Raw genomic sequence first — 133,426 nt, forward strand, 5'->3', positions numbered from 1 at the left:
CATCTTCCTTCATGGTTCTTCTTTCTAGGTTCCCCGAGGTACTAGCCCCTTGTTCATGAATTGTTGGTTCCCAAGTCTTCTGATTTCTTTTCTACAACATTGGGTGACTGATAGAGACATATCTGCTCTCTTTCCTTGTGTTTCTTGGCATCCATCCGAAACTGTCTTAATCCAAACTTGGCCTTGTTGCCCGTCCCGAGGATCCCAGGTTCTTGGGAATTCCCAAGTATCCTAGCCTAGTTATTTTCCCGGGCTCCCCAGCAATTTTCTTGACCTTTGAGGGCTAGGTTGGGCCTTTTTTTCTCTCCTTAATTTCATGGGGCCTGAAACTTGCCCATCCATAGACCCGGGTTTCTCTTTATGGACCCTTAACTGGTTTGGGCCTCTCCTTTTTTCCTTTATAGGAAATCCAAATGCTTCATGATTTCAACCCCTTGTGTTATTTTTTGGGATTCGGTACAACATTGTGATTTTTTGGACCTCAACATTTAGCTCCCCGAGCATGTGGGTTGCTTGCAGCCCATGCATGAGTAGACCAAAATCTTAATTTCTATAGGAGTTCCTTCCCCGCTATTATGATTGACTTTCGGGTCCCTTTTCCTCTTCCCTCAGGATCCTACTTTTCCCCGCCATCCTTAGGTATCTTGTTTTTTTATTTACGTGTTACACTTCTTTTGCAACTCCCCCCTTTTGCATGGAACGTGGCAGTTGAATTTTTGAGTAAAACTTCCTTATTCCCCGTAACTCCCATTAATAACTGCCATTAACTTTTCCTCATAAAATTAAATTTTGGCAACTGGCGCATCTTTACATACATCATCTTCTCCAACTACTCTTTGTGCCATTATTGCTGCCATCTCAAACTTTCTTTTCACTTTCTAGAGATTTTATTTCCAAACTTATCTTCTTCCTTCTAGTTTTCTGTTTCTCTATTTCCTTTTCTTTGTCCTTCACTCCTTTAACCCATGTTTCCTATTGCATTTGCCGTTCTATGGCTTCTTCTTCCTCACGAAAAAGGAGGGAGCGTACTTCCAGCTCTTCTGAGAGTGAAAGTTCTTTTGGGTCTGCACAGGGGGAGATGCAAGTGGTTGCGGAGCGCCCAACCTTCCTTTTACGGGATTTTTGGTACACCCCCAACCTGTTTTTTCCTCAGGTGTCTCACGGTGAAGCCCTTCCTTCCCCTCATACTTGGGTGTTCTCTAGCCAATCTAGGTTTGCTAGTTTTGCTCGGTCCTAGATCCAAGGGAGATTTTAGATCTGCAGATTAGGCAAGGATCTCTTCAGGCGGTTCCCATTTTTTTCGACTTCGTTCCTAGTAAGATTACCGGCTGGCCCATTTGGGTGGATAGGGAGCTTTCTAATGGCGAATTCATTAGTTGTTTGGAGCGTGCCGGGATCTTGAAATCAGTATCGATTTCCAAGAACCTTGAAGGTTTTAAGGATGCTACGGGCCTTAGACACTTAGTGCGCTGCTAGTGTCCTTCTCTCCACACATTCTTCTTCTCCATTAGTGAGCTCACTATCACTTTGGAGGAAGTGGTTAATAATCTTCTCCTCCCAGTATTTGGTGATGAGAATCCCTTTGATATCAACCTTTCTAGCGAGGATCTCGAGGTCGAAGACAAACTTTTCAGTCACTTCGACGGGCGTACTGCTTCTTCTGGTAGGAAACCAGCCAAAATGGGTAAGTGGGTCATGAACCTTTCTCGAGAGAAGGACAAGGCAGTTAGGTGAGCCGAGTTTCTGGCACTTTAGCTCAGTAAGTTCTTGTTCAGTGAGTTTTCTGGATACGGGGTTAAGTCTGTTTTCTTTCCTCTAACAATAAGATTGGCCCGGGGTGCTTAGTATCCTTTAGCCCCCATGTTCTTAGGCCATGTTTACTCCCAATTAGCTATGCTATTACTTCGTCCCTTCACTGTGCCATTCTCCAGGTGTTCATGTGGGACCGTTCTCCTGTTACTTTGGCGAAGTGCAGGAGTTTGAAGTTTGTGAAGGATAAGTTCCAAGGATCCCCACATGTGATTAAGGGTCTCTGTGGCAGTTCTACTAATAGCCACCCCCTATTTTTCGTTGGTCCAACTAAAAGGGATGCAGTCTCAATTTGGTGGAGATGTTTGATCAGGCAGGGCACCTAAGTTGGCATTCTCCTCGAAAGTTCAGTCCCAAGTTCGGCTGCGATTCTGTGTTGGCTTCTTTCCTTATCTACTTGGGAAATACTTTTGATTTGCGTAGGGGAGATGAAGGCAGCTTGGCCTATGTGGCTTGTATCAATCCCTCGTGGCTTTTAGTACCCTCATCGAGTGGTCCCAAGTACACTCACTACTCAGCACACCGAGTCCTTAGGCAGTTTGGTTTTGACCAAGACATCCCGCCAGTGTTCAAAGAGGTAGTGCCTTCTTTTCCTTCCCTAGATCCATTTCTAAGGTCCCATACTTTTTCTTATTGGTTACGGAGGAGCCCTCAATTTGAGGTGCCAAACTCCCAAAGGGGAATCTTTGCTTTCAGTGGCTTTACTAGCTACTAGAGAAGAGTTCAGAAGTCCTTCTCAGATTTTGTTGGTTTTGGTAAGATTGGGAGGGTTCCTGATCCTAGTCTTTTCTCTGCTCCTACCTTCAACAAACATGTGGCCCTTCCTACTGCTAGCATTATGTCTACTGTCATGAGTAGCAAAGCAAGATTTGTGAAGTGGCATGCCTCTAGGGGTGGTTAGGTATGTTATGCAAATGATTTTCCTAACGCTTGGTCAGGGTGTGGCCTTATTGTTAGCACTTCTTCTAGTGTGCCAATCAAGAGAGGCGTTGTAGAGGAAATTGGTGCTGCTACTCCTGTGGGAAAAGGTAAGGAGAAGAAGATTAAACGGGAAGCTGTCAAAAGACCTGAGCTTGTAGGAAGCATGGAGGGTACTGAGACTGGCCCTGAGACAAAGAAAAGGAAGACTGCTAGGTCTTGTAAGCAGTTAGTCCTTTCTAAGGAGCACGAGGGAGTGGGCCCATCTGCAGTTGGAAAGGAAGTTGGCCATCCCTTAATCCCAAAGATCAGAGTGAAGACTAAGGTAGAGTTTCCTGTCTTTCAGGTTCCTGTGAGTTCCTCAGCCCATGGTTCTTCGGGGTCCTTTGACACCACACCCCGGTCTCCTTTAGGACCATTTTGGCATACCCATAGTAGACAAAAGACCATTGAAGAACCTGTAGAGAGAGAGAAGGGCAAGGCTTCTTTCAAATTTTTTTTTTGACATCTGCCCGTCCTGGTTCATTGTTCTTGTTGTGTCTCTCCTCTTTTTATTTAACTAATGGATGTTCACTTCTCTTTTGCAGTCCAAGCGCAAGTCAGAACCCAAAGGGGGTAAAAGTCAATTCTCTAGTGATGATGTGGTATGGCCTTCTCCCACTTGTGCCTTTTACTATTTGCTTTCTTTCCTTTTCCGGTGCTATGTACATATGCATTTTTGTGATGTTCTGCCACATACTCCTCTTTTCCTTTGTAGGTCGAGGTGCCTCCTCCTGCGCCTAGTGGGGCCTTAGTGAAAGAAGTGATGACAGCCTAATCTGCTGCTGCCTTAGGTGTGGAAATGGAGCCCCCTAATGGTGGCGTGGCTGAGGAAGTCGGGCAGGTAGTAAAGGGTGCCCAACCCATTCTGCATTTTGCTTCCTTGGTTGTTCAGGACCCTTAAGCTCTCTAGCCTCTTATTCCCCAAGATCCCAAGCCCGTGCAAACTCCTAGTCCTACCAAAACTGTGACACTTGAGCCCACAACTGAGCCTACGTTGGGCAAAGAGTCTTTGGGGGGGTCCGTCTTCATCTACACAAGTGGGTAAGCCTCATCCATTCTTTGTTAACACCCACTCGTATCTCCCTTATCCTTTCTTTCTGAGATTTCTTGTTTCTTTTCCCTTTTTAGGTCAAACCAGTGCCCAATCTGTCCCTAAGGCCACCCCTTCCTTGGAATTAGAGGGTTCTAAATGTATGTATTGTTCACCATCGTCATACTTCCCCTCTTCCTTTAGTTCAAATCTTTCCTCTCTTTCTTCCATACTTCTTCCCTGCCTTTTCCTCTTGTGGCGAAGCCCCCGATATTCTTCCCTTCCTTTAGTAATTTTGCTAAATTTTCTTCACCTTTTCTCCAACGCACTTTGTGCTCTTTCGCAGAGTCCTCCAGTAAGTCAGAGGACTAAGAGAAGGAGTCTCCCATAATAGCTAATGTGGATGCCCTATATTAGGAGGACGCTCTACCACAGGGAGCTAATATTGGTTCTTTAGCCTTCTCTTACCTTTCCATCTTTATTTCTTCCTCTTTCCCTCCTCCCCTTTTGACTTTATCTGCTTTCGTAGGTGCTGACACAGGTGCTAAGGATCCTGAACCTGTAGTTATTGAAGTATTTGTGGAACTTGCTCCCAATGTCTAGGTTGTTAAAGCTCAGGTAGGGACCCCCCAGACTGTCAGAAGGGTTGAAGGTTCTCCAATTCTTGAGAGTGGAGACACGGTAATGGAGGAAGCTCCAGGGGTGACTGTTTCAGATCCTGGCTCAGGGCTCATTACTTTCTTGTCACGCTTTGATTCCTTAGAGTTCAACAGCCTCCCTGTGAGCCATTTTCACCGCTTTGGGCCTCCTTTTTGCAACTTTCTGCGGTTCTCTGTGCCTGTTGAGGGTCTGCCACTGTTGGAGGGACTATTCAAAACCCATGGGGACTTCACCAGGGGGTTCAAGGGAGGTGTATTTATGGGCAACATCCTGATGGAGCTCTTATGTGCTGTCTAATCTCCTTAAGGGGTTTCTCTCTTGACTCCTTATCCAAGGAGAGGCTTTTGAAGTGGAGGAGAATGGTGCGGGATCTTATAGAAGCCAAGTTCAATCTATCCTTTTTGCTGGAGTACTTGTGTTCCTTAGCCCACATGTTATTCTAGAGATAGGCCTCTAAGGACCTTAATGCTGAAATCATTGCTGCTGGGGAGGCCTTAGCTTGCGCTCACAAGGCATTGCAGGACTTGAAAGTTAAAAAACAACTGGTTTTTCTTCCTCAATTGTTCCTGCACTTTCCTCAGAAAGCTTTTTGCTAGCTGGCCTTATACCTTAGCTCCTTGCCTTTTTTTTTTCTTTAGTAGTTCAAATGTATAAGTTTTTTTTTTTTTGTTCACAATTGAGGCTGTCTAAGTTTATCTTTATTTCTCTGTTTTGAATGCTACTTTTGACTATAATAGTATGTAGATCTACTCACAATGTGTATTCTACTCTTCTTCTTTTTTATTGCTTTTTTTCTTTGAGCTAAGTCTTGGGCCATGGTCCCTACAAATTTGCAGTAGGTCTCAAACCAGGTACCCTAGTGATTGTGTTCTTGCGCAGGTACTAAACTGGGTAAATTGGACGTTCCTCTTTTTCTCAAGTCTCAGGTCATGAACCAGGTAGAGCCCTTTTGGACAAGTACTGGGCTGGGTATCCCATGCGCTTATTTCTACCCATGGTCCCAGGTCATGTACTTGAACTAATTGTGATATGAGCCCTGGGTCATACGCTAAGGTTTTTCCTCTCCTTTTTTTTTTTTTTTTTTTTTTTGCGTTGACCCAGGTACCCTTCCCAAATTTGCCCACATTCGGGTTATGTAATACTGCGCAATTGTACATTTTAGCCAGAGCTTGATTTTAAAAAAAGAAAAAGAAAAAAGAAAAGAAGATTTCATTGAAACACAATATAGTTGCCATACTAAGAAACATAGGAGGATTTGACAAAGATAGTAAGGATCATACAATGTCCTACCATGGGCTCCTAAACGACATAAAAATAGAAACTAAATAAAGCTAGAAAAAGCAAAGAATGATGAAACACTTAATAGATTGGAGAGTTGGCAAAAAAGGGTCTTGGTGTACTGAAATCTCCTCCTTTCACGGATAGTACTGTTTTAGCCACTTCCCATTTATAAGGTCTGTTAGGATGGTCTCATTTTTCTTCGTGAGGTAGTAATATCTGCTATCGTGGGCTTTCTTGATGATATAGGGTCCCTCCCATTTTAGAGCAAACTTGGAGGGTCCTAAAACATTCTTCCTTATATGCACTGTTGCTCTTAACATCAGCTGCTATTCCATGAAGGCTCTTAGGTGTACCGTCTGTTCATATGCCTTAGCCATCTTCTGCTGGTACCTTTGACTCATTCTTTTGGCCAACTCTCGTTCTTCCTCTAGCCTTCCAGATCTGCCAACCTCCTTTCATTATTTGTGTCATTTGTGCCTTCTTGAATTTCTTCGAGTATTACTCTTGGCGTAGGGATGACTGGCTTCACAGGGCTGATGGTTTTTGTCCCATAAACTAGGGAAAATGGTGAAAATCCTATGGTTGTCTTCAAGGAGCTCCTACATGCCCAGAGTACATTTGTTAGGTGGTCACTCCATTTTTCCCTATACTCATGCTTCATTTTTTTAAGGATCTTCAGTATCACCCTGTTAGTAGCCTCTGCCTGACCATTTCCTTGAGGATAATATGGTATGGACCTCCCATGCTTGATGTAATATGCCTCGGTCAGGTTCTTCATGTTTTTGTTTATGAACAGGGTTCCATTGTCAATGATTAGCCTCCTAGGGATCCAGAACCGTGTAATGATTTGTTAACGAACGAAGTTTGCCACAACTGTTCCATAGGCCTTTTTCAAATGGATGACCTCTACCCATTTTGAAAAATACTCGGTGGCTACCAATTGTTGGAAAATCACGTGTTTGTATCGCATACAAAACATATGCAGCGAAAATTTAACAGATCTACTTCATACACAATCGATAATATGCACTATGTAAGTTTTAGAATTTAAGAACAAGAGAGCATACATTGGTGCGATGAAATTCAAAACTGAAGATCAGAAGCACTTGGGAATACTTTTAATCTTCACTCTAATTCCACTTAATGCCCAAGATGTGTGGTCTCTTAATCAGTTTTCATCAAAGAGAGAATAGGAAAGTGTCCAACATTCACATACAAACCATTTCGTTCCTTGTATGAAAACTCTAATGAAAATGTCTCATGAAAACCTTAATGAAATTCTGTATGTTTCTCTTCTTATATATAACTGATTATCTAATTAGGCTAGCCTTTTGGGCCATTCCAATTGGGTTCTTGTGTGTGGCTTAGAGTGGGACTTAAAGGGACCAATAAGACACTAGCTCCAATAGGCCTTGAGTTTTTCTGTTAACTCTTGACAAGTCCAAAGTTACCATTAATTATATTTAATATCACTATATAAATATAGTTGCACTCTAGGCCTTATCTATAAATTATATCTCAAGACTTTACTGTACATGCAACCCCTTCATAAAATATTCGTAGTAATACAAAATTATGAATATAGACTGCCACTTTGAAGATTATTACATCTTAATCCTTAAGTACCCGGTTTAATCATTTAAGTTATTCATCATATATTTATGAAATTCAATTCCATAAATATATACTTTAGTAACTCTTTACTAAAGTGGTTGGGCCCAACTCTTTGAATAACAAAACTCATTAAACTTATCTCAAGAGAATATTTTGTATCTCCGTTAAGAGATTATGAATTTCATCTTGAAAATATATGTTTCATCAACACTAAATGTGGCTACCCAACATACTGAGATTTTGATCGTAACTAATAGATCTCACTCTTGATATATCAAAGCAACCTACATCTCATGATCAGGTCCATTATTCTCTCAGGATTAAGAGTTCATGTAAATAGAAGTCGTGAGTTTATTATTCATTTGACAGTCGTTAGGAGAATAATAAATCTCACAGCGGTCCAATTCTATATGTCTTAACTCTTAAAACATATCAACATACCAACTAGAAGTCTCCACTTCCATAATCAAGACAAATCATCTTAGTTGATATGTTATAGTCTTCGCAGATGAAACGCCCAATTTCATCACCGACTACGAACTACATTTTGAGTTTACAAGGAACTTGTGATTTACATCTTCTATGATTAAATCACATAAATCACATACAATGCACCTCATGGACTAAGATAATGTCTCATTAGTTCATTTATAAATAGTCTCATATAAGTAAACAATTTAATTATTTATGACATGCCAATAAATTAGATTTTAGGGCATAAACCCCAATAGATCCATATATAGCCATTAGAAAGAGGGTTTATGGTCCCTATAAGGTCAAGTCTCCAAGTATGGAATGGCCATGATGTTGTCATATCTTGCAGCACATTTGGATGAGTGTGGATTGTGTCTCCAAGTACTTGGCATGCACGACACGTTTTAACCAACTCCTCGGAGTCCCTTTTCATTGTAGGCCAATAGTACCCTAACTGCACCAGCGGCTTATAAAGTCTTCTTTTTCCTGGGTGACTTCTACAGTCACCGAAGTGGACTTCCTTAACTACTTCTCTAGCTTCTCTAGACCCCAGGCATCTTAGAGAATCCCCGTTGTACTCCTTTTTGAACAAGATTCCGTTCTATAAGAAGTATCTGATGGCAAGTTTCCTGAGCTGGTGTTCCAATGTCCTGTCAGTTGGTAGGATCCCTTGAGCCAAGTATTCCATGAATGGGATCCTCCAATCTTCTGTCACAAACACAGCATAACTTTCCTCTTTGCCCACTGAAAGCCGACACCTTTGACATTCCTGTATAGTTGCAGCCTTTTTGTTCATATTTAGCCAGTAGTACCTCATGCGCTGCATCCTTTTATATAGACTAATTTTCTTTGCAATTCCACAGATCTGGTCGTGCAGTTTTTCTAACCTCAGCTTCCCTTCTTTACCATTGATACATCTGGACCGGATCCTTTCGGGTAGCCTCTTGTATAGTTCTCCTTCTATCACAGTGTAATCTTTTAGCTCTTTGATACTTCCTTCATGTCTCCACTTTCTATTTTCCCTTTTATCTCATTTCTTCAATCTTTCTGTTCTAGTTCTTCAGGGAACATATTTTCACTATGATGGAATGTTCTCACTTACTTACCCTTATCAAAGTCCCTTTTCCTTTAAATGGCATCTAGAATCCCAGGGTGGCCAGTACATCAGCGAACTTGTTTTCACTCCTTTTGGGCATACTCCACATTGAAGGTCTGGAATTTCTACTCCACCTTTTGCGTGCAAGTTTTGTAAGCTACCAAACTTTGCTCTCTTAGTGCAAAGTCACCTTTTACTTAGGAGACCACGAGGTTGAAGTCTCCTAAAACCCTTATATGTTTTACTCCTATGCTGAGTGTTATAGCCAACCCAGTCAGGTATGCCTTTTACTCAGCAACATTATTTGAACAGGAAAACCCAAGCTTGAAAGATAATGGCATGGTATTCCTATCTTCGCAACTTAGCACAATTTCCAAGCCATTTGAAGTTGTTGCTGTTGACTCATCAAACCTCATTGTCCACTTCTTTCCTGGGAGTTCTGCCACTACCACCGTTCCAGGGATCTCCTCGCTTAGTGAACACTCTTCTTCCCCTGGGAATTGGGTTAGCAGATCTGCTATAGCTTGGCTTTTGACAGTTTTGGGGGTCCTGAGGCCGATGTCATATTGAGAGAGAAAAACTAGCTACCGTGCTATTCTTCCTATTAGGAGAGGCTGATGAAGGAGCGCTTTTATGGGATGTGACTTGGTTACTAAGAGGATCTAATGGGCTGAAAAGTACTGTTTTAGCCTTTGAGACACGTAGATAACCACTAAACACGCTTTTTCTATCTTGGGGTACCTAGTCTCTGTATCTTTAAGTATCTTGCTCACATAATAAATGGGTTGCTCATTTCCATCATCATCTTCCTGTGCTAGCAGTGCCCCTATAACCTGGGAATTGCTAAATATAGCAACAGGTGCCACCCACGTACTAGTGCTTGTAAGATAGGAAGATGATTCATGATCTGCTGGATCCTCTGAAAGGCTTTCTGCTATTTAATTCCCCAAGTAAATTTAGTCCCCTTTTTCAATAGTTTGGATAAACCACTTGTGATCGAAGCTAATCCTGGCACAAACCTCCTAATGTAGGAGACCCTTCCTAGGAAACTTTTGAGCTCTTTAACCGTTGTAGGCCTTTTCATTGTTACGATGGTTGTAGCCTTAGCTAGATCTACACTTATACCTTTATGGTGTACTAAGAACCCAAGAAACTTTCCAGCAGATACTCCAAAGGCACACTACATAGGATTCATGCGTAGTTTATACTTCCTGCACCTTTCAAAAACTTGTTTAAGTATTTGGAAGTATCCTGCCCTGGTTTTTTATTTTACCACAATGTCATCCACATAATCCTCCATTTCCCTATGCATCATATTATGGAAGATAGTTGTCACGGTTTGTTGGTATGTGGCCTCTGCATTTTTAAAGCCAAAAGGCATTACAGTGTAATAAAATTTCTTATTGGAGTCCTGAATGCTGTCTTCTCCACATCTCTGGCAACCATGCGAATTTGGTTATACCAACTATATCCATCCATAAATGAAAATATGGAGTTTTCTGCAGCTGAATCTACAAGGAGATCAATATTAGGCAGGGGAAACCTATCTTTTGGACATGCTTTGTTTAGATTGTGAAAATCCACACAACACCGGATTTGACCATTTTTTTTCTTCACAGGTACTATGTTGGAAAGTCATTTGGGATGCTGGATTGGCTTGATGAACCTAGCTACTAGCAGCTTCTTGACTTCTTGAGTTATTTGAGCCTCTATATCAGTGTGAAAGATCCTGGTTGGTTGGACTACTGGCTTGACTCCTGGGTCCACATTGAGAGAATGGACTACCAATCCTGGATCCAGACCAGGCATCTCATGGTATGTCCATGCGAACATATCCATATATCTCTTGAGTAATGTTACTAACTGTTCCTTTTCCTGTGCAGTTAACTGACTACTAATGAAAACAGGCTTCTGGAATCCCAAACCAGCCCCTAAGTTTACCTCTTCCAGTTCTTCCTCGGGTTGGATTTGTGCTTCCTTTACTGGTTCCTTTAGGATTTCTTCTTAAACCATCATAAAATCTGGCGGTCTGGGACCCTCCTACATGATGCATTTAGGCCCCACATACCTTCATAAACGATATATTAGCCTCCCTTCGGGCTCCCGTACCACTATGCATTCCTAGGATCCTGACGAGTTATTCTCCTTCCTTTGCCTTTTTCTGTCTAGGAGGTTCCTTAGGTCATGGGTACCCCTTCCTTCTTCTTCTTCTTCCAAGACAGGTGCTCCTGGGGTCCCCGGCGCGGGGTTCTCATTATCTAGTTCCAGCTCATCATAAAACATTGTTTCTACAAAGTTCACTTCTCCTTGGCTAAAAGGGTTCGAGTTGGCAAGGATTCTTATAGGCCTTCCGTTCAATCTCCCTTTAACACATTGATGGTACATGGATGGAATAAGGCGGTGCTTATGGAACTAGGGACATCCTAACAGAACATGGTAAGACACTTCTGAGTTAATCACATGGAACCTGGTTATGGTTGGGTTGGACTTTTTTTTTTCTCTCCTTTATTTCATGGGGCCCGAAACTTGCCCATCCATAGACCTGGGTTTCTCCTTATCAAGGATGTTATCAAGCATAGGGGGTGTCATTGGAGGACAAAATATAGGTTTGGATATGGTGTCCATAGTTCCATGAGATTGAAGTATAAAGGACACGTGTCATAAAACAAAGTTCTTAAAGGGACTCAGGTCTTGTGTATTAAGGACGGGTGTAAACCCACACGAGATCGTAGGAACTATGCTTGATGACACAAAAAAGCACACAGAAAGACGCATGCATGAACATATAGACAATAGTGCAAAAATGCAAAGAAACAGAGAAAGCCAAATGGGATGGCACAAAGCAAGGGAGGCAAGCATATCATCACACAGAGCGGAAAAGGGTATGCATAGAGCAAACCAACATCACAGAGATGTGTACCCATAAATGGTTGCATCCAAACAAACCATAAAAGGGATGGATGAACCAAATAGGCAAGTGGTCCCAAAGGCCAACAAGCACAAGCCCACGGAGGGCACAAAGCATGGCAAGAGCCTAGATCTAGTCAGAAAAACATGGACTTAATGTATGAAAGCAAGCAAGCATACACATGCATAAAGGAAATGATCCCAAACATTTATTATAGGCCTAGGTGAATGGATGTAGGCCTAGACCACAAGATTTAGATCTACATCCTACTTAAGGGCCAAAGCACAAGAAAAAGGCAAAACAAGAGACATGAAGGCAAAGCCAAACACTTGACATAGCATCCAACATGTAGATCTACAAACCTAAACATGGCAAGGAGCACAAAAACACATAAATCTAAGCACAAGCATGGCAAAAGTCACAGAAACATGTAGATCTAAACACGAACATGGCAAAAAGCACATAGACATGTAGATCTAAGCACAAACAAGGCAAAAAACACATTGACATGTAGATCTAAGCACAAATAAGGTATTTAGACATATCCTAGTCCAAGAAGGCCAGACCAACATCATCAAAGTAATAAAAAAATGTTAGAAAGAAAGGAAACATGCTAAAAAAAACTATAAAACATGCTAGGAAGCAAGATAAAGCAAGAAATATACTATGGAAAGCAAAAAAGCATGTTATGAAGCAAGATAAAACAATAAAAAAAATTGGTGTAGATGGTAGCTAAAAAGCTACATCTACGCCCCTAAAACCTCAAATCCAACGTCCTAAGATCAAGGAGAGGAAAAAGAGTGCAAGAACACTACCTCTTGATGTGTAGAAAAGTGAAAGATCAAAGATTTTTAGGTGTTTTAGGGAGAGAAATGTAGAGAAAAGAGAGAGAAAACTGCCTAGAAAAGATGCCCCAATACCCCAAAATTCATCCCCATCAAGATCTATCAAATATAAGGACATTTTGAGCCTTTTATAAGTGAAAAAGTGCCCAACGGCCATCTAGGGGCTGTTGGGCTAATGTTAGTTATTTTGTCTTTTTCCAGCATTTCAGCTCCAACTTTGGTCGCTCATTTGAATGCCTTCTTTAACTCTGATCAAGCTTCTTAGTGTCTCTAGAAAAGTATGGATTTCTAGTTTCCAGAACACTTAAGAAATTGAAATTCCAACGGTTGGATCAAAAGTTATAACTTTAGGAAGTGAGCTGATGCGCCCAACATGGTTTTCAAGATATCTCATCTGTTTTAACTCCGATTTTGACTTATGAATAGTCATTGGAAAGGAAATTCAATAATCTTCAACATTGGTCTCAACCCGTTGTGGTGGTCGGATCAAAATTAGGATTTTCAGTGCCCCTAAGAGTCAACCTAGGGTTAAACTTGGTCAAAATTAACAAAAATCTCCAAGTAGCTCGGGTTGATGTAAAAACATGAAAAATGTAGTTTTGGGATGATTTTGACAAACTTTGACCTTTGGTCAACCCTGGGTTAACTAGGTGTATTTTGAGTGCTCTGATGTGAACAAGTTGTACCGCGTTTATCTAGATGCTTTCGTGGCCCTATGGAGAAAATTTAATATTTTTGGAATTTTCGAGGCTCGGCATGCAAATTAAGGCTGAACAAAATACGATATCTACAAAATTCAACATAAAACCAACACCCAGAACCTTTTTTTTTTAATGATCTCCAAAACCCAAATGACTACAAATGTCAAGAACATTAGCAAATCTCAAAACCACAAATCATCAACTCATATAAAAAATCAATAAATGTAAGCATCGGTGGCCATGGTGAAATCTAATACATTATGATGGAAAAACCCATATGTTGAAATCTAAAGATGAAAAACCCATGCAATCAAATTTGGGTACCGATTTCGTTGGTTAAGCTAATGTTCTCTTCAGTTTTTGAGATGAACTCTGATTACAAGCCACCATCTGGGATGTTCACTTGAGAGAAGGAGTTTTGCTGCCTCCTTTCCTTTGTTCTATGATAAGAGAGAGAGAGAGCTAAAATAAATCAAGAAGAAAGAGAAAAAGGTAATATCATATACGGTGGTTGGAATTTTTTTATGAGATAAATTCAATTGCTAATGAATAGTAACCCATCTGGCTTGGAGAGGTATTGTTCATGAGCAAAAAACTTATTTAGATTTAGAGAGATTGTTGGAGCATTGCTTTTTTTTTTTTACTCTCTATTATAGAGAGCATTTTGGTTTTGGCTACACTGTAACTAGTTTGAAAACGAAATTAAAAACAAGTTTTTGCCTTAGTAACTACTAGAAAGAGGTTATTGAATACTTAAAAATGGGCAAGTGTGCTGGTGATAGAGATTAGAGAAGAGAAATATGGTTTTCAAAGCATGGAGGCACTCTTTCGAGATGTCCTTTTGGAATGGAGGCATAGGGTATATAGGAGGAGTAAACTAGGGTTTTTTGGAGCCTTTTGGAAGGTTTTAAATATTCCTAAAGGCATGAGAGGCATCCCTAACTAAAGATTTAAGTAGGGGTGTGCAGAATACTCGCTTGCCCCATCGACCCACTTGACTCGCGCGGGTTATTAACTTAGGTGGTTTAGGTTGGATGGATTAGACCCCAAAATAGTGGATTGGGTCATGTAATGGATTGAAAAATTGCCAACCCACTACAACTCGACTCACCCGCCTAATTATACATGAATAATATATATATATATATATATATATATATATATATATATATATATATATATATATATTAGTTCATCGTGTATTCCATTTTTTTTTATATAAGATAGAATTTCTATTCTAACATAATTTAATTGTATATGTGTGTGAAGCTCCCTCCTGGAGACTTGAATTCCAGCCCTTACCTCCCACACTCCACAAGCATTTATACTTGTAGAGTGACCACCGCACCGAGGGGGAGTGGTGGTTGTATTCCATATTTAAATCTAATTGATTCTTACACCTAATTAGTAATTAGCTTTAAAAAAAATCTAAACAATTAATATTAAAACCCTAAACTCACCTACCCCATTTACTTCAACCATATTCTCTGTATTTATGCCTCTAATTCTCACTTCTCACCTTTAACCTTTAGCCTTCACTCTTTAGCCGCTCCCTCTCTCTTGCTTGTTGATTTGTCTTTTTATTTTTAAACCTTTCTGAAGCCTCTTTTTTTTTTATCACTTTAATTTCCACCTTTCATCAGTTGTGTAACATCCTAGGTAGCCATAAATGTAATTTCCTTTATGTTTTGTATTGTTTTAGGAAACATACACTTCATTTGCGATGCTAAACCCATGTTAAATATGCGTGAACACTTGACACTTTTTAGACACTTCTGGATGCATGTCTCAGTTGTGTCATTTTTTAAAAATTAAGAAAAAAAATAGAACACAACCAGGATTCGAGAACAAGAGGAATCGAATACCCTTTCACAAAACAAAGAGAATATTCATGCTCTGAATAATGATATTGCATTTGAAAACTAATAAATTTCTTTATCTTTGATTTGTATTCTAATTTCTAAACATCCTTTAATAATAATGAATTCGCTTTATTATCCGTTGTTACTCTAATTTGGAAAAAAAATGAATAATAATATATAAAAATAAAGCATTCATTATTTCTCTTGAATTGATATATATTTAATATTATATAAAAAATAAATGTTTAACCATATATAATATATAAATTTTTAATAATTAATTAATATATGTATTCTCGCAATACTCATGTTCTACTCTTTAAAAAATTGTTGTGTCGTTGTACCGTTTCAATACCTGTGTCCATATCCGTGTAGGTGCTTCCTAGGTATTGTTTAATGTTAGTATTTATATTTTTATTGAACATGTTTGTCATTTTTATTTGGGTCTCATATATTCTTGTGCATCTACAAAATGTTCTGCCTTTACTGAATCAAGAGAATTAATCATCATTTTTTTATTATAGAATAAATTGATCTGAACTCAAATCCCATTCTTAGTCTTATATTTGATCCATTTTATTTATTACAAAATTGTTATGGTATTATTATTATAACATATTTATTTATTATACATTCATTTTCTTTTGTTGTTCTTTGTATATTCAAGTTACTATGTTATATTTTTTTGGTGGGAGGGCAGAACAAAACTGCACCGCAAGTTACTATGTTATATAGTCAAGAGAATTAATCATCATTTTTTTATTATAGAATAAATTGATCTGTACTCAAATCCCATTCTTAGTCTTATATTTGATCCATTTTATTTATTACAAAATTGTTATGGTATTATTATTATAACATATTTATTTATTATACATTCATTTTCTTTTGTTGTTCTTTGTATATTCAAGTTACTATGTTATATATTACTAGTTTTGAACCCACGCAAGGCGTGGGAGACATTTTGGTAACAAAGAAAGGTCAAGAGTTATGTAACTTTCCAATCCAAAAGAAAAAAAGAGAGAGCCTTGTAGTTCAATACAATTGATTGGTTCTCTTCACTTGGAAAACTTGGATTTGAACCCCTTCCCACTTGGTTTAGGTGAAAATAAATGAATAAAGAGATAGAAAGCTTGAAAAATTGAAGAGGCTTAAATAAGCAACATTACTATTCTTTTCTATCACGATTGGCTTTAATATTAGACATTATTATTTGTAGATATAAAAAAGGCATAAATGCACTTTATGTCCCTACATTTTGACCATATTTCTATTTTGGTCCCTACATTTTGATTTCACCACTTTTAGTCCCTAAACCAATTAACACGTGTTATTTTAGTTCCTACCATCACTCAACTAATAGAAAATGCTGACGTGGCTAACAGAGGGATTAAAATATTATTAAAAATCTACCGTGGCACTCATTACCCATGCCACGTCAGATTATAATTTTAAAAAAATTAATTTCTCAATTTTAACAAAAGAAAAATGTATACATCAGTTTAGATATGTGTTCATCTTCAACAAGAATACTAAAGAACACAAACCCAGATTTTAGACATAAGAACACATGCTCGGATTTTCTCACATTTTCTTGCCCTTTCTTGTCAACCAAACATAAGAACACAAACACAAACACAAACCAATCTCCAGCAAGAACACAAACACAAAACCAACAGCAGATCTTAGATTTTCTCAAACCAAAAACCCAGATTTTCTCAAACCAAAAAGCCCAGATATACAAAATCACAGCTCAAGCCCAGATTTTCTCATCTTTCCGAGAAACCAACACAAAATCAATTTAAACCAAACACAAACCGATCTCCAGCAAGAACACAAACATAAACCCAATAGCAGATCTAGAGCAAACCCACAAATATCAAACCTAGAAAACAAAGTAACCCATAAATTTCATAACTAAATATTCAAAACAAACAAAGACCATTAGAGCAAGATCTCTTCAAACCTAACCGATCCTTGCAACTTCCCAATTAGGGATGGCAATTTTTCCCCGCCCCGCTTGACCCGCCCCTCCCCGCTTCGCCCCGTGCGGGTTTTCCCCGCCCCGCAAATATGATGGGGCGGGGATGGGGCGAGATTTTAGACCCGCATCACGGGGTGGGGTGGGGATGGGTTTACACTTTTTAAACCCACCCCGCCCCATCCCCGCCCCACCTCCCGTTAATAAGGATTAAGTTATAATTTTTTCATACTCTAAAATCCTACTATTTAAACAAAAATATCATTAACTTATTTTATTCTACCTAACGTGATTCTACCTCTCTTTTTTCTCAAGCAAAGTTGGAAATAAGGTACCGATTTTAACTCTTTTTTTTGTCTTTTCATTCATGATTCAAATGTCTTTCTCAACTTACTGTTCATCATTAACATAATATGAGATTTTTGTGTCATACTATGAGATTTTTGTTGTGACATTGTCTTGTTAAACATTTAGATAATATTATTTAGTTTTTGCTAAAAATTAGTTTGATTTGATAGGATAAATTTATTTATAATTTCAAGTATATTTTTAATATTGAAACATGTCATTTTATTTGAAAAAATGGTAATAGTTATAGGGAAAATTAACAAGAAATAAAGTTTTATGGTATAGGGCGGGGCTTCGCGGGTCTTCGCGGGGCCTTAAGGGGCGGGGATGGGGCAAGAAATTTTTCCCGTCATGCGGGGCGGGGCGGGGATGGGGCAAGAAAAATCTATACGGGGCGGGGGCGAAGATCCCATCCTTCGGCCCCGCCCCGCCCCATTGCCATCCCTATTCCCAATACAAACAAACCCATATGAAACTGAGAACCCAAACCCATATAAAACTAAAACCATAACTGAAGATCTGAAATTTTGAACCTGAGAATCCGAGTCTTCAAGTGGAGGTGTCGAAGTCTTTGATTTCGGCGTGGTTGGCCGCCTTCACTGGTCCACAAAGCTCCATTGTTGAAGTGAGCCCGAGTTTGAGATTTGATCTAGACGAAGTCCCATGCTTAAGCACTCAATCAGTTAAGGAAAAGAGACGATCAAAGACCCATAAATCCATTAACCCGAACCAACCACCAAAAAACAAACCCAGAAAACTAAAATTCCATAAATGAAAATTGGCTTCTGTGGGAGAGAGAGAGAGAGAGAGAGAGAGAGAGAGAGAGAGAGAGAGAACATATGAATGTTCTTTGGGAAGAACTTATTCTTCCAAAAAATCTAATTAAAAACCTGCATGTGGCATCCAACCCATTTATTAATGCTTGGAAATTGGGAATTGGGAGATATATAAACACATGGCAGCCATGTGTTTAAATTTATTTATTTATTTTGGGTGTGTTAATATTGATTAATATTGTGGTTGTAAATCGGTTTGGTATTTTGTTCATATTTGGGTATTTTGAGTTTGTTGACATTTGGGTATGTGATGGGTTAATTGATGATATTGAATTGGGTTTGTGTTCTTGTTCAAGTTAAATTAGATCTTAATTCATGTTACTTTTAATTTTTAATTATGTTTTTTATTTTGTTAAATTGAGAAATTATTATTTTAACTCATGTTTTTTATTTTGTTAAATTGAGAAATTATTATTTTAACTCATATTTTTTCTTTTGTTAAAATTGAGAATTAATTTTTTTAAAAAATTATAATCTGACGTGGCATGGGTAATGAGTGCCACGGTGGATTTTTAATAATATTTTAATCCCTCCGTTAGCCACGTCAGCATTTTTTGTTAGTTGAGTGACGGTAGGGACTAAAATAACACGCGTTAATTGGTTTAGGGACTAAAAGTGGTGAAATGAAAATGTAGGGATCAAAATAAAAATATGGTCAAAATGTAGGGACTAAAAGTGCATTTACGCCTATAGAAAAATGAAAATGAATATTAAACATTGTTTCAAAAAAAACTATTTTATTAATTACTAAATATCATTTTTTTATAAGTAATAAACTCCAAAAAGTTTGGAATCCTCTTATTTTGCTGAAACTGAAAACATTTTATTGAAAGTACGGTAGATAAAGGTAAAAGTTAGCTGAAATAGTACAATGAGATTCATGAATAATACCAAAAAGTGCAGTGGAGCTCATAAATAGTATAAAAAATAAGCTGAATAGTAAAATAAACTAGTTTTTTAATTTAGAGTCAAACACACGTTTAGAGTAAAAAAGGCTATAAAATTCCACCAAGAAAAACTAACAAAAACAAACATAATAGATGTATCAATTTTGATAAAACTATAAACTTTTTCAAGTTTCAACTCATATTTTTTGCTCCCATATCCATCTCCTCTCTACTTTAATCAGTGACAAGAAAGCAAGTAAAAACATTCCTCAAACTTCTGCTAGATGCCAAAACCTGCTAGGAGTGTTCACTGGGGTAGTTAACTAATATATTTGAGAACAAAAAGACTATAAGATCCTTACAATTTTTTAACCCATCCATATCTCTAGGGGTAATGCCGTAATATAGTAGTTTCAAAGGAAGTACCAAATAAAAAGACCAAAACACCATTAACTTTCTTTTAACTTATAAATGCTTTTAGGGTAAAAAGGTGACTTCATAGGTTATTGCACACACACTTTTGTCAGTGGTATTGACCAAGCAACAAAATTAGAAGACTCTATAAAACCACCATCTATATGTAAAACAAACTACCAAAACTCTCCTTTTTTACATAGAGTATAGACATATTCTTACAGTTCATTTGATTTTTCGTCCTTGGCTAATTTTTTTGAATAGGTGATGGAGAGTGGAATATCTAGTGCCCCCAATGACAAACCTGAGGCTCCAACCATAGGTAATACCAATGCACTTTTTCCCAAGTGTCATAAAAAAATCTAAAGTTTAGGATCACTTTTCTATGATGGGTGATTGTGATCCTTCTCACCCTAGAGCAACATCTAATTATTGTGTTAAAGATTATGGGTGTTGTGGGAAAAGGGATGAGACTAGTAATTTGTGGAATCATCTTTACAATCAAATGGCCCAAGTATCCTTATAAGGTTGTAAACAAAAGGCAAAAGACACTTTGTTTTCTTAAAAAAGAGGAAGAAGGACAATCTACTCTTAAAGCAGTGGGGTTTGGTGAAAAATTGTGGAGAATGCCTTAGAAAAGATAATTTATAGACAAGTTACCTTTTAGGCATGTGGAGAAGGAAGGTTTTAAGTCTTTTGTTGAGGTTTTGGAACCTAGGTTCACCATCTCTTCTCGCACTACTGTTGCTTATGATTGTATGAATCTTTATTATGAAGAGAAGAAAAAAATTGAAAAGAGCCTTGCAAAAGCAACGAGTATGCCTAACCATTGACACTTTGACATCAATTCAAAATATTAACTCTATGTGTCTTACTACTCATTGGATTGATAATGATTGGAACTTGCATAAAAGAATCTTAAAATTTTGTCTTGTTCCTAATCACAAGGGTTTGACAATTGGTTAGCATATTGAGAAGTGCCTGCTAGAGTGGGGGATAGATAGGATAGATAATGCAATTTCAAATACTGTTGCCATCAAATATCTGAAAAGTTGGAAGACTATCATCTTAGATCATGAGTTTTTTTCATTTGAGGTGTTGTACACATATTATTAATCTTATTGCGTGTGAGGTGTAGAGCATGAAAGGATTTCTAATAAAAGTCTAGTAGGCCTAAATCTTCCAACCAGGTGGAACTTAACATATATGATGTTGGAGGCAGCTATGAAGTTCCAAAATGCTTTTGTTTTGAGTGGCTATAAAAGGAAGACTCACAATTTGAACCATATTTTTAAGATGGTGATAACGATGAGAATGAAGTTGAGAATGATAATGGGAGAGGAAAAGGGAGGGGGAAAAAGAATATTGGGCTTTCTAATGTGCTTGATTGAGGAGATGATAGAATATTTGTGCATTTTTTCCTAAAGCTTCTTTACATGGTGACTTTGCAATTGTCAGGCTCTTTGTATGTCACATCTAATGCATTTTTCTATGAACTTGTGTTAGTGCAATCTAAATTGTTGGCTTTGAGTTGAAGTGAGGATAGTATGTTGAAGTATATGGCTCCTAGCATGAGAAAGAAATATGAAAAATATTAGGACAATATTAATAATATCAATCAATTTTTTGTTGTATGTTGTTGTGCTAGACCCTCATCATATATTGAGATATATTGTGTTTTCTTTTAAACAAGTTTATGGGAATTCCCAGCCAGAAGAACTAACAAGTAACAACAATGGTGAAGGCAAGATTTTGTATTTTTTTTCTTCTTCTTTTTGAGTGGTTTTTACTTCTTTCTTTGTTTAGTTCAAATCTTGGGCGTTATTCATGCCATTGTGTATGTGCCTTGAAATATTGGGTCTTTTACCTTGATTGTTGCAAAAATGATAATTTCAATTAGCAACCTAGTTATTCATTGAAAGAAATTGGAAATACCTGGTCAATGACCCTAGTTTGGGACATATTTCATGCTTAGATGGGTTCCAAGAATTACTTTGATGTTGTGGCCACTAAGGAATATGGAAGAAGATTGTAGTTTGCCCTTCTTGGTTCCTTTATGTTATTGGGTGCTATAATTGTTGTTGAATGATGTGATATGCAATTGGCTATTAAAGTCTAGAAGATTGGTTTCACCAGACAATGTAGGTGCCTAACACCTTTCTATCTTGTAACATAGTTTTCAAACTTAGATAAATTCTTTTCCATTTAATTTTATCTTTGTAGAATGTAACTAGGATTCAAAACCATGTAATATTTACTTAGATTGTATTTAGGACCAAAGTCATGCAATATTTAGTCACTTTATAAAGATGTACAATTTCAATTCATCAATAAGGATGTACTTTTTAATTGTGCTTTTCTTATTTTTCCAATAACTAAATAAGTGGTGACTCCATGTAAAATCTTTAATCTAGAGGGGACAATAAAATCAATAGAACATCTACTCCTTGAGAGGCAGCAACATAACTTCACTCATTCGCGTAGGTTTAGCCTGACATGAGAATAAGTTGAGCTAGGGCATGGTCTCTAAAAAATAGGGGCAAGTTTTTCTTTTAATAGTTTAGCCTGTTTAGGGGTGATAACATATATATATTTTTTCAATAATTTAGGATTTAAAAAAAATTTAAGGACAGAAATTGAAAACATTTTAATAGTTTAAGGACAAAAAATGAACTTTTCCCAAACTTTAGGGATAAAAATAATTTAGGGTCATGCTAACGGGTGCCTTTAGGGTAATGGTTAACAATCAATTTTAGCAAAGTTTTAACATTACTTTTATGAGAAATAGAAAAAACTGTCAAAATATTAATTACTTTTTTTATAAAAACTTTCTTTAAATAAATTGTTAACTAATAAAGGTGTGAAGTTTATTTTGAAACCCAAATTAACTTCATTCTGGGCCAATACAATATGGGCTTTTACGATCTGCTCATCGAGGATCCAACCCGAAATCCGACCCAACAAAAAACAGAAAAAAAAGAGAGAGAAGAAAAACTGGCTCCAAAGACGAAACAAGCAGCACAGGTCACTTCAGGCATCAGGATTTAGGAAATAATAGATACTCTTCAGTTAAGGCACCACATCCCAATTCCCATCAAAAAGGCCCTAACTCCTACACTACACTACACAACACAACACAAAACTGCAACTTCTTTCACTTTCAGATTCCCCTGAAACTTCAAACTTGAAACCCTATTTTATTCTCCATGAAGATCCACCTCTCTCCCTGATCCACACTTGTATTTTTTCTGTGGTGTCTCTAGGCTAGGCTAGGGTTTGATTCCAATTTTCTCTCTCTCTCTCTCTCTCTCTCTGAAAAATGTCCCTCCCTTCTATAGATTGTATATACGTCACGGAGGAACTTGTTCGCGAATTGAAGAATGGAAACCCTAGCTTCAAACTCTCTGAACCCGTCCCCATGCTTCGCTTCCTCTACGAGCTTTGCTGGACCTTGGTTCTCTCTCTCTCTCTCTTTCTCTTTTTGCATTTAATTTTTGCTTTTTCTAATTTTTCTTCGGATTTTGGATTAGGTTTTTTGAATTTTCTGTGTGTTTGATTCTTAGGTTCGCGGCGAATTGCCGTTTCAGAAGTGCAAAGCGGCGTTGGAATCGGTGGAGTTCGTGGATGGATTGTCCCGCGAAGAGTTGGGTTCTTGTTTAGCAGATATTGTTACGCAAATGGCTCAAGATGTATGATTTTCGTTTTTTATTTTGCAATTTTTTTCATTGTTAAAATTCTATTTTTTTGTTTGGTTGCTGAGAAAATTTGTGAGGTAAACAAACACAACGGAAATTGTGTGATATATAGTTTTGGTTTCTATGATTATATTGCTTGGTTTGAAATTTGGTTATTGGAGGGTCGGAATTGAGATTGAAAACCTTTCTCTTGGTTCGAAATTTGATCGTGGCCTTTTCGAAGTTATGGGTTCGATCTTTTTTGGGAGTGTAAGTTTTAGAGTTGGTGATTGCAATTTATTGTACCCTGCAGTGGGGCATGCTTAAAGAAATTTAAGCATGGCGCATACGAATTTATGATTTAAAAGTCTGTTATTAATGAACTAAGGAATGTGGGCCCTGTTAGTTGAAGTTGCAACTCTGTTTTAAACTTTTTTACATTTTTTGTATGCAAGCGCACCATGATTTATTTGAGTGATGCAATGGTTACTTTTTCTACATTGCAATGGTGAAATTTTCGTTCAGCAATCTTCCTTATTCATTTATGGATAATCTTGGCACTTTTCTAAGAAATTATCTTGTGCAAGGGACTTTGTTGTCAAAAAATGCTTTAGATTGTTCAATTGAAAAATATTTGCATAGAGGTGAGGCTAATTGCTGGGGATGATAATTTAGTCAGAGAGTATGTGTGAGCTGTAGCTTTGGGGGCACAAACATTAGTACAGGAAATCTACTTCTTGACAAGTATTAACATTGTATGTTAGTGAAGCAAGGAAGAACAGGAAAAGAATATCTGGGGCCCAAGGGAGAAATATTTGATAGACAAAAATAAGGATATGGACTGTTGGGGTGGTGGTGGTTGTGTTCTATTGACGCAATCCTAAAACCCTGCCCATCCAATTGTATTCCTTTTCTATGAACAATGGAAGAAGGCTCCTCCTTTAGGAAGTGCATCTTGTTTGCTTTGATGTTAAGAGCAACTTGAGTTTTCTATACTTTGTATAATAATTTAAAATTTAATTATTTTCTCAAAACATTTACAGCCCAAATAGGCCCATGATTTTTGTAGTCAATAGCATCTCCTCTCCCAATAAATAAGGAGTGAAGCATGAGGTCATGGGTTCAATCCTCTATTGTAAGTTTTATTTGTCTATTAAAAAAAAAAATTACAGGAAAGTTGTTTAAACTCTTCATATATATATATATATTGTCATATATATATATTGTCAAAATAATGTGCCGGAAAGCATGGATTTAATACATTATTACTGCATACTTTAGGAAATGAATGAAAATATATAAACTAACGAAGGGGGACGTATATTTTACAAAGTGAGTATCATGAAGTAGGATTTGATAATAATTAAAAAAGAAGGATTTTCTTTGGTTTCTATTTTGATAAATTTGGTCAATGAGTTTTTCCTTAATTTCCTGTTTCAGCTTTGTGGCGTTTGGTGTTACCTCTTTTTGCCTATAAGGTTATACACCATTATGCATGGTTTTGCTCTATTGCTTGGTTTTATTTGTTCTACTATTGACCTGCTACTTGATATATTTGATGCTAGTCGATTAGCTTTTCCTTACATGTATTCATTTATTTTGTCCTCAGATTGCAATGCCTGGGGAGTATCGTTCTCGTCTCACAAAATTGGTAAGTGTAATAAAAAAAAATGCTGTGTGGTATTTGAATTTTGTGTTGAGACTCGTAAATTATAGTTGCTTTGTAATATTTCTAATGCTGTGTTGACTTATTTGTAATTGCATTTTAATGTGTACAGTATTATTGGTGTGTACAGTATTATTGGTAAGACTCTGATTTGGCTGCTTGCTATGTTTTCTGGAAGCTGTTTATTGTTATTATTTTCGTAAAATAGAGGTTTGGCATTATTGGTATCTATTTTGTGGTTCTTTTACTGATGTGGGTTGTAATTATTTGCTTATACTGTGGCATATACCTGTGATGATTCATTTTTTCCAGTATCGTGAATAGCTTGTCGATATTGGCCTTTAGCCTTTTTAAGTTGAAATGAATCTGGGGGTTTTAATCATTTGGAATAAGAGGTGAAGGAAGGGGAATAAGTCCAATGGTCCACTGTGTTCAGTATCTTTCCCTTCCAAAAGACTGAAATATAATAAAATTAAACAGGCAAACAGACATTAATAAAAACTGTATGGACAAATGAGTTTATGTTTCCTTTTGGCTTTGCACTATTTTGGTTGAAAGGTTGGAAAATTGAAAAGAAGGGTTGACAGCGAAGGGTAGGAAAGGTGAAGGGAAAATATTTTTTTTTTATCCTTTCTTGTGTTTGGTAGGAGGGAAAGAAAAAACGGAGGTAGGAAAGGTAGAGGCATAATTTTATGGCTAACTGACATCAGAAATTGCATCAAAATTGCAATTGGTCACAATTTATATAATAGTCAAATCTCTGCCAAAATTACAAATTTGTTCATGAACAGATTGTTAAGTCAATTTCAAGCAAACACATTGAAGATGTCTGATGATTCATAGAAGAGGGACGATTTTGATCTTTTAAACAAACTTTTTAACTAAAAAAAAAAAACTAACTAAAAGTATCAGATTGTTTTGTTTGTTTGTTTGTTTGATAGGTAATAATAATGTTATTGAAAAGAGACTACATCATGAAATAAACATGAAGTAGCCTAAAGAATTACAATAGGATAATATCTACATATGAGTTGACTATATGAAGGAGTGAATAGTTATTGTTAGTAAGACCCAATACAAAAGACCACTTATAAAGAGAATTAATGAGGGATGCTTGTATTTGAGAAACATGAACTCCATATCTTCAAAAATGTGCCGATTTTGTTCCCTCCATATAGTTCGCATCAAACATAAAGGGATAAGATTCCAGATATCCGAATTTGGTCCACAACATTACCACTCAAATAATAAAACAGGAACCTTCTTCGGTAAAACCCACTGAACCCCAAACATCCTAAAAATAAAACTCCATAACTTGAAAGCCATGCTACTCATACAACACCTACTCGCCATTGAAAAGCCTATCTTGATGAGATTCACTGGTGAGAATTTTTTTCCCGAGCCGCTGTTCAAACAAAGAAAGAAACTGTCTGAGGTGCCTTGGTCCTCCATATGGCCTTCTAAGGAAAATGCATAGGGGCTGAGACTCGCAATTGCTCATGAGTAGACCTCACAGTGAACTCCCCATTACTTTTTAAATTCTGTATCATCTTATCATTCCCCTCCCTAAGGTGAGTATGAGAGTAACAAATGGAAAAATGAAGCCACCTCATCAATCTCCCAATTGTTAAAATTTTTTATGAAATCTACATGCCAATTTCTACTCTGCCCTTCTGCCTGTCTCTTTGATAGTGATTCCACAGAAGCATTCTTATCCACGACAATTTCAAACAATACAGGAAACATCAGTTTTAACGGTTGATGCCCACACTAATTATCATGCCTGAACTACTAGAACCCACAACAAACCAAATTCACCGTAAGAAACGATTCCCCTTCATTCTAATGCTCCTCCATAACCCACAACCATGAGTGCCTAACAGGTTTTGATAACCATCCACCCCATTCCTCCATATTTTACAGTAACAACCTGTCTCCACAATTTGTATACCTCCAACCCAAGCCTCCATAGCCTCTTTCCCAACAAAGATTGATTGAAAGTGGTAAGTTTTCGAATCCCTAAGCCCCGATAAGCCAAAGGAATGCATACCTTATCCCATTCCACCAAGTGGTGCTTGAACTCCTCTCCTAAACAACCCCACAAAAAAATCCTCTGTAACCTCTCTATTCTATTTTCCACTCAAGTGGGAATGGTGAATAAAGATAAATAATATATAGGCAGCTTGAAAGCCCGCTCTTCAATAACGTCAATCTTTTCCCTTTAGATAAGTACATCATCTTCCAACCAGATAAATGACATTAAAATTTCTCCAAAATAGGATTCCAAGTTGCTGTTGATTTAGAAGAAGCCCCTAATGGCATGCCAAGACAAGTCTTAGGCAAAGATCCCACCTTGCAATACGCAAAGATCCCACCTTGCAATAAAAAAGATTTGCCAACTCATGTATATTCTCCACCTCACCCACCGGTACCATCTCACATTTTCCCAAATTAACTCGCAACCCAGTCACTGCCTCAAAACAAGTTAGTAACAAACGAATATACAAAATTTGTTCATTGTCGGCATCATAAAAAAGAATGGTGTCATCAGCAAATAAAAGATGTGAGACAGACAATCCACCAGCAATATAATTTCCCACCTTAAAACCTTTAATAGGTCTTTTCTCCTCTATCTTATATAGCTTTCTACTCAAAACTTCCATGACAAGGATGAAGAGCAAAGGAGATGAAGGATCCCCTTGCCTAAAACCCCTAGAAGAGCTAGAACAACCACAGGGAAAACAGAAAATTGTACTGTGGTGATACATGTGCAAATCCACCCTCTCCACTTTTCACCAAACCCCATCCTCTCCAATAAATAAAGAAGAAGCTCCCAATTAACATGGTCAAAACCCTTTCCTATATCTAACTTATAGACTATACAAGGAATGTGACTTTTGATTCTGCCATCCAAGCACTCATTGGCAATGAGCACTGAATCCAAAATCTGCCTCTCATCAACACATGCATTTTGTGATGCAGAAATAAGTTTATCCAACACTCCTTTCAATCTGTCCGCCAACACCTTAGCCACAATTTTATTAACGCTTCCAATCAAACTGATAGGTCTAAAATCTCTAACATTAATAGCATTATGTTTCTTGGGGATTAATGCTATAAATGAGGAATTAAGGGATTTTTTGAACTTATAGTATTAATGAAATTCCTCAAAAACAGCAAACACATCTACCACAACCACCCTCCAACAGTGCTTTTGGACTTGGGGGTTTATCCCCTTGACTATGTTCTTGCTGTGCTCCTACTTTCAGCAATTATGGTGAGATCTGCTAGAGATTGCAATTGAACCAATGCACTTGCAACCTCTTCCTTCCCATTTGGGTTGTTTGTCCTAGTTGTAGTGGTATTTAGGGAGGGAAAGCATTCAAAAGCATCTCTTTACTTCCTCCAATCTATCCACCTTTGGCTGGATTAGAATTTGGTGGGCTAATGGGATCTCATACCTCCTCTTATCCTTTCCCTTCTCTATTCATTGAACCAATTAGTGGATAGTTTTTCCATGGGCTCCCCTTACTCCCCCTTTCCACCCTTCCACTTTCCCTTCTTACAAACATAGGTCCAACTTAGAGCTTTTGGCTTTTCTGTTGTTTTCTTTGGAGTCATGCTACTTTAATGTTCTTCACTTGCAATCATAGCCTTACAAAAATGTTTATTACAAATTATTGATTATTCATAAACATGCCAGAAAGCTTTACTATTGTTTTCTTTGGAATCGTGCTGCTTTGATGTCCTTTTTTTTGTGATAAGTAATAAAATTATATAAATCATAAAAAACGAGTCACCCAAGTATACAGGAAGTATATAGGAGTAAACAATCAGTTACAAAATTTACATAAATTTTATATATCTAATAATCAACAATGGAAAGTAAAGGTTCCTCATGGCTGACAACCAATCCAATAAAGTTCAAAAAAAGAATAACTTCAAATTAGGCATAGAACTTTCGATTTCTTCAAAACTCCTGCTATTCGTCTCCCTCCAAATGCACAACATCAAGCAATGGGGAATAATCATCCAAATATGACTATTCCGATGACGACCAAATTGTCCTTGCCAACAAGCTAAAAGCTCAACAACAGATTTTGACATCATCCAATGAACTCCAAACAAACCCAATATCATGGACCATAAGTTTGAAGCAATAGAGCAATGTAGCAAATGGTGATCAGCAAATTCACTGTTACATTTGCATTTATAACACCAATTTGTAATCCTTATCTTCCTCAACCATAGGTTGTCAATTATCAGAATCTTATCCAAAGCAGCAGTCCATATGAAAAAGGCTACTCTTAACGGGGCCTTTGATCTCCAAATGATTTTCCAAGGGAAAGACTGATCACTGGTGCTTGCAGGGGCACCTAGAAGTTGGTAAAAAGTACCAACCTTGAAGCCCTTTTTCTGGTCTGGTTTCTAGCACATTTTATCCTCCCCAATCTGTTGCTTTAATTTCCTTCACTCACACATCATAGTTTTACAAACATGTTACTTCCAAAGTATTGATCATTTATGCCAAGAGCCTTGTAAGCTCTACTGGTTGTCACTTCTTAGTGTTTCTAATAGAGATATTCAGAGTTCAAATCTTCTTAAACTATTGAATTATAAAAAATAAAAAAGTATTTATTATTCATAAACATGCAACTATGCAAGACATGTCATGTCTCTGTTTCTTTTTCTTTCATATGATTCATATTTTTTGTTGCTTTATTTTTATTTTTTATAATAGTTTTTGTTTTCTTCTTTTTAGGCAAAATGGATGGCAGATTCTGCACTGGTTCCTTTGAGGCTTTTCCAGGAGCGTTGTGAGGTGATATGATGATTATTATTAATGATATCATTATTTTTATTTTGATTTATTAGTTTCTCATGTTGGTTATCTGGTTTTGGCTTTTAGTATGTTGCTTTGAGACCTCTCTATCAATATCTAGGAAGAAATAAAACACTAAAATATATGTTCCATTTGTTGTAGGAAGAATTTCTATGGGAAGCTGAAATGATCAAGATAAAGGCCCAGGACTTGAAGAACAAAGAGGTAAGTTGATCATGGTTTTGTGGCTACGTACTCATATGGTGGCATAGTCCAAAATGTTAACAAGCACAAACTATTACTCTTGTATTATGATCATTACAACATGCAATATGCGATAATTCATAATTATCATCATCACTATTACAAATGATGTTGTTTGAAAACCCTTTATTTTTAATTATTTTATTTTATTTTATTTTGGAGTTGTTTGATAACTTAAAATTTTGGGATTTTGATTCCTTTGTCTTTTTGTTGCTATGTTTTTCTTTGTTCACTACCGTGAACTCTGTGTATCTTTTATTCTTTTCTATTAATAATGTTACTTTCTTACCTATCAAAAAAAAAAAAAAAAAAATTGAGGTAATTATATTTTACCATCCTAAACTATACCCTAAATTATACTTTGCACACTAAACTTTTAGAATGCATGGTTCACACCCTAAACTATAACCTATGTTACACTTTGCACCCCATTGTCAATTTGCTGTTATCTTGGATGAAAAACTAAAGTTTAGGGTGCAAAGTATAATTGGGAGTATAGTTTAGGGTGGTAAAGTGTAATTTTCCCTAAATTTTTTGTCATTCCCTTGCTGAATACTTTAGTGTAACTCTAAACTGTTGATATAATGGTGATGTAGGCAAATTGGGAAATTTTGTCTACGTGTGCTTGTGGTGGGTTTAGCACTTGGAGAACTCGTGGATCTAGGGTTTAGAATTGCTGAAATAAGGGTTATGGGGTTGTGTTAAGAATTAAAATGTAGTTTTGATTAGTTATTTGATGGCTATTTGGTAGAAGAAAATATGTGGGGTCTTGGGGTTTTGATAGGTAAAAGAAAGAGCTAGATTTGGGGTTTAAGGGAAGATGGAAAAATGAGGATTTTATGGTGTTCAGGGGCTTTATGAATGGTATTCGTGAATAGTACCACCAGAAAGTTGGAATAATAGAGAAGAGAAAAAAGAGAAAACAATACCCAAAGGCCAACATGCATCAGTGTGCAGAACACTCAATATTTATATTAATCAGCTCCATCTCCTCTTTGAGTGCATTGAAGAAAAATATATATCATGGTAGTCAAAGGTGAGCTAGATGCTATAGCGCACTGCTAGTTAGTTTAGATGTGCTGTTCCTATAGATTGTTGATTTGCAGAAGCTTGCTGTAACCTATTGTTAGATTACTTAATTTATAGAAGCTTGTTGCAAAACCTATCGTTAGAATAATCAATAATGCCTAAACCATGTTTAGGCTATCTTGAAATCAATTAATAGAACTAGTTTATTCATGCAACTCATGTCAAAATATGATATGGTTTGAGGGAAGCAGGAGATAAAGGAAAGAAGATGATAGAAAAGAGAGCCAATTTATTGTTTGATTGAGATGAATTGGGGTAGAGGAAAGGAAATGGAGGTATTTATGGATTTATTTCCTCCTTGGTCCACCAATTTCTATCCTCCCACTTTCAGAGGAATAAGGGAGAGAAGAAAGGGTTTTAATGGTGGGGCCCAGCAAAAAGCTATTTTCTTTTATTTTTCTTCTTATAAACCGAACACTTTAGAGGACAACTTCTTTCCTTCCCCTCTTTTTATTTTTTTCCCTTTCCTCCCCCAATTAACGTAGAGATGATTATAATACACACACACACACACACACACACATATATATATATATATATATAATTTTATAATATATCAGTACATGAGATACATATGATTTAAGTCCTATATGTATAATAACTATATTTGGAATTTGGTGTCTCATAAATCCAGCTATTGTCTTTTTGTCACCTCAAGTCTGGGACAATGCAAGACCTAGGCATCTTAAGACTTACCTTTGAGTACCATGATATGTCTAGCGGGACTCGATCTTGTACTAGTGGTATTAGGATTCCTAGTACTAGTAAACTAAAAACTTAATAAAAGATTAACTTGAGCTCAAAGAAAATAACATCTAAAGATACTTAGGATCTCCTAGAATTTTCTAGACTCAACTAATTTATCAATTTTTTTCCCTAGATTCCACTAAACCATGAAATTTGTAGGAATTTCTGAAATTACAGTTTTTTCCTTGTATACAAAATTGATTATAACTTATTAAATAAAAACCCAAATAAAAAGCTGTGTTAACTCTAGTACACAATTTTAATATAATTGTGGATTGTCAAAAGTTAAGATAATTTTAATTTGGTTTACTTGGTTGTAGCGTTTGTTATAACAAATTATATTTTTTTTTTGATAAGTAAGAATGATATATATACGAAGGTTACTCTATGCCTGAAAAACACAAAGCAACCCAGAAATACAAGAAGAAGAAAGCAAAGAGAAACAAGAGAGAAAACCAAACAACAGAGAAATTACAAAAGGAGAAGGGAACAAAGAAAAGAAGGGAGGGAATCACTAGACGTGAGTTCCCACGCCCGAGACCAATCAAATAGAGTTCCACAAAAAGAAGCAAGCAACTGATCCCTAGAGCTATCCAAATCCTCAAAAGTCCTCCGGTTCCGCTCCTTCCAAATACACCAAAGGATGCACAACGGGACTAAATTCCAAATCTGAGACGAATGCTTCCCCAGCCAATTCCACCATCCAAAAAGCAAGTCTGGAACCGAACTAGGCATAACCCAAGCCAAGCCAAAAGTTATAAAAACAAAGCTCCATAACCGATAGGCCACCTCACAATGAAGAAGAAGGTGATCTACCGTCTCTCCACCATGACGGCACATAATGCACCAATCCACAAAAACCAATCTCCTCAATCTCAGATTGTCTCCCGTTAGGATCTTATTCCAAGCTACACACCAAACAAAAAAAGAAACTCGCCTAGGGGCCTTAACTCTCCAAATAGCTTTCCAAGGAAAGATAGTTGAAGGAGAATTTCTTAATTTGTAATAGTACGACCGGATGTCAAAAGCCCCATTACGCTTCAAATTCCAGCTCATCCGGTCACCAACATCCATAGGAGGGATTATAGCACCCAACATACGAAGAAACCGCAGCCCTTCATCCATCTTCTAATCATTAAAAAATCTACTAAACTGAACATTCCAAGATCTTCTATCCTCCGCCCCCTGCCTATGCAAAGAAGCTTCAACAGAAGCCTCCTTATCAATGGCAATGCCATACAGCCTAGGAAAAGCCAACTGAAAAGGTTGATCCCCATACCACCTATCCTGCCAAAACCTCACCCTATTCCCCAACCCAACCACAAACTGACAATTTTTACTGAAATCCTCCCAACCCATACGGATGCTTCTCCACAAACCACACCCATGAGCTCCCCTACCCAGCTTTGAGGTCCATCCCCCCCAATCTTCCCCATATTTTGAAGCTACTACCCGCCTCCATAAACGACCCTCTTCCTTACCAAACCGCCACAACCATTTCCCCAATAAAGCCTTATTAAAGGTAGTGAGTTTCCTTATCCCTAAGCCACCATTGGCTATAGGCGCACAAACTTTGTCCCATCCTACCAAATGAATCTTGCTATCTCCCCACAGGAAATCCCTTTGCATCTTTTCAATTTTATTAGCCACATGAGTAGGAATTGAGAACAACGATAGAAAGTAAGTCGGAAGACTAGAAAGCGTACTCTTGAGTAACATCAAACGACCCCCCTTAGACAAGTACAACTTCTTCCATCCAGATAATTTCCGGTTAATACTTTCCAAAATTGTGTTCCAAATTGAAGGGGAGTTGTGAGGAGCCCCCAACGGCATGCCAAGATACAACATAGGTAAAGATCCAACTCTGCAGCCCAATATATCCGCCAGAGCATGCACATCACCAACCTCCCCTATAGGAACCATTTCGCTCTTATGCACATTGACCTTCAAACCTGTTACCGCCCGAAAACTTAAGGAGCAATGTACCGAATATGAAGAATTTGCTCCACATTTGCATCACAAAAGAGGATAGTATCATCTGCAAATAATAGATGTGAAACACGTTCCCCACCATCCCTCCTACCCTCAAAATTAAAACCACGGATCAAGCCAGCTCCTCCATTCTTCTCAACATCCTACTAAGCACCTCCATCAAGATCAAAAATAGCATAGGAGATAGCGGATCTCCTTGTCTTAAACCCCTTGAGCTACCAAAGAAATCAGCTGGGGACCCATTAATCAAAACAGAGAACTGAATTGTGGATATACAAGAACGGATCCACTTGCACCACTTCACTCCAAAACCCATCCTGTTCAGCAGATACAACAAAGCCTCCCAATTCACATGATCGTAGGCTTTCTCCATATCGAGCTTACAAATGACTCCAGGGACCCTACTCTTCCCACGACTATCCACACACTCATTCGCAATGAGAACCGAGTCAAGGATTTGTCTTCCACCCACAAAGCTATTTTGATTCTCAGAAATCAATTGATCTAAAACCACTCTCAAGCGATTAGCCAAGACCTTAGCCAGGATTTTATACACACTCCCCACCAAACTGATAGGACGAAAATCTTTAATGTTGGAAGCACCATTCCTTTTAGGAATTAAAGCAATGAAGGTCGCATTAAGGGATTTTTCAAACTTGCAATGATGGAAAAACTCTTCAAAGACCGCTAAGACATCTTTCTCCACTACCTTCTAGCAATGATGATAGAACGCCATAGTGAACCCATCCGGACCTGGAGCTTTGTCCCCTTCCAAATCCCTAACAACTTGAAGAATCTCCTCTCTCTCAAACTTCCTTTCAAGCCAAACCCTTTCCCTGTTCTCAATGCGATCACACTCCAAACCCTCCACAAAAGGCCTTCACTCCTCAGTCTCCTTGTACAAATTTTTATAAAATTGTACAACTTGAAAAGTTACCTCGGAGGCCTCTTCAAAGACCACCCCATCCACCTCCAAGGTCCTTAGATGATTAGAACGTCTATGGGAGTTAGCCATTTTGTGAAAAAACTTGGTGTTATTATCCCCCTCCTTGATACATAACATCCTAGATTTTTGTCTCCAAGAAATTTCTTCTAATGAAAGAAGATGCTCCACCTGGGATCTCAAACCAGCCCTATGAACAATCTCCCCATCAGGAGACCTACATCCCCCTCCTTGGTGTCTAGGGTTATCAACTCCTCCAGTAATTGCTTCTTTTGACGCGCTACATTACCAAACTCTCGACGATTCCATTGCACAATGTCCTCTTTCAGAGCCTTTAATTTTTTCGCTAGCACAAAACTAGGAGTACCTACGAAGGAATGTCGATTCCACCAGGTTTGAACTCAATCCACAAATCCCTCCGACTTCAACCGCATATTTTCAAATTTGAAAGGACTCTTCCCCCTTGCCATTCCCCCTGCCTCCAAGAGAATTGGACTGTGGTCTGAGACAGTACGGGGTAAGATCCTTTGAGTAACATCTGGGAAATGATCCTCCCAATCGGGAGTGACCAAAGCTCTATCAATCCTAGACATCATTGGTTGATCAGAACCATTGGACCAAGTAAAGCTACCTCCTTCCAAAGGCAAGTCAACCAAGTTGAGATCCTCAACAAATTCAGAAAATTTTTCCATAGCCGTGGACAAACGAGTCTCTCCCCTACGCTCGCTAGGGAAGCGAACTATATTAAAGTCCCCAAAGCAGCACCACGGAATCCTCCAACACTGCTGAACTCCCACTAGCTCATCCCACATGAGACCCCTCTCAACATTCTCATTTGGGCCATAAACGCCTGAGCAAGCCCAAATAAACCCATCCCCCACCCCTTTCCACTTTACCGACACTGAGAATAAACCAACCATAATCTCCACCTTATCCAAAACCCTTTTGTCCCACATAAGCAAAATACCACCAGCCGTCCGATCAGCCTCCAAGACAGCCCAGTCCACATATGGGCAGCCCCACAAACTACAAACCAGCTGTCTATTCATACTAGCAATCTTTGTCTCTTGTAAACAGACAACATCACACTTCCAATCCCGCAACAAGTTCTTCACCACAAGACGTTTCCGAGGATCATTTAAACCTCTAACATTCCACGAAATCATTTTTATCTTCATAAAAACTAAAATATCCCCAACTACAAACACCATCATGAGACCACCCTCTATCTTTTGTCATAATTCACCGAAGAAAACAAGTTTTACAGCTCCCTGCAACCCTTATTTTTGGACTTAGCCACCTTATTGCTGCCCATTACTTTCCTGTGTAACACATTGGCTGCCTCCATCTCTGATTCAAGCCTTTGTAATAGAGCAATGCACAATTTCTCATGTCGAGCCATAGATAACCCAACCAATTTACTAAAGCCAGGAATTCTGTGTTTCACCCACCCAGAAATATCTATGTTAGGTTCAATACTAAGAACCTCATCAACCTCCTCCAACTCTGCCAAGGTTGTTGAACCACTCGGATCAAAGATTTGCAGAGGAAAGGCAACCTCACCCACAGAAAAAACAACTGCTTCCTCCACAATCATAACCTCCCCAGGAAGGCAAATTTCCTTGCTAAAAAAAGGATTAACCTCCTGACCCACTACCCCCAAGCCCCTTGGTCCAGCTCGCACCAACTCCAGAAAGAGGTCAGGGAGAAAAGGTCCTAACGACCGTGGCACAAAAGTGAGAGCCACTGACCTCTTACCTTCAGAAAACAACCCCCTTGGGTGCGAAATGGAACCGAGAAAGTCTTTCCGGCCCCAGCTCAGCCTGAAAACCATCGCCGGAGGGGACTTGGCACACTCCGCCACCCCTACCGGTGGCGCGCGACGCCGATGAGGCGAACCCACCAGATCCCCGTTGCTCCGCGTCGCCGGTAACGACAGAGCAGGGCCCGTCGGAGACTCTTGAGGCACCGAAAAGCACAGGCCACCCTTATCGGCCTGAGCCCGTACCTTCAGAGACCACTCACGACCTCCGGCCACCTGCGACGGCGTCACAAAACACGTCGGCCTCACCCCTAGACATTCCCCAGTCTTCTCATGAGTATCGGCTGAAGGTAAGGGCTCAACCCACTTATCGGAGCACTCCCCAGGCTCAAAGGATAATGGGCTTGTGAGCTGTGGGCCTAAACAATTCTCACTAACTGTCCTTTGGGCTACCCTCTTGTTTGGGCCCAAACCCAGACCCAACTTACCCTGAGGCAACTCCTTACCAGCCCGTGAAACCCATCTGTGCTTCCCGATCTCTCCCTTTCTTCCTATCCCGTGAAACCCGCCTCCTCCCCATCACATCAACCTCCACGATAAGACCTCTCCCTCCCGCCCCATGGTCTCCTTACATCACTCCTTTTCCTATTGTCATAGGCTTTTGAATTCAAACTGGAACTTGGGAAGTGTATCCTACTTTCTGCCACTGACTTCTCATTAATGCACTTCTCCCTCCTATCACCTCCTCCCACCACCATCTTATCAGACTTACCTACCGGAAAAACTCCCACCTTAGCACCTGTGAAACTCCGGTTGCCCTCCATCTTCTCCCCTCCTAAATGCATCTTCATCCCCTTGGCAATGGAACCTACCTGTTTTGGCTGCTTTCTATCCTCTACTCTTCCATGAATGCCTTGCACAGCTTCAGCAAAAGTTCTAGGGTGTTGAGTCTCCAGATATTGCCTATGCACCTGAGGAATAAGAGTTGGAAGACCCGTTCCACCCACTGCATATTGGGAGGGGTACAACACCTTTCTTAGTTCAAGGCCAAAAGCCCTCCAACCATATCTCTCTTTGCCTTCAGGGATAATGATCGACCTCCTACACCCGCCAACTTTTAGTTCAGTCAGAAGCAAGAACTGACCAAAGGAGTTGGTGCTACGCTGGAGAGTATAAGCAGTGTCACCATCCCTGAATGTAAAGAACTGTTGAGAGCTTGCCCCAACAACAATGTGTTCAATATTCTTCATCAGCCATAATGCTGCATTCTTACCCATGAAGACTGATCTCATAGAATATTTGCCCCTCTCATAAATCTGTAACAAGAAATAACGCCCCCCTTCCTCAACAACTAATTGAAAAAACTTGGATTCGATGACGAAATTGTGAAAGCCCCCCATAAATCTACCTGGTACTTAACCTAATCTTCCTTCAAAAATGCATGCATGCAAGGCAAAAAATCCAAGACCAAGTTCACATTCCTGCCCCTACCAAAAAAAAAGCCCCATTGGACCAAACAGATTTATAAAAAGAACTATCTGACCTGCTCTTCAGACAATGAACATGCAACAGATCAATAATCAAAAAGGGCATTGATGTTGGCTCAGATGGCACATGGATCTCAGGTTTTTGAGAGTTGAATGCTAAAGCTGTCAAATTTACAGGACTTGAGACACTGATGTGCCCGATATTTACAGGACTTCTCCATGGATCACTGACTTGAATCTCTTTGGGTCTCCGTGGGTCACCAATTTTGGGTTTTGTGGATGCTGTTGTTTTTCTGGGTTTTGTGGTGAATCCTTGTGGGTCTCTGTGGGTTTTTCTGGGTTTTCAACTTCTGCTAGTGTTTTTTTTTCAGTGGTGGTGGCTAAGATGGATGTGGGTTTGCTGGTTTGAGATGGAAGTGTGTGAGTTTGTTAGATAGACAAGTGGGTATGGGTGGCTGGTGTTTTTTTTCGGTGGTGGTGGTGGATGGTGTGGGTATGTGTTTGCTGGGTGGAGAAGGTGAGTGTGAGTTTGCTTGGTTGAGAGTAATTATATTAAATTTTAGCTTCTCACAACTTAGCCCAATTGGCTTCCTTTTGTGAGTGAATTGGTTCAATTGCAATCTCTTCCTTCCCATTTGGGGTTGTTTGTCCTGATGGGGAAGATGGTTGCGGCCACTCTGCCATCATCCTTTTCTGCTCGATAAACTTTATCTGGTTAGCGCTTTTTAAAATATATTTATTTAAAAAACAAAAGAATTGCACCAATCACATGGGGTGTTTTTAAGCAGTTAAGTGTAAAATTAAGGGCTGATTTGAGGTACTATTTATTATATGCCAAGTAGTTGGGACTAATACATGGCATGTACATGGGGAAGCATATCTATTTTCTTAAAATGTTTCTTTTTTCCAAGGGGTGAAGTATAAATGAGATGGACTGTTTCAACATGTGCAGTTGTTTATAATGAAATGTGAACTAGTGGAAACAATGACATGCACTGATAATTTCATCTGCGGGTGAGTTTTAAGTGAAAACCAATCCCAATCATAATTGTTGTATTTGTTTTGTTGATTTCAGGTCAGAGTAAATACCCGTCTTCTTTATCAGCAAACAAAATTTAACCTTCTTCGAGAAGAAAGTGAGGGCTATGCCAAGCTGGTATGATGACACATGAATTATCTATAGTATCATTAGTGATATTTGTTACCCTTCACAATTTTACTGTTTAGTGAGTTATTTTATGTTTTACATCTTTGTTATATTACAATTTAATTTAATTTTTTTTTTATAATTAAATTAGGTGATTAGTATTTTATTTAATTTCCTAGAGTCTAGGGTGTTTTTGTAATTCAATGATTAGCTTTCTAAGTCAGCTAGAATTAGGGTTTAATTTTATTATTCCATGTAAGCCTTACGATTGGACTTGTATGAGATGAGACAAGTCTGAATGATAAATGAAATTTCTCTTGGAAATTTTCCATTGATCTGGTGTTGACTCTAGCCAACGCTAGGTGCTTACTCCTAGCTTTATTTCTTGCTTGGTGTTGACTCCAAGTAAGGTTAAGTGCCGACTCCTAGCTTATTTATATTTTATTTTTTTCTCTTCAAATTTTGTTGCATTAGTTTTGGTTTTATCTTGCATCTTTTTTGGTATGGGAGAAAAAATTCAATCTGTGTTTTCAAGCGTTGTTGTGGGTCCCAACTGCTTTTGTCTTTTTGTTTCCTTTCTCATGTGTTCACTACTGTGAACTCTCTGTATTTTTCTCGCTTTTTTCTTTAATAATATTCTCTTCTTACTTATCAAAAAAAAAAAATAACCAAAGGTTGTAACAACCATTTTTCTCTTTCCTGCCAAAAATCACCTACACCAACCCAGAACCTATTAGCTTAGTGGGTAGTGTGTATAAGCTGTTATATATGGTATTGGCTAACAAATTGAGGATGGTTTTGGACAAACTCATTTCTAAGTCGCATAAGTTTTTTGTTGGTGGTAGACAGATTTTGGATTTTGTGCTTGTTGCGCTTATCGCTAACGAATGTCTAGATAGTAGATTGAAGTGTCGTACTCCGGGAGTGCTGTGTAAGCTATGATCATGTGAATTGGGACACTTTGTTCTATCTGTTGGAGAGGATGGGTTTTGGGGTTCAATGGAGGGGATGCTTAAAGGCTTGTGTCACTATTGTCCTCTTCTCAGTTTTGGTTAATGGATCTTCTGCTGGTTTTTTTGGTAGCTCTCGAGGGCTAAGACAAGGCGATCTATTGTCTCCTCTTCGTATTTCCCATCTATTATTTGCTTACGATACCATTCTTTTCTGCGATGCTTCTATGGAGCAGTTGCTTTCAATTTGGTTGGCTTTGACTTGTTTTCGAGCTTTTATAGGTTTGAAGGTGAATGTGGGGAAAAGTGAGATTGTCCCTATTGGGGAGGTGAGTAACATTTAAACTTTGGCTAACATTCTTCAATGCAAGGTGGGCAATTTGCCTATGATTTATTTGGGAATGCCATTGGGTATTTCGTATAAGACAGCCTCTACTTGGAACCCTATTTTGGAGAGGATGGAGAAGAATCTTATGGGTTGGAAGTGTCTTTATTTGTCAAAGGGTGGCAAGCTCACTTTGTTAAAAAGTACCCTTTCAAGCTTTTTGACTTATTATCTTTCCCTTTTTTACTGTTCCTAAAGCTGTGACTATTAGATTAGAATGCATTTAAAGGAATTTTTGTGGGGTTCCTCAGAAGAGTGTTTCAAATACCCTTTGGTGGCTTAGGAAAAGTTCTGCCTATTGTGTGAGTTGGATGGTTTGGAAATTCGGAATTTGGTCTCTTTTAATCAAGCTTTATTAGGGAAGTGGCTTTGGAGGTATGACTATGAAACTACTCATTTGTGATGGAGGGTTATTGACATGAAGTATGGTGAGGGGAAAGGGAGGTGGAGCACTAGAGTTTATAGAAGGGCTCATTGGTGTGGCTTATGGCGAAGCATTAATGAAGGGTGGGAGAGCTTTTCTAAGAACTTGTCTTTTGTGGTGGGGGATGGTTCTCGTATTTTTTTTTTGGCATGGTTAATGACTTAGTGGATTGGGGATAATTCTCTTAAAACTCTGTCCTCGGTTATTTGTGCGTAAGCCAATAAGGAAGCTTGTGTTTCTGATGTGTTAGTCTTTCAGTGGGTGGAAATGATAGTGTGGAACTTAAGATTTTATAGGGAATTCAGTGACTGGGAGTTAGCGGCTTCTTTCTCCTTTCTTCACTTGATCCAATCTTGGATTCCTAGGGGTGGTGGTTGTGACAGTCGTTGTTGGCGCCTTAATGGGAGTGGGAAGTTTGACATTTGGTCTTTTTATAATAAGATTCGAGATGATACTCATTCTATTTTCCCTTAGAAGGGCATTTGGAAAGTAATGGTTCCTAAAAGGATGGCATTCTTTATGTGGAAAGCAGCTCATGAATAGATTCTAACTTTGGATAATCTTATGCTTCGTGGTTGTCCTTTGGCGAATTGTTGTTATATGTGCTGTTGTAATGATGAATTTGTGGATCACTTGCTGATTTTCTGCTTGGTAGCTCATTTTGTGTGGATGTATATACTTTAGTTGTTTGGGATTGATTAAGTCATGCCAGGTTCAGTTGCAGACTTATTATTTTGTTGTTATCATTGGCTTGGGAAACATAATTCCGATATTTGGAATTTGGTTCTAGGCTTTTTGATGTGGACTATTTAGATTGAACATAATCGACGTTCTTTTGAGGATGCTGAGAAATCTCTGGCTCAGTTGTTAGATTTGTGCCAATGGACTCTTTGATTGGTCTCGGTGTTGGGGTCTCTTGGATTGTTCTGCTCTTATGGATTTTCTTTTGTCTCTTAGAATAGTCCTATTTGTTTCTATTTGCTCTTTGTCCACTATCATGAACTTTGTGTATCTTTCCTTCTATTCCTTTTTTAATAATATTTTCTTTCTTACCTATTAACAAAAAAATTCTAAAAACATACATCATCCCAATTGAAAGCGTTACAACTCTTTAAATAGAAGTCTAATGTCTAATCCTAGTTGAACTAGAATTTCTTAAAACCTTAATGAGACTTGGGCTTGGACTCCTTAGGCTTTTACTACTAAGCCCAACTAAATAACCAAACTTAAAATAAACCAAAGTAAGACCCAATGTACTATAAACACAGTTCGTTCCAGAATATTAAGAAATTACAGAATTGCCCTTGATACATAAAATTAAATTAAATATAATAAATCATTCTCACTGCCTCCTGCTTCAATGACTCATAGAGTTTATCCATCCCAATTCTATGCCCTTGGAAGAATGTTGAATAAAGCTATCCATGAGGGACGTATGTCAGGCTTTAGGGTGGGTGACTTAGAGGGAAGATCCTTAGCGGTGTCTCATCTACTCTTTGCGGATGACACCCTAGTTTTTTGTGATGCTGATCTAGATCAGATTTTTATTCTACGTATGATTCTTATTTGGTTTGAGGCGGTGTCTGGTTTAAAGATAAATTTGGGCAAGTCAGAATTGGTCCCTGTTGGAACGGTGCATAACATTGAATTATTGTTGACTGTACTTGGCTGCAAGCAAGGTACTCTTCCAATGAAGTACTTGGGTCTTCCTCTAGGTGCTAAATTCAAGGATAAGACCATATGGAACCCAATTCTAGAGAAGATGGAAAGGTGATTAGCGGGGTGGAAACATTTGTACTTATCCAAGGGAGGTAGAGTCACTTTAATTAAAAACACTCTATCTAATTTACCCACTTACTTTCTATCTCTTTTTCCTATGCCTGCTGCTGTGGCTAACCGGATTGAGAAACTTCAGTGGAATTTTTTATGGGGTGGCATTGGTGATGAACCTAAATTTTATCTGGTTAAATGGGCTACTGTTTGTTCCCCCATTTCTTTGGGTGGCTTAGGGATAAGGAATGTAAGACTTTTTAATGTAGCTTTGCTTGGGAAGTGGCTATTAAGATTTGGGATTGAGAAGGATGCCCTTTGGAGGCAAGTGATAGAGGTGAAATATGGATGTGTATGGGGGGGCTGGTGTACCAGACCTGTTAATGGTCCATATGGTGTTGGTTTATGGAAAAATATCAGTCAGGGATGACCTTCTTTTTCACGCCATATTCTGTATGATATTGGTGACGGGTCTAGGGTGAAGTTTTGGCAAGACTGTTAGTGTGGTGAGACATCCCTTGCAGTCAGTTATCCTGAGTTATTTAGATTTTGCAGGGATAAGGAGGCTAGTGTGGCTGCACTTATGAAGTACACCAATGGCGTCCTTGTTTGGGATATCAGTTTCTTTAGGGGTGTGCATGCTCGGGAATTAGAGGCTATGTCAAGCTTCTTGTATACCATATATGGTTCTTCAATAAGGGGGTTTGGTGAGGATAAGATGTGTTGGAAGTCTATTAGAGATAAAGGGTTTAAGGTTAATGATTATTATAGAATTTTAGTGGGCTCTACTGACTTCTATTTTCCTTGGAAAAGCATTTGGAAATAGAAGATTCCTTCTCGAGTAGCTTTCTTTGTTTGGACTGTTGCTTTGGGGAAGGGAAATGCTTGACAATTGACAATTTAAGAAAAATGAAGGTTTGGATATTGGATTGGTGTTACATGTGCACGTGTAATGGTGAATCAGTTGACCATCTCTTCCTTCATTGTCCGGTTGGTATGGACCTGTGGGCTATGGTTTTGGGTTTATTTGGAGTAAGCTGGGTTATGCCCCAATCTGTTTTGGGGCTCTTAGAGTGTTGGCAAGGTAGGTTTGGTCGTCATCGAAATGGTTTTATTTGGTCAATTGTACTCCATTGCTTAATGTGGTGCCTTTTGAGAGAGAGAAATAGTAGGTGTTTTGAGGATATTGAGAGATCCATACCAGACCTCAAGTCATTTTTCTTTAACACTTTATTGGATTGGTTGGTTGTTATGCAAAACTAATCATTCCCTTCTTATTTTGATTTCCTTGATTCTTGTAATTTTTGTCTTTGAGTTGTTGACCCCTTGTACACTCCCTGTGTACTAGGGTGATCCTATTTTGATATTAATAAAACTTATTACTTATCAAAAAAATTCTATGCCCTTTCAAGCCCATGTTGTGACTGATTGTTGCAAGATTGTTTTTGAGCACCTTGTCGGTTTCATCCTCATCTCTAGGTGCAAAGCCTAGGAGTTTGTCGGAGATTTGATTTATCCTCACCAACCCAAGGAAAACCGTATGTTTTTGTTGGACTGAGCCTGTGAGCCATTGATTGCCACATGGGCTGAGGTTTTCTGTGTGAGCATCTGCAACTGTCGAGTTCTCTAATTAGGGAAGAATGATGTAGGAAGCTCTAAGAATTGCATTTTTATTCTTCATGCAAATTTTATTTTAGGTCTTGGTAGTTTTTTTACCAGTAACTGGAAAATCTTATTCTAAAGAAGAGAAAAGCAACACTCTGGATTGGACCAGAGCTTTTCAATTATTTTCTTGTTATTCCTTGTTAGATTTTTTCTTGAGCTTTGTAATTCATAGGCTGATGCTGCTTTGTATACTTCGAAGTCTTTTTTAATAATATAATTTTGGTACTTATCAAAAAAAAAAAGAAAAAAAGAAGAGAAAATCAACACAGCCACTATACTGGGGAAGTGTAATGGGGTTGTTAAAGAGTGAAATAAAAGTACATAACTCCAAAGATTTGTCCAAGTACCGAAGGAATGTCTACTTAAAGCTGCTATCCAATTATACAAAGTACTAAATAATAATAATTTAGTTTTGAGGGAAAGTGCCTTTGAATCTGCTATTGTTACTTTCCACCCAAATAAGCCACATAACACATAAAGGTAGAGCACCCCAAATATCCACATTGTGATGCCAATCAAATCCCCCTTTCCAATGCTCCAATAAGGTCCTAATAGTTGATTTGGTTACTAGAATCTTATTTAATTTCCAAGAGTCAATGGTATTTTTGTAATTAAATAATTGGCGTGTTGTATGAGGGCGAATCAGATGCTCTAGAAAATGTGGTGAATTTTTATAAGAAACTATACCAGGGGCCGGAATCCTGGAGGCCTCCTATTGATGGCTTAGAATTTGATTGTCTAGATGAGACTGAGAGGCTCTCACTAGAGAGGGATTTTGAGGAGGAGGAGATTCTTGAGGCATTAAAAGAGGCTGAGGGAGATAAGGCCCTTGGGCCTGATGGGTTTACTATGGCGTTCTTCCAAAAAAGTTGGAGTGTTGTGGAAAGGGATGAAATGGCTTTCTTTGTAGATTTTCATAGACATGGCATCTTTGAGAGATCTCTTAATGCCACGTTTCTTTGTTTGATCCCTAAAAAGGTCAATGCTATCAGTATTAAGGACTTTCACCCTATTAGTCTTGTGGGCAGCTTGTATAAGCTTCTGGCAAAGGTTTTAGCACATAGGCTAAGAGGTGTTCTGGATAAGCTGTTTTTGACTCTCATTCTTTTTTTTGGTGGTAGACGGATTCTCGACTTAGTCCTTATCCTTATTGCAAATGAGTGTTTGGATAGTAGAATTAAGAGTGGAATTCCTGGTGTGATTGTCAAGCTAGATATTGAGAAGGCTTACAATCATGTGAACTAGAATGCTTTGTTCAACCTTATTGAGAGGATGGGTTTGGGGGGAGGCGGTAGAGATGGATGAAGGCTTGCATTTCCACAGTTAGGTTCTCAGTTCTTGTTAATGGTTCTCCAGCGGGTTTTTTTGGCAGTTCTCACGGTCTTCGTCAAAGGGGTCCTTTATCTCTAACCTTATTCCTCTTGATGCTGGAGGTTCTTAGCAGGTTGCTGAAGAAGATGGAAGTGGGCGGTTTTAGCAGATATTCCAAGTGGGCTCTCATGTGCAAGGGGGTTTGAAAATCTCCCATCTTCTTTTTGTTGATGACACTGTTATTCTGTGATGCTTCCAGGGAACAATTATTATATGTAAGAATGGTGTTGATTTTCTTTGAAGCTATCATAGGTTTGAAAGTCAATGTTGGAAAGAGTGAGATTGTGCCAGTAGGTGAGGTAGGTAATTTACATGCTCTATCTTGTGTGCTATGCTGTAGGGTGGGAAGTCTACCTATGAATTACTTGGGTATGCCTCTTGGGGCACATTACAAGGATCCCTCGATATGGAATTCAATTCTAGAAAAAATGGAAAGGAGACTTTTTGGGTGGAAACAATTATATTTGTCTAAGGGTGGCAGCCTTACTTTGTTAAAGGATACTCTTTCAAGCCTTCCTACTTATTTTCTTATCACTGTTCACTATTCCTTAAGCTGTAGCAGCCAGATTGGAGAAGATACAAAGGAATTTCCTTTGGGGGACTTCTGATGAGGTCTTTAAATATTCATTAGTCGCGTGGGAGAAAGTTTGTTTACCGATGAAGGAAGGTAGTTTGGGGATAAGGAGGGTGGGGTTGTTTAATCAAGCCTTGCTTGGTAAGTGGTTATGGCGTTCTAGGAAAGAAGTTCACAAGTTATGGCGTCGGGTTATAGCAACCAAATATGGAGTGGATAGTGGGGTTGGTGTACTAGCGATGTTCGAGGACCTTTTGTTGTGGAATGTGGAAGAATATTAGAGTAGGAGCTGAGAGTTTCTTTAGACAGGTGGAGTTTGCTGTGGGGGAAGGCTATTGTATTTATTTTTGGTATGACCCTTGGTGTGGGCCTATCCCTCTAAAGGATCTCTATCCAAATCTATTTACTTGTGCTATTTCCAAAGAAGCTTGAATTTCTGATTTGGTTGTTTCTAATTTAACAGGGGGTAACAGAAGCTGGAATTTACATTTCCGTTGAGCTTTTCATGAAAGGGAGGTAGAGAGAGCATGTTCCCTGCTTAAGCATCTTTATTCTAATATGCCAAGGGGTGAGGGAGATGATATTTTGACTTGGAAGTTGAATTGTTCTGGTGTCTTTGATGTTCACTCTTATTGTAACTTGTTAGCTGATTTGGATGACTCTTATTCTATCTCTTTTCCTTGGAAGTGCATTTGGAGTACAAAGGTACCTAAAAGGGTGTCTTTCTTTTTATGGACAATAGCTAGGGGTAATATTCTTACCGTTGATAATTTGGTTCTTAGGCGTTTACCACTTGTTAATTGGTGTTGTATGTGCCGGTGTGATGAGGAAACTGTGGATTGTCTTTTACTCCATTGCAAGTTTGCTTATGCCTTGTGGAGTGAAGTTTTTTTGATATTTGGAATCCAGTGGGTGATGCCGAAGACATTAGCCTCCCTTCTTTTTGGCTAGTGGAATTGGCTGGGGAAGCATTCCTCTAATATTTGGAATAAGGTTCTAGCTTGTTTGATGTGGTTAATTTAGCGGGAGCGTAATAATCGTACTTTTGAAGATACTGCGAGATCAATAGATCTTTTGAAGCTTATACTAGTTGGGACATTATTTCAGTGGGTTAGAATTTGGGGTTTTACACAATTTATTTCCATTTCTGATTTTCTTCTTTCTTTTCGTATCTCTTCTTGAGGTACTTGTATTCGTTTCAAGTTCTGAGTGTTCACCATCGTGAACATGATGTCTCTTTTATGAAATAAATCTTTGATTATCTATAAAAAAAATTGGCTTTCTTAAGTCAACTAGAATTAGGGTTTAGTTTTAGTATTCTATATAAGCATATTATTGTACTCCTTAGCGACGATAAAAATTTGATTGAATAGTAAAATTTCTCCTAAAATTTTTCCAATGTTCTGGTATTGACTCCAGTTAATCTTAGGCGTTGACTCCTTGGTTTGTTCTCTCCTGCTTGGTGTTTACAGGTTATCTATACTTTATTTTATGTTCTTTAATTTCTTGTGTTGCATATGGGGTTTAAGTGATAGCCTAGTGATAATGACATTCTTTCTTTGTGGTGCCTCATGTCTACAGAAGGGGGAGGTATTCTTAAACTACTCATTGAAATCTTTAGTAAAGTAATTCAGATTTAAGCACAATTTTGATTTTCTTACATGTACGTTTCTTTTGTTGTTAATTCACGTATAAGATGCTCTTGTGGGATGTATTGGTTATGAATGATTGCATAGTAGAAGAACAATTTGTTGTCATGAGTCTGTTTAAATTTTTATTTGTCTCACCTTTGTGGAAGAGATTGTAAGTAGATTGTAATTAGTTTGTTATTAGATTTTTAATTATATATAAAAAAGTTGTTGGGTATTCACTATCTTGTGGATCTGTAGGTTACCCTTCTTTGCCGAGATTCTGAAGCCTCAACTCAAAATGTATCAGCAGCAACAATAGGCATTATTAAGGTTTTTGAGTTTCATTGTTATTCATCTATTTTTTGAGTTTACCTTCACTGTTATCCCTCTTTCTTATTCTGTTATATAATCTTTTTAACTTTTTCTTCATTGTTATCCTCTGTTTCTTTATTCTTGTATTTGACTTATTTTGTTTAATATATCATGCAGTCGTTAATTGGACATTTCGATCTAGACCCCAATCGTGCGTTTGATATCGTAAGTTTCATCCACTTATCCTTTTTGTTTTTCTGTTATCTTATAGTTGTGCGTGGATTGCTCTGCATAATTTTTGCTTTGAATTTGCTGGTATACGATTTATTTATGGTTTTAACTTCTAATGCATCTGTTTGGTCAGGTTTTGGAGTGTTTTGAACTTCAGCCAGATAATAAGATCTTTCTGGAACTGATTCCAATTTTTCCCAAGGTAAGGATGTGTTGTAGGTTCACTGGTCTTCAAGTTTTAGTATACTAATTGAATAGCTTTATTTTACTAATACTTCTGTCATTCTTTGCAGTCTCATGCTTCACAGATTCTTGGTTTTAAATTTCAATATTATCAGCGCATGGAAGTAAATAGTCCTGTACCGTTTGGGCTGTATAAGCTTACAGCTTTGCTGGTGAAGGAAGAGTTTATTGATCTTGATAGCATGTGAGTGGTTTGTGCAAACTTTCTGGTCATGTAATATAGTGATACTATCAATTTTGTTACTTTAAGATGATTTCTATCATCTATGACCACAGTTCAATCTGGTGCCTTTTGTTTTTGTTTTAGATAAGTAGTTCAATTTGATGTTTTTGCACATATTCATTTTGATTAATTTTTTGATAAGTAGCTCAACATGATGTTTTTGCTCTTTTTCTTTTTATGGTCTGCATGTTTAGGTTTCTGGAGTATAATTTTTTTAATGATGGTGACTGGGTTGCATTTATTATTCGGGGGATATCTTAACTTCTTCCTGGAGTTATTTGAATAAGCCATGTGTGAAAGAAAGAGCATGAAACATATTATTATAGAACTAGAGTTTTTCTACAGTTTCTCCTCAAGAATTTTGAAAACTCAAATGTTGGTTCATCAGCATTGTTTCTGTAACTGATGCATCTAATAATTTTTATAACTTAATTAAACATGGAACCTTTGAGTAAAAACGTTGTGGTGGGTTTATTACTACATTTTCTTGATGTGGACAATTAAGCCTTAGATTGAAAGTCGAACATCAGTGATAGTTTACTTTTATTAGATCACTGAACACTTAATATTCTACACATTTGACCATAAATAATGTATCATAGAATATGGACATTTGTGGGTTCAAAACATACTGGGTGTGTATGTAAAACTACCAACAACAAAATAATTATATTATAGTTGGTTCTGTTATTCTAGTGTTTTGCTAATGCCTAGTATTTTATGTCTTCTATTTGTTAAAATAACTGTTGCAGTCTGGAATTAATTCATGTCTTACTTCTTATTTGCCACAGCTTACAGTGCCATGTTTATTGGATAAGTAAAATATGTGCATTTGTATTGTCATTTGTTCTGTTTTTCCCTCTCTCCCTTGAGTTGCTGTTTCTGCTATGGTTATTTTCTGATTGGATTTAGTTCATGTCTTCCTTCTTATTTTTTCCAGATATGCACATTTACTTCCCAAGGATGATGAGGCATTTGAGCATTATAATGCTTTTTGTGCCAAGCGACTTGATGAGGTAGATCTACCATAATTACTCAATGGGTGTTTTGCTCTGTTATCCTATTTGGGTAGAAGTCTTTGTTATTATGAAATTTTTTCTGCATAATTTTTACCAATGAGGTGGGGACTTCTGTTGTCTTCGTGAATATATTGAGGTTACACCTTTGGTGTTGACTGCTGAGTGTCATATGCTCTTTCTTTCTAGCTGCTGTCATATAATTTTGTGTGTAATTGATGATTACTAATTCATTGAAATCTTATGAGGTGGTGCAAGCTGTTGCATGACACATGTTACTGTTTAGAGAGTCCTTTGTATCTCTCTTGTTGTAGTGGTGCCTTTAGAATTTTCTTTGGTAAATTGCTCATTTCCGTGTTTGGAACTTTGGAGGAAGAGGAGAGTAGAGGGGAAGGAGGGGAAGGAGGGGAGAGTGGAATGATTACCCCTCCCCAATTGTTTGAATTTTGTTTTTTTTTGGTTGATAATTCAATAGTTGGGGTTGGAGGGATAGATGTTGCTGTTGAAAACACTAGGAGCTGGCAGTTGAGTTACAGGGGATTTTCTCTGTTGTTGCAGTGGAGGCTTTAGAAGCTTCTTTGATAGATGGCTAGGAGTCCTTTTTCCTTAATTCAAATTTCAGATTATGCTTATGCCTTTCTTATTAGGACATGGACTTTCACTCTTTTTGCAGGCCAACAAGATTGGGAAGATAAATCTTGCCGCTACTGGGAAAGATTTAATGGATGATGAGAAACAAGGAGATGTGACAATAGATCTTTTTTCCGCATTAGATATGGAAACTGAGGCAGTTGTTGAACGATTTCCAGAGCTTGAAAATAACCAAACGTTAGGCTTGCTTACTGGATTCCTTTGTGTCGATGACTGGTAGGTTTGTTTTTATTAGAACTTTTTATGTTTGGATCACTGTTAAACTGGTGATTTTTATGGGTGACTGTGGTTATTGTTTATGTTTTGTTTTCTTTCTTTTATCCTTTTGTGTTGGTTGGGAGCTTTTCTCTTTTGGAAATTGCTTATATTTTTGTTCTCTCAGTTTTACTTTTGATTCCTTGGAGGTTCTTGTCTAAACTTTTATTTTTTATAAAGTACAAGCTTGTAATTGCTTGACTGATGCACAACATGTGAAGGGTTGTCTACATCTTTTCCGCAAGGCTAGGAAGTTATATGCTTAGTGATATAATCACATCTTTGTGTATTTTTAATGTAAAGGTTAATTGATCTTCTGTTTTTTATACATTTAATACATATAGGGGCAAGGGGGTAGAACCCTTGTTTGCACAAATGGAATTAGTTTATTACAAATCAATGTTTTAATTGTTTTTTCCTTGTGTAAAGTTGCCCTATTACTATTTATTTGTAATGTATCTGAAAGATTTCTTATATGTTGCCAGGTACCATGCACATATACTATTTGAACGTCTCTCACCCCTCAATCCAGTGGAACACATTCTAATTTGTAACAGCTTGTTTAGGTAAAGTTATCATATGAATTTTGGATTATTTTTGTTTGAATTTCAGTTCACACCTGTCTCTGTTATTGAGTTCCTATACTTTTCTGCTAACAAAACATACAAGTAGGCACTTACCAAAAAAAAAAAAAAAACCAAAATACACTAGTAGGCATAAGGGTGGCTACTTGTTATTTCAAGTGCATTTTAAGAATTCAATCTAATAACTAAGGCATTACTTAGCATTATTAGTGTGATTTTGGTAACCATTAGCTTGTGATGGTAGTGCATCTACATTGGTAACATCAATAAACCTGTGCTGAATCTATCCAGGCTTATTGAAAAATCAATCTCTTCGGCATATGACATTGTCCATCAAGCACATTTCCAAAGCTTTGGGTCTTCTTTGGGAGCCAGCATTGATGCTATGGATGTAGCAAATTCATCAGTTCGTGGGTCTTTTGTTGATCTTCCTAGTGAGCTATTCCAGATGCTTTCTTGTGCTGGACCTTACCTATACCGTGATACTCTATTGCTTCAGAAGGTATGCTTTGTTATTTATTTATATTTTTAATTCTAATGTTATGATAACTGTATTTTTCATATATTTTTCTTACTCTTTGAGCTGATAGTGATTGCCCATCTCTTTTATTTCATGAATAGGTATGTAGAGTATTGAGAGGCTACTACTTGTCTGCAGTAGAGCGTGTAGGTAATAGTGATGGAGTACTGAATCCTGAAATTGTTATTGGTGGGAATCGAGATCCCCGTCTGCACCTGAAACAAGCTAGGTCAAGGATAGAGGAAGCCCTAGGAACATGTCTACTTCCTTCTTTACAATTGATCCCTGCAAATCCAGCGGTTGGCCAAGAGATCTGGGAAGTAATGAATCTCCTTCCATATGAGGTTGGCCTTAACTTCCGTGCTATTTGATTCTTCATTTAAGATTTATTAAGTGTGGTGGAGAATGTTGGTATATAAATCTTGTTTGCTTAGGCGCGGTACCGATTATATGGTGAATGGGAAAAAGATGATGAACAGATTCCTATGGTTTTGTCTGCAAGGCAAACAGCCAAGGTATAAATAATTATTTTTTCAGTTGAGTTCTTGTCTTGTCTTTCAAGCTTGATGCCTTACAGGTGTCATTTTCCATGCCATGTTGCTTTACAGTTGGACACTAGAAGAATTTTGAAAAGGCTTGCAAAGGAAAATTTAAAGCAACTGGGCCGGATGGTTGCAAAACTAGCTCATGCCAATCCAATGACGGTACTTAGAACAATTGTTCATCAGGTATTATCTCATTTGGCAGTACCTCTTTGAATTGTCTTGCTGCTCAGTAGTCAGTACTTTATATAAGAATTAAATTAATGTCTTAATGTCTTAATCTGTGATGTGTAGATTGAGGCCTACAGGGATATGATCACTCCTGTAGTAGATGCATTCAAGTATTTGACCCAGGTGAGAATTTTCTTTGGCATTGTACCTCATGATTTCCTTTGTTCATCTTCTTTTATTTTTCGTGATTCTGAAGAAATCTTGTTTATTTGTGTGGTAGAGTAGGTCTATTTGAAGTGTTTTCTTTTGATTAGTACTAATATTTTATTCATAAAATAGATTATTTCATGGGCAGTGTGTATAAGCTTAGTGGGCAGTGTGTATAAGCTTTTGTCTAAGGTTTTGGCAAATAGATTGAGGCGGGTGCTGGATAAACTTATTTTTGAGTCGCAGAATTCTTTTGTTGGTGGCAGACAGATTTTGGATTCAGTGCTTATTGCTAATGAATGCTTATACAATAGACTGAAATGTCATACTCCGGGGGTGGTGTGTAAGTTAGACATTGAGAAAGCATATGATCATGTGAATTGGGACACTTTGTTTTATCTGTTGGAGAGGATGGGCTTTGGGGGTAGATGGAGGAGTTGGCTCAAGACTTGTGTCACTACTATTCGCTTCTCAGTTTTGGTTAATGGATCTGTTGGTTTCTTTGGTAGCTCTAGAGGTCTTAGAAAAAGTGATCCTTTGTCTCCCCTTCTCTTTCTTTTGATCATAGAGGTTTTAAGTCGTATCTTGAAGAAAACTGAGGAAGGAGGTTTCATTCAGGGTTTTCATGCGGGTCCTAGTATTTCTATTGGTATCCGTATTTCTCACATTTTATTTGTTGATGATACCATTCTTTTCTGTGATACCTCTAGAGAGCATATTCTTTCTATTAGGCTGGTTTTGACTTGTTTTCAAGCTTTTACTGGTTTGAAGGTGAATGTGGGGAAAAGTGAAATTGTCCCTATTGGGGAGGTGAGTAACATTCAGACTTTGGCTAATATTCTTCAATGCAGGGTGGGCAGTTTGCTTATGCTTTACTTGGGTATGTCATTGGGAACCTTGTATAAATCAACCTCTATATGGAATCCGATCCTTGAGAGGATGGAAAAGTAGCTTTCAGGCTAGAAGCGGCTTTATTTGTCAAAGGGCGGTAGATTCACTTTGCTGAAAAATACCCTTTCAAGCCTTCCGACTTATTACCTTTCCCTTTTTACTATCCCTAAAGCTGTGGCTACTAGATTGGAACGCATTCAAAGGACCTTCTTGTGGGGTTTGTCAGTAGAGTGTTTCAAATATCTTTTGGTGGCTTGGGAAAAGGTTTGCCTATTGCGTGAGTTGGGTGGGTTGGGAAGTCGGAATTTGGCGTCTATTAATCAGACCCTACTTGGGAAATGGCTCTGGAGGTATGGCCATGAAACCACTCATCTGTGGCGAAGGGTCATAGCCATGAAATATGAGGATGGAAAAGGGGGTTGGTGCACTAGAGCTAGTAGAAGGGCTCATGGTTGTGGGTTATGGCGGAGTATTAGTGAAGGGTGGGATACTTTCGCTAAGTATTTCTCCTTTGTGGTAGGAGATGATTCTCGTATTCTGTTTTGGCATGATAAGTGGATTGGGGATGTTTCTCTTAAAATTCTTTATCCTTAGTTATTTTTGTGCTCAGCCAATAAGGAGGCTTGTATTTCTGAAGTGTTAAGCCTTCCAGTGGGTGATAATGACAAAGTGTGGAGTTTAAGATTTTATAGGGAATTCAATGATTGGGAGTTAGCGGCTTCCTACTCCCTACTTCATTTCATCCAAACCCGAATTCCAAGGGGTGGAGGGTGTGACAGGCTTTGTTGGGATCTTAATAGAAGTGGGAAGTTCGATATTCAGTCTTTTTATCATAAGATTCGAAATGCAGCTCCTTTCACTTTCCCTTAGAAGGGCATTTGGAAAGCTAAGGTTCCTAAAAGGGTGGCTTTTTTCATGTGGACAACAGCTTATGGCCAGATTCTTACCATGGATAACCTTATGCTTCGTGGTCGCTCTTTGGCGAATTGTTGTTGTATGTGCTGTTGTAATGCAGAATCTGCGGATTACCTGTTACTTTTTTGTCCGATAGCTCATTCTTTGTGGATGTATATGCTTCGGCTGTTTTGGATCGATTAGGTCATGCCAGGTTTAGTTGTGGACTTATTATTTTGTTGGTATAATTGGCTTAGGAAGCATATTTTTGATATTTGGAATTTGGTTCCAGGCTGTTTATTGTGGATCATTTGGACCGAACAGAATCGGCGGTCTTTTGAGGATGAGGGGAAAACTGTGGTTCAGTTATTAGAGCTTTGCCAACAGACTCTCTTTGATTGGTCTCGTTGTTGGGGTTTCTCGGATTGTTCTACCCTTATGGATTTTCTTTCGTCTATTAGAATAGATTAGGGGTTGCTTCTGCCTTTTTGTTCCTTTTTCCTTTGTTCACTACCGTGAACTCCTTGTATTGTTCTTGCTTTTCTTTTATTAATAATATTCTCTTCTTACTAATAAATTTTTTTTTTTTTTGATCCAGTCACTGCATTGACTAAATTTGTTGTGTTCATGTATCAATTTAATAGTCAAAAGTAACAAAAGCAACAAATTTTTAAATACTTATATGATGATATATATGTTCTATTCATATCACTTCTCCCTCCCCTCCCCCCTCTTCTATTTCCATTTCTCTCCCTTGGTATATAAAAATTTGTTGTTTCTATTACTTTTTGATTATTGAATTGATGCATGAACACAACAAATTTACTCAATGTAATGACTGGATCAGAATTCTGTTGACCAGAGTCATCTACTATGGTTATCAGTTCTTGATGCAATTAAAATTGTTGAGCATATTGTGGCGGTGAAAAGAGTAGGTGCGAAGGGACTGATGTACATTGGTTTTCGTTTAAAATTTCAATATGTTTGACCAGATTTGTTGGAGGAGAAAATCCCACACTAATAATTTCTTTGTTTTCTGTCTTTTGGGGCTTGCATCTAGACCCCAGAGCTTCTTGTCGTCAATCCTTGCCTGCTGATAATTGCAGGAGAGTGATTTGAAACTGGGCTGGTAGGTTTCATCCAAAAGCCTTATTTTAATACCTCGCTCGATTTTTTTGGTATCAGAGCAAACTCTGATCTGCCACAATTTTGTTACTCAAGAGTCTCCACGAAAACAATCCCACCCAATCCTTCAATCATCATCACCCTACCCGGTAAAACGCAATTATCGACATCTAGATCTCAATGGCACTCCAAACACCTAAATTGTCAAACCACAGCCATTACAAGTTACAACACAACATCTTCCCCCCCTTCTTCCCCTAACAATAATCTAGAACTAAAAAACTATTTGTAATTACTTGTCAAAAAAAAAGAACTAAAAAAACTAGACTACTGACACCATCGATGGCCATGTGTAGTCACTGTTGTCATAGCCAAAACAACTCAATCCCTTGACCATAAACACTGCAAACAGAATCCCAAAAAAAAAAAAATCATTGGTATCATCAGTTTTGTGAATGCCTTACTAAAATTAGTGTTTGATCTCAGCCTTTGTCCCTGTCTTGCCTCTAGTCTTCAAGCCTCGCATTGTTGACAGAAGTGTGCTAGAATGCACAAGGCTATGGTGTGCCGTGTGCAATCGCAATTGCTAGCCAAGCCACACTGTTGCAACCCTGTCAGAAGCCTTCCCTCTTGCGCAGTGCCTTGGATTGAGCCTTGACCTCTGCTTGGACTCTTGCATGGATCCATTGGGTCAACCTGGACCCATTTTGTAATGTTAAAAATATACAAATTTTTTAAAACCTCACTTTTTCTAGGTACCACTGTATTTTTATCTAACTTTTTTTTTTAAGCTCAATGAACCAATGAAAATGAGCAATACCAAGCCAATCTGCAACATAGTTTGAATTTGCAAGTCTTACCCAATCAACTCATGGTCCTACCTACAAATATAATATAGAGGGCTATTATTTAGTGTTCAAACAGCACATGGAACGTGTGGTACTTCCCTTTATTTGGTGGAGTTGTGGCAACAACTTCCTTAGTGGGCTGGCTCTATTTGCTATGGCCAGGTTGGCAAACCTCCTAGCCCACTGTACAGTGTTAATATTAGAGGTACATATGTTTGATAGTCATCAAGACTCGTGAGTTTTCAGCAGTTGGTTGTATGAGATGGACCAATGCTTTATCTATACAAAATTATCTTTTTTATCAAAAAAAAAAAAGTTCTTTGAACAAGTAGGTTTATCAAATAACAAGGCGAAGTTCGCCAAAATGAAATTCATAGCTAGAGTTAATGGAATACTGGAAGGGTATTGAGAACCCTTGCCTTCAATTGGATAAGCCTGCAATTAGGGGTGGCAAAGTAAGCCCAAACCCATTTGCCCACCCAAACCCGCCCACTCTAATTGAACCCAAACCCACCCAATTATTAGTTGGGTTAAATGGGCATCAACCCAATTAAACCAGTGATTATTGGGTTTTAACTAAAAACCCATTGAACCCAAAAACAATATACCCAAATTCAACCCAGCCTTTCCCATAAAAAAAAAAAAAAATTTCTCAATTTTAAAATCCATTCATTTTCTTGTCCTTTCTTGCCTTTTCTCGCACAAAGAAAATTTGTCATTTCCTTTTCTCTCACTTTCTTGGCAACCAAACAATAGCACTCAAATACTCTCTGAAAATCCAGAAAAAATCCGAGCAAAATAGAGTAAGTGTCTCAGAAAATCTCGATACATCTTTTTATCTTCAACCTCAAGCTGAAATCTAAAACTCCTTTGTAAACCCATACCCACATCAAGCACTATCTGAAATACTGTCAAAGAATTCATCGCTCGCATCGTCATCAAGTGTACCCACCTTCCCAACACCAATCAGTTCAGCCCGAAGGTCTCCCCTCTCGCTTGAATCTCTTCATTTCTTCTTCACTTCGAACTCGCGGTTTCTTTTTTTACCCATTATAATTGGGTTGGGTTGAGTTTGGGTTAGAAGTAATTAGTTAAGTGGGTTTTAATGGGTGAATGAGTTTTATATACCTAACCCAATTATGCCCCAACTTAAACCCACCCATTTGATACCCCTACCTGCAATTATTGATTGTGAAGAATTGAAAGAAAACCTTAGAAAGAAATATCCTATTGAAGGAATTATCTTCCAAAATCTCATCAGATGATTTTTTAGATCAAAGAAATAGTCTGAGGTAAGGGAACAAACAGCTAGTAGCGCAAAACAAGATGTGTATTTGCGTAGTTTCTAGTCATAAGTCCACTCTAGCATAGCAAGCCATGGGATAAACCTTAAAAAATCTGGCAAAATCCTTTCAAGGCCTGTCTGCAAGGTTCCCAAAAATTAATACCCTTCTTGAGTCATTGGAGTTTTTAAGGACAACAGGTTGCAATAAATATTGCTTCGACATTCATGCATCAAGAACTTACTGTAGAACCTAAACAACAAGGTGAAATATTTGAACCATATGTAGTAACACCTTTAAAAAAGTCATAGATGTTGCTTACCACTTAGAAAGAGGATTTTTCACTACTTGATGAGGAGAAAGTTCAACAAGAGTGCAAAAATTCATAGGTACACTTGTGAAAAGTGAGTTTTATGCATCTTCTTTTTTATAAGCCCTTTATTGTGCATGAAGTGATAAATTTTGATGATTGGAAATGTTTGATGCAATAGTACTTTATGTGGGTCAAGATTAGGCTATATTGTTTTACACATTGATTCCTCCGATTGATTTTATAATTTTAGACAAATTTAATGACATTGTGGAACAGAAAGTTTCTTTGTTCTTAGTGTTGTCTAAGGTATTTCACGAGTTGGTACTTATTTCATGGGAAAAAGTTCCTGTCCTTGAACACTTTGAGGATGAGCTTTCTCCAACCTGGGGATAATGATGCGGGTTGCACAAGACAGTTTTGTTTTGATTTAATTTTGAGTTCAATTTGTTTTTGAAAAAATAACACTTTTTGTTGTACTTGGAATGATTTGTTTGAACTTCCTCCTTTTTTTTTTTTCAAATGAGAAAAATATATATATTTTTCCAACTAAGACTATATTTCCCAGTATTTGGGATCTTTTATGTCATCTGACTGTGTAGTTCAAGTATCCCTTGTATTTGATCAATAAATATTTTTCCCAGTATTTTTTGTTGATCCTATTTAAATGCTTACTTATATGCACAGCTCGAGTATGATGTTTTGGAATACGTTGTGATTGAGCGTTTGGCACAAGGTGGGCGTGATAAACTAAAGGATGATGGCCTAAATTTGTCAGACTGGCTTCAATCTTTGGCTTCATTTTGGGGTCACCTGTACGTATCAATATTTTATTTTTGCCCTTGATTTATTTATTCATATATTTGTGAGTCATTTGTTTTCTATATGTTGTCATATTGGCATTGTAATAAGTATCAGCACTTTCATTTTCAGTAGGTGTCAATCTAAATCGTTGATTTCATTTTTTCATTTTTTTGGGCATGTAGTGCTAACCCATCTTAGGTTGTGTAGGGGGGTGGGGGTGTTATTTCTTACGTTTGTATTGACTGTCAAGTGATTTTTGGTCATTTATTTTATGAGTTTTGACTGACCTGCATTAGAATCATTAATGAACGTTTACCCCATATTGTAGAATTTAGATGTATCCTGGGATGCTTTACGTAAGTTTCCGGGTTGCAGATTAACCGTCACAAAAGCTTGCTGACTGGAGCTGGGGATGTTGTGACATTGCCAAAATACTATGTGCCTGACTTGTGAGGCCAGGACAGTTCCAACAAGTTGGCTTGCCAATAGGCAGGCATACTCAGAAAATCGTATGAGATTTGATGACAGAGTCAGAATTACAAAAAGAGATGCACATTACAAGGGAAGGGCTGGTCAGGATTACCCTGTTATTGGTTTTCTTTATTAGCTTTTTCAACTTTGGTATATTGGGGATTGGAAAGTGAGAAAACACTTGTTATATTTTTCAAATGAGGTGTAAAGATGCATCAGACCCACTGGGTGAGAGAAATTTCATTGGAATCAAAATAAGTTGTCTTCTGGGTCTTGAGTCCTTGATTCTTGCACGATTTCAAAAGCTTGGTGTCATTTACAAGATTGTTAGCTTATAGAAACGGAATGTGGAGAGCTTGTCAGTACATGAAGGAAAGAAGTTGGGGCTATCTGAGTTCATGTTTTGGTGTTGTTTACAATGATCATTAGCTTATAAAAAAAGGTGGTGGAGAGCTTGTTAATACACAAAGGAAAGAAGTTGGGGCTATCTGAGTTCATGTTCACACTGAATGGTGTTCTGGGGTGTGGTAATAACAATTTCAATGATTTTGGAGAGGTGTGAAATTGAGGGTTGAAGGATTAGATGGGGTAAATTTCTTGAAGTGCTCAATACTGTACTGCTCATTGTGGAGCTCTGTAAATTGATTTTTATCTTCAGCGGACTTCTAAATATTAGGAATTTTGGTGATTTGTTTATTGGTCTGATGAAGTGCATGGTTCCGTGTGGAAGTTGAAGATAAGATGCATTTGGTTCTCTGTATTGCAGATCCTAGTCAGAATTCTCTTTCGCCTTGTGCTCCTTCCTGTTTCTAATTGTTTGTTTCTCTGCATGACGCTGTTCAAAGATTCCAGAGAGTGTAGATTTCCGGTTTGATCAGCTGTTCTCTGTAATATTTTTTTCCCATAGATGAGCCAGAGGAGTTTTCTTTGATAAAAAATGAACCCTATGTAAGAGGAGGCACTATCAACTGAACACTTTATTGTTCTTCCATCGGCATTGGCTGGGTCTGAAGATAGTTTTATGTTATAGTTCAGGATGTCATGGGTTCTTCATGATTTTGTAGCCCTTTCATTCTGCGTACTCCTGCCTTATAATAGAGAGAGGACGTACAAGATTACTTCTTAACAAAGGAGATATAGAATGTAGAAAGATCAACTGATCTACTGAAGTAAATCTCAGCAATTATGGAGGCAACAATCAGAGTTTTACAGGTTGAAAAGTTCTTATAGAGCTTCATCTGTGAAAGTTCTCAAGGAATTTGGGGCTGTTGTACAATTACCAGGAAATTTTTTATGGACAGAGAATTGAAAAGTTCTCTTCCTTTTTTTTTTTTGGGGAGGGGGGGCGGGGAGGAGGGGTGTTGTAGGAATTCATTTTCTGTACATATCTGGATTGTGTGAGAAAGATGGTAGATATTATTTATGGCTAACAAAGAAGCAGCTTGGTTCAAAATCTCTTTTTTTCTTGCATATGTAATTTAACTTCTGCTGAATGGGGTTCTATAAGGGTTATTTTATTTTATTATTATAACTGAATCTATTTATAAGAAATTATATTTTTTGTTGATAATTTAACGATTACAACAAGTGGGGAGGGGGGATTGGAACTCTGGTTCTCCTCACTAAAGAGACCAGGGAATGCTACTGAACTACAAGGCTCTTGACATCTATATGTGAGATCCTTTTGTCGCATAATAACTAAGTTCCTCTAAACTTGATTTATTTCTGTAGTTTCTTTGTTGCGCTTTCCTAATAGAATAGATTTCTTCTTTTATACAATTGTTGTTATATCAAACTGTGTTATGGAACTACCGGGTGGAAGGATTGGCTGATTTTGTGAATGGATTGAATTTGGCAGTCTCATTTTTCTGTTAGGTCATTTTGTGCTATGAACATGACCATGTTCGAAAAAGAAACAATGTGATTTGAGTTTTCTACTAAGTTAAATAATTTTTGTGGGAAATTACACTTTACTCTCCTAAACTATATCCCCTTTTACACACCCACCTAAACTATGAGAATGCACAATTTAACCCCCCCCCCCTCCCCTAAACTAGTACCCGCGTTACACTTGCCCCCCTAAACTATAAGAGTGCACACTTAACCCCCCAAACTATTACTTGTACAACACGTTGCGCCCCATCCCATGGATAGTAGTTTAGGGAAGTGAGTGTGCATTCTCATAGTTTAGGGGGGTGTTTGTAAAAGGGGTCATAGTTAGGGGGTTAAGTGTAGAAGGGAGTATAGTTTAGGGGGGTAAATTTTAATTTCACCTAATTTTTGTGGATCCACCATGAATTTACCTTATCAGAGCAAACGTGTTGCTCAATTTAATACTGCTCCATTCTGAATATCTGACCGCTGTAATTGACTTGAACGAAGTTTGTTTACCTTTTTATTTGAATGTGTTGATACTTGTCTTTGATGTAGGATATCATATGTTCTAGGGTCCAATATAAGAAAAATTGTTAACATTGAATATATGAGATATCTCTAGCTAGTCATTTACCATTTGGGGAAGAAAATAGATTTATTGTGAAACATTTTATCTTTTGGCACTGGATCCCTTTGTTTTCTGTTTTATCAATGTGCCATTACAATTTTTGGAAAGGAATTACCTGATTGAAAGTTGCTGAATATGTTTCTAATTCTAATAACTAATTCTAATTCTGATGGTGCATCATCCATTGACTTGTAGAGTATGCAGATGTGTGTGTATATATATATATATATTCCATTTTATAAATTAGATGTAAAAGCTGCCCTTTGGGGACTTACGTAAAAATTAATCTAGAACTGAAAAATGGGTGGAGAAATTAATAGGTGGCTTTGGAAAGAGATATCTCACCCTTGTTTAACATGTTCCATATTGTTCCTTTGTGTGCACTAAGGGACATCTTTTTGAAGTTGGCTACGTTGATTGCAACTTTGAGAAAAAAAAAAGGAAGTTTATAGTCTTGAGAAACAGGAATCCTCTCCATCTCCATTATGATTTTTTTCCTTGATGTCCTCGGTAATTTCCTTGCTAAGCATCTGTAAAAGGCTTGTTTTGACAGTTGGCTAAATAAGTCTGCAGTTTTAAGTGTCAGATTTCTTGTGCTGCCTCTGAGAAGGGCAAAAAATGTAAATTGAAGAATAATCAAATAGGGCCTTCTCCATTAGTCGTTAATAAGTTTTCTTGCTATTGACCAAGTGGTCTTTTGTTAAAAGCTTGTCTCCGACAATTGGCTAGATAAGAATGAAATTGTCAGGGTGCTAGAGTTCTGACACTGCTTGAGGGCACGCTATTCTCTGCTATTGGAAACCTTTGATGATTTAACTCTACATTTTCCACTGGTTTTCTTTCTTTTATCTCCTTCCATGCACCTTTGCTTAAAATGTTTCTAAGGAAAATTAGAACCCAACTGCAACTTTCTATAAAGCAACCAAATGAAGTAGCTTAATTTACTAATATGTTATCATCTTATATAGGTGTAAGAAGTATCCATCCATGGAATTGAGGGGTCTTTTCCAGTATCTTGTGAACCAGTTAAAGAAGGGGCTAGGAATTGAGCTTGTTCTCTTGCAGGTACTTTTGAAGTCTGAAAGTTGTGCCATTTTTGACATGTAAATAGTCCCAACACTATTAGTTATTGACTGGAGTTCTATGATATAACAGGAGCTTATTCAACAAATGGCAAATGTCCAGTATACAGAGAACCTGACTGAAGAACAGCTGGATGCCATGGCGGGTAGTGAGACTCTCCGGTATCAGGCAACTTCTTTTGGAGTAACTCGAAATAACAAGGTACTTTTTATTATATTTTATTGGTTGACCTTAGGTTGTTGCTGACTATTAGCAGCTGCATTATAACTTATGTTACCTATAAAAATGGCATTGTATGCTTGTGAATATCTAGGAAGCACGGGTGCGGCGTTTGGGCCGCCGCACCCAAGTCCGATGCAGGGACGCGTAGGCGACGCCGCTGCCTGTGCGTCTGTGCTGCGTCCCCTTTTTTTTTTTTTTTTCGTTTCGCGATAAGCGCTGACTCGGCGCCGAACCGGGCCGATTCACACCGATTCGGGCCAAATCGGATCGTATTGGCTGAATATCGGTGTGTTTCGGCCGGAAAATGAAAAATCGGCGGTAAGGAAAAAAAGATGAAGCTTATACCGAAAATACCACGCCGCTATCGCCGTCACAGTTTCACCGGCCTTAAGCCCTTTCTTCTTCTTCTTCTTCTTCTTTGCTTCTTCGTCTTCTTTCTTTTTTTTCGCCGGAGCCGTGTGTTATGTTCTGTGTCTTTTTGGTTGATAAGTTTTGTTTTGTTTTTATTTTTTTTTTGGAAAAGGATTGTTAAATGCCTTTTTGTTATCAACTGGGCTTTATTTGTCTTGTGTGCCTCTGACCAATCACGTGACTAAGCCCCATCTTTCCTTTCTCTTTCTTTTTTAATGGGAAGCTACACCTATATTAATATTTTTGTCAATAATTCAAGTGTCAACAACTTTTGTGTACTTATTATTATTATTATTATTGTTATTACTATTATTATATAAAAAAGCATGCTTAGCAATGTATAATATATATATATATATATAAATATTTTTAATAATTTTTTAATCGCCGCACCCCGCCGCACCCGCACCCTATTTTTTAAAAAATTGCCGAATCCCGCACCCGCACCTGCACTCGAATTTGAAAACGCAACCGTGCTTCATAGCTTGTGATACAGTTAAATTGAGGAGAATATTTCAGGGATAAAGTGGAAGCTACAAAGGGGCAGATTTGCTGGGTTTCTATTTGCAATTATATTGTTTATTATATTTTAGTTGGGGGCATCGGCAGTATTTGATCAGCTAAACAGATTTGGTTTTTTATTTTTATTTTTTTATTTTTTATTTCCTTGTAATGGAATAGGCTTAGGTGTGTATAGATTATTATTATTTGGTTGTCCGGGGGAGCCCCATAGCGTGCGAAGTCCAATAAATAGAATTTTCTGAATGTTAATATAGTTTTGAAACATAAAAGCCCAAAATTGGATCTTAACTAACAGATTGGAACCCTGTATATGTTCACTTTCTGAGGAACCCTGTGGTATAAGTTTTTGAATCTTGAAATTTAGACATTAAATCCTGGGTGCTACTAAATTGTTTGATGTATCAATATGTGCAAACCTAGTAGTGAAATGTTGACCTTCTTATAATTATATTTGAATGTTTTCGTCATGCATTAATAGGAATTAAAACTGAACATTGAAGGCTTATCCCATCTGTATATATTGATTGGTAAGTTACAAATGCACCTGGTGGCTCTTGAACCCATGGCTTTAAACAGCTTGCTCTTGCAAGGGTAAGGGGTGCTATTTGAGCTAGAGGTCATTAGTGACTTATCTCAGCTATATAGGTTTAGTTACTCCATTTTTGTTATTTTTCTCCCACTTGGGCCATATTCTCTGTGAATTATATAGCTATTAAGCCTCTTGCATAATGTTTCTTCTAGTTCTTGCAATTAGTAAATTTGAACCACAAATTGTATTTATTGTCAATTATAGGTTAATGTTGCATTTTGCCTATCTATTTGATTCCATTTTCCCAAATGAGATTGATGTAGTTATGACCCTCCATTTTCTCCTGCACACCTGCAAATTATCTGGACTACGTCCTACATCTGCTTCCTGTAATTGTAATTTGAAGTTTGCTCGACTAGTTGTATATATAGGTGCTTCTATATGAACTCCAACTAGTTATGTACTTATGTTAATTTGAATTTGGGTTTTACATGTATGCCAATCTTTTGGATACATGCGCATGATAAATGCTGATGTTCTTTGATGCATCTGGAGTTGATTATGGATATTGCATTTTCCAGAACTATTAGATGTAAAACAGATTGATATCTTTCTGCATAGTCACTTCGGAGGTCTGTCCCCCTGCCACTCTCCATCCCAAATAAATGACAGTCAGGGTATAGGCCTTAAGATTGGAAAATTTCATTTAAGTTGATTGGTATTCTTGAATTGTGTATCAATAAGCAGACCTTCTGAGACTGAAGGTTTTACCGTTGTGGTACACTATAATCATCTGCAAAATTACACCAAAAAATTCCAATAAAGCTGGTAGACAAATATACTCCAACAATATTGGTGTCTTGGGCTTACCTATCAAAAGTAAAAAATTAAAATATTGGTGTCTTGGGCTTCGGGACTCACATCTACTGATCCCCTTTTGATGTCTATAAATTCTCCTGTCTGGTACATAATTTTGAGCTTTCTCTGTACCTTTTTGGCTGCTTCGTGCCCCTTTTTGCATGATGTAGTCTTTATTTAATAATTTGTTTTTACTTATAAAAAAGAAAAAGAAAAAGAAATTCTTGGACTGTTAAATTGGCTTTGTGACTTTTCTAGTAGGTAAATCTTCTGTGCATAATATCATGGCGTTTGACACGCTAATTTTAAAGATGTTAACATGTAATTCTCTATGCAGGCATTGATCAAGTCCACTAACAGGCTACGGGACTCATTGCTTCCAAAGGACGAACCAAAGCTGGCTGTTCCTCTTTTGTTACTTATTGCTCAACATCGTTCTTTGTAAGCTTTAGAACTCTAATTGTTATATATTCTTTTTTTATTATTATTTATTTTTGGGATACATTGTTCAAAACAAAATACCAAGTATCAAGGATTGTATAGTTTATGACAAGAGGGATAAAAAGTAGCCAAAACTAATATGGTACACTTTAAAAGAAGTTGTTTATTCACCATTTGAAACCACATAGGACCTGCTACATCATTGAGACTTTGAATATCTTTGATGACTGGTTCCATTTCCCATTTGGAAGTTTGTCTTCCATTGCAGATTGTACATACTTCTGCACTTGTAGTGAAGATAATTGGTGCCTCTCATGCCTAGTGATTTTAGTGAGATTAGAGTTTCTCAAATGGCCTTACAGATGGCAGTACTTTATTGAGTAGTCCGGCTATAACAGTCATTAACTATGACTTTCCCCTGCTGTTTGTACATCTGACAGCAGCGCCTCTCCATTGAGAATGGTTGCTTTTGCTACATGAACCATCGAAAATGCTTGTCAGCCATTAAAGAAAGAAAACTGATTCCACTTCTTTCCATGGTGTTTGACTCTATAGAGCTCTACACCTCTCAACAAGGAGCTAAGAATTTTGGTTAAAGAACACTACTGGCGTAGGCTGAATTCCTTCATAGACTACTTTGGACTATGTTTCTATGAACTCAGATTGCCCACAATATGGCTGTGAATGTGGCTGTAAACTGAGACCTGATGTCTAGGTTTTCAGAAATTTGTCCCGCTAAGAAACAAGCCAGGAGCAAATTGTGTTTCAGAGCTAGACCACACTGCCCTTGCCAGTTCACATCTGGATAATAGGTGTTCCACTGTTTCATCTTCAAGCGCAAGGGACAGAGCATCAGTGATAATATTCTTTTGTCAAGTTCTTTCTTGACTGGAAAGTACTTGTTATGCAGTTTCCAGAAGAATACTACTGACTTTTTTTTTAAGAGAAAGTTAAACCCCCCATAAACTGTTCCAACTCTTGACATTACTTCTACCAGGTTGCTCTTGAGCAACAGGGAATTAGAGGTCAGGCCTTGGTGTGATGGCAAGTACCTTCTATTAAAAGCAACAAGTTGCAGGTTTGAGAATAGGGATAACAAAAAAAAAATTGGGGGGTAAGGCTGCCTACTAATCGTCTCTCCTAGACTCTGTAAAAGTGGGAGCTTTGTGTAGTGGGTACAACCTTTTCTTTTTAGCATGTATAACCCATAGGCTTTTCAACTTTTTATTTTTTTGGTAAGCAAGAGATCTTTATTAAAACTGAGAACTACTTCATTCAAACAAGATGAAGTAGCCTAAAAAAGTATGTACAAACAACAGAAAAAAGAAAAAGAAAAAGGGTAATTATGTGCAAGTTAAGAGTCCTGTTTTAGAATGGGTGCATGTTAGTTGATCAGGGATTCCCAATTTAGACAAGCTTAGGATACTATTAGCTGCTTTTGAGTGGTACAACTCTTTACAAGTGCCGTGTCCGTCTAGCAATAGCCAAGAGCCTTGTAGCTCAGCTGATACCTCTTGGTGTTTCTAATAGAGATATCAAGGGTTCAAATCCCTCCTCCCCCATTGTAACTGTCTAACAATAGTTTTATCTATTAAATCACCCAAATTTGAAGGGTGCAGCTGTTGGAATCTGGCAGCTTGAGGTTTTGAATCTTAGTCAGTGTGCATGTGTTACAAGAATAGAGAACCCATTCCCTACCTTCCACTTAGCCTCCGTAAGAACTGACTTTCTGCAGTTCATAATGCTTCTACATTCCCATTATACTTAACCTAATGGTTTGACTGTTCCACATATTTACATATTAGGGGTACAAATTAGCTAGCTTCATCTTAATTTATTCCTAGTGTTTCTTGTAATATATATATATATATATATATATATATATATATATATATGTTATTCATGGATTTTCTTTTCTCTTTTGTCCTTTTCCCTCAATATTTTCTTTCCAGGCGATGGGTTGGTTTTATTTTGTACTTACTGTATACTTTCTGCCTGCCCAAGTTGATTGCCATGAGATTGATTTTATGTCTAGCTCGAGAAAAGGAAATACAAAAGCTACTAAGATTTACTTCCTGATTCTGTTAATTTCTGCAGGGTTGTCATAAATGCAGATGCCCCTTATATAAAGATGGTTAGTGAGCAGTTTGATAGATGCCATGGTACTCTTCTTCAATATGTGGAATTCCTTTGTAGTGCATTGACACCAGCTTCAGCTTATGCTCAAATGATTCCCTCGCTTGATGATCTTGTCCATCTTTACCACCTTGATCCTGAGGTATGTTGATCTTGTCCATCAGAAACTTTTGTTTTCTTATTTTATTTTATTTTTTCTCTCGTCCATATTGCTGTATAAATACCACAATTATTCAAAACAGTTTCCTTGGAGTATTATGTTATTTTTCTGCTTCAGAGTTTGTAACATCCTTATCATGTTTCTCTTTACCCCTGCATAGGTTGCTTTCTTAATATATCGCCCTGTAATGAGACTCTTCAAGTGTCAGGGGAGTTCTGATGTCTTCTGGCCTTTAGACGACAGTGATGCTACAAATATTTCTACTACAATCTTGGATTCTGAACCTACAGAATACTCTGGCAATGTTGTTCTGGATCTTGGCCCCTCGAAGAAGCCTATAATGTAATAATCTCAACCAATGTTATCTTGTTATGCATGCTTTTAAAACTTATATCACAGGACAATTTTTATATTTGGGCCACTGTTGTAGGCTTCAATTATAAACATGTACAAATATATCATATTTGTACGTTAAGCATATGGTCTCTTAATTTACTTGCATTGGTGGCATTACTTGGCATGTCATTTGGAATTTTATATTTTAGATACATTGGAATGCTTTATGTGACCTGTATTTCTTATTACTTCCAACTTTCCTTCTTTTCCTTCCCTCTCAATGGTTGCATCATTCTTTGCAGTTGGTCTGATCTTCTTGATACCGTTAGAACCATGTTGCCTTCAAAAGCCTGGAATAGCCTGTCGCCTGATCTCTATGCTACATTTTGGGGGCTTACTCTCTATGATCTTTACGTTCCTAGAAATCGATATGAGTCTGAAATTTCCAAGCAGCATGCTGCTCTTAAGGCTCTGGAAGAGCTTTCTGATAATTCAAGTTCAGCAATCACCAAAAGGAAGAAAGACAAAGAAAGAATTCAAGAATCTCTAGATCGCCTGACTAGTGAACTCCGTAAGCATGAAGAAAATGTTACATCTGTTCGTAGACGGCTTTCTCATGAAAAAGACAAGTGGTGGAGTTCCTGCCCTGATACTTCGAAGATCAACATGGAGTTCCTTCAACGTTGTATTTTTCCTCGCTGTACTTTCAGTATGCCAGATGCTGTCTATTGTGCCATGTTTGTGCACACTCTTCATTCCCTTGGAACACCATTTTTTAACACAGTGAATCACATTGATGTTCTGATATGTAAAACCTTACAACCTATGATATGCTGCTGTACTGAATATGAAGCGGGTAGACTTGGAAGGTTTCTGTGTGAGACACTAAAGATTGCATACTATTGGAAGGTAAAGTTCTGTTTTGTTTTTGGTTATTTATTTATTTTTCATTTTCTACGAAAGTTAGTTTTGTTTCCTTGGCAATGGTTTTTTGGAAGTTTACAGAATTTCAATAAAGCAATAAAATTTTATTTCACATCCCCCCCACTTTTTTTTGCCCTCAAAATTCTTGTTTTTGACCGGTGCCTTTTCTGTTTTTTGGCATTGCAGAGTGATGAATCTATTTATGAACGTGAGTGTGGAAACATGCCAGGCTTTGCTGTGTATTATAGATATCCAAACAGCCAACGAGTTACATATGGCCAGTTTGTTAGGGTGAGTTTTTCTTGGGAACACATAACTAAACCTTTAGAACCATGTGAATATTACTTCAAATTGGACCTCACATGTGGGCCCATGAAATGTCTTGAATACACAAATTTGTGAAGTAGTAACAAATTAATATTCCGTGGTTGCATCAGATGGTGAGTGTAGTTTTCTCTCATCAATTACTAAAGCTTCTCAATTTGTAAAAGTGAGGATCAGTTGCCTATGTTACTTTTGATTATTTGGCTGATTTTCTTGATTGTTGTAGTTTTCATGCACAGTAGTTTTGTTTTTGCTGTGTCCTTGGCACACTGCCTGTGTGCTTTGGTTCCTTGTGTTATCTTCTTTTTTCTTCAATGAAGTGTTGTTTACTTATTAAAAAAAAAGGGTCAGTGTTGATTTGACTTTTGATCTTAAATTTTGTGCTTTTCTGGATTCACAAGGGAATCATGACTGTCGAGACTGTTTGATTGGTCAGCAGAGCTGGGTGCTTTTAGGTTAAGGTCCCTGAATTATTTATTATACATGATTAGTTAGTAATTAAATTGTGGAAAAGTCTGGGTATTATTGTTAAATCCATTATACTACCTTGGTAAGGATGTATTTTTACTTGACCATAACATTGGAGGGAATTTTAACTACAGATAATTTGAGGAGACAAGGAGATTATAATTGTGGATTGGTGCTGCATGTACAAATCTATCGGTTAGTCTGTGGGTTACCTTGTACAACATTTTATTGTTGCTTGGGAGTTGTGGTCACTAGTGCTTTGTTTATTTGGGGTAGTTGGGTATTGCCGAATTCCTTGATCATCCTTTTTGCTTCTTGGAAAAGGAAGTTTGGCAACACTAATTGTAGGGACGTTTGGGTGGTAGGTCCATTGTATCTAATGTGATGCCTTTGGAGAGAAGGGAATTCCTCGTACTTTTGGAGGGAAAGAGTCAGTGGTGACCCAGCTGAAGTTTCTTTTTCTCAAGGCCGTATTTGAAATTTTGAATGGACAAATCAACAATATTATGCCATTTTCTTTACTTCAGTTCTTGGATATGATATGAAATCCTTGACACTGATTTCTATATTTGTTTCTTTTATGTATGTTTTTTTCTTTTGGCATCTCCTTTGTATACTCCCTTTGTACTAGGGTGAGACATCCTTTGAGCGGTTTTACTCAATTCCAGTTACTTATCGAAAGGATGTCATGTTGTATTTTACACATTAGGGTTAAAATAAGATTATTTTCTCAGGTGTTTGGAGCTGATTGAAGTTAGGAAACAAACCTGTATGTTGATGTTTATGGAATGATTTAAGCTTAGGTTTCCTGGGAGGTTGTCCACACTTTTATTGGGATCTTTTAGGAGGTCTTTTATGATCTAAATTGTGATGAAGATCAAACTAAATTTTGATAAAATTCCTGCTGTAAGTCTGCAACATTGATCCCTTTAAGGTGGTCGGTAATTTTCTATATGCTGCATTTGATAGAGAAGTTCCTGATTGAACTCATTTTCAATCTATTTAATTTCTTTCAGTGATATGCTTTTTTGTGCTGAGCATACCCTCGAGAAACTTTGGATGGGTGAAGTATGGAGTTGGAATGTTGCTGTTTGTGTGTGTGTGTCCAGGCTAATTTGTTTCAAGTGTTTTGTAATTTCCATGATTGGGAATTAGAGGGGCATGGAGACAACTGGATTCATTATTTCTGAAATTCTTCTTTGTGGATGTGTTGATTGTATGACATGGAGACTAATAGCAATGGTTTGCTTAGTGTTTTTTTGTACTATGGGTGCTTGAGAAGTGTTAATATGAGGCATTTCACGTGGAAATGTATTTTGAATAGCAAAGTACCAAAGAAAGTGGTGTTGTTTGTGTGGACTATAGTGTTGGGAAAGATTTTGGGCATCGACAGGCCTATCAAACTAATGGTATCGGTTAATCAGTTCTTTTTGCATCTGTAAGGCCAATGGTGAATCTGTGGATTACCTTTTGCTTCACTACCTGGTTGTCCATGATTTGTGGGCCTTTGTTTTTCAGATGCAGTCCAAGGTGATAGATGTCTTCTCTTGTTGGATAGGAGGGATGCATAACAGTGCTGTGTGGGTTGCTCCTCGTTATATTATGTGGTTATTGTGGAGGGAGTGGAATACTCATATGGCATGGAGACACCTTTGATTGAACTGAAGTATTTTTTTTGTGTTCTTTGTTTGAATAGAATATGGTGATTAGGGGGTTGTCTTATAATTCTTTAGTTGAGTTCATGGAATGTTTGAATGTTTAATTGAATTCTTAGGAAGCATTTCTTTTAGATCTTTCCTTCTTTTAATATAACTTCTTATGTTACATATAAAAAAGAAGTGTCTTTTTATTTTTTTTTAATTAAATTTTTTTTTTTGGTATACTATCTTCTTGTTTCTTCAATCTTTTGGTATGCAAAATGGTACTATGACTCTCGTCATGTATGCCTCACTGTGACGAAGTGTCTTCTCTGCCACTTAGCTCAAGACTGTTGCTAACTTGTTATTGCTGACAGGTACATTGGAAATGGAGTCAAAGGATAACGCGGTTGTTGATTCAGTGCTTGGAATCTACTGAGTACATGGAAATTCGAAATTCTCTTATAATGTTGACAAGGATTTCTACTGTCTTCCCTGTTACTCGAAAGACTGGTATTAACCTTGAGAAGCGGGTAAGAGATACTTCCCCTTTTTTCCCTTCTTGAATTATCAGCTTCTTTCCAGTAAGATATGTAGCATTTTTACACATTCCTACCTTCCATGCAGGTAGCTAAGATCAAAAGTGATGAAAGAGAGGATCTCAAGGTGTTGGCAACAGGTGTTGCTGCAGCTTTGGCTGCTAGAAAGGTATCCTGGATCTTTAATTGTGTGCTTATCTGCTCTTTCTTCAACATGGACTAAATATTCTTCCATTTTGCAGCCTTCATGGGTGACAGACGAAGAATTTGGCAATGGCTATCTTGATAGTAAGCCTGCACCATCACTTTCTTCAAAGTCTGCTGCTGGTAATTCAGCACCTGCTCAAAGTAGCTCTTCCATTAAACTTTCTCAAAGTGAACCTGCTGGGGGAAAAACAGTTGCCGCAGCAACCCAACATTCTGATTCTGTGAAAGAGCATATATTAAAAGCAAAACCAGCAGATGGGAGGTTGGAAAGAACAGAAAGTGTTACAATTGTGAAGCCTGATCCTGGAATTGCAAAACTAAAAGTTAGTTTGTTGGTTAATGGGGCAGATGCCCAGTCATCCTTGCCCTCGGCTACTGTACAATCAGGAACATCAAGGTCAACTGAGAATCCAAAACAAGTGGATGAATCTGCAAGAACATTGGATGAAAACATGGCTAAAGTTGCTCCAAAGAATTCTACTGAATCTGAGGTATTATCTGAAATCTTGTGTTTGCCATGATTAAACATGCTTCATTCATGCTCAATATTGCTGTCTAATTCAGTGGCATCACTTGCAATTGGATATATAAGTAGGGTTTGATGCAAACCCTGATTGTATTTTCTTTCTTAATGTTATGGTTTCAAAATATACACATATTTGAAGTGTTGAGATATCAATATTATTATTGTTTTAATTATTTAAAACAAAAATTCATATTTGAATTGTTGAGATGATTTTGATATGCAATTGGGGTTTAATAGGATGGCATCTCTATTAGAGATGGTACTGGTAGTATGTGCTTCTTAGTTCCCACATTTTGTAATTGCAACATCCCATATCTTTAATGCGCGAGCGTTATTTTGTTATAAGCTTCTTTGACAATGCTGGCTGCATCTCCGCTTTTACTTGAAAGTTGAAACTTGGCATGTTTCCACTTATCATTTTCCTCTGCTTTTGTTCTTGTAACTAGGTCCTTACAGACAAAACTCTTGCTTTTATACTGCTGAAAGAAATATTAAATTAGTCATTCTTATCAATTAGGGGGAGAAGAAAAGAAACTAGTGAATTATCTCATTATTTTAATGGAAAAATTTGATGTCCTCTGACCTGGAATATGGAATGAAGTATATATTTCTGTGACACTTTGTTGGATCTGCTAGTTAAGTCACATTGCTCATGCACTATTTGGCATGTTTGTTTCTTGATGTTTTGATTTAACATCTAACAATAATCATATTGCTTTTGAATTTTTTATTCTCTTATTTTTTCTTCCCTTCCTAATGTTAACATTCCTACAATGACAGTTGATAACTACAGCAAAACGCTCAACCATTGCTACATCACTTACTAAGCCACCTAAACAAGATCTTGCAAAAGCTGATAGTAGATCTGGAAAAGCTCTTGGCAGGACGTCTGGCCCTTCAAGTGGTGACAAGGATCTTTCAACTCATGCATCAGAGGGCAGGCAGGTTGGGCCTACTAATGCTTCCTCTGCAGTCACTGCAAATGGCAACACAGTTTCACCTTCAGTTAAAGGTTCAACTCCATCTGCTAGAGCACCATCAGATAGTCATGGTAATGAATCAAAGGCAGAGACTGGCGCTTCCAAGTCTTCTGATATGAGGGTTTCTTCTGTAAAGGAAGATGGAGCTGAAGTTTCTGATGTACGGCCCCCTTCTCGTCTTGTTCATTCTCCTAGGCATGATAATTCTGCAAATGCTTCAAAATCTAGTGATAAACTGCAAAAGAGAGCCAGTCCTGCTGAAGAACCTGATAGACTAGTTAAACGCCGGAAAGGGGACTCTGAAACAAGAGATTTAGAGGGTGATGTTCGATTTTCTGATAGAGAGAGATCTGTAGATCATGGAATTGAAGAACATAGGCCAACAGATAAGCCTTTGGATAGATCAAAAGATAAGAGCAATGAGAGATATGACAGGGACTACAGGGAAAGAGTGGATCGTCCTGATAAGTCCCGTGGGGATGATGTTTTTGCTGAAAAAGCAAGAGATAGGTCAATTGAAAGATATGGAAGAGAGCGTTCAGTTGAGAGAGTTCAAGAGAGAGGTACTGATAGGAGTTTTGATAGACTCTCTGACAAAGCTAAGGATGATAGAAACAAAGATGACAGAAGTAAATTAAGGTACAATGATACATCAGTAGAAAAATCTCATGTTGATGATAGGTTTCATGGTCAAAGCTTGCCTCCACCTCCACCCTTACCACCTAATATGGTTCCCCAATCTGTCAATACTGGTAGAAGAGATGAAGATGCGGATAGAAGATTTGGAGCCACTAGACATACTCAAAGGCTATCTCCAAGGCATGAAGAGAAAGAACGGAGGCGATCTGAAGAGAATTCTGTAGTTTTGCAGGAGGATGCAAAACGTAGAAGAGATGATGATCTTCGAGAGAGAAAGCGGGAGGAGCGGGAGGTGCTGTCAATGAAGGTATGCATCGGCTCTTATTAACTAATGTACTTGTCATTATATCTAAAGTTAGCAATTTGATGATGCAACTGGGCAATTACCATACAGATGTTTGATGCACCCCATGATGATCATAATGACTGAATTGAATTTAATTGGTCATATCAAGGTTATGTGCGTTTTAGTCCAGAAATACATATTTATGTTATTTTGGCTTATTAGAGGACTTGGTCTGGATGCCCATCATGAAGAAATCACTGTGATAAAAAAAAACATTTGTGCAACTAGCTTATGTTTGGTTGTTGAATTTGCTGAAGGGTGGACAATCACTGTTGGGATACATGGTTTTTTCCCTTAACATGTTATGTATTACGACATGTATTGCACATCTTACTCTTTTTTTTCTTTTTTTTTTTTGGGTTCTGGGCCAAAAAAAAAACTCAAGCACAAGTATTTATCCAAAAAATATCTCTTAAAATTGAAATTTTGAAATGTATTTCACCCTTTTAACCTTATCCAACTTTTAACTAATAAACCTTTGTTAAAACTTGTCTGGTAAAGAGCTCTAGAGACTACACTTTCACTTCTTATTCATCTAGGTAAAGTTATCAGGTTGACTTTTCATAGCTTTTTGGTGTTGATTCAGATATTGATTTTGTGGATAATGGTACATCCATGTATTCTGAACCTTGGAATGAACCAGCTTTACTTTTAAGTGCTGGCCTACAGCTAATTTGATTGCCATTCTTAGTGGCTTGTTATGAATTGAATATTATTTTTCTAAAATTTGTACCTATCAAAATTTTTTTTTTCTAAGTTTCTTTATATTTTAATGTTCATTGCCACGTTGAGTTCACATGATATTGCATTGTATATTAGTAATTAGCTACTGATAGAATATTCTATTGATAGGTGGAATTTTGGCTACCTGTATACATCTTTTCTTTCTGCATTGTTATAATATTATTTCTGCCTTAACAATCAACATTCTCACCATACTTAAAACATGAGTTTGCACTTCTTTAAATGCTGCATTTAGGCAGAGGAGAGGGAAAGAGAAAGAGAGAGGGAGAGGGAGAAAGCAAACCTTTTAAAAGATGACATGGAAGCGGGTGCAGCTTCTAAGAGGCGGAAACTCAAAAGGGAGCATCTGCCATCGGGTGAAGCAGGTGAGTATTCACCTGTGGCCCCACCTCCTCCCCCCCTTGGTGTTAGTGCACAATCATATGAAGGAAGAGACAGGGGAGAACGAAAGGGAGCAATGATCCAGCGCACAGGTTACTTGGATGAACCAAGTCTAAGGATTCATGGTAAAGAAGTTGCTGGCAAAATGACCCGTCGCGAAACCGATCAGTATCCTTAAAATCAACTTTCATGATATCATGCATAATATTCACCTATCAAAAAAAAAAAAAAAAAGGATCATGCATATATTCATATACATGTGCAAGTAATTGCCAAAACCTGTTTTTAGTCCTGCTGCACGAGTATCTCCTTTTTTGATTGATAAGTTACATGCGCACCCATTTAGTTTTGAACCTATGACCTTGCCCTCCATCTTATTATTATGTGAAAAAGTGCAGTAGAGTTATAGCTCATTGGCTGCTGCATGAGCGTCTCTCAAGTGTATGGCTCTCTTCAAGATTGCCACCTTAGTTTTGTCACTTCTCTAATCAGATCAGGCCACATTGAGAGTAGTCGATGTTTTCTATCCAGAAAGCAAGTGGTTGAGATATTCACCAAAAAATATAAGGGTTTGTGCACTGAACATTTCTGCATAGTTGCAGTGTCTGTGTATTGTGCTTTGATGTAGTTTGATCGTGACATAACGAATCATTTTGGAATAGAGTTGAGCAGAACCCTGTCCTAAAATGTCTTTTTATTTTAAATTTAACCTGTGATTTACATGTTTGCTATTGCAAGTCCTTAACCATGATCTAGAATGTACGACCGTGAGTGGGATGATGATAAGAGGAGAGTTGAACAAAAGCGGAGACATCGAAAGTAATTTTTGAAGGCGTGAGTGGGACGATGCAAATGCTGAACAAAAGTAGAGGCAGGGATGGTAATTTTTGAAGAGTGAAACGCCCTAGTGCTCTTTTAAGGCTTCTTCATTTCTTCAAGTTGATATTACCGAATTTATATTTATTGCATCCTTGTTCTCCACTGGATGGTTATTTGTGCTAGATATTCTATTTTAGTTACAAAATTTTGTTGGCTCCATGAATTAAGAATGGTAATTAGTTCATACCATATGTATAATATTGTAAATAAATGTATTTTATCAACTTTTATTTCTTTCATGTTCCTATTGAGTATTGCCAGAAATGTAAAGAAACAGTTTTGAATGACATTTTGTCTTCATGTTCATTTCTACTTCAAAAAAGGATTCATAGGATCCGCACTGCAACCTATTTTTTTAACGTGTTTGTGCATAACTAGGTTAAGGTCAATCATTCGAGTCTGTCAGAAAAGCTTATTTTCTTAACATATCATAAGATTAAAGAAGGGTGAGGTCTATGATCAAAGTAAAATTTTTAATCTTTTGACCAGGAATACGTGAAGATCTTGAGGTTTTGCTTTTGGAGTATATACTGTGAGGTTTATCAGATTGCTAGCAATGTGTTTTATTATTTATTTCTACTATTTTAGATTTAGTTGTATGTATTTTCATTATGTTTATGTAGGCAATCAAAGAATGCTTTGTATGAACGAATGTCAATCCTCAGTGCCGTAGGATGTGCTGAAGATATGCATCTATAGTAGTTAATACAGAAGCACAAAGAGAAGCAGCAATTAGCCAATTATCCCATGGAGTGGGATTTTTTCACAGCATGCTAGTCCCATCCAGCTTTAGGGAACTTAGTTCCATGGAGTGGTAGGAGATACCCCTCTAAAGAGAAATAGGGCCTTTTATTTTAAATCCTCAAATAGTTTTGAGACATGAAACACAAATTCTGATTCCATCCAATACCTAGCTAATTATGGCCTCATAGGCTGATTCATTACTTAAGAAGGATAAAACAATGGCATTACCCTGCAACATTTGTCCGTTGACTTCCAATATTCGTGAACATCATGCTTCCACGGATGATATTAGTGTTGTTTATAACTTCCAATGCCATTGTTATACGGAAATAATCCATGATAACTTGGCATATTATAGGGCTGACAGAACGGATTAAGAGCATTCGGATTGTATATCTGCATCTTCCACGACACATTCGTGTCGTCTCCTTGCCCGTTTCTCCTACAATGATCATATTTATACTCATTCCCGTACCCGTAATAATGCTCTGTATGGTTTAGGAAGAGGAAGCTTTGAGCTTTAGAAGCGCATGACTGATTCACAGAAGCTTCTAAAAGAGCCTACCACCCAACATTTTCACCATCATCAAACGTAATCAACGGCTCCATCTCTTTCTCAAAATTTCTTACCAATGCATTATCTTCTTCAAAGGTTTCCCATTTGCCAACAATATCCTCCTTTGGGACTAAGGCTACCTGTCTGTCACCATCTTCCGTTATAGTCCAATCATCGGATGATGACCATGATGTGGCAGGCGATGGCGACGAAGATGATTCAGTCATCTGCCACATTCCATTGAGGAAAGTCTCGAGAGCTTGGATTTGTATCTGCGGAATCTGATCAACAAAGGGGTACTCATAAGATCCACATAGTCCCATACTCTTACACCAATCGTAAAACTCACTAAGCTGGTTTGCTTGGACAGCTGCTTTCTTGTAGACACCAAACGCTGATATACAACTACGGTATGGCATGTGGAAAAGATTGTCCAACACTGCAACAATCTCCCTTCGGAACATTGTGTAACAAATGAAACTATCGCGAATAATATATTTCATAGCCGACTGGACAATGAAGCTTCGTGCTGCCGACCCTGTAGGCCTGCAGTCCATTACACGATCAATCAAACTCTGGAGCTCAGGCAAAATTTGAAGCATTCTTCCAACTTCCTTCATCTTTTCACGTAAAGTTTCAGGAACTACTTCTTCATCATCTTGATAATCTTCCGCGTTCATATCAAGGACAAAGCAATTGAGATCTTCGTCGAGTAGTTGAGCGTAGGATCTGATAAAAGCAGTGTAGTCATCAGAGGCAAAAGACGAATCATCCCGGAAATGACATGGATAGAGAGTGATCAAGCCGTTGGTTCGAGTCCAGAGTATCTCTGATCGAAATGGGCTATCCTCGGGGACTGACCTGAGCAGTCTATGAAGAAGAAGCAGACATTTGAGAGCAACACGCCAGCAACGAGTCTTGGCAAAACGGTGAGTAAAACCGAGTGAAAACTCTCGGAATGAAGATGGAGAAATGGAGAAGATCTTCAAGAGCTCATGAATGTATTTTTCGGGTAAGGGTAAGTCGTCTGGAGCTGTGGCTTTTATGATGATGAACTCAACGTCGCAGAAGCCAGTTACCGTAGCAATCTTAGCGTAACTCACGTGGCTATGCTCTCTTAGAGCTGTGAAAACCTGCCGGAATCGCCTCATCATGTTGCCTCTGAGACGAGAGAGAGAGAGAGAGAGAGAGAGAGAGAGAGAGAGGCAGAGACAGAGAGTTATTGGTGCAAGAATGGAGGGACGGCTAGAGTTATTGTTTCGAAATAGAAGCATGAAAATTGTCGATATTAACAATATATGACTGTATATTCTATTGTTAAACTCTGAATCGTTGGGAGCATCGAAGCTACTACAAGAAAGTTATTTGTTTTTACCGAAAGCCAGAACTCGTAGTTGTCATTTCTGTCGGATGAACATTGTTGGACACTGCATAGCACCTAGTCTTTTTTGTGGCTGTCTCACACAAATAAGGCTACAGCTATTGATCAACATTATTGTCCCCCAGTTGGAAAGCCTGGGATTTGGATTTTGGATGCTACGCCCATTGCACAAATATGGCAAGTTCTGTCATTTGTCATAAATATTTCCCATTTTTAAATTTGAATATTTTATAAGAAAAGAGAAAAAAGAATACATAGCAGATTTTGTGGTATGTGGAGGTCGATACTTTGAATAAGAGATATGAGATTCGATGCTCACCTATACCAAAAATTAATTGGTGTATTAATCTAATAATAAAGAGTAATTATCTTAAGTCGAAGCCATAAGTTGAAATTATCTCTAACAAAAATGTCATTTTTTTTTTTTTCATTTTAAACTCTAGATATTTTATAAGAAAAATAAAAAGAATACATGACAAGTTGTGGTTGGTGAAGTATAAAATAGAACACAAAAGGTGGGACAAAGAATTTGTACTCTTCTTGTATTATGCAATTACCACATTATGTTTTAATTATTATTTTTTATTTTTAAAATTGAGAAACACACACACACACACACATAGGGGAATGAGAATGAGATAAGAGGATATACTCACACGCCAATACTAAAATTGTATACGGCATTTACTGTCGCAATTACCACATTATGTGAAATGTAAAATTGATAGGGTATTTTAAAAGAACTCTTTTTTACTTTTTTATCTTATCAAAATATATATTTTATATACATGTTGTAATTGCAGGGTGCAATAATTATTGCACCGAATCTCAATCCCAATGATTTTCTTTTTTAAGGGAATAAAGGTTAGCGGTATAAAAAATTATAAATTTCTGAAATTGTTTGAATAATGATCGACATAAGAAATCCCATTGTAATGAATATTTCATTTATTTCACAAAAGATTGTATTGCATTTACAAATTATGAGGAAACGTTAGTCTCATTTTTGTTGATATATATATATATATATATACACGTGTGTGGTTAAATATATATATATATATATATATATATATATATATATATATATATATATTTTGAGGGAAATATAAATGGTAAATAAGAAGCTGTGAAAGGTATGTGAAGATTACGTTTAAATTTTTTATAATTTTATATTTATAAAATGGCAAGTAACATAACATGAACATATTAGAGCATTTTTATCAAAGGTGCTAAAAATGCTAAATGTTATTTTTTAGCATTTTTAGCACCTCAAATGATAAAAATACCCTTTCATCAAATATGCTAAATCTTAAAATTTTTAACATTCAGCTACTATCCAATCTCATCTTTGACACCCTACTGTAATTGGATTGTATAAAAAAAAAAAAAAAAAAAAAACTTTTTTATTCAACCCAACGGCTCTTTCTCATTTCTATCTTTCTCTTTCCTCTCTCACTTCTTTCTTCTCTCTTCTCTCTTTGTGGTTGCTGATGATTGTGGTTCGCCAATGATTGTGGTCTGCCAATGATTGTGGGCTGCCGATGGCTGTGGTCTAGTGATTGTGGTCATCGATTGTGGGTCTGATGATTGTGGTTTCGATTTTGGGTTGTGGGTCATGGTCTGATGGTTGTGAATGGTGTTCTGATGGTCGTGGGTGGTGTTCTAATGGTCCGATGGTCGTGGGTGGTGGCGGCGATGGTCCGATGATTGTGGTTTTGGTTCACCAATCTATTGGGGTTCTTGCGTGTTTTGGTCACCGATCTAGTAGGTTTTGGTTCAGCATGATGGTTCGGTGTGATGGGTTCCCATGGCTTTTGTGGAGGTTTGCCGTGGTGGGTTTGATGTTGTGGGTTGCATTCGGGTTGAAGGGTTGCTGTAGTGGGTTAAGCAATAGATCAACGGTGGAGGGTTATCGTGGTGGGTTTGTTGTTGTTGCTATGGATTTTCGTTGTGGGCCAGGTTCATGGTGGCGGTGGAGGGTTGCCATGGTGGTGGGGTAGGTGATTGATGGTGGCTGATTGGCTATTGTGGTTGTGGAGTTTTGTGGCTTTCTTGTGTGTGTGTTTTGCTTGGTGGTCTGATTGGCAATGGTGGATTGGGATGTGGGTTTGCCGTGTGTGTGTTTTTTGCTTTGTGGGTTTGCTCTTTGTGTGTGTTTTTTGCTTGGTGGGTTTGCTGGTGGCAGTGATGGGTTGAGAAAGAGAGAGATAGGGAGAGAGAGGAAGAATAAAAAATAATAAAGAAAGAATATTTTAATGAAGTGTTAAAAAAAAAATAGAAGTTTTGATGTAAAGGATATTGTAAAGTGATGTATTATATGTTATAAAATTGGTTTTTGAGATATTAAATGCTAAATTTTTTAGAACCTTTGACGGGAATGCTCTTAGAAAGTTTAGGGGCTGAGTACCTTAATGGGCCGCATTCATGATAATCGGTAAATGCATGTGGTGAGACATGAGTAAATTCAATTTCAGGAACTTCTTGTGAAGAGATTTGACAAAATATTGGTTCTCAGCAAGTTTGTTATCACTTTCTTGCATCTGTAGTGTTGGAGAGAGATAATTTGGCATAATATAAATCAAATTTAGTGGTAATTCGGCAAAACAAATTCCGAAATAAGACAGGAAGGCAAAACTAGCTATGAGGTGTAGTTACTCCATTTTGTGGTTAGTTTCAGTTGGTGTGGGTGCGATTGTTTGATTTGAATGGTTTGGTGAACACTCAATTGTTCAATCTTCACCTCAAAAAAAAAAAAAAGTCCCAATAAATTCACTTGCAAAAAGTCCCAGAAAATTCACGTGCCCAGAAAAAGCCCAATTGGTTCATTCTTTTTATTTTTTATAAACTAGCAAAAGCAACTGATAAAACAATGATATCAAAAATTGAAGACATATTATTAGATGAGTAAAGGTTAGCTCTAGTGCTCTCGTGCACTGGAACCAATATGATGCGGAAACATGACAAAAATTGGACACAGTCTGTATCGTGTCGGCTCTTGTACATTAGAGCTAACTTATGTCCTTATTATATAGGTTGCAGCAACCATACTCTTTTTTCAAGTTTGAGCTAACATGTAGTGTGCAAACATGGAATATATGAAATAACTTATTGATAGAAAAAGTTCAGCTTCAAATATGTTTAGAATTATCTTGCTCCAACCTATTAGGTATTACTTGAAGAGACTATTTTTATGTAGTTTTAGTCACATTTTTTTACATGAATCGTGTAACTTATTTAAATAATACACATAAATAGTGTTATAATTCGTCATGTAATGAGTTGAAAAGGATAACTCAAAACTTTGTCCTTGTTGATGTAGATGGTGAAAATCTCTCATTATTTTCATCTCTCACAAAAGCCAAGTAATATGGCTGGATAAAGTAGTTCTAGGACAACTTATTTTTTATTACAACTTTGATACAATATAATTTTGATGTAACAGGCTATGAGGGCGTTTGGATGCAGCTTATTGCTGCGTCCACGTTTTGATTTTTTTTTTTTTTTTTGGTTTCTGCTGCAGAGGGGACATGTGCGCAGTGCGCGCACTGTGCGGCACTGTGCGTGCACTGTGCGCGCACTGTTCATGTACTTTTTCATCAATTTTTTATTAAAAATGGGTCCCGCATCACTATTCGCACATTTAAAAATTATTTTGCTACAGTGTTTTCAGTTTTCAATTTTCAGTTTTTAGCAATAAGTTTTATCCAAACGGACCCTATGAGTGGCTGTTTATCACTTTTACATGAACTAGCAATTTTTTTCCACCATTCACACTTTGTCGTATTACAATTGTGACAAAAAAAAAAAAAAAAGGTTTTTTGAGTGGATATTATTCAAACATGAGTTTATGAGCAGCTATATGATGTGTATATTATTCAAACATGAGTTTATGGGCACTATACGATATGTGGAGTTTATTTTGGAGGAAATGAGGACAGAAAAATATTGTATGGTAGAAGTTGAGAAAGGTACGTGAACATGATGTGGTAATTATTATTATAATCAATTCTTTATATTTATGAAATGAAAACTCACTTGACATATACTAGAAAGTTTAGGGGTTGAGAACCTTAATGGGAATTCATTATGATCGGTAAATGCATGGGGTGGGGAAATGAAATGAGTATCTAAATTCTAAAATCAATTTTAGGAAGTTCTTGTGAATATACCATAACATATAGAAAAATGGAACACATTTGCTTTTCTCCCCCCCCCCCCCCTACTCAAAATATATTACTATATATATATATAAATATTTAACATTTTAATAATTAGTTTACAAAAATGGAGCTTAGCCCCTTCAAATATTTTGGTTAATCCAATGACACTCTTAAAAAAATTGTCCAATTGGTCTGGTAATTACAGAGTGTTTTTATTTTTATTTTTTCTCACATTCATTTTTTATTATTGTGTTTTGGTGTTTGTTAAAGTTTTGGATCATTTATATATGTTTTTAAATACTTTATTAGTTCGATTAAACATTTTTTACTCACTTTGGTAGACAATTTGGTAACTTATATTAAAAATGAAAATTTTAAGGTGTTAAATATTAGCATTGATATACTATATTGAATAGACTATAATATATATGAAAGCGGAATTATAAAGTATAGAACACAAGAACACGAGGGTTACGTAGTTTAAACTAGCAGTTATACGTTTATGGAGGAAACTCTAAAGGGCTACATCTTTAATATATGAGAGTGAAGTAAAAATTTTGTATTACAATGAATCATAACATGACTATATATAGTAGGATAAATTTTAAACTAATAGATTTCTAGTACAAGTAGGAGACTTGGCTTGCAAACATAGAAGTATTGGGTTTGCGCCTATGCTATTAGGTTAATATATCTCTAACATAAGAATTCACTATGAAAGATACTAAGTTATGCGTGTGAATAAATGTCTATATTTATGCATGTGTATAAAAGTTTGTATAGGTTAATAAATTGGCCACGAAAACAAAAATATATAGCTACACCCTGTTTCTATGGCATAAAGAAGCGCATTCTAGTGTGGCACTCTTTTCAGAATGTCAAAAGGTGCTGTGTTTGATATTTGAAGACTAATCCAACAATGGGTTAAGTGATGTCATAAAATGATCAAAATTATGGATGTTAAGTACAACTCTTTTTTCTTTTCTTTTGTGATTATTCTTGAATTTGAAGTTGGTTATGATGTACGATGATACGTTTAATGCTTGGTGTTCCTACTATAATGATAATCGGAGTTTGAGGTTTGAGGGTGGTGTTTCTGTTAGGATATGTGCCCTTTAAATCCTATTGTATGATGCTATGTATGATATTATGTATAACTTAATGTTGTAGTTAGTAAATTTGTTTTATTATTATCTAAAAGAATGGTAACATGAATATTTGGACATTATCATATAGTTCATGAGATGCATAGTATGTGATTTAGTCACAGAAGATATAAATCACAAGTTCTTTGTAAACTCTGAATTTTATTTCACAGTCGATGATGAAATTGGATATTTCATCTGCGAAGATTATAACATATCAACTAAGATGCTTTGTCTTGATCATGGAAGTAAAGACTTTTAATTAATATGTTGATATGTTTTAAGAGTTAAGACATATTGAACTGGATTACTGTGAGATTTATTATTCTCCTAACAACTGTCAAATGAATAATAAATTTCATGACTTCTATTTACATCAACTCTTAATTTTGAGAGAATAATGGACCTAATTATAAAGTGTAGGTTGTTTTGATATATTAGGAGTGAGATCTAAAGTCACGATCAAAACCTCAGTATGTTGGGCAGTCACATTTAGTGTTGATAGAACATATATTCTCAAGATGGAATTCATAATCTCTTAATGAAGATATAAAATATTCCCTTGAGATAAGTTTAATGGGTTTGGTTATTCAGAGTATTAGACTTAACCACTTTAGTAAGGAGTTACTAAAGTATATATTTATGAAATTGAATTTCATAAATATAACTAAAGTATATATTTATGAAATTGAATTTCATAAATATATGATGAATAACTTAAAGGATTAAACCGGGTATTCAAGGATTAAGATGTAGTAATCTTCAAAGTGGCAGTCTACATTAATGACTTTGTGTTACTACGAATATATTTATAAAGGGGTTGTATGTATAATAAAGTCTTAGGATATAATTTATTAATAACACCTAGAGTAAAATTATATTTATATAGTGGTATTAAATATAATTAATGGTAACTTTGGACTTGTCAAGAGTTGACAGAAAAGTCCAAGGCTCATTGGAGTTAGAGTCTTATTTGTTTCCTTTTAGTCCCACTCCAAGTCACATACTAAAACTCAATTGGAATGGTCCAAAAGGCTAGCCCAATTATATAATCAGTTAGATATAAGGAGAAAAATATAAAGAATTTTAAGTGGCATTATTTTGTGGAATAAAATGATGTGTATGTGAGTGTGAGACACTCTATTATTCTCCATTGGAAACTGATTGAGAGACCACACTTCTTGGACATTAAGTGGAATTGGAGTGAAGATTAAAAGTGTTCTCAAGTACTTTTAATCTTTGGTTTTGAATTTCACTGCACCAAGGTACGCTCTCTTGTTCTTGAATTCTGAAATTTACATAATACATGTTACCAATTGAGAATGAAGTAGATCCGTTAATTTTTCAATGCGTATGTTTTGTATGCAATACAAACTATGTTTTTCAACAGTTCCTACTACAACGATGATCAAAGTGTGAAGTTTGAGGGTGGTGTTCTTCACATTTTCAGTGGTGGTAGCTAGTTGGTTGGTTTGGTGGTATGGGTGTAGTTGTTCTAGTTTGGGTATGGGTATGTGATTGTTTTGATTTGTTCCAAAATTTCAGTATGAGTATGTGTTTGTTCCGATTTGGGTGTGGTTATGTGGTTGTTCTGATTTGTTCCAATGTGTTTGCTGTTGTTCTGTTTGATTGATCGGGGAGTTTGGATGGTGGATGCAGTTGTTCTATTTGGTTGATTGGGGGGTTTAGGGTTTGTGGTGGCAGTAAGTGGCTTTTGTTTGAGTATTGGGTCTGTATTGATGGTGGGTGGTGCATTGGGTTGCTGGCAATGGGTGGCTAAGAGAGATCGAGGAAGAGAGACCAATTAGAGAGAAAAGAGAGAGTCAATTTGTATATTATATTATTTTATTGTGTAGTTAATAGTATTATTTTAATGGATTAGATGTAAAAATAAAAACTGGGATGTATGGTATAATGTAAAGTGAGTTGGTATAATAGATAAAATAACTTTCTAGATGGTAAATACAGGCCAATTACAAACTCGGATGCTAGTGCTCTTAGAGCATTCACAATAAAAAAATTAAAAAATATAATTTTTAATAACACAAAACACTATTTTATCTATTTTAACCGTCTGCTTTATAATACACTTAACACATTTTAAGATGATTGGTTGCTAAATTGACTTTTTAGTTAATTTAGCAACCTTAATAGAGATGCTCATTAAATTGGGTTCCAGCGATAGCATAATAATATTAATATTTTAACTAGTCTCATTACACGCGCTTCGCGCGTGCGATGAAACTTTTCTTTTTTAGTGGTCCTATTTTGTAGGAAAAAACTATATTTAATTATTTTATATATATATATATGATTTTTATTTTAAAAATCTAATTTATAAGTGAATAAATCAATTTAAAAATTAATAAGAGAGTGGTCCTATTTTTTAGGCAATATTTTAGTGGGAGTTGAAGTTGCATTTTTACCGGATTGTCCTTTAGTTTTGTCTCTACTTAAACATAAAACTGTAGAGGCATCTTTGAACTAAAAAATGAATTTTTATCAGATTGTCCTTTAGTTTTGTCTCTATTTAAACATAAAACTGTAGGGATATTTTTGAACTAAAAAAATAAGAATTCAAACAGAAGAAGCCCTTAAATAATAGTATAGATAAACCTAACACCTTAACTATCTAATAAAAAAAAAAGAAAAGAAAAAAAAGGGTTGACTGATCAAGCGTCAAAGGCCAACGTGCAAGAACGGAAAGGAGGCCGTGGTTTAGGAGTTAGGACCCACGAAACATCTCAAGTCAATAGTCTTTGTCTTATCTCCATGGAGAAGCCATCATCGTTCATCCACTTCAAAAGCCGCCATTAAAATGGCTTACCATGAAAAATCTTATTACCCACAATGACAACTACATTTCCACACTTTCCCACCAAGAAGTCAATAACCATGTCTACCACCACCATCCGCCTCCTCTCCTTCCTCTTCTCCATCCTCCTCTCAAACCTTCCACCATCCTCAGCCCAACAACAACCGCTCACTCTCTCCTCCTTCAACAGCTCAAACTCCCCATGGCTCCCAACCAAGAACCAAATCCTTCTCTCTCCCAAGTCAGTCTTCGCCGCCGGTTTCAAAGCAATTCCCACTTCCCAAAACCACTACACCTTCTCAGTTTGGTACCACAACCTCTCAATAAACGAGATCGTCTGGTCAACCAATGAAAGTACTCCAGTCAACGCCTCAGCCCCCCTATTCATCACCACCTCAGGAAATCTCACTCTCAATGACATCTCTGGCCACAACGTTTGGCCTTCGAGTGCCTCAGGAAATCCGAACTCCACCAGTCTCAGCATAAACGACGATGGTAATCTCATTTTCTCAACCTGGCAAAGTTTCAACTTTCCAACAGACACAATTTTGCCTACCCAGAACATAAGTGGTACACAAACCCAAATCATTTCCAAGAATGGTAAGTACAGTTTCTCAAACTCCACGGGCTTGGTTTTGATTAATTCCACCGACAGTTACTGGGCTACAGGAAAAGCTTTCCAACAGCTCAACAAGTATGGTAAAATGGTACAAGACAGTGGAGGTGCTTTCATTACATCAGATTTTGGTGCCACCCGGTATCGAAGATTGAAGCTTGACAACGATGGTAATCTCAAAATTTACAGTTTCGATACAGATGTTGGTGAGTGGATCATCGTTTGGAAAGCAGTCCAAGAATCTTGTAAAATTTATGGCACATGTGGGCCTAATGCTATCTGTATCAGCGATGGCTCAAATTCCAGTACCAGTTGTGTATGCCCACCTGGATTCAGCCCAAATGGAAACGCAACAGAAGGATGTGAAATCAAAATTCCGATAAAAAATCCGGAAAATACCAAATTTCTTCAGCTTGATTACGTCAATTATACCAGCGGGCCAAGTCTGACCAAACTGATTAATGCTAATAATTTCACGTTTTGCCAAGCTAGCTGCAAAAAAGAACCGAATTGTCTAGGGTTTGGATTCAAGTATGATGGAAAAGGCTATTGTGCTCTTCAGCTTGAAAGACTAGTATATGGGTACTGGTCACCAGGCACTGAGGCTGCAATGTTTTTGCGTGTGGACAGTTCAGAGAAAGATCAATCAAAATTCAGCGGCATGACAAACTTATTGGAAACTACATGCCCTGTTAAGATAAGCCTGCCTTTACCGCCTGAAGAATCCAACACTACAACCAGAAACATAGTGATAGTGTGTACCCTCTTCGCTGCTGAGCTGATTTCAGGGGTGATTTTCTTTTGGGGTTTTCTAAAGAGGTACATAAAGTACAGAGAAATGGCTCAGACTCTTAGCCTTGAGTTGCTTCCAGCAGGTGGACCTAAAAGATTCACATACGCTGAGCTCAAAACTGCCACTGGTGACTTCTCGAACTTAATCGGTAGAGGAGGATTCGGCGATGTCTATAAAGGAGAGTTGACTGATCATCGTGTTGTTGCGGTTAAGGTGTTGAAACATGTTACAGGTGGTGATGCTGAGTTCTGGGCTGAGGTTACCATTATTGCAAGGATGCACCATCTCAACTTGGTGAGGCTATGGGGCTTTTGTGCTGAGAAAGGTAAAAGAATTCTTGTCTATGAGTATGTCCCTAATGGATCACTTGACAAGTACATATTCAATCAGGGTAAGATTAAGTCTTCAGAGTCTGAGAGGGAGATGGAAATGAGTCCTCCTCTAACCCCAGTACTTGATTGGGGTATCCGGTACAGGATTGGGCTTGGTGTGGCAAGAGCAATTGCGTATTTACATGAGGAGTGCTTGGAGTGGGTTTTACATTGTGATATTAAGCCCGAAAATATATTATTGGGGGATGATTTTTGTCCCAAGATATCGGATTTTGGGTTGGCAAAATTGAGGAAAAAGGAGGAGAGAGTGAGCATGTCTCGGATTCGGGGAACCCGTGGATACATGGCTCCGGAATGGGTCGGAGGAGATCCGATCACTTCAAAGGCTGACGTGTACAGTTTCGGGATGGTGTTGTTGGAACTTGTGACTGGGACAAGGAATTTTGAAATGCAGGGGTCTGTGAGGGAGAGTGAGGATTGGTATTTTCCAAGGTGGGCATTTGATAAGGTGTTCAAGGAGTTTAAGGTGGAGGACATTTTGGACAGTCGGATTAAGCATAGTTATGATAGTCGGGCACATTTTAATTCGGTAGATCGTATGGTGAAGACGGCAATGTGGTGCCTTCAAGATCAACCGGAGATCAGGCCATCAATGGGGAAGGTTGCTAAGATGTTGGAAGGGACGGTGGAGATCACGGAACCGAAAAAGCCCACCATATACTTCCTAGGAGCCGAGTAGACACGTAATGTAGGCAAGCGTGTAATATGCTTATATTTATTTTCCCTTCTCCTCAGTTTTTTTTTTGTTTTTTTTTTTTTTGTCTCCTCAGTTTTTGATGGTTCATCTAGCAGTGAAATGTAAATGTATTCCATATGATCTAGTGACAATAAAAAACGATTGAAATAGATGGACGAGTTCCAAGAAATATATATATATAGACACACATGGATGCAGCTGGGAACCTATTAGTAGGAGAAATTTAACCCTGACTACCAATAAAGCTGTGGTAATTGCTATTTGCTACCAAGAACTAACATAATTAAATAAGGTGGAATTCATTCAGCAAATTATTGTAGTGTTTGGTAGCTTTTTTGATTTATGTGAAATACATTTTGCATTTTTCATTTTTTGAATTTGAAGAAAATAAATTGCATTTTCATTATCATTTTAAATAAAGTTCGTGGAATGTATTGGGCTTTGATCCAATGACTATTTCTACTTTTTTTTCCACTTATTTTATTCTTCTTCATTTTCTTTGATTAAAAAGCCATAACGGGATTCTCTAGACCCAACTCTTTGAACCACATTCAATCGCCCTAGGTGAACTACCACACATGGCTTGTCATGGCACCATAAAGCCCACTCACAAAACACACCCCCAAAGCCGAAGCATTAAAATCAATGGTCTAAGCCAATGATCCCGATGCCGCCACAAAGGCAACCCACACTGAGCCAAACCAAAGCGTTTCTGATAGCCTCATGAAAAAGAACCAATGAAAACAGTCGGGGTCGACTTGTAAAAAGGCCAACCAAAATGGAAACTTGTACAAAGACCCTTCTCGGGTTTGAGAAATGTAAGAGAATAAAGAAAGTCCAACTCAAAAGTCCAACACTTAATGAGTAGAGGCTATTGGTGGATCACAAAGACAAGCCCAAAATTGCTAGATAACAAAAAGCTAAGGACAAAACTTAGATAAAATACTTTAGGTACTGTTTCTTAAGTTTTCTTTTTAAAATTCAGTAATGTGGTTGTTTAATTAAAAAAATACACTTTTATCTCATGAGAAAAAATTTACATGACAGAATCTTAAAATGAGAATTTAGAAAACAATACTTAAGTATTATATCTAAGTTGTGCTCAAAAGATTTTTTTTTTTAAATTTTTAAAAAGCACTAGAATATGACAATGATCCCTTTTCACCAAAGCCAAGGAATCCCTTTTCTTTTTTTCTTTTTTTTTTTTTTAAAAAAAACTCCTTCGTAAATAACCTTGGCTTTAATTTGGGTCTCTAAAATTGCTTTCCGCAATTTCTAAGTGTTTTAAAATCTACTTTTAGGTTAGTTTCCAACAAAGATTTTTTAAACTTTAAAAGTTTGATTTCTTTAAGGTTTTTTTTTCTTCATAAAAATGCCTTTCCAAAAATTCATCTTATTGAAATTAACACATTCTTTATGATTTTTTACATCAAAGAAAACCCCTATTCATAAAAACCAATACAATCCCTTCTTAGGTATTTTTCAAAAAAAAGTGTAAGCCTTAGTTTCAAAGTACAACTTTTCTGAAAATCATGAGTTTTCCTTTAAAAAAATTGCTCATCTTTCCAAAGGCAAGTTTTAAGGTCTTCTTCATGTGCTTTGTTTTGAACCTTTTGGAATTGCTTTCTTTTTTAGGTTTGTGTTTATGGTTCATTTCCACTGAACCAATAGACACCAATCAAGCTAACATATTTCTCCCTCCCCTTTGCACTAATGTTTTGGTTCATTATGTTTGTGCATGGGAATGAGAAAACTGGAGGATAAATTTGCTAAAACGTGACATCTTTCATTTCCTCTTTATTTTTTTATATGTACGTATTCACATGTTAAATATGTAATACACAATACTCACATGTTAAGTTATATGTATTATTTTTACAATGTAGTAAATTCTCACATTATGTACCCCGCATGTTTTGTTTTTAATTTTGTCATAAATATTCACATGATACATTATATGTAAATAAATATCATGAGTTGTCCCGTAATAAAACCAATTGTTGCTGATACTTTCTTCTTGATTCCTTCTTCTATAACCCGAGCTCGGAGAAGGAAGAGATAAGAGGGCCCTATCGAAAATGTGGTCAGAAATCCATAATAGAGTCCAACCATAATGACCGAATTGATTATCTTCATGCATAAGGATACTGGATTACCTAGTATAAAAGATTTTAAAATCATCACAAACCTCCCTTTTTCTTTTCTAACATGTATATATGTATTGTTTGTCCAAAATATTTTTCAAAAACCAAATGCCAAGTATATAATTTTTTCTCTAAAATGTTAATATTGGAATTAAAACTAAAATGGGGTACTATCCTTTTGATAGGCAGTGTGGGTGCCTAACACCTTCCCCACCTGTAACCGAACTTCCGAGTCCAAGAATCTTTGGTTCGAGACTTTGGTTTATCTTAATTAATTAATTACCCTTGAATTGAGTTTTAGTTAATTAGGTAACTAAAAAAGAATTAGACAAATAGGTGATCAATCATACCTAATACAAAACCAATGGCTGGTGGTGACTTATAAAAATAAAATAAGAAAAAGACACACACACACACACACACACACCCCTCTGTAGAAACACATGCACACAAAAGAGTTACATCACTAAGGACCCAATGTGCAACAAACCACTTTTTTGGGGCATCCACAAGAGGATTGTATTGTTGTTGAAGGAGTAATGAGAATTTTTTTAGAGTTGCTAATGCAAGGTCTAATAAGAGGTTGTATAGCAAGCTTGGTTCATTATAGACACCTCATTTTGTACCTGATTAATAACCTTTAGTCATCGATCCCAATGATGAGCTTCTACAAAGGATGATTGGAGTTATCTTGACAATTCAGAAGTAATCACAACTCAAAAGTATTCAAATTGCTTTGAAAACAATACTGAAAAATTACCTTTGTTCTTTTTATTTTTTATTTTTTATCATAACTTTTAAATCACAAAGAAGTTTTGAGTAATGTTTGTTTCATTTAAAAGTAGACATCTTGGGATTCAATTTGAACATACATTTTGCATGATTTGGATTTATATTGAGTGAATTATATTCATTTAAAGTTGGACCAACAGTGCAATCGAAATTAGGGTTCTTGGGAAGCATGCATACGCATGGGGGTAAGGATGCATACGTAACCTTGTTTCTAGTAGCCACGAACTTCAGTTTTTGGAGCCAAAACATCATTCTTTGATGCAGGCTGGCCCCTAGAACCCTGGGAACATCCAAAGCCCTCTAAATGACTACAAAAACCCTAGTTGAAGGATATAAATACAACCTTATGCCTCCAAACTAAAACCCTAGCTAGAGAGAGATATTTTTTCACCACCACTCTTCTCCAAACCTTCTTTCACTTTCAATCTTCAGAGATCACAACAACTAGTACATTTTTTGATCCCTTCAAAACCTCTCTCTAGTGGTTTTAAGGGGGGAAAAAAAACAATTTTTCATTCTTGAAATCAAACCCTTTCTTCAAAGCTTTTATAAAAGTCCTTTTTATTTTGAGTTGCGATTAATAATTGATTATTGATATACTCGATTCCTTTGATTCTCATTTGAATATGTTGTGTAGGCACAAAAAAAACGGTTAAATCTCTACAAACTTGTGATCCATAAGCTAGGTGAGTCTCTTCCATGGCTTTTCCTCATTTTGGATATTCATGATTCATGTTTTGTGTTCTTGTTTAGTTTTGGATCTTTAACATGTTTAGGGTTTATTTTTGATTTGTTTAGTCTTAATCCTTTGTGTGACATTTTGTTCTAAGTATCAAGTTAATGGATATGTTTGAACATGCTTTGATTTATGTTTTGTTGTTCTTGGCTTAATATGAGATTTGATGCATGGTTAGAAATATGATTTTTTTTTTGTTTGATTTTGATTTGTTGTGTCTCACCGTGTTTTTGAATTGATATATGAACATGTGATAATCTGTTTGAGCATGTGAACGTTTTTGGATTGTGTTTCTAAGTGAACATGTGCACGCATCCTTGGAGGTGTGTACGCATGCTCGTAAAGATGCATACACATCATTTGCTATCTATTGAGGTACAAATTTTTGGGTCCTAATTTCATTAGCCCACTCCCTAGAAAATACCCACATAATCCCATAAACCATTTTAAGGCCACATAAATATTTACCACATGCTACCCAAATACTCTCCATATTATTGCCCAACTTGGGCTCCCACAAATATTCGTTATTTAAGCCCTATAAATTACCTTGGGCCCTTTCACAAATATTACGCCATTATATCTCACATATTATCCAACTTAGGTTTTCACAAAAATACTCATCACATTACTACCAAAATTGGGCCACAAAATTATACTTCCTCCACAAAAAAAGCCCAAAATCATTTGACTTGTGGGCGAAACTCAAAAAGCCCAAAAAAACTCTTTACAAAGCCCGTTGCTACATGGCACCTCTAAAGCTCGTTGCTACACGGCATCTCTAAAGCCCGTTGCTACACGACACCTCTAAAATCCGTTGCTACACAGCACTCTTACAAAGCCCGCTACTGCACGGGAATAATTTTACAAAATCTCAAACTATTTTACAAAGCCTAAAAACTATTTGGCATCTATTTTACAAAACCCAAATACTATTTTAGCATCTATTTTACAAAGCCCAAATGATATTTTGGCACCTATTTTACAAAGCCCAATATTATTTTGGCAATTACTCATAAATCCCAATATTATTTTGGCAACTATTTCTAAAAGCCCAATATTATTTTGACACATTTACAAAACCCAAATACTATTTTGGCAAAAATAATCACACTATGCTTAAAGCCCAAAATTATTCCTTGTCAAAAACATATTTTCATATGCAAAAATCCCTAACTCATGGGAAATATAATTACTCATTCTCAAAAATACTTCTCTTACAAAATTTACAAAAGCCCATGTACATCACCCATGGCAAAACTCTTCATTTTGTAGGGATAACCAAGCCCAAAGAAGCTCAATTACAAGGCCCAGCTGATCCAGCCTATCTCACATACAAATCCCAGTAGCTAAAGCTCACGTAAGCTGACCAGCCAAATTTCAACACAACCTGACAGCTGGCGCCTATTGCCATCCGTTCCAACTTGTCTTATCAGATCAGAAGAGGACACGTGTCCAGCAGGGGTTAAACCCATCATTTCATCATTTTTGAATTCCATCATTTTTCATGTGACATAAAGCTGAGGTGACACGACAAAAAGTTGGGAAGCTTCAGCCAGCTATCTCCCCTTTCTTCTCCAACCCATTCGGTCAAGGGCTAAGGGCATCCATAACCAAACCATGAAAGCTCCTGCAACAACTTGAAAATGTCTCATTATCTTGCCCAAAACGTATACTTTCTGGTTCATGGAGCAAGCACATGAACCCAAATGGAAAAACTTAGGGAAATGTGGTTTGGATGGCACCAAAGGGATCCTAGCAGAGTTCCCAGCAAAAGGCTCCAAGATTGACACCTAGCTTGGGGTGATACAATCTGCCTTAGGGAGCTCTGATTCTAGCAGCAGCAAAACCAAGATCATTAGCCTAACATATGCCTTAATCCCATTAGCTAAGGACAAATTAGTATTTAATACCAAGTCAGAACCCCAGCTGTTATTACCCAAAACAGCAAGACATTCTAAAAGTTGAGCTTATCACTCTTGGTCCAAATCCTAGGAATGATTCTCTAAGGATGTTCTGAAAATTGAGGTTGATTTAGCAGAGATTATTTGCTAATCTTCCCCTAAAACTCAACTATAAATGGAAGCTTCCCATCAACACTCCAACACACACTAAGAGACACTAATAGGGAAGAACTCTCTGAAAACTTCTCTACTCTCTCCTCCTTAATTCTCTAAAAACTCTTAGTGAGGTTCTAAGTCTCTGGGTTCTTAGTTTCAAACTTAGAAACTAAGCTCTTTAGCCAATAGTTCACAAATACTCCTCACATCTCTACTTATAAGCTTTTACCTGTCCCTAGCAGAAAGTCTCAGCAGGTTCACTACACATTCTCTCTCACTACTTATACTACTTGAAATGTCCCTCATTACTCACTACTTATACTATACCCATGAGCATACCTTGGCACCATAATGATCTTGCTGCACTAGCTGGAATCTCTCTCTCTCTCTCTCTCTCCCTTCATCTCACACTAAGTTTTCCTCATTATTTGTTATAATGGAGCCCATAATGTTTATTTACTCATTTACTATTGAAGGTTATGATGTGATTGTCACTATAGAATTTTTTCCTCATGTTATTGTATTTGATGACTCATCTCTAGAGCCAATGGATGATGAGTTTGAAAATGTAGATACTTTCCTTATTTTGTGAAATAGCTAACAACTGGAGGTTTATTCTGTTCTGTCTTATTTTACCGCTAGAACAATTTACCGCTAGGATATTTTACTGCTGAAACATTTTACTGGTAGGCTATTTTCTGCAGAATGATCTTTAATCATGCTGACGTGTCTGCTGAAGGAATTATTTATGGGTCATCCTTGTCAGTCTCAACCTAAGCCCCATGCATAAAATAAGGTGAACTCTTCGGATCTTCACTGATAGCCTTTGGGCCGTGCTTTGAGCCCATTGTCGAGTTTCGGTTTAGGCCCCCAGCCCAACACAAATCTCATTTTTCGGAAGGAAAAACTTTTTCACCCCCGACACTATGCGTACACATGTTGACCTAGAAAATTGCATTATCTTTGTTTTAATTGCATGATTGATTTGTTGTAATATTTTCCATATTTATTTATTCTATTTGACTCTGATTAGGTTAGAATATTCTAATTAATTACTTGCCTTGATTTTCTCCTTGACTTTTCCATGATAAATTTGATATGTTTTGTTTCCTTAAATATATGATTTCCTTTAATTGATTTGACTTATTTTATTTGAATTCCTTTCCTTTTATACCATGAATGTGATGAGATGTCATGTTGTTTGTTAGATGCATGTTATGATAGGCTTAAGTGTTTGTGTGTTGTATAGAATAAACTATTAGAAGACCCTTTGATGAGATTAGGATTTGGAACACAATGAATGGAGGCTAATCTACAAGTTAGGTGGCGTTAGGTGCCTAACACTTTCCTATGCCCATACCTAAACTACGGACACATGCTCTAGAGTAAGATCAATCCTTCCATAAGGGCGCTATGTATATGGTTCATAGACCTAATCTAGATGGTGACTTCATTTTCACCCTCTGCCCAATCCACCTTAAACTGAGGCGTACTTCTCACGAGGAAACCACTCGTCTCAGGTGCTTACACCCATAAACATTAGCCTAGTTTTTTCAATAAGGAGTGAAGCTATTGACCCTCACGTTGTTAAATAAGTGGTAAGTTTTGTTGGGTTATAGATTGGCCCCAATTAATTAATTCAATTATCTTAGTTGATTAATCAGGTCAAATTAAATGCAATATCGTGGAGGTACGAACAAATCACCAAATAATCTACAATGCAGTGGAAAGTAAATTGACATGGTGATTTGTTGACTAATGGGTAAAACCTCTCACAAGGAAAAAACCCCACTGGGTGATTTTTAGGTCACTAAGAGATTACAAGTATAAATAATTTTACCCTAAACTTGGCCCGTCCCAAAGTAATTACCTACAATAGAATCCTTACGCCAATCTGTGTGTGCAAGCATCCACGGTCAAGTGGGCTCCTTCATGGGAAGTACACCTTGGCGATTTTTTTTTCCAAATGACCTTATCTATGAAACAATTTTGTTAGTTGTTAGGTTCTAAAAGTAAAATGGAAACTAACATCTTGAGTTTTTAAAACTTGAGATTTGTTTGCAACTCAAGTTTTTAAAACTCGATTTTTGGTGTTTGTCATCCCCATACGTGGACAAAAATTTTCCACATGGAGCAAATTTAGCCACGTAGAAATCGAGTTTTTAAAACTCAAGATCTGGTTGCAATAAACATAAATCACAGCCACTTTCAAACGCTGAAACAGTCTTAAACACTCTCACTCTTAGTCTCTCAAAGTCAAACCCTCTCAGTATCTCAAAGTTCAAACACTCTCACTCAAACACCCAAATCAGTCACCCTCAACCGCTCGGTGTGCAACAAAACTCACCCTCACCCTCAAACGCTCACTTCTTTCCTCACAATCGGCTTCAAACAATCCCCTCACCCATACCTTCAAAATCCCTTTTATCCCTACCAACGGAAGTTCAGATTTTTTTCAAGTTTGAAGGTATGTTTTTCTTATAAAAATTTGAGCTTTTTAAATAATTATTCCATCTGGGTTTAGCCCAATTGTTTGTGTTAGATAATTTCCGTTGTTTGTGCTTTTGTTTTTCTTGTTAGTGTAAGATTTAAGTTAGACGGATTTGTTTTGTTACTTGTTGTATGATTTGGGTTGCTGGCATGTTATGTTTTTTGTTAGTTTTTGGGTAATAATGCTTGATATGTGTATACTTGCTAGGATTTATGTTAGTAAAATCTTTATTATGGGGTGGTTGCAAATGTTGCAGAACTCTTTGGAGTAGTGTAATATGTCGTTACTTATAGTTTGCATAGAAATGATTCAAATTTCTTCATTGGGTTCAAAATTAGACAAGTTTGTGCTTTTATTTTTGTTTATGCTCTTATTTTTGTTCTTGGGTTATAATTACAAAAAATTTAAAAAAAAAAATTGAGGCTTTTGAGTTTTGATACCTTATTTTGTTCTATGGAAATTTTGATACCTTATAATTACACTTGAAGTTGTTTGCAACAATTTCTTGGGTTCAAAGTGACATTACTTTCATGGGTTTTCCTTGTTCTGTACTCAACTTTAGCATATAGATTTGTTCTTACTATCTCACATGGAAGATTTTGTTTAACTCTTTGGGATTTGTGTTGTGAAATTTTAAAATACTCGCAAGTGTACGAACCGTACCGAAGTATAGTTTGACAAGAACGAGGTCAAATCCACAGGGACTTGAATGAACGTAGGAAAATTAATTAAATCTTAACCAAATTAATCCTAATCTAGTTTAATAAAAATTGGTTGTTTTGGAATTAAATAAACTAAGCAAACAATCAAATTAAGCAAAAAGTTAAAACTAAGCAAAAGATATAAAGTAACAAAAAGATGTAAACAATCAAGGGAAATGAATTAAGGTTTCGGAATCCGCCTTGTAAGTCCTATCAGTATATATTTATGATCATTAATTTTTTCCAACTCACTACATGATAATTTAGAAATCAATCTTACTATCATGGAAAATATTCTCATTAAAATCCTTATTTCAAAAATCAAAAGTATGTTCTTCTTTGCTTCTTAAGTATAAAATCAAATCATTAATTGTATTCGTAACCAAACAAATCACAAGATATATCCAATTCTAAAAATCAAATTATAAATTGTATCCATTGACTAACAAATCACAAGTGATATCTAATTTTATAATCAAGAATTAATAAATCAAGCACTCAACTAATTAAGAAAAATCCTAAATCATGAAAAAAAATATGATTGAACTCATATCTAGAGTCTCATCTCAGTCAATTGATATGAAGCAAGAACAATTTAAATCATCAAAGAACAACTATTGTGGAAAAATAAAATCACATAAATATTACTGATAATCCTTAATAAGATTTCATCCTCAACCCTAATTATAAATTTAGCTACTCATAGTAATTAAAATAAAACACAAGAATAAAATACTAAACATTAAACTAGACAAATAAAATAAAACTAACTGTCATGGAAGAAAACCAAAGAAGTAGCTGCACTCTCTATGTTCAGCCCCCAGCCCTAGCACTAGCCTCCTTAAATTTTTCCCTAAAGAGCCTTTAAATAGGTCAAAGAATCCTATTACAAGTTGAATTCCCGTTTGGGGAAAATCCTAGATTTTTAGGCTTCACTTAACCGATGATTTTGGCCCATTTAATGTCAGAATTCTGACTTTTTGTAAACTAAAAAGTTGTAGTACTTTAAGTTAAATTTCCATCCCAACTTGAATCATCTCGATTGGACATTTGAGCCAAAAGTTATGCCAAAAATACTAACTGATGTGCAGGCTGGAATCCCAATCCGAATTGGACTTAGATTTGATGCAAATTTCCTTTGATTCCCTGCTCCAATTGGACTTAAATTTAATTGGGTTGACCTTCTTTAACTTCATCATGGCCCTTGTAAATGTAAAGTCCATTAGCATTCTTCTTTGCACAAATCCACTTATTTAATTTCATTCTCCTCCAAAAGATAATTTTACGCAATAAGATTCAATTAAACACAAAATTGATTATTCACCATTATTCCAAAACCAAATATAAAATTCATGAATTACCTCAAAATAAGTACGATAATGCTTTCTAACAATAATATAAATATGCAAAATTAAGCTATTATCAATGCACATCAATTTGCTTGATTTGAAAGTATTGTAGTTCTTGGTCTATGAAGATATATTGTTAGGTGCTCTGTTTTTTTTTTTTTTTTGTTTGCTGACTACAACAACCCTTGACCTTTACATGATCACCAGCCCCCATTCCCCTAATGATATAATGCCTGCAATTTGCACTGGCTAATGCCTTCAATTCTTGTTTGGATATGTGATGAAGTAAATATTTAGATGGTTTTGGTGATTCTGACTTCTTAGGGATACCATGGTAGATATCATTTCATATACCCAAATTTTTGCTAGTTATTCTCTACATGTTCAATTGATTATGTAGCTTGTTGTAAGGATTATTCTAACTTCATAGGACTACTGTGGCAATGGTAGATCTGATACTTTGAGTGATTAGTGTCTAAGTTCATATGATGTAAGAGTTAAGTTAGAGTATGAGAGTTATGGGTGAGTGAGAGTATGAGAATTATGGGTGAGTGAGGCAGTGAGGAATGTGAGGCTGAGTGTGGGTGAGAGAGTGAGAGCAAAGATTGTGATTGCATATCAGGTGTGCATTTTTATAAATTTTGCCTAGCAAAACTCGAGAATATAAGACTCGAGATCTATGTAAATTTTAATTAGATTTCGAGTCTTATAGACTCGAGATCTATGTGTCAAAAATAGTTTTCATGTAGAAAATCGAGTCTTAGAGATCCGATTTTTATTTGGCAGAACCCGAGTCTTTAAGACTCGAGATCTATGTGGCATTTTCCTGTCTAGGTCATCAACTACAAAGTGGCCCAAAGTGAGTCTTTGAAACTCGAGTTTTACCCACATCTCGAGTTTCTAAAACTCGAGATGTTAGTTTCCAAAATACTTTTAAACACATGTTAACTTACAATTTTGTCCTCCCTTACTATGCTAAAAGCCAAATATCCCCACGCCTTGGCCTAAGGTGGAATGGGCCGAGGGTGTAAAGGGAGTTGCCACCTAAATTAGGTCTAGTAACCATATTTGTAGCGCCCTTGTGGAAGGGCTGATCTTTACCAAAGCATGTGTTTGGAGTTTAGGGATGAGGATGGGAAGGTGTTAGGCACCTAACCCCACCCAACTCATAAGTCAGCCTCCATTCATTGTGTTCCAAATCCTAATCCCATCAAAGGGTCTTCTAACATGTTATTCTAAACTCACACACACACACACACACACACACACACTTTAATCATGCATTTAAAGCAATAAACATGGCATATCATCCCCAAACCGTAGCATTCATCCATCATGGGATTTAAACATGCTATCTAAGAGTAACAAGTATATCACAAGGCAGTATCATTGATAAAACAATTGCATGTGTTCATAGCATGACTTACCTTACTGCATCATAGCACCTAGGCATTAGTGCATGTACATGTGATTATGCATGTTCATGTTGTTCATCGAAGACACAAACCTTACCTATTAATCTAATAACCAAACAAGGCTAAACATGTTATCCTACTAACTTAAAGATCTAAGCATGTGAAACTAAACTAAACAGAAACAAAACATGTGAAAGAAAACTGAATGAAACAAACAGAAGCTTCAAAGAAAATAAATATGGGTTTTTGGGTATATGTGCGCATCTGATGTGCATGCGTATGCATGCTATGAGTATGCATGTGCATGCATGGAGCATGTGCATGCATACACACCCAAAAACACAAACCTACAAAATATGGAACAGATAATCAAAACTAAAAATCTAGCAACCTATCATGCTTATAATACAAAGACTAAACAATCTATGCTAAAGACAGAGATGTTAAAACAATAAAAAGAAGAAGAAAACAATCAAAGAAACAAGAAAATGAAGAGACAAAATTTGAACCTTTACCTTAATACAAGAACTCTTTAGAACTTTGATTTAGTGGTTCCCCTTAGTAAGCTCAAAACTCGAAGGTCAAGACCAAAATAGGTCCCAACCTTAACTTGAGGATGTTTTAGTACAAAAACTCCCTCTTTGATTCACTATTTCTAGTAAATTTGGCATCTATCGGTAATACAGCCTTTGAGGCCAATTTATAGTGATCATATAGGGTTGTAGGGCAGCTCCTAGCCAATGTGAGATTCACTCTAAACGATATTATGTCCAAAAATTTTACTTACAGGTATTCTAAAACAATACATGTGTGTGCATACTTGGGGCATGCGTATGCATGCTTTCTGTATGAATATGCATACTTAAAGGCATGTGTGCGCATGCTCCGTGTAGGTGTACACATGCCTAAAGGTATGCGTGTGCATACTTAGGGTTTTCCTTGCACATTTTCTTTACCAAAACCATCCTTCAAGTTAAAGCTTACAAGATTGGGCCTTAAGTCGACCTTAGGCCTCTAAGTGATGTCATCATTGGTAAACGAGGGATCAGATCATAAGAGATACAAAATGAGATGTCTACAAAATCCCCAATTGGTCTTGATTTTAAGGAGACTTCTTTCCTTTGCACAGATATCATTATGTGACTAACTTCCAGCAACTTGAAGCATGTTGTTAGATGCAAAACTCTTCAATACACTTGAAGAAAAGGAAGAACTTGGTCACAAATCCCTAAGGCGTATACAAACGCAGTAGCTTCACAATAAGCGTATTGATTCTCTAATTGAGTCTCTATATATGATGATGACTATAAAATAATCCTTTGATGGCTCTCTCTCTCTCTCTCTCTCTCTCTCTCGTAAAGTAGGCCATGAATTTGAATTGTGGGCTTCGGAACTTTTGTTGGCTATACCTTTACCTTCCCCTCTAAAGTTTTAAATTTATAAAGTGGTCGATTTTCCCAACCTTAGATGGGATTTTAGCATTTAAGCTACATCTAGGTGGAGCTTAAGGTGGCTTATGAATGTCATGGCTAACATCACAAGGTAGTTTTTCACCAAAAATTTCATGCCTATAATGGTACTAAATAAACCCCACTAAAACCTAGTAAAAAAACCCAATGCTTACACCGAGTAATCAACCAACAGTTTGTGTGAGTACTCTATCCTCAAATTCCATAATGACCTATAATGGTGCGGCCACCAATCACAACCCATCACAGTTTATAATTTTAAATTCCAGTATCAAATTCACTTTCAATTAATCTCTCTCTCTCTCTCTCTCTCTCTCTCTCTCTCTCTCGTAAAGTAGGCCAGAAGTTGAATTACGGGCTTAGGTACTTTTGTTGGCTATACATTTACCTTCCCCTCTATAGTTTTAAATTTATTAAGTGGCGGATTTTCCCAACCTTAGATGGGATTTTAACATTTAAGCTACACCTAGGTTGAGCTTAAGGTGGCTTATAAATGTCATGGCTGACATCACAAGGTAGCTTTTGAACTAAATAAACCCCATTAAAACCTAGTAAAAAAACCCAATGCTCGCACAAAGTAATCAACCAATAGTTTGTGTGGGCACTCTGTCCTTAAATTCCGTAATGACCAATAATGGTGCTGTCACCAATCACAACCTATCACAGTTTGTAATTTTAAATTCCAGTATCAAATTCACTTTCAATTAATTGATGGCTCTCTCTCTCTCTCTCTCTCTCTCTCTCGTAAAGTAGGCCATGAAGTTGAATTGCGGGCTTAGGTACTTTTGTTGGCTATACATTTACCTTCCCCTCTAAAGTTTTAAATTTATAAAGTGGTGGATTTTCCTAACCTTAGATGGGGTTTTAACATTTAAGCTACACCTAGATTGAGCTCAAGGTGGCTTATGAATGTCATGGCTGACATCACAGGGTAGCTTTTCACCTTAAATTTCATGCCTATAATGGTACTAAATAAACCCCACTAAAACCTAGTAAAAAAACCCAATGCTCACACAAAGTAATCAACCAATAGTTTGTGTGAGTACTCTGTCCTCAAATTCCATAATGGCCTATAATGGTGCGGCCACCAATCACAACCTATCACAGTTTATAATTTTAAATTCCCGTATCAAATTCACTTTCAATTAATCTCTCTCTCTCTCTCTCTCTCTCTCTCTCTCTCTCTCTCTCTCTCTCTCTCTCTCTCTCTCTCTCTCTCTCTCTCTCTCTCTCTCTCTCTCGTAAAGTAGGCCATGAAGTTGAATTGCGGGCTTAAGTACTTTTGTTGGCTATACATTTACCTTCCCCTCTAAAGTTTTAAATTTATAAAGTGGTGGATTTCCCAAGCCTTAGATGAGATTCTAGCATTTAAGCTACATCTAGGTTGAGCTTAAGGTGGCTTATGAATGTCATGGTTGACATTACAAGGTAGCTTTTCACCTTAAATTTCATGCCTATAATGGTACTAAATAAACCTCACTAAAACCTAGTAAAAAAACCCAATGCTCACACAAAGTAATCAACCAACAGTTTGTGTGAGTACTCTGTCCTCAAATTCCATAATGACCTATAATGGTGCGGCCACCAATCACAACCCATCACAGTTTATAAGTTTAAATTCCAGTATCAAATTCACTTTCAATTAATCTCTCTCTCTCTCTCTCTCTCTCTCTCTCTCTCGTAAAGTAGGCCATGAAGTTGAATTGCGGGCTTAGGTACTTTTGTTGGCTATACATTTACCTTCCCCTCTAAAGTTTTAAATTTATAAAGTGGTGGATTTTCCCAACCTTAGATGGGATTTTAACATTTAAGCTACACCTAGGTTGAGCTTAAGGTGGCTTATGAATGTCATGGCTGACATCACAAGGTAGCTTTTCACCTTAAATTTGATGCCTATAATGGTACTAAATAAACCCCACTAAAACCTAGTAAAAAAACCCTATGCTTACACAAAGTAATCAGCCAACAGTTTGTGTGAGTACTCTTTCCTCGAATTCCATAATGACCTATAATGGTGTGGCCACCAATGACAACCTATCACAGTTTATAATTTTAAATTCTAGTATCAAATTCACTTTCAATTAATCTCTCTCTCTCTCTCTCTCTCTCTCTCTCTCTCTCTCATAAAGTAGGCCATGAAGTTGAATCGCGGGCTTAGGTACTTTTGTTGGCTATACATTTACCTTCCCCTCTAAAGTTTTAAATTTATAAAGTGGTGGATTTTCCGAGCCTTAGATGTGATTTTAACATTTAAGCTACACCTAGGTTGAGCTTAAGGTGGCTTATGAATGTCATGGCTGACATCACAAGGTAGCTTTTCACCTTAAATTTCATGCCTATAATGGTACTAGATAAACCCCACTAAAGCCTAGTAAAACAACTCAATGCTCACACAAAGTAATTAACCAATAGTTTGTGTCAGTACTCTGTCCTCAAATTCCATAATAACCTGTAATGGTGTAACCACCAATCACAACTTATCATAGTTTATAATTTTAAATTCCAATAAGTTTGATTTTAGGTTCAGATTTTTGTTTGGCGGCTTTTAATTTATGCTTAATTAACTCAAGTTATTGTTAGGTGAGATGTATGGCCAAGACTTGAGTAGTTCACAACATCAATACGTAGTAATCTCAAGTTTTGCTATTTATATGGCTAAGCAAAGACTGAAAAAAACTACTAAAATAACTCTGTATTTTCGGTGTGATTTCATGGCTGATCAAACCCAAAATCTCCACATAGCCATGCTTCCATGGCCAGCCTTCGGTCATATGATTCCATTTTTAGATCTTGCCAAGAACATAGCCCAAAAAGGTCATCGGGTCTCCTACCTGGCCACCCCTAGAAACATTCAGCGCCTCCCAAAACTCCCTCCATTTTTAGCTGATTCAATAACTTTCGTGCAACTCCCTTTACTCAACGACAACAGTCTCCCTGAAAATGCAGAGGCCACTATGGACATCCCACCCCATAATATGCTAGACCTTAAAAGGGCTTATCATGGTCTCCAAGAAGATGTAGCTCAGTTCCTCGAAAATTCTACTCCAGATTGGATTATTTACGACATATTTGCTTACTGGTTACCCCCAATTGCTGCTAAGCTAGGAATCTCTAGAGGCTTCTTCAGTACTAACAATGCATGGAACATGTCTTTCATTGGTTCATCAATACCGGAGATAAAGGCCAAATATGATCCACCAACTAAGCCAGAGGACATGACTGTCCCTCCCAAGTGGGTAACCTTTCCTACCAGTGCGATGTTTCGACTATTCGAGGCTAAGGATTATTTTTTTTACAAGTCCTTCAATGATTCAAATTTTACTGAGCATAATTTAGCGGTGTTTGGGTGTGAAGTGATCATTGTTCGCAGTTGCATGGAACTTGAACCTGAGTGGTTGAAACTCCTAAAAGAGCTTCACCAAAAGCCTGTTGTTCCAGTGGGCCTATTGCCACCCACAATGCAAGTTCGTCGACATGACCACAAAGATGATACTTGGGATACAATTGTTGAGTGGTTGGACAAACAAGAAAAAGGGTCTGTGGTTTATGTTGCACTTGGCAGTGAGGTGAGACCAAGTCAAGAAAACTTGAATGAGTTGGCACTTGGGTTAGAGCTATCTGGGTTGCCATTCTTTTGGGCTCTAAGGAAGCGAAGTATTTTGGGGGATAGTGACTCAACTGAGCTACCAGATGGTTTTGAGGACAGAATAAAAGGTCGTGGAGTCGTTTATACCAATTGGGTGCCTCAACTCAAGATATTGGCTCATGACTCGGTTGGAGGATTCTTGACACACAATGGTTGGAGCTCAGTCATAGAGGGACTTTATTGTGCACGTCCTCTTATTATGTTACCTTATTACCTTGACCAAGGGTTAAATGCTAGGATTTTGGAAGAGAAGAAGGTTGGAGTAGAAGTTCCAAGAAATGAACAAGACGGGTCATTTACAAGGAATGTAGTAGCTAACTCATTGAAGTTAGTGATGTTAGACGATGATGGAAAGATTTATTGGAAGGGAGCAAGGAAAATGAGCTTGTTGTTTGGAGACAAGGATTTACACTATCAGTACATGGACAAACTTATTGAGTTTCTAGAGAAAAATAGATCGTTTGGGAGGGCTAAGTTACATTAATATCTCCAAGCATATGTATGGATACACTTAAAGATATATAATAAGATGCATAATATAATTATTTGCTTTAAATAATGCATTTTAAAAATAAATTATTTGCATTTAAATCATTTTACAAATGGTCAAAATTATCTTGTTTTGATTATTCAATAATTGGGGGTAGGGATTTGAACCTTTAATATTTTTTTATTAAAATCACTAGAAGATGCAAATAAGATGAGATGAGCTAGTAAGCTCTTGGCTAGAATTGTGAAAACTTTCAATCTTGCAATAATTGCATCCAACGTCCCCATTTCCACTCCCAAAGTGGCAGCCTCATAAATACCAAGGTTTCCTTTCACATAAGGAAATAATGTAAAGTCACTTATTCGTGGAGTGCAACATCAAACTCTTTTTCTTATTGAACCAACTATATCATTTACGACATGTAAGCTTTATATAATAAAATTTCAATATCCTTGATCAAGAATAAAGATTTGATGACGCTAAATGTCAAATTATTGTCAATACTGAGACAAATGCTACAAGAACTTTATTTTATTTATTTATTTATTTTTTTGTAGTGATTGAAACTGCTACTAAAACAACCAATAAACCTCCAATTTGCTTAGTTAATATTTTGTAAAGTCTAGAATGCAGAGTTAGTTGTTGGGAGCTATTGTTGATGTGTAATAGTGTATGCATCTCACAAGTTAAGTTGTTTCTTGAGTGGCCTCAAGAATGAACTAAGATTACCAGTAAGAACGTTGGGTCCAAAGAATCTAAATAAAGCATTTGGAATTTCCAAAATATAAAAAGAATGTCTATGGAGTATCAAGACTAATAGTAGGGGTGGGAATGAAGGTCTCAAACCTTCTATTTTGGGTTCTCCTAAGATTGACATCTAGCTTGTCAATCAAGCTAGAGTCTCGAATGATGGTTCCTTTGTAGAGGTCAAGCATCTCTCAATTGGAGGAATGCAGAAAGAAAGGACATTGCTACAATTGTGATGAAAAAATGACAGATTGGTCACAAATGCAAGGGGGCTAAACTGTTCCTTCTTGAAGTACTTTCACTGGAACAAGATTCATCATCTTTATAGGGCTCGTTGGTCAATATTCATTGAAATAATTTTGTGCAAGTAAGCGGAAATCAAGAAATTCAACAAAAAATTTCAAGAGCCAAAATCACTCTTTTTTCCCTTGTGGGAATATCATCTCCTAGTACCATGAGAATAGTAGTCAAAGGTTATTTATGGGTATTCTGATTGATAAGGTAGTACACACCAACAAAATAAGATCATGTTAAACAGTGTTAGACCCTCCTATTCATTAATCCAGGAAGCTACTAAATTCTTCAAGCTTTCAATGAGAAAAGGCTTACTATTACAACTTATTTTTCCAGGAGGAAATGCTACATCTCAGAACCAACCTTGTGTAGAAATTGAAGCTTTGTTGATTGAATTTTTCGTAGTTCTAGATGGCATGAGCATAAGATCATCCTCAAGGAAGGTACTCAACCAATTTGTGGAAGACCCTACAAATACTCTTATTTCCTGAAGATTGAAACAAAAAAAATTGTCACTAAATTGCTTGAAGTTGGATCAATTAGACATAGTCAAAGCCCCTTTTCATCTCTTGTTTCATTAGTGAGAGAGGCTGATGGTTCTTGGCATATGTGCATTGATTATAGAGCCTTAGATCATGCTACTATCAAAGATAAATTTCTCATTCCTGTAGTAGATGGCTTGTTAGATGAGTTAGTTGGTTCTAAGATCTTCTCTAAACTTGATTTGAGGTTTGGGTACCAACAGATTAGGATGAGGGCTGAAGATGTACCTAAAGTCATTATGAACTCTTGATCATGCCTTTTGGGCTTACCAATGCCCCTTCTACCCTCCAAGTTTTAATGGATGATGTCTTTAGACCACATTTAAGGCATTTTTTCCTGAAGATATTCTAGTTGTAAAAATTTGGAAGAACAATTACAGCATTTGAGGGTTGTACTAGAATTGTTACTTAAGAACCTGCTCTATGCCAAGAAGAGTAAGTGTGCTTTTGGCTACAATGAAGTAGAATACTTGGGACACATTCAAAACTGATTCCAAGAAGACATCAACAATGCAAGAGTGGTCCGAATTAACTTCTTTGAAGGCTTTAAGAGATTTCTTGGATCTAATAGGTTATTATATGAAGGTTATAAGGCATTATGCTTAGATTGTTGTCTCTCTCACTATTCTTCTCTAGAAAGATACCGTCTTGTGGTTTGTAGAAGATGAATATGCTTTTTAGTAACTTAAGCAAGATATTGCCAACCCTCCTGTTTGGGCATTATCATATTTTTCCAAACCTTTCAACATTGAATATGATGCTTTAGGAATGGGCCTCGGAGCACTTCTAATGCAAAACCAGCAGTCAATTGCTTTCCATAGTCAAGCCTTAAAGGGTAGGAGCTTGCACCTCTCCACTTATAAGAAAGAGTTGTTGGCTTTAGTCACAGCTGTTAAGAAATGGGGACCCTACTTAGTTGGCAAACCATTTATCATTAATATTGACCAGCAAAGCCTCAAGTTTTTGTTAGAGCAAAAATTTGACACTCATGATCTACAAAATTGGCTTATTAAGCTACTGGGTTATGTTTTTGTGGTGGAGTATAAGAATGGAGGGAAAACAAGGTGACTGATACGTTATCAATGCAAGTGATTCATCTAGATGATGATCTTAAGCTTGGGAGCAATCAAGCTCATGTTTAACAAGTCGAGTTTTCACATATTGTGCGGTACACTTATTATTAGTTTCCTCCAATATTTCAATAATTTTTATGATAAAAATTTATAAACTTTAGAATTTTATTTTATAGATAAAATTGAAAAACAATAAAAGTGTGATTTGATCATACTATATGTTTTAAAATTTTAAAAACTACACAATATAGTGATTGATATATAAGAAATTTTCATGCCTACTCAAGAATGCAAATATCATTTTGATAAAATAAAAATGCAAATATTCTTCAAACATTTTTTTATGGGATTTTTTTTCTTCTTGAGAATTTAGTAAAACCAAATCAATATGTACAGATAATCCTTTGCATCTATTGTTATTCACAATTAACTCATTGTAAAGGTTACTCTCCAGTTTAATCATTTATGAAGTTATCATAAGATTTTTATGATATAATGTTTATGTTTAATTGATTTATAGATCCATTTAGAATTTTCTTGATCTCATGTTTTTGTTCTTAGATTAATTATGATAGTTAACTTAGTTGTTTATATTGCCTTATGTTTCTAGGAAACCTTTCAAGCTAATACAAATTTTACTCTAAAAATATTTTCAAATTTATGTGTTAATGAATTTAATTGGTGGAATTTAATAAAACAATAAATTAATGTTTTGAATTTCTTCTCTATGATTGTTGTGACATTATATATTTTAGATGCTGAACTATACCGTGCATTGCATTAAGGGCAGTATTATCCAATAATATGACTTATTCAATTTTGTATGAAATATAGTATCTAAAAAAACCTCATTATACATGAAAAAATGTACTCACATTTTTCAAACAAACACACACTCATATATAATTTGAATTTCATAAATTTCATTTTGGTCCCAGAGATCCGGCTCCCAAGTAAAGATTCCTAGTTTTGCCCTTGCTCCCAACTATCAATTACTAAAAAGTAAAATAAAATAAGTTTAGGTAGTCTATGGAAAACTTCTATTTAAATATTACAAGGTGAAGTATGGAAAGACTACTGGCATTTTTCCAACATTTGATAATTTTGACAATTAATTTTTCAAAATCAAAGGAGTGATGTGGGTTGGGTCTCAATCTAGCAATTTTGTGCATTTTTTTCTTATTTTAAAATTCAATATGGCCTATCTGAAATAAAATAACTTTGATATATATAAATTAGTTCTAGGCTCTTCTAGAAACTTTGATTAAAAGATAAAACTTGTTGGGCTACAATTTTCGAACAGCTGTTCAGTTTGCTCTAGAAAATATTGAAGAGATGGCCATTTAGTATGCAAAGATAGGTTCCTAAGAGAGACAAAATGTGGTGACACAAAATGGCCGTCAAGCTCGTAGATCTTGACCATTCACACTTTCGGCATTTTGAAAAAGAATGTTGCCGTAGTGGCCCTTATATTGTCATTAAAATATAGCCTTGTTGGTTTGTATGTTTTTCTTCCATTGATTATTGGGGAAGTTTATGCGATTAGAATATCAACAAAAAAAAAATTGATAATTAATCAAAAAATTAATTGCTATAAGAAATTGTGAGATTGAAACAATCAATTCAAAATTTTGATTGATTTGTAGAACAATACCTATTATAGAAATGAATTCCATTGTAATTGAAAAGTTTTGAGAAATGAATAGAATCTGTTGAGGACTCTTTTTTCATCCCATGTGGCACTACTTCATTGGCAACCCATGCCACATCAACATATGGATTGGGCTCACACAATGAATCAAAGCTCACGGCCCATATCACCTCTCTTACACTCATGGCAAGCGGCTTCTTCAACAAGAGCCCATATTTACACAAAATCACAATGAAACCTGAGGTACGTAATCTCATCTTCGGCTTATGATCCAAGCTCATAAGTCTCTTAGGGGAAACTTGGGGAGTTGTGGTTTGGAGGGCCAAGAGATATGTTCAGTAAAGCTCCAGCGATTTAAAGTTGATAAAAGAAGCATGTTGCTTGGCGTGTCTTCTCCAACTCCCTAAACTCTGACGAGTCCGTGTGTAACGGGTAACATATGGTAAGCATCTCTTATCACATAGCATTTAAAATGATAAAATTCCCTATTGCACTTTTCCTAAAACTTAATATGCATCATACAACACATACTCAATATCCCCAGCCATCTAGCTGCTGGGAAAATAACTGTTCATTCAATCCTTAGTTGTTGCTATACAAATTTAGAAATTTCATTATATTATTCTACATAAATTACATTACCACTTTCAGCTAAAATCCAACTTAAACACATGGCTTAATCTGATTGGCTATCTTTTATCTCCAACTATATGCAAAATATTCATTATATCTCTCATACCCAGCTGCTGTCTGCCACAATCAGACCATATATTTTTCTGCCAACTGCTAGAACAGAACATTAAATACTCTTCTTGCGAACCAAGATTATGTCATAGCACAATGGGACCTTGACTAAACCTCTAAACCTTCATTACCTTTCAACCAATCCTTCTATTACTTGCTAGAAATGTGTTGTAATGGGACCTTGCACCAAAAACACAAACACCCAAAAGGGAAAACATTTCCAGCAGGCCCCCAACAGTGTATTCAGCACTTAACACCTGGCTGGAAGTGATATTAGCAGCTATTTAATGCTGAAATCCCAGCTGCCAGCTGCTATACCCAAGATAGCAAGAACACCTTGAAGCTAAACTTACCATTTTTGCCCAAATCTTAAGATGGATTTTCTGAAGATTCATTGCTATTTGGGACAGATTTTGATTGAGATTCTTTGTTAAAATACCCCTTTAAACTCAGCTTTAAATAGGACCCTTCATCAACACCTCAAGGGGAGGACACCAAGGGAGAATAACTCTTTCACAAACCTCCTTATTCTCTCTCCCTAAGCTCTGAATGAAATTCTGAGTTTTTAGTTTCAAAATCAAGAACTATACTGTTCAGCCCTTAGCTCATAAATGCCTTCATAAGCCCTTATCCATCATCCAGCAGAAAATCCCAACAGCACATACCAGCAGAAAAGCTCAGCAGTAAATTCCAGCAACATTGCTGAACACACTGCAGCACTATTACCACTCTTATACTCATTCTCTCACTCTTGATATTCAAAAAAATACACCTATCTTATTGCTCTAATCTCCAAATACTTAAACACATCTCCATACTCTCCTCTTACAAAATCTTTCCTCTTGGAATGCAATTTCTACAACTTTTCCAATGATTATAATCTCATATTCTTACTATCTCTAACCACCATATCTCTCATACCTCCACATATTATATATGTTACAAATGTTACATCCCACAAAACATCTCTTTCTCCACTTCTCTTACCCAATCTCATACACATTTACTACACTATTACATATAACGCACTACACTCTTCTAAACTCCACTCTTATACTCTCTCACTCTGAAGTTCTACTGTTTTCCTGCTCATAAATACATATCAATACTTTTATCTATCTCTCTTATAAAATCCCTTCTCATGGAAGGCATAAACTTTTATTACTAAAGTCCTTCTCCTAGAAGGCACCAAGATCTCACATCAAAGCCCTTCTCATGGAAGTCATAAATCCATCTTACATAAAGCCCTTCTCTTAGAAGGCACAAATACTCCATACAAAAGCCCTTCTCATGGAAGGCAACACTATTCATAACTTCACAACAACTAACAAAGCATTGTCAAGGGAAAAACTCATTTAAGTGCATGATAAGAGGAGCAAGCTTAACCAACCCCTACACACAGCTGGGCACACTCTCTCTCCCTCTAGTTGCACCCAATTTGCCCCCTCAATCTTGAAGTTATCATGGCAAACTGCTTCTCTACCGCTGAGGTCATGTTGCTGGGATATTATCAGCTCATAGAAGCTGTACAGCTGGGCTACAAACTATACAAAGATAAGTGACTTTACTTCCTTATCTTTAAATTTATATTATTGAATACATGATTACTTCACATTTAAACACATATTACTTTATTCCAACTATTAACCAAGGCTTAAACTCATTTGAATGCATGATAAGAGGGCAAGCTTAACTAGCCTCTACTGCTGGCATTCTATTGGAATCCCATCAGCTCACTGATGCTACGCAGCTGGGCTACAAACCATACAAAGATAAGTGACTTTGCCTCCTTATCCTTAAATTTACATCATTGAGTACATGACTACTTCACTTCACATTTAAATACATATTACTTTATTCCAACTACTATTGCAACTACTAATCAAACCTATTATATCAAGCACATATTACATATTTATTCAATCATTATCATGAATCTTAGACTTTGGTTTTAATGGTTTTGTAGGCTTAAAAAGTACACCGATAGCCGTTGGACCACGTGGCCCAATTTTGAGTTCCGGAACGCAACTCCCCAAAAAGAACCCAGGCCTAGCAAGGTCACTAATCTAATGGATAACACGTGGCCGAGCAACCAAAAAAAGCCCCCGAACATTTGGCGACTCTATTGGGGAGTTGTGTGTATCGCCGTATCATGCCCCCAAAGTCTAGAGTCACATATCATAAAGGAGAACTTGACTCCAAATACTCAAAATCTCTTGACCCAGCAGCTCACGGTGCTGAGTCACAACTATATTGTCTCATTTTGTTCATGGAAATGCTATTCCACGTGTCTCTCTATCATTCGAGTAGCTCTATGGCTACAACATTCTTATTATGAGCTTATTGACCCCATAAAAGAAGCTCTTCCATCATCCTAGCCATAGAGGGCCTCTATAGTAGAAAAACCTCTTACCGCTGGGTATATTCACTCTTATTCATCATCCCAGTCACAGAGGGCCTTAGTAGCAGAAAACCCTCTTATTGCTGGGTATATTCACTATTATCAATCATCCCAGCTACAAAGGGTCTCAGCAGCAGAAAACCCTCTTACCGCTTGGGATATTCACTCTTATTCATCATACCAGCTACAGAGGGCCTCAACAGCAGAAAACCCTCTTATCGCTGGGGATATTCACTCTTATTCATCATACCAGCTACAGAGGGCCTTAGCAGTAGAAAGCCCTCTTACTGTTGGGGATATTCACTCTTATTCATCATACCAGCCACAGAGGGCCTTAGCAGCAGAAAACCCTCTTACTACTGGGCATATTCACTCTAATTCATCATACTAGCCACGGAGGGCCTTCGTAGCAAAAAACCTTCTTATCGCTGGGTATATTCACTATTATATATCATCCCAGCCACAGAGGGCCTTAGTAGCAGAAAACCCTCTTACTACTGGGTATATTCACTGTTATCAATCATCCCGGCTACAGAGGGCCTCAGCAGCAGAAAACCCTCTTACTGCTGGGCATATTCACTATTATACATCATCCCAGCCACAGAGGGCCTTAACAGCAGAAAACCCTCTTACGTTGGGGATATTCACTCTTATTCATCATACCAACCACAGAGGGCCTGAGCAGTAGAAAACCCTTTAACCACTGAGGATATTCACTCTTATTCATCATACTAGCCACAGAGGGCCTTAGTAGCAGAAAACCCTCTTATTGCTGGGCATATTCACTCTTATTCATCATACCAGCCACAGAGGACCTTAGCAGCAGAAAACCCTCTTACCGCTGGGCATATTCACTCTTATTCATCATCCCAGCCACAGAGGCCTCAACAACAGAAAACCCTCTTACTGCTGGGCATATTCACTCTTATTCATCATCCCAGCCACAGAGGGCCTCAGCAGAAACCCCTCTTACCATTGGGAATATTCACTATTATACATCATTCCAGCCACAGAGGGCCTCAGCAGGAGAAACCCCTCTTCCCGTTGGAGATGTTTGCTATTATCAGTCATTCCAGCCATAGAGGGTCTCAGCAGCAGAAAACCCTCTTACCGCTGGAGATATTCCCTATTATTCATCATCCCAGCCACAGAGGGCCTCAGTAGTAGAAAACCCTCTTACGACTGGGGATATTCACTATTATACACCATCTAAGCCACAGAGGGCCTCAGCAGCAGAAAACCTTTTACCGCTGGGGATATTCGCTATTATACATCATCCCAGCTAGAGGGCCTTAGTAGTAGAAAACCTTCTAACCGTTGGAGATATTCCCTATTACCCAGTAGTTCAACATCAGAGGGCTTTATCAGCAAACCCTCATACAGCTGGGCAGATCTATTATTATCGAGCAGCCCGATAAGAAAGGGTCTAATCGACAGTAACCCTTTTTACCGCTGGACATGTTCATCTCTCCAGCAGCAAAGGGCCTCAGTAATAGATTACCCTTCTTTGGCTGCATTATCACCCAGCAATTCAACATCAGTTGGCTTTATCAGCAAACTTTCATACAGCTGGGCAGATTTATTATTATCTAGCGATCCAACAAAAAAGGGCTTGAACAGTAGTAAACCCTTATGCTACTAGACATATTCATTGTTATCCATCACTTCTGCAGCAGCAGGCCTCATTAAGCAGAAAGTCCTCATTTTTCTGAATAATCTATTTTCTTCCCCAGTAGTCAATCAAAAAAGCCCCCAGCAGAAAACACTTCTTCAGCTGGATGAATTATTACATCTCAAATCCCTATTTGCCCATTCAACAAATACAAAATACTCAAATACTTCCCACATATTACCCAAATACTTTCCACATAATTACCTAACTTAGGCTCCTACAAATACTCTCTATACAAGCCCCATAAATTATTTTGGGCCCATACAACTACTCACCATGCCATTACCATATTGAGCCACAAAATTATACCATCTCTACAAAAAAACCCAAACTCATTTACCTTGTGGGCTAAACCCAAAAAGCCCAACAAAACCCTTTACAAAGCCCGTTGCTACACGGCACCCTTACAAAGTCTGTTGCTACACAGTACCTTACTAAGCCCGTTGCTACACGGCACCTCTAAGTCCGTTGTTACATGGCACCTCTAAGTCCGTTGTTACACGGCACCTTACTAAGCCCGTTGCTACACGGCACCTCTAAGCTTGTTGCTACACCTTACAAAGCCCGTTGCTACACGGCACTTCTAAAGTCTGTTGCTACACGGCACTTCTAAGCTCGTTGCTACACGACACCTTACTAAGGCCGTTGCTACACGGCACCTCTAAGCTCGTTGCTACACGGCACCTCTAAGCTCGTTGCTACATGGCACCTTACAAAGCCCGTTGCTACACGGCACCTTTACTAAGTCCATTGCTACACGGCACCTTTTGGCACCCATTTTACAAAGCCCAAAAACTATTTTGGCACCTATCTTACAAAGCCCAAATACTATTTTGACACTTATTTTACAAAGCCCAAAAACTATTTTGGCATCCACTTTACAAAGCCCAAAAACTATTTTGGTACTTATTTTACAAAGTTCAAATACTATTTTGGCACCCATTTTACAAAGCCCAAAATCTATTTTGGCATCCATTTTACAAAGCCCAAAATCTATTTTGGCATCTATTTACAAAGCCCAAAAACTATTTTGGCACCTATTTTACAAAGCCCAAAAACTATTTTGGCATCCATTTTACAAAGCCCAAAAACTATTTTGACACTTATTTTACAAAGCCCAAATACTATTTTGGCACCCATTTTACAAAGTCCAAAATCTATTTTAGCATCCATTTTACAAAGCCCAAAAACTATTTTGGCACCCATTTTACAAAATCTATTTTGGCATCCACTTTACAAAGCCCAAAAACTATTTTGGCACTTATTTTATGAATCCCAAATATTATTTTGACATTATTTTACAAAGCCGAAATGCTAATTTGGCACCTATTTTCTAAAACCCAAATATTATTTTGGCAACTACTTCATAAAGCCCAATACTATTTTGACACATATTTACAAAGCCCAAATATTATATTTGGCAAAAATAATTGCATTATACTCACGACCCAAAACTACTACTTTCTTGACAAAATAATTATTTCATAAAAGCCCAAATATTATTTGGCAACTAATATTATATTATGCTTAAAGCCCAAAGTTAATACCTTGGCAACAATATATTTCAAAAGCCCATGATTCAAGTCCATGGCAAAACTATTTTATCAATGGAATTCAATCCCATCTTAAAAGCCCATGGTTCAAACCCATGGCAATTACTTATCAAAGCCCATGGTAAATCTCATGGCAATTATCTCTATTTCACTAAAATCTCATGGCAATTCCACTAACATGCAGGTTATCATTCGAGGCCTACATTCAAGAAGTGGAGAACTTTGCAAGAGAACTTTCTTAATCCATCTTGGATCATGCTAACATTTTGTTGCATTACTATTCAACCTATTTCTATTGCTACATGAGGAATCTTTGCTGAAAAATGTTCTCATGAAGAATTAAGGATCACTCTTGTTGCCCTCCACAAGCAAAAATCAGATTCAAGGCTTACTTGAATACATCCAGCAATTCCATGGCACTATTCCATACTACCTACTGTTGTATCTTCACATTACGCAATCTACCCAGCTGCTGCAAAGGTCTGAAAAGTTATTGCATCTGTAAAAGCCCTGCACCGCTGGGAAGCGAGATGAGTACTCCACAGTCCTTGTTACTTCTGATCATAACCCAGCGAATGGTGAAAAATGCAAGAAGCAGATGGCCAACAACGTGACAAGAATCCACCTACCGCTAGGAAGGATGAAGTAGTCTCCAAACTTTCTAAGTCCAACAAAGAATCATCTATCAACATTGTCAAGTGGCACCCTTGATTCTTACTTAAGGGCAACAAAAGGTTCAACTGAACTTACTTCCTAAACACAAGGTGGAAGCTGCCACCATACTGTTCAATTGCTGGATCCAGACCGTCGTCATCAATCCAGTAATTCCTACCTTACCGCTGGGACTCATGCCAGCCATACTTTCCTAAAAGCTGTCAATTCTATTTCTTTTATAAACAATGGCACAAAGATCAAATATTTTCAATCATTATCATCTACTCAACAGTCATTACATTCAGCAAATCACAAAGTCATCCGGAATGATGAACCACTCATTCAAATCAAGAAAAGATTACCCCAGCGGTTAACTGACACACACCCAGCAGCTTGCCTGGGCAGACAGAACAAACCCCAGCTACTCATGTTCAGAGCTCTAGCAGGTGCATCAATCTATATAGCTGCCCCCAGCTGATAGATTTACTGATCTAGCATGCTCAATCAAGCAATTATCATACAAGATCATTACCACAAGTATCTACACTATTTCAAACAACAAAGTGGCAATTTCACAATTGAATTTGTCAAGGTACTCTTTACTTGCTAATATATGCTTATCCAAGGCGTCTCTACACTTGGGGGCTTGGTCTTATCAATCCAAAGGTTCCATCTCTAGGGGCTGCAATTGGATATTCATCACAACAATATCAATGGAGGAATTTCCTCTATACATGTCTATTGGTCTAGTAGTGGCCAACTTCTTTCAAGAACACATTACTTATTAATTTGGCACTCTCACAAAATTATAAGCAAGAAATGAAGCTCCATCCATTGGAGTACTATTATATCAAGCCGTGGCAATCCTATGCACCTTCTTCAAAGCCGTGGTAGTCCCAGCACTACACTATTGGAATCATAGCGGTCTTATGCATCACACCGCTGGGATCTTTGCAAATGTCATTTCACACTTGGGGGCTTGGTCTTACACTATCTATTAGAGAGGAGTGCACATAGATCTACATGAAGACTAGTCACTCTATCAATTAAATCAAAACTACTGCTCCAGCTATGCAACTTTCTGCTAGATTAAATCTCTATATGTCCAGCAACACCTATTTTATTACTCCAGTAACATCACACCCAGCTGCAATTCTGATCAACATCAACATTGCCTTGCTGCCTTCAATCCAGCATCACCAAACCTAGCTGCAATTCTTGACCAGCTGCAACATTACGTTGTTGCCTTCAACCTAGCAGCATCATCTCCAGCAGTCAACGACCTCAGACTATCTCATCTAAAAAAAAAAAAGTCTTCAAGTAAACCCTCTACTCGTGCATGCCCTTGTAGTACAAGCCCATGCACTCGGGGGGCAAAATGTTGAGGACTTTTTTTCACCCCATGTGGCACTACTTCATTGGCAACCCATGCCACATCAACATATGGATTAGCCTCACACAATGAATCAAAACTCACGGCCCATATCACCTCTCTTACACTCATGGCAAGCGGCTTCTTCAACAAGAGCCCATATTTACACAAAATCACAACAAAACCCGAGGTACGTCATCTCATCTTCGGCTTATGATCCAAGCTCATAAGTCTCTTAGGGGAAACTTGGGGAGTCGTGGTTTGGAGGGCTAAGAGGTATGTTCAGTAAAGCTCCAGTGATTTAAAGTTGATAAAAGAAGCATGTTGCTTGGCGTGTCTTCTCCAACTCCCTAAACTCTGACAAGTCCGTGTGTAACGGATAACATATGGTAAGCATCTCTTATCACATAGCACTTAAAATGATAAAATTTCCTATTGCTCTTTTCCTAAAACTTAATATGCATCATACAACACATACTCAATATCCACAATCATCTAGCTGCTGGGAAAATAACTGTTCATTCAGGCCCCCAGCAGTGTATTCAGTACTTGACACCTAGCTAGAAGTGATATCAGCAGCTATTTAATGCTGAAATCCCAGCTGCTAGCTGCTATACCCAAGATAGCAAGAACACCTTGAAGCTAAACTTACCATTTTTGCCCAAATCTTAAGATGGATTTTCTGAAGATTCATTTCTATTTGGGACAGATTTTGACTGAGATTCTTTGCTAAAATACCCCCTTAAACTCAGATTTAAATAGGACCCTTCATCAACACCTCAAGGGGAGGACACAAAGGGAGAAGAACTCTTTCACAAACCTCTCTATTCTCTCTCCCTAAGCTCTTAATGAAATTCTGAGTTTTTAGTTTCAAAATCAAGAACTAAACTCTTCAGCCCTTAGCTCATAAGTGCCTTCATAAGCCCTCATCCATCCTCCAGCAGAAAATCCCAACAGTACATACCAGCAGAAAAGCCCAGCAGTAAATTTCAGCAACATTGCTGAACACACTGCAGCACTATTACCACTCTTATTGTTGTGAAATTTTAAAATACTCGCAAGTGTACGAACCGTACCGAAATATAGTTTGACAAGAACGAGGTCGAACCCACAGGGACTTGAATGAACGTAGGAAAATTAATCAAATCTTAACCAAATTAATCCTAATCTAGTTTAATAAAAATTGGTTGTTTTGAAATTAAATAAACTAAGCAAATATTTAAACTAAGTAAAAGATATAAAGCAATAAAAAGATGTAAACAATCAAGGGAAATGAATTAAGGTTTTAGAATCCGCCTTGTAAGTCATATCAGCATATATTTATGATCATTAATTTTTCCCAACTACTACATGATAATCTAGAAATCAATCTTGCTATCATGGAAAATATTCTCATTAAAATCCTTATTTTAAAAATCAAAAGCATGTTCTTCTTCGCTTCTTAAGTATAAAATCAAATCATCAATTGTATCTATACCCAAACAAATCACAAGATATATCCAATTCTAAAAATCAAATTATAAATTGTATCCATTGACTGATAAATCACAAGCGATATCCAATTTTATAATGAAGAATTAATAAACTAAGCATTCAATTAATTAAGACAAATCCTAAATCATGAGAAAAACATGATTGAACTCATATCTAGAATCTCATCTTAGTCAATTGATATGAAGCAAGAACAATTTAAATCATTAACGAACAACTATTGTGGGAAAAATCAAATCACATAAATATTACTAATAATCCTTAACAAGGTTTCATCATCAACCCTAATTATAAATTTAGCTACTCATAGTAATTAAAATAAAACACAAGAATAAAATACTAAACATTAAACTAGACAAATAAAATAAAACTAACTGTCATGGAAGAAAACCAAAGAAGTAGCCGCACTCTCTATGTTCAGCCCTTAGCCCTAGCACTGGCCTCCTTGAATTTTGCTCTAAAGAGCCTTTAAATAGGTCAAGGAATCTTATTATAAGTTGAATTTCCGTTTGGGGAAAATTCCAGATTTTTAGGTTTTACTTAACCAACAATTTTGGCCCATTTAACGTCAGAATTCGGACTTTTGGTAAACTACAAAGTTGTAGCCCTTTAAGTTAAATTTCCAGTCCAACTTGAATCATCTCGATTGGATATTTGAGACGAAAGTTATGCCAAAAATACTAACTGATGTGCAGGCTGGAATCCTAATCTGAATTGAACTTGGATTTGATGCAAATTTCCTTTGATTCCCTGCTCCAATTGGACTTAAATTTAATTGGGTTGGTCTTATTTAACTTCATCATGGCCCTTGTAAAAGTAAAGTCCATTAGCTTTCTTCTTTGCACAAATCCACTTATTTAATTCCATTCTTCTACAAAAGATAAATTCACGCAATAAGATTCAATTAAGCACAAAATTGATTATTCACCATTATTCCAAAACCAAATATAAAATGCGTGAATTACCTCAAAATAAGTATGATAATGCTTTCTAACAATGATATAAATATGCAAAATTAAGCTATTATCAATGCACATCAAATACCCCCAAACCTATATTTTGCTAGTCCTTGAGCAAAACAGATAAAGAGTAAAACAAAACAAAGAAATAAAAAACAAAGAAAAAGAAAATCCTAACTAATCCACTTTCGCTGGAAATTTCGATTGCATTTAGCGTATGCAACAAGCCTTTAAACCCCTAGTTTATACTAGTGGACGAGTTGTAGTCTCGTGAGGGTTTGCAGGGAATATACCCACAAAATTCTGAGAATGAATACTAAAATAAACAAAACAAGAAAATCAAACCTTTTTTTTTTTTTTTTTTCAATTGCCTTTTGCAAAGAGGATTAGTTCAAGTTCAAAAACACTACAAATTCTAAAGAAATTTCTCATGCCATCAAAACTCAATGTGAGTGAAAAGTGGTAACCAACCTAAACATACTCTTAGTTTTAGAATAAATTTGACTCGAATCTCTATTTGAAAGTATGCTTCAACTCAAAACAGATAAAGAGTAAAAAAAAACAAAGAGATAAAAAAAAAAGAAAAAGAAAATCCTAACTAATCCACTTCCGCTGGAAATTTCGATTGCATTTAGCGTACGCAACAAGCCTTTAAACCCCTAGCTTATACTAGTGGACGAGTTGTAGTCTCGTGAGGGTTTGCAGGGAATATACCCACAAAATTCTAAGAATGAATACTAAAATAAACAAAACAAGAAAATCAAACTTTTTTTTTTTTTTTTCAATTGCCTTTTGCAAAGAGGATTAGTTCAAGTTCAAAAACACTACAAATGCTAAAGAAATTTCTCATGCCATCAAAACTCAATGTGAGTGAAAAGTGGTAGCCAACCTAAACATACTTTTAGTTTTAGAATAAATTTGACTTGAATCTCTATTTGAAAGTATGCTTCAACTCAAATCTTTCCGGTGTTATCACTCAACAAATGAAATCACTTTGAAATGGGGTGTAACACTCTCAACAACATATGTGAGCGGAATAATGTAAGAAAAATCAAATACCTCACATATAAATCACATGAAAAACGCTTAATCAAGAAAAAACAAGTAGTCTCATGAAAGGATGCCAAAACAAATTTATACCACACTTTTTTCTTCTCAGTCATATCAATATCTGAACTACACAATCTTCAAGATCAAATAAGGACTTTATTAGGACGTAATGTAGGGAAAAAGCAAAGGGAATGAAATAAAAATGGGTGAAGGTAAATATAAGAAGTGTTTTCAAGATTAGTTGAAATCTCGATACTTTTTGGAATTTCCATTCAACACTTTTTTTTTTCCAACTCTTCTTCTTCAAAGCAGTACTCATTTCTTCCATTTCACTTCTCAAAATTTGATGAGAACCCTTTTTATTTTCTTCTTTTTGACACTTTTCCTCTTTTCTTTCTTTTTTTTTTTGAATTTTTTTTTCTTTGACTTCTTTTTTCTTCCTACTTTGAATTCTCACACAAACCACGATATTGAAACAAACTGATCAAATTCTATCTTGAAACACTATAGATAAGGGTTTTAAGAAAGAAAAGCTAATTAAAAGGCTCAACGAGGTGACTAGCGATAATGTATCAAGAAAGAAAAAGAAAAACACATATATGGCTCAAAGTACACAAAAATGGCCTAATCTCATCTCTCAAAGACTAGTATAGTTCATTCAACATCAATGACTTCAAAAGATTCAAGTGTGGCACAAAATTAGATTTTTTTTTTCTTGGCTAAAAGAAAGAACAATGAGACTACAACAAGGGAAACGTGTTATGCACTTCCAAATGAACTTTAAGATTAGAAACAATAAATAGCCCTAAAAAAATAATGATTGGCTCAAAACTCACAAGGGTTACAGTCTCCACATTGTTATCATCAAGATTTTCTAATCATTTTTATCCTTCAACAACAAGTTGTGTCTGAGTGGCTACGTGCATGTGCAATGAATTGAGCATAAAAGCACTGAAATTCTTTAAGCAGGAGTAGTATAACAAACTCAAAATATAGACCTCAAGCTAGGCAAAATATATATATATATATATATATATATATATATATATATATATATTTTTTTTTTAACACAACTAAACAAAACAAAACAAAAATATAGAAATCTATATACATCCCCCCCAAACCTAAACCAAACATTGTCCTCAATGTTAAAAATGATACTCTCAAATATATGTCTTGAATGAAAAGAGAGCAAAAAAATTAATATGCAACATGAGAACCAAGTAGAAACAAGTAAGGTAAGGAGAAGGAGGAGGCATACCTTGATCAAGCTGATTGTTATAAATTTTAATTTCTATCAAATATCAGCTAGAACAAAAGAGAATAACACTAAACAAGAAAATAAACACAAATATTAATCTAAAAACAGAAAATAAACAAGAAAAAGATTTTTTTTTTTGCAAAAAAATTCAACACAACTAGATATCAATCCTGATAAACAGGACCATCCAACCCTCAACAACACCATGGAGATAAATAATGCATATTATGAATGGACTAGTCCAATAAGATTGTAACTTACCTGGATCAAAAATATGTTGGGAAGGTTTTGTAGTGTCTTCCAAGTGAATTCTTTGCATAACCATAGAAGAACTAATACTCTTAATATCAACAATTTTCCAACCTATAGCTTTCTTGTATTCTTGAGGTATACTTATCAAGTGGTGTTCCCAAAAGTTATCCAATTTTGGTGGTTCTACAATTGATGGGAGTGGGGATGAAGAAAGTGGAAAAGGGACCACTTTTGGCTGCCAGTTATCAGTACTTAAGAGACGAACAAAATCCAACAATGCATTGACTTCCTCAATTGATTTTTCAATATCCAAATTGCAATAAAAAAGGGTTAAGCAATCCTTTAGGGGATCCTCACAACTTGATTGTATAAGATTATCATGGACTAGGTTCCCAATCATGTTAACCTCACATATATTCTCATTATCTGGTACTTGCTTACTTATGTCAAAGATATTAAGCTCAACAGTCATATTTCCAAAAGAAATCTTCATCACACCACTTCGACAATTGATCAAAGCATTGGATGTGGCTAAGAAAGGGCGACCTAAAATGACATGGATTTGTGTATTGGCATTTAGAGCAGGCTTAATGTCTAACACAACAAAATCAACAGGAAAATAGAATGCATCCACCTTAATCAGCACATCCTCAACAATACCTCTAGGGATTTTCACAGACCTATCAGCTAATTGAAGTGTCATGGTTGTTGGTTTTAACTCCCCCAAACTTAGCTGTAAATAAACTGAATATGGCATTAAGTTTACACTTGCCCCCAAATCTAGCAAAACTCGCTCAATGGGGCGATCCCCAATCTTGCATGAAATTGTAGGAGATCCTGGGTCCTTACATTTTACTGGATATTTATTCTGAATGATTGAACTGACTTGCTCGGTCAAAAATGCCTTTTTAGGGACATTTGTCTTTCTCTTCATTGTCACAAGATCTTTTAGAAACTTAGCATAAGCAGGAACTTGCTGAATTGTATCAAGAAATGGAATGTTTATTTGTACTTGCTTAAAAACCTCTAAAATGTCTCCAAATTGTGCACTTTTCTGAGGACTGATTAACCTTTGAGAAAATGGAGCTTTAAGAACAAACCTCTTATCAAGGGGGGACCTAAGATCCTGAATTGGAATGGAGGGTGGGTTGTCCTTTTTTTTTTTCCATGATCATCATGTGAACTATGAGTACCTTTTTCCTTTAACACAATATTTTCATCATCCTCCACTTCTGGCATTTTCACTTGATTATCAACTTGCTTACCAGACCTAAGGGTAGTAATAGATTGAACATATTCTTGTCCATGAGTAGAACTAGAAGAACCATTGATGGCATACTGTCCTTTTGGGTTAGGTATAGGTTGACTAGGAAACTTTCCTTTTTCCCTCTCTCCAGCTTGGGTTGCTAACTAGCCAACTTGATTTTCCAACTTTGAAATAGCTTGAGTATTCAAATGGGTGGAACTTTATCTCTTGAATGGCTTGGCTAGTTGATTGCTTGAAAGTTTTGAGAGACTCCTCCAAAGATGATTGTTGTCTTGGTGGTGCTACAAACTGAGGTGTTGATTGAGGAATGGGAGGATATGCTTGAGTAGGTGGACGAAATTGACTTTGTTGATGCACTTGTTGTCCACCTACATTTGTGAAGGCTGATTTTGCCTCCATGAGAAATTAGGATGGTTCCTCCAATTTGGATTGTATGTCTCTGAAAATGGACTAGCAAATGGTTTTCCATAATTATTCTGTGAATTTGCTTGCTCAGTATAAAAATCAGGGTACCCAACTGCAGAGGGACACATTTGTGTTGTATGCATATGACTTGCACAAATAGAGCATGTTTCACTTTGAACTTGATTGACAGAATTCATCCCTCTACCTAAGGCTAGAGCCTCAACCTTACGAGTGAGATTGTCCAACCTAGCTTTTATGTCTAAATCTTCACTAACTTCATACAATCTTCCTTTCTTAATTCCAGGGGCAGATCTCTCTTTACAGTTGGAAAAATCCCATTGTTGTGAACTTTCAGAAAAATTCTCAAGAAATTTGTATGCCTCATCATCTACAACACTAAAAAATTCACCACCATTCATGGACTCAATCATGTTACGATTAGTCTGAGTCAAACCATTATAAAAATATTGTACTAGTCTCCATGTTTCAAAACCATGATGGGGACACTTTAAGATCAAGTCCTAATCTCTCCCAACTCTCATAAAATTTCTCTTGTTCATCCTGATAAAAATCTGCAATTTCTCTCCTCAAAGCATTGGTCTTGGCCATTGGGAAAAATTTAGAGAGGAATTTTGTGACCAATAATTCCCATGAAGTGATAGATCCAAGTGACAAAGAATTAAGCCATGCTTTTGCCTTATCCTTCAAGGAAAAAGGGAATAAACGCAAGCGAACAGACTCATCAGTGAAATTCTGGAACTTACAAGTAGCACAAATCTCAAGAAAATCCTTCACATGCATATAAGGATCTTCTTTATCCAATCCATGAAAAGTAGGCAGAAGATGGATTATCTGTGGCTTTAACTCAAAATGTGCAGCAGTGGTTGCAGGCAATACTATGCAAGATGGAGGGCTGGTGGTTATGGGTGAGAACAACTCCAAAAGAGTTTTTGAATCATCTCCTGTTTCTCCCATTGTGGATGAATAATCAAAACTAACAAGACGATTATCTTTATCACGTATCCAAGTTCTCATACACCATGCACAAAGAAATAATTTTTTTTAAAAATAAAATAAAATTTAACTACAACTAGTAGAAGAAAAAATTCAATTAAGACCTAATTTATTTTCCTAACCAAGTCCCCGGCAATGACGCCAAAAACTTGTTGTGAAATTTTAAAATACTTGCAAGTGTACGAACTGTACTGAAGTATAGTTTGACAAGAACGAGGTCGAACCCACAGGGACTTGAATGAACGTAGGAAAATTAATCAAATCTTAACCAAATTAATCCTAATCTAGTTTAATAAAAATTGGTTGTTTTGAAATTAAATAAACTAAGCAAATAATTAAACTAAGCAAAAGATATAAAGCAATAAAAAGATGTAAACAATCAAGGGAAAGGAATTAAGGTTTTGGAATCCGCCTTGTAAGTCATATCAGTATATATTTATGATAATTAATTTTTCCCAACTACTTCATGATAATCTAGAAATCAATCTTGCTATCATGGAAAATATTCTCATTAAAATCCTTATTTTAAAAATCAAAAGCATGTTCTTCTTCGCTTCTTAAGTATAAAATCAAATCATCAATTGTATCTATAGCCAAACAAATCACAAGATATATCCAATTCTAAAAATCAAATCATAAATTGTATCCATTGACCGATAAATCACAAGCGATATCCAATTTTATAATCAAGAATTAATAAACCAAGTATTCAATTAATTAAGACAAATCCTAAATCATGAGAAAAACATGATTGAACTCATATCTAGAATCTCATCTTAGTCGATTGATATGAAGCAAGAACAATTTAAATCATTAAAGAACAACTATTGTGGGAAAAATCAAATCACATAAATATTACTAATAATCCTTAAAAAGGTTTCATCCTCAACTCTAATTATAAATTTAGCTACTCATAGTAATTAAAATAAAACACAAGAATAAAATACTAAACATTAAACTAGACAAATAAAATAAAACTAACTGTCATGGAAGAAAACCAAAGAAGTAGCCGCACTCTCTATGTTCAGCCCTTAGCCTTAGCACTGGTCTCCTTGAATTTTGCTCTAAAGAGCCATTACATAGGTCAAGGAATCCTATTATAAGTTGAATTCCTGTTTGGGGAAAATTCCAGATTTTTAGGCTTTACTTAACCAACAATTTTGGCCCATTTAACGTCAGAATTCGGACTTTTGGTAAACTACAAAGTTGTAGCCCTTTAAGTTAAATTTCCAGTCCAACTTGAATCATCTCGATTGGACATTTGAGCCGAAAGTTATGCCAAAAATACTAACTGATGTGCAGGCTGGAATCCTAATCCGAATTGAACTTGGATTTGATGCAAATTTCCTTTGATTCCCTAATCCAATTGGACTTAAATTTAATTGGGTTGATCTTCTTTAACTTCATCATGGCCCTTGTAAAAGTAAAGTCCATTAGCTTTCTTCTTTGCACAAATCCACTTATTTAATTCCATTCTCCTACAAAAGATAAATTCACGCAATAAGATTCAATTAATCACAAAATTGATTATTCACCATTATTCCAAAACCAAATATAAAATGCATGAATTACCACAAAATAAGTATAATAATGCTTTCTAACAATGATATAAATATGCAAAATTAAGCTATTATCAATGCACATCACTTATACTCATTCTCTCACTCTTGATATTCAAAAAATACACCTATCTTACTGCTCCAATCTCCAAATACTTAAACACATCTTCATACTCTCCTCTTACAAAATCTTTCCTCTTGGAATGCAATCTCTACAACTTTTCCAATGATTATAATCTCATATTCTTACTATCTCTAACCACCATATCTCTCATACTTCCACATATCATACATGTTACAAATGCTACATCCCACAAAACATCTCTTTTTCCACTTCTCTCACCCAATCTCATACACATTTACTATACAATTACATATAACACACTACACTCTTCTAAACTTCACTCTCATACTCTCTCACTTTGAAGTTCTACTGCTTTGCTGCTCATAAATACATATCAATACTTTTCTCTATCTCTCTTATAAAAGCCCTTCTCATGGAAGGCATAAACTTTTATTACTAAAGTCCTTCTCCTAGAAGGCACCAAGATCTCACATCAAAGCCCTTCTCATGGAAGGCACAAATCCATCTTACATAAAGCCCTTCTCTTAGAAGGCACAAATACTCTATACAAAAGCCCTTCTCATGGAAGACAACACTATTCATAACTTCATAACAACTAAAAGAGTATTGTCAAGGGAAAAACTCATTTAAGTGCATGATAAGAGGGGCAAGCTTAACCAGGCCCTACACATAGTTGGGCACACTCTCTCTCCCTCTAGTTGCACTCATTTTTCCCCCTCAATTTTGAAGTTATCATGGCAAACTGCCTCTTTACCGCTGGGGTCACGCTGCTGGGATATTATCAGCTCACAGAAACTGTACAGCTGGGCTACAAACCATACAAAGATAAGTGACTTTGCTTCCTTATCTTTAAATTTATATTATTGAGTACATGATTACTTCACATTTAAATACATATTACTTTATTCCAACTATTAACCAAGGCTTAAACTCATTTGAATGCATGATAAGAGAGGCAAGCTTAACTAGCCTCTACCACTGGCATTCTGTTGGAATCTCATCAGCTCATTAATGCTACGCAGCTAGGCTACAAACCATACAAAGATAAGTGACTTTGCCTTCTTATCTTTAAATCTACATCATTGAGTACATGACTACTTCAGTTCACATTTAAATACATATTACTTTATTCCAACAACTACTATTGCAACTACTAATCAAACCTATTATATCAAGCACATATTACATATTTATTCAATCATTATCGTGATTCTTAGACTTTGGCTTTAATGGTTTGGTAGGCTTAAAAGGTACACCGGTAGCCGTTGGACCACGTGGCCCAATGTTGAGTTTCGGGATGCAACTCCCCAAAAAGAACCCAGGCCTAACAAGGTCACTAATCTAGTGGATAACACGTGGCCGAGCAACCGAAAAAGGCCCCCCGAACAGAATCTAAAGAAGAGTAGAATTTGGTCAAGCTAACAAAAGCAATGCTACATAAAACTATTTTTCAAAAAAAAATTTCACATTTGTAGATTTGTCAAGTTATTAATTTATTATTGATTCGCTTTTATATAGATCCACCACAAACATTATTTTATTGTCTATCATTTACAACTATTTATTTCAATAGTTGAGAAATTTTTTATGAAAAATAATTGTGCCTCTTAACTTTTTGAGCTAACAAAATTTTTATTTTTTTTCTTCTTCTGAGAATCAACAAACTACTAGCTATTGATCTAATTAACCTCTTGACAACTAACTGATTTAGCAAACAAAACTTATTACAACTATTAATCACATGTTAATAATTAATTGACATCTGCAGATACAAGCCAAAGCCAACTGCTACTAAAACACTGCATAATACACAACAGTGCAAACTTCACTTATTCTACATCCCTCAACAAACTAACCGTGTGTTTGGAAAAAAAAAATTCTGCTCTCTGTTCAATTTTTAGTTTTAAAGCAATTTGTTGAGAATCTGGTATGTATGATGATTTCTTATGCAGGTTGGTTAAATGGGAGGAGTGTAACCTAAGTTAGGTCTTGGACCAAGAATGGAAGGTAGTGGACTATGTAACATAGAATTAGGCATGGCAAACCTGGGTCAAGAATCGAAGAAAGTGTTTGTTTTGTTTAGACCTCTTAACCCAGATTGTTTAATCTAATATATTAACCAAGTGAATACTTAGGTTAATTATTTAGATCTAGGTTAAACAATAATAAATCATATTATGCACAGTAGCGGAAAAGTAAATAACACCATGATATAATAACTTAGAAAAACCGATGAAATGAACCGTTTCAAGGTAAAAACCTAGTGAAGATTTGACATAGCAATTCTCAAGGTAATACTTACTTTATGTCATGGTTTGCCAACACTACAAATTCAAAACCTAACAGAAAGGGAACAAGAATGGAAGAAAAAAATAGTGCTAGTGCAATGTAAAAGTCATATATTGTTCCTATGCTTGAAGCCGAGTCACCTCCAGGCTCCATGTACAATGTAATCCAATCTCAAGGGCAAATCGAATAACTTGGAAAGTAGCTTCAAGTTCTACATCTAATCCTTTCATTACGTATCGGCCTTCCCTTTCTACTCAATGTAGCTATGACTATTCCTTTGCTCATTTTGAGTTGAAGGTTGCTTAAAAATCCTGTAGAATTTCGATAGCCTCACATGCAATCATCCAAGACAATATCAAGAAATTCTCCATGCATGGTCCTATCGTCTCCCTCCTCCAATACTCGCCAATATATATAATCTCACGAAGTATGGGGATTCATGTGCGCCCCCACTAAGCATAGCCTTGCTGCAACACCAAAAATTTTGTGCCTCCTCACAACACCACAATACATGCAACCTGTCTTCTTCATTTAATTGACTTCGTGGACACCATGGCTGAGGTAATTTCTTCATCACGTTGGCACATGTTGGGAGGATGTTGTGACATGCACACTCTCCATTCAAACACCTATATTTATTCGATATCTTTGCGTTCCAAATTGAAATCCAAACCTTCCCCATTAGATTTCAATTAGAAATTTAGCCTCCATCCAATTACCTCGTAGCTAGAGCCACCCAATAAGCACCTCTCACACTGAATTGGCCATTAGTTGTGTCAGTGTGCCACCCCAAAATAATTTATCTTTAGTAATAACAGAGGTAAGTGCAATTTTATAAACTGTGTTAGGTCCATAGGTTAAGTGTTGAAAAACCATGATAAATTGTAAGTTTTGTTGAGTTAAAAGGTGTATTTTAAAGTCCAAGACATATGCCCAAATTCAACTCAAGGAAAGAAGAGTTTCTAAATATTTGACACATACTTGACACCTATCAACATATGGCTGACACATCCTTGATCAATCAAGATAAGTTGTCGATCAATTGAGAAAA

At 36.8% G+C, this 133,426-nt stretch overlaps 4 protein-coding genes across 4 annotated transcripts; 3 read left to right on the forward strand and 1 right to left on the reverse strand.

Moving 5' to 3' along the window:
- The first annotated feature begins 22,728 nt into the window (after positions 1 to 22,728).
- Positions 22,729 to 77,732, forward strand: LOC142629768 (THO complex subunit 2). The gene is made up of 32 exons (XM_075803805.1): positions 22,729 to 23,160; positions 23,270 to 23,395; positions 24,990 to 25,031; positions 29,809 to 29,868; positions 30,031 to 30,093; positions 39,228 to 39,308; positions 48,328 to 48,399; positions 48,559 to 48,606; positions 48,746 to 48,814; positions 48,906 to 49,039; positions 50,019 to 50,094; positions 50,768 to 50,961; positions 51,486 to 51,566; positions 51,876 to 52,086; positions 52,206 to 52,448; positions 52,539 to 52,619; positions 52,713 to 52,832; positions 52,941 to 53,000; positions 59,063 to 59,190; positions 63,122 to 63,218; positions 63,309 to 63,437; positions 66,116 to 66,219; positions 68,317 to 68,497; positions 68,676 to 68,857; positions 69,154 to 69,760; positions 69,962 to 70,066; positions 72,582 to 72,737; positions 72,832 to 72,912; positions 72,986 to 73,441; positions 74,257 to 75,402; positions 76,421 to 76,734; positions 77,323 to 77,732. Exons 1-32 carry the CDS (start codon positions 23,026 to 23,028, stop codon positions 77,387 to 77,389), a joined length of 5,649 nt encoding a protein of 1,882 aa, XP_075659920.1. The 5' UTR covers positions 22,729 to 23,025; the 3' UTR covers positions 77,390 to 77,732.
- A 623-nt stretch (positions 77,733 to 78,355) lies between these two features.
- On the reverse strand, positions 78,356 to 80,360 carry LOC142627131 (putative clathrin assembly protein At4g32285). Its single transcript, XM_075800931.1, has one exon. The coding sequence runs from the start codon at positions 80,017 to 80,019 to the stop codon at positions 78,751 to 78,753; it is 1,269 nt and encodes a 422-aa protein (XP_075657046.1). The 5' UTR covers positions 80,020 to 80,360; the 3' UTR covers positions 78,356 to 78,750.
- A 7,845-nt stretch (positions 80,361 to 88,205) lies between these two features.
- On the forward strand, positions 88,206 to 90,896 carry LOC142629317 (G-type lectin S-receptor-like serine/threonine-protein kinase At5g24080). The gene has a single exon (XM_075803279.1). It carries the CDS (start codon positions 88,285 to 88,287, stop codon positions 90,727 to 90,729), a length of 2,445 nt encoding a protein of 814 aa, XP_075659394.1. The 5' UTR covers positions 88,206 to 88,284; the 3' UTR covers positions 90,730 to 90,896.
- Positions 90,897 to 106,615: 15,719 nt separating this feature from the next.
- LOC142629841 (putative UDP-rhamnose:rhamnosyltransferase 1) lies at positions 106,616 to 108,049 on the forward strand. Its single transcript, XM_075803883.1, has one exon. It carries the CDS (start codon positions 106,616 to 106,618, stop codon positions 108,032 to 108,034), a length of 1,419 nt encoding a protein of 472 aa, XP_075659998.1. The 3' UTR covers positions 108,035 to 108,049.
- Positions 108,050 to 133,426: the final 25,377 nt, after the last annotated feature.

The sequence above is a fragment of the Castanea sativa genome, chromosome 3 (genome assembly GCF_040712315.1).
Source record: "Castanea sativa cultivar Marrone di Chiusa Pesio chromosome 3, ASM4071231v1".
Classification (NCBI taxonomy): Eukaryota; Viridiplantae; Streptophyta; class Magnoliopsida; order Fagales; family Fagaceae; genus Castanea; species Castanea sativa.

Coding starts and splice junctions, on each gene's coding strand:
- LOC142629768 (XM_075803805.1), top strand. CDS start 23,026: ATGTCCCTCCCTTCTATAGATTGTATATACGTCACGGAGGAACTTGTT. Junction 51,567..51,875: donor ATTTGTAACAGCTTGTTTAG/GTAAAGTTATCA, acceptor GAATCTATCCAG/GCTTATTGAAAAATCAATCT. Junction 66,220..68,316: donor ATTGCTCAACATCGTTCTTT/GTAAGCTTTAGA, acceptor TAATTTCTGCAG/GGTTGTCATAAATGCAGATG.
- LOC142627131 (XM_075800931.1), bottom strand. CDS start 80,019: ATGCTTCTATTTCGAAACAATAACTCTAGCCGTCCCTCCATTCTTGCA.
- LOC142629317 (XM_075803279.1), top strand. CDS start 88,285: ATGACAACTACATTTCCACACTTTCCCACCAAGAAGTCAATAACCATG.
- LOC142629841 (XM_075803883.1), top strand. CDS start 106,616: ATGGCTGATCAAACCCAAAATCTCCACATAGCCATGCTTCCATGGCCA.